Source organism: Watersipora subatra, chromosome 1, assembly GCF_963576615.1.
Source record: "Watersipora subatra chromosome 1, tzWatSuba1.1, whole genome shotgun sequence".
In the NCBI taxonomy this organism is placed as follows: domain Eukaryota; kingdom Metazoa; phylum Bryozoa; class Gymnolaemata; order Cheilostomatida; family Watersiporidae; genus Watersipora; species Watersipora subatra.
The window spans coordinates 64,772,698-64,894,593 of record NC_088708.1 but is presented as its reverse complement, the minus strand read 5'-3'; the positions used below and the strand labels follow the sequence as shown (position 1 = coordinate 64,894,593).

The window sequence follows — 121,896 nt, the reverse complement described above, 5'->3', positions numbered from 1 at the left end:
CTTTAAGCTGGTTATGGGGTTGCTAATCTGTGCGGGAGTCAAAAATGTTATAGCTTGACTGTATTTTACATAATTGTTTCCAAGGCTTACTTAAAGGTTGACTTGCAACAAAAATCACATTACAGTTATTTGGTATCAAAAGATTCACCATGTTTTACTCTGTTATGTTGTAAGTGCCAAATATGTGGAAATGTGATTACAAGCTCTTAAAAGCTCAAACACGAAAATCCGCCGTAGATTGGAATCTCTTTATTTCGATGACGTAACCACGAAATTTGGTTATCGTCTTGTCACGTATGTTCTCACATGAATTGAAAAGCCAATACAAAGCTCAATATAAAACTTATCGTAGTACTAGTTTATGACAAACGCTTCGGGTTTTACCGAAGACCCGTATCAAATATAGATGCTCGCTACTTTACAGTTTTGATTCGACCTGGTCTAATCGTCAAGTCGTAATCTGATCATGTGACCCAATACTTCGCAAACAATTTCTGCATCACTTTTCGATTATCACAAGTGACCAACAGGCTCGTCATGATTATCAGACAATGATATGTACTCCTTCAAGCTAAGGCTAAAAAATTAAACGAATTTTTACGGTAAATTATAAGAAATCACTGCTAAAAGTGACAGCATTACGATGACGATAAAATAGACGCGTAAGAACAATAGACATAGTTTTATTGAATGCGTGAAGTATATTTGTGAGAATATTTCGACGAATAAGGTTGCAAGAAAGAGTAAACAGAAACCATCTCTCACAAATACATCACATTTGAGCTGTTTTGGAAAGAGAATCCAAACTACGGCGGTCTCGTGTGGCTGCGATTTTCTGCTCGTTTTTGAGCTTTTAAGAGCTTGTAATCACCTTTCCACATATTTGGCACCTACAACACAACAGAGTAAGACATGGTGAATCTTTTCATATCAAATAACGGTAATGTGAATTTTGTTGCAAGTCAACTTTGAATAATAATATTCACCTAAAAGTTTTTTTATGCGTCCAAGGTTGGTTTTAAGCACATCTTAGTTAAAAAAAAGGATGGTCTCTCATAATACGGGAATGAGTGCTTGAAACATTTGTTGTTTTTGCTGCAATTTATGCGATTCTTTAGACTTTTCAGCTTTATCTAAAATGCTAATGCCATCATTTTGATATACACCTCATAGCTGCACAGATCTGGGCTTTGGTAAAGCAATAAGGTGGTAAAAGACTGGTTTTACCCGTTTCCTCGTCATAGGAGAATACTGCTAGAAGAGGATGTCAAAAGCCTCAAAGAGCAACTCAAGGGTGCTGAGCACATGGACACCACTTAGCAATGAAGAGTCCAACAAAAAAGTTTTTATGGAGCGGAGAGAACTTTTTTGTAAATGGGTGAGTGTAACAGTTATTCTTATGCCTTGTTAATTAGCAAAAAGTATATCCTTCATGTTTTGTTAACACTGTATACCTTGACTTGCTCATCTGGTTGATGGGTCTCAGCTGCCTCTCTTTGTTAAGAACAAATTTGAGGACCGCTGTTACGCTGTTTTGTAACCGTGTGGTTGTCAGGTTGTGTCGTTCATTTATTACAGTTTGAGAAATGGAGTGAGCCACAGAGAAAAAGAGTTGTAAATGATATCCTCAAACTGAGCAGCCAATCACAGCTCAAGTTCACAGATCAAATGCTAGCTGAGAGATTACCAACTAAGGAGCATGATTTTACGCGGGTTCTTCCACGGGTTCTTTCTTTATACCTCTTTTCCTTTCTTGATCCAAGAACTCTGTGTCGCTGCGCGCAGGTAGGCTGTGTTCCATTGTGTCTTTGTTGCCTATAGGCTAGTCAGCACAGAGTTACTGCATATTAAAACATTTTTTGAGAGAAATAGGTTTAGTTTGAGCAATCAAAAATCGAAATAATTGAAGTCTTCTATCATGTTTTGATGATTTGATGATGTTCCTAATACTGTACACACTCCTTGTTGGCTTGTTCTTTGGAATACTATATATAAAAATTTGCTAAACAACCTCCTCCTGGCACACCTTCCTTGAGCTCCCTCCTAGCATAGTCATGTGCTGTCAGATTACCATCCTACACTCCCAGCTGATTCTAAGCCCAGATAAGACATTATACTGAGATTTTAAATCGCTTGTTAGCCCTGCAATTTTGTGCCGAGACATGCACAATTGTATGTAGGTAAAAGAAACTTGCCTGGTAGTAGCCATAATTGTACCTCCTCTACAAGACTCTATCTTTTGATTCTTAAACTCTTGAGAAATAGATGAGACATGATCAGATCAGCTTGAGATGTAGTATGACATTGGCAGGTCTGTTGGTACTGGAAGTACTTAGCAGAGTTAGACCAGCTTTGGATGATGAAATGTTTGAGGCTTGGCTGGACCCTCCCATTTTCACCCGGACCATATGAACACGGGCTATGGAAAAGAAGCTATGTAGAGAATTTAAAAAGTTTACAATATCTGAAGACGCAGGTAAGGTTGCTTTATATTCTTCACCCCTTATACATGCCCACTACTTGAGGCATGTATATATGCATTACCTGAGTACAGCTGCTACCCTAGGACACTTATTTTTTCGCCTCATCTAACTTTCGCGTTTTCGCGAAGTCATCCTCTCACGAAATTTCATGAGCCAAACTAAACTATCATAATGAACGAGCGAAAACGCGAAATTAAATAGCTTTGTTCATTGATAGTCCAAGGAAAAAATGGCAGCAAGCAATCAAAATGCATTATCGATCTCGCCCACACAATTCTACCCACGGTTCACAATTACAAATTAGTCCCAAATTGAAAAAATTTTTCTCACTGGTGAACCGAACCTGAGGAATCTAATTATGTTTATCCCACTGCATTTATTTTTACATCACCCTATTTTCACACTCATCAGAGCTGCGAAATTAAGTGTCATCGAAATTTTGCTCTGTATGCTACTCACGAAACTAAATACTAGCGAAATATAAGTGTCCTAGGGTATATGGGTTTGGTTACACTGTACATTTTTGGGTAGTCATGTACTCAGAGGCTGTACTGCTACTCCTGAAAGTGTTTTCAAACTCTTACTCCTCCTCTGAGGGTTTATGTTTTAATTCTTAAAAAGATATTTAAGAGCTAAATTTTTTAAAACCTCAGATTGATTAATATTATTACTATTAATTAATTATTGTGTGAGAAAGCCTGCTATGGTGTTAGACAGCTGAGATGTCTCTCAGTAATTATTAGTGGTATGAATTATTTAATTGTTCGATGCATTAGTTGATAAAAACTACTCTAATTTAATATATACTTAATGTGACTTTCCATGTCTTGTGACTCACTCGGCAGACTCACAAATTCCTGTTGCTAAACATTAACGCTAGGCAGAGTTGTGTTATAGCCTACTACTACTGTGGATCTTTGTTTGCTGTCCTTTGCTAGTATTATAGTCTGTAGTCTATAAAACAAGCCTTCGCTCACATACTAGCAGCTCATCATCGCTCATCTATTGCTAGCTACTTTACAGCCAGTATTATCAGCATGCAGCGTGTAGCCTTGTTGTTCAAAGTTTTATTATATCCGTCCCGAATGAGATACAAATAATGATAGGTGAAAATTAATAGCGAAAGTTGTTGTGTCTCTAAGTATTCATGCGACTCAAAGGTGTGTCCTGCTGATATCATGCAATGCATGGATCAGTTTATTCTAATAAAGAAACACCAGAAGCTATAACTTTACCAACTCTATGCATTAGCTACTTCACATGTTACATGCTGCTAGTAATTATAGCCAATTGTCATATTGACCACTAGTGCTATTTACTCTGGTCAGTACTATTGCTTCAGGAAATATATTCATCTACACCACCCATTGTAGCCACAGAGTAATGAAAACTTACCCTGCAGTTGACTTTCCATAGTAGTATCAGTAGAAATACAATACACTCCATTTGAACCATCTGTACCGTTTAGTTTCATGGCTCGTAATAAGTACCTTATTCTTTTAGCAATGACAAACTTTATGTTTTACATTACGCTCTGCATAAGTTCACATTGTTATGAAGCTGATAGCTATAAATATTCCATTCATTACTGGGAAGGAAAACTAGATTAATGCTGATTGGCTGATTTTTGGGTAGTTTAAAAAGGCACAGTGATTAGGACACTGCCTCGTTATACCCTCTTGAATTATCACAGCGGGCTGTAGTAGGGAACAGTCCATCATATGTAGAGCCTATGACAACAGCAACTGCAGTGTTGGTAGTCGCTAGGTTGTGTTGATTGTGCACAAGCTATTTGGTTGTCAAACTTCAGTGCATATAATTCTCCTCAATTGCAGATGGATTTAAAACCTCCAACACCAGAGCTTATAGTCCCTGAAGTGAGGCTGCTTGTATTCATATTATTGTACATAAGCACTTTCTGCTGGTCCAAACACCTTCTGTTTTTATTCCTTCCTTTTGTTCTGATACGTATGGGTATCATCATCATATTTCTAGCTGCCATGTCTCTAGGCAGTAGCGAGTTCACATCTGCATCTATCAGTTTGTATCACTTCACAGCTTCATGAATAATATCAGCCATTTTTCTGCACAATTTTCTTTGCTATATCATAATTTATTTTTATGAGATAGCTTATCATATTTTTAAAGAAAAGCTTTCTTCTGTGTCAATAGATTTTGTCAATAGTCTATATGATTGCTAGCCATTGTTGGATTTGTTAGTTGTGGTTAATGAAATTCCTTTGACTAGGAAATGGGTTCGCTATGATACCTTATTGACCTGTATCATACAGCTTTTACATTTTGCACATTTCTCAGTTGCAATTTTCTCATTGCAATTTTCGGACTATGTTTCTTTGTTAGACGCAACATTTAGGGAAATGAAATAGTATTCCTGCATGCATTCAAGTTTAGCCCTACCTTTGCTCTTACAGATCAACATTGATGACCACATGCGTAGCCTCACCATGGGCTCCCCCAAGTCCTACCGCTCTATTCTTAGTCAGCATTCGAGACAGGGCTCTGCTTTTGGAGGCAGAAAGTCTGGACCAGTAAAACCGGCATGGCGGGGTAGTGACCCGACCCCTAAAGACACTTGGAGATACAACTATCTCAATAATGATGATGATGTGGAGATTGTCAAAGCTATGTGAGTGACCTTTATTTATGCCTTCCTCTGATTGGCTATTGGCTGAGAACTGTCTCACACCTGGAATTTCCAATACTTATCGGCCCTGGAATAGTGGTCTGGAGCCCTGATCTGGGAGCGGCTGGTTAGAATTTAATTTTGGTAAAAAGCTGCTTGCTGTGACAGAAATGGCATCCAAACTTAAATTGCACCCTGCAACTTGATGTGCCTCTTAGAAACACACGTTAACGCATGCACATGAAATAATCAAGTGTTCCAATCGATCAATAACTACACAATTACATCGATATGAAATGTAAAACTTTGAGTAGCAACTCTAATGAGTAAAAGTTATGTATACAACTAGCATTACGCTGATGATAACCAGGATGGATCACTTTCATTTGGGTGTTTGAGAGGCTGGTTCTTAGAACTAAGCAAAATATTAAGCCAAATATTTTAGTGGTTTGGCTGAAAGCACGGAGCAAGTGAAGTTTGAATGAAATTAGCCAAAAAACATGGAAATGCATGTTTTCCCGTTTGGAAAAGCCAAAGTTTCTGCAGACTAACAGACAGACACAGTGACAAAGGAGGATTTATTAATAGAGATAATCAAGTGTCCCAATCAATACTCATTGACATCTACATAGAATTATTGCACACGGTTTAATTCTAGGAAAACCATTTCTCTATCAAACATGTGCCCATTTGTTATTTCCAGATGAATTTGTTGCCATGAAATTGTTTTTATATCATGGTGATTTTCAACAACTTCATACAGAATCCAGTATTAGTAGCAGTCTTATTCTATTTGATCAGTTTTCAACTTGTGTGTAGTTTTCTATCTTTTACTATTTGATGTATTTCATTTACCTGCATGAATCATGTCTGTTGTTATTAGGAGACAACATGGTTTGTCTGGCCCGAAGTCAGCGAGTCTCGCTGCCAATGCTAAGAGTAAGACGAAGACAGGGAAGCATGTACTCAACACCAAGTCAAAATCACTGAATGTGAGTACACATGCTAAGCATACGCATCCAGTGATTTTAGTGGAAGCTGGACTGCTGATTGTTTGACAGAGTTAAAAATTTGACTTATTACGGATCTTTTAAATACATTGAACCTGCTACAGTTCCAGTGCAAGCTTTTCTAGTTACCCTAACTTCTCGATCAACACTAAAAGCTGATTGGTAGATTTTTGCTGGTTTAGCGAGTGTGAGAAAAGTTAACATCACATGATACTCAGCAAGCTTTGGTAGATGATGGGTGGTTCATCACAACTTGGTCTTCTACCGCCTTTGCTCTTGATATTATATCTAGACACACGTTAGGCATTCAGTTTCAGCATTCGTGCACTTTTCCTCTGCATTCACAGATTTCATATAGATGACACTGGACACGCTTTTGCTTATAATCTTGTTACAGTTTGATATGGAGAGTATACCAGCCACCAGTCGTTCTTCCATTGCTCCTCAGGTAGTATCACAGGCTAGATGTGTTATTTATTAAAAGCTAGCTTAGCCTTAGCATCTTTCGTTGCTTGTTTTTGTGGGTTGTTCTGACACATGAGCTGAACACAATACATCACTAATGTATGTAAGACAGCATGGCCAAGTATAGATTTAACAATTTTTGAAGTCTGTTTGCAGTAGCATGATTGTCAATTAATTGTTTTATTAATATTTAACCCTTCACTCTTGCCTGTGGTACTCACTTTAGAAGTTGTTGGGCCGGGGGCGGGGGTGATGGCGCACCCTTATTTCTTGCACTTAACTCTTTAAACTCGCACACTTCTCATTCTTGAGTCTAAAACAACTATATATGTATATATATACATATATATATATATATATATATATATATATATATATATATATATATATATATATATATATATATATGTATATATATATGTATATATATATATGTATATATATGTATATATATGTATATATATATATGTATATATATATGTATATATATGTATATATATATGTATATATATATACATGTATACACTCTTATTGTCTCAGTAGGCTATTTTTCATGCACGAGCAGCAGCCAACCGCTTGCTGTTTGTTCTGCAGAAGCTAAATGTCGAAGAAACAATGGAGGAAAAGATATATGGAGGCCGACCCGACTGGGCCAAGCCAAATACTCAGGGTGTGCCTGCTGCTGACTATACATTGAGCTCTAAAACTAACGAAATCGTTGCCAGTCCTGTAAGAACTACAAATGCCAGCTCACACAGAGGACAACAGCCCAAATACTCAGCGAGATCGGAACGAGACCTGCCTAGTGAGTACTACTTCAGGAGTTGTCCACTTCCTTATTTTGATTTTGATACTATTTAAAGTGTACGACAATTCCTGACACACATAGTGTAAAATCAACTGTTTTGGTTAGAATTCTGTCAGCAGCTGTGAATAGATTTTGCTGTTTGATGCATATAATTTTACATTTTCGATGAAGCCATAACTGGAATTAGATCTGCAATCAGCAGACACGAGTCCACTCAACTGCTATTGTGAAAGATAAGGCACTTTAAATCTTTCCAAATTAAAAATGTTGTTGCTATTTCACATTTTGTGGCAAAGTTTCGTGGCTGTAATGCCAAGTTGCGATCTTTTTTGACCACATATTGAGATCTCACAGCCGCTACCACCGTAATTTCTACCTATCACCAGTGCTATACGTGATCAGTTACTTGAACAATGGTGCCACATGAATTTCTAGAAGTAACATTTCTCCATCACCTCACAACTGATAGTAGTCAAGTACTAGTAGTTGTCCGCTCTGCTCACTGTAAGTTTCGCTCACTTTAAGGAAAGTTCAAATTCAAATTGAATTATATCGTGTTTGAATTATTCTGCTGTTTTTTCTTTTGTTTTTAGTTGTTTATGAGTTCTATGAATGATATTGCTTCAACAATCAAAGTTGTCTTTAATAACAATACTTTTTTACTATACTAAAAGCCAGCAACTGTGCTCTAACAAAGTATTCCATTCATAGCAAGTACACAATTTAGACAAAACTTGAACTCTGCATAACTCAAAGTTGAGCATCAAACGGCCATAATAGCCTTTTTTGCTAGAATAAGGCAAGCGATTTCTACTACACAGGTGAAAGATGTTTTAAAAATAATTTTAATAGCCTTTCTTCCCTAGCAGCAAAGTTTTACTTATATATAAATCAAAAGAAAATGGTATCTTGAAAAATAACACTTAAATATGTTATTAAAATGGGATCACAGGACATGTTTTTTATATCAGGTTATACAATACAATTATGTGTTTATTATATCAGGTTGTACAGTACAGTTGTGTTTATTATACCAGGTTATACAGTACAGTTATGTGTTTATTTTATCAGGTTATAGAATACAGTCATGTATTTCTTATATCAGGTTATACAATACAGTTATGTGTTTATTATATCAGGTGATACAATACAGTTGTGTTTATTATATCAAGTTATACAATACAGTTATGTTTATTATATCAGGTTATACAATACAGTTATGTGTGTATTATATCAGGTTATACAATACAGTTATGTGTTTATTGTATCAGTTGTACAGTGCAGTTATGTGTTTATTATATCAGGTTGTACAGTACAGTTGTGTTTATTATATCAGGTTATACAATACAGTTATGTGTTTATTGTATCAGATTTACAGTGTGTGCAGTTATGTGTTTTTTATATCAGGTTTTACAATACAGTTATGTGTTTATTTTATCAGGTTATACAATACAGTTATGTGTTTATTATATCAGGTTATATAATACAGTTGTGTTTATTATATCAGGTTATACAATACAGTTATGCGTTTATTATATTAGGCTATATGATACAGTTATGTGTTTATTGTATCAGTTGTACAGTGCAGTTATGTGTTTATTATATCAGGTTGTACAGTACAGTTGTGTTTATTATATCAGGTTATACAATACAGTTATGTGTTTATTGTATCAGTTGTACAGTACAGTTATGTGTTTAATATATCAGGTTATACAATACAGTTATGCGTTTATTATATCAGGTTGTACAGTACAGTTGTGTTTATTATATCAGGTTATACAATACAGTTATGTGTTTATTGTATCAGTTGTACAGTGCTGTTATGTGTTTAATATATCAGGTTATACAATACAGTTATGGGTTTATTATATCAGGTTATACAATATAGTCATGTGTTTCTTATATCAGGTTATACAATATAGTCATGTGTTTATTATATCAGATTATACAATACAGATATGTTTATTATATCAGGTGATACAATACAGTTATGTGTTTATTATATCAGGTTATACAATACAGTTCTTCGCATGGAACAACAAAATTTCAGGTCATTCGAAGAATTAGTCTTGTTAAAATTAACACAAAAACGGAGACAACTTTAAAAGCATACACAAGTTAAATGATGAACGCTAGTGTAGTCTCATCGCATTTAGTAGATGACCAATTAATTGGCAGCATAGAACTGCCTACCCAATTTGTTAGCTAAAGATCATTAGAGAGGTAGGTGCAATTGTGAAACAGCCGGGTCTGCTTGTTATGTTTGTGATAAGTTTGCTGTTCAAGGTCTTGTTCAAGGTCAACTCTCATTGCTGCTCATTGCAAGTCAACTCTGACTTGCTGCTTTCGTAATGGTTGCAATAAATATCATGAAAGTGAATTGTGAGTGGTTGAAGTATGTAAGAACTCAGGTTACCATTTTGTACGCTATAATAGATGGCCATAGATTCATGGCACACGGACCATAGATGACCATAGAATCATGGCACACGGACCATAGATGACCATAGATTCATGGCACATGGACCATTAATGGCCATCGATTCATGGCACATGGACCATAGATGGCCATAGAATCATGGCACATGGACCATAGATGGCCATCGATTCATGGCACATGGACCATTAATGGCCATCGATTCATGGCACATGGACCATTAATGGCCATCGATTCATGGCACATGGACCATTAATGGCCATCGATTCATGGCACATGGACCATAGATGGCCATAGAATCATGGCACATGGACCATAGATGGCCATCGATTCATGGCACATGGACCATTAATGGCCATCGATTCATGGCACATGGACCATTAATGGCCATCGATTCATGGCACATGGACCATAGATGGCCATAGAATCATGGCACACGGACCATAGATGACCATAGATTCATGGCACATGGACCATAGGCGGCCATAGATCTATGGCACATGGACCATAGATGGCCAAAGGTTCATGGCACATGAATCACAGATGGCCATAGATTCATGGCACACTGACCATAGATGGCCATATATTCATGGCACATGGACCATAGATGGCCATAGATTTATGGCACATGGACCATAGATGGCCATAGGTTCATAACATATGAACCACAGATGGCCATAGAGTCATGGCACATGTATCATAGATGGCCATAGATTCATGGCACACTGACCATAGATGCCCATAGATTCATGGCACATGGACCATAAATGGCCATAGGTTCATGACACATGAACCACAGATGACCATAGATTCATGGCACACTGACCATAGATGGCCATATATTCATGGCACATGGACCATAGACAGCCATAGATCTATGGCACATGTACCATAGATCCATGGCACATGTACCTACCATAGATGGCCATAGATTCATGGCACATCAACTATTATAGATGGCCATAGATTCATGGCACATGAAACATAGATGGCCATAGATTCATGGCTCATGGACCATAGATTTATGGCACATGAACCGTAGATGGCCATAGATCCATGGCACATGAACCATAGATGGCCATAGATTCATGGCACATGGACCATATATGGCCATAGATTCATGGCACATGGACCATAGACAGCCATAGATCTATGGCACATGTACCATATATGGCCATAGATTCATGGCACATGTACCATAGATGGCCATAGATTTATGGCACATCAACCATAGATGGCCGTAGATTCATGACACATCAACCATAGATGGCCATAGATTCATGGCACATGAACCGTAGATGGCCATAGATTCATGGCACATGAAATGAACCATAGATGGCCATAGATTTATGACACACGGACCATAGATGGCCGTAGATTCATGGCACATGGACCATAGATGGCCATAGATTTATGGCGCATGGACCATAGATGGCAATAGATTTATGGCACATGGATCAGTTTAGCTGTTACAGTAGATGTTTGTCAAATTATGACCATTCATTCATGTGTATTCAAGTTACAAGCTTTTCAAAGTACAAGAAGATGAACGCTTGAAATATTATCAAATTTGCTGCAACTGTGTAAAAGACTTCTATATTGCAAGATGTTTCAGTTTATAATATGACTAAATGATATAAGATAACTGCTAGTTTTTGTAGCAGGCCGCAATTTGTAGTGTGAAGTATCAATGAGCTCATAATATCATTGAGCAGGAATGTCACTCGAGCTAAATTGGACAATCGCAATACCACTCCTTAACAATATAGAGCACAAGTCTACTATCGATATAGGAATAGTAGAACAAGTATATAAAAAGAAAAAAAAACACGCCGAGTGTCAATAAACACGCATATGTAAATCAACATCTCCCTCACCGTACTTCAGGAAACAATAGAATGTCAATACTAAAAGATTTAAGGTGTATCGGGTTATTGTATGAGAGGCCTTCAAATGTAAAGAATATCTCCTCCTCGCCAACATAGATGTATATCTCACCGCTGATTGACTAGTGGGTAACTTATAGGAGCCGTTAAGTACAAGGACTTTGCTTAAAAAAGCAAGCTCTTCTCATCGATTTTCTGCCTCCTACATCTTTAAAAAGTTATAATCACATCTAGCGTTTGACCCCCTACTTTTTACTCTGCTCTTGGATTTGGTGCTTTAATACTGGCCATACGACCTTGAATCTAAGTACAGCCACTTTCTTATTCCTGGCACACCAGGTGTATTCACTCAATACAATATACCTTTTCAGTCTAATCTAGTGCTGCACGATAATACGATATAATTCGATATGACGATATATTTCAGTGGATGATTTTATAATTGGTCAGTTTTCAAGTCGATATGAATATCGAAGCCGATATTTTATCGAAATATCGACTTATTTTATTTTGCAAAAATGGAGTTGTCTATTCTCTTTATTGTAACGAGGTGACAACTCCTGTTTTTCAACCAATATTAACAATCTCATATCGCTTATGTTAAAGCCTAACACTATATATCGAAAGAAGACAACTCCAACGTTCGATATTTTTCGATATTCGATATATTTTGAGACCAAATAATCGAATGTACATGCAAAGATATCGTGCAGCACTAGTCTAATCTCATTGAACATTTAGATTTAATAGATTTAGCATGGCTGAATAACCTTAAACACAACAATGGCATGAGTGGACAACTTCTTGTGTACCAGTAGACCATACGATTTTACTAAATACTCATTTGTTTTTCATTAGTTTACTCCTTTGTGATATCATGTGTCAGATCCTTCCATGCTCCTCTTGTAATTAATAATATCGTAATAGACTGTGTTATGCTTTCCTCATTCCAGGCTCTTCCACAAGTGCCTTTGAAAAGTTTACTCAAAAGCCATGGAACATTCCAGATCAGGTTGACAGTGACTGATGATTGGTTACACTATTTGATTGTAAGTACAGGACAGACTCAGTACGGCAACAGAGCGCTACAACCATTACCATATTTGTTTGGTGGACTAAATGTAGCTCTAATGTTGAATTTGATAGAATATGTTAAGAAAATTTTGAAGATTTTAATGTAGAATTTTTTTTCTATTTATTATCTTTTAATAATTTTAAAATTTTAATTAATTTAAAATATTTTAGCATGTCCGTCCTGGTAATGGCTGAACACCGTTCAAGTCATAGAGATGATATTACTATAAACTGTGCCGTCTTTAGATTTTACTCATGTATTATATTTGCTATCATGATTATATCAGACCATGATTTTTATAAGCTGTTAAGCGTGACCTTAAAGTAGAATGAATAAAATTATCATTTTCTGGTACCTTGGCATTATTTGATGATCACAAGGAGTTTGTGCCAGGGAAGCATTTGTATTTATTGTTAGGTAAGAAAAGCGTTAACACACGCATATAATAGAGTTACATGAATAAGCTATGACAACCATAGAGTTAGAGTCACATGAACATGACAAGCATAAAGTTATCGAGTTGCATGAATAGCATGTGAAAACTAAAAAATATGTAGATATAAGATTTTTTTTGCTTTTTGAAGGGAATTTGCATGTACAGTTAAATTTGATTTTTTGTGCATAAGACATTCAAGTAATGATAATAAGCTTGTACCATAGAAACCACAATAGATAAAAAATACTAAAATATTAAAATTATGAGTCAGCAACCAAAGATATTGTAAGATCAGGCTATAGTCAGCATAGGTTGTTCTTTGATGCATATAGCTTTTGATTGTGGAGCAGCATTCTGCAGTTGAGGTCTCGTGTCTTACTTGAAGTTGGCATAATCAGAGAAAGAGTCTGTGTAGTGCTTTAGCAAGTCATAGAGAAACGTGTACTCCTCCTGCAATGGGTAACCAGTGGTTTGTTACTTCTAGTCAGAGATAAGCAATACCGAAGTGACTATACATTAGTTGACTGACCTAAATAAGTCCTGTAACAAGGTCAAGTCAGCCAAATATTTCTCTAACATTCCAGCAGACTCATTAATTACATGTATTTGAGGTCATTGTTGTCACTACATTATATAGATGGCCTCTAAAGGTTTTTGGTTGCCTGCATATACCTACATATAAGCTGATACTAGAACGCAAAACAATCACCAAACTAATGGGTCCGGTTTATACGCGCATGACTCTGATTGAAAGCAAATGAACCGACATTATGGTAAGTTAATTTTAACAACTACAACTCACTGCGTGTTAAACATTCGGCTGGCAGTATTTTACATATAGCTAGTTTTGTACAGTAGCAATGGCTTGCTCTTCAAGAAAAGCTGCGTCTGAAGATTAATTAAAAATCAAAATCAACGGAACCGGTGCCCTAGTGTAACTTACTCGTAGCCTTTTTCTGTTAAGCTTTTGTTCTCACGGTAAGAGATTGCACACTCATGCGAAAAACATCTTGTTTGATAATAGTACAGCTATAACGGCAATAAGTTTGTAGTTGGTCATATACATGATCGCTTGAATTTTACGCGAGTCACAGGCAAATGCATTAATAGTATCACTGGTACAGTTAAAATATTTTACTGAAGGAATGTCTGATTATGAAAGAAATTGAATGTCGTAAACTGCTTCTTTTAAACTAAAAGCAATAGAAACATGCCAACAATAATGGTTACCACTACCACTAGCTCTTTCGCTACTAAATAAATCTTTTACTGAAATCGTCAACTAATCGGTAAAACCTTTATTTGACAATAGTGCATATGAGTTGTCATAATATTCAACCTTATTAAATAGCATAAAATTTGATGACATCTGATGCCATAAAAAATGCCACAATTTTGTTGCAAAATGAGTTTGGACACTTTTTGTCCTCTTCATACTACTGCGGTTGACGAGCTGAGCATATTCTTAGTCAGATGAGTTATCACTATTACTATAGCTGATAGTATTATTATTACTGTTAAAAATAAATACTTGCTGTCACTACTACTACTGTCCAACCAACATATAATCAACTAAAGTTCATTGATCTACAATTTGCGTCTGCTCATCCCGAAGAAGAAATAGTTACAAAGGTGTTTTTGCAAGGCAAAGCCAAGGTCAGCTTGACATGCAAATATGTTTTCCATTGACTATACACCACAGATGATTGTTCCCTTTTGATTAGGCAGAAACAAGAAAGGCTAATTATCCAACTATTCACTAATCACAAACTTGTTGTACTAAGCCTACAAAAGTTAGTCTACTTCTGCAACCTTTTGCTTTAATAGGTACATACGGCGTGCTATGATTTATAGAATTGGCTTATGTACGAATTCTTATTAATTCCCTTTTTTCAAGGCTTTTTTTCTTGGGTCAGCTTATATCCACGGTAAGTTTATGTGTGGAGACATATGGTATGCTTATAGTTAGATCTAGCTTATTCGGGCTGTTTATGAAATCCTCTTCAATAAACAAAAAGTTGGCTCAACCAACCAAATCACTGTTTACAATTCTTGTGCATCGTTGTTTTTGAGATGATTCATTTTCTCAAAACCTCAAGTCTTTTTATAATAAACATACTCTACAATGTTTCATTTCCTGCGAAGGACCAGTAAGGTAGTGAAATAAAAAAATTGTGATATCTCAGCTGTTGAAAATAATAATACATCTTTTTTATAAAAAATTCCTGAAATTATTTGCTGTAAGTCTTTATAGGATAAACAGCAGATTCTCGCCCTATCTTAAGTTAGTTATGGCTCTGCCCTTACAACTTAATAGAGATGATAGCAAGAAAATATCTCACCTGTGATAAAAATGATTGCAACTGAAAGCTCTGGGGACTAATGACAACACTAGTTCTGTACAAATGTTGAAAGCTTGAACTGAAAGGTTTGTTCAATAATTTAATTTCAATATTTGAATATTGTTTTCTTTATCATTTGTTGGTTATTCTATATCAGTTACACATCGCAGAATATTTAAACTCATTAGATTTTCTACTTTTCATAACCTAAATTATACTTTAAGAGCAGCTTCTTCTGTGTACCTAAATCTTGTAACTTAAATGTTGTTTTATAATATACAGTAGACGCCACTATAACATGTATCTCTTGTAGCGTAAATTCCACATAACGTAGAAAATTTATGTAGAGTTTTTGCTTTGTACTACCTAAAAAAATTCACATAAGCTGTGAAATCGCCACAGGTTTTCAAATTCAGTTTGAATAACACACATCTCGTGGTTGATCTTATAATATCACTTTCTCTCTTGCCGCACTTGAGAGAGAAAATGGTGTACAGGGTTATCTTTGTGATATATATACTAGTACCCTGGCAGTGTATTTCACTGCGAGAAACCGCCAGGATTGCCAATAAAGCACAGATACTAAGTTGCTAAGCAATTATTCAGTGTTAGAGTGTCGGTCTACCAATTAGAATGTCTCGTGTTAGAGTATCGTCAAAAGCTATATTTTATCATAACCTTGATTCTTTTTGACGGATAGACAGGCGGACAGATCGACACCGCTCTTCTTATAGTAAAGTTATATTTTTGTTTTACTTTACACATAACATTTTTTAATTGTTTTCTTTTTGCAAAATAAACTTTGCTGTTTAAAATGAGAAAAGCTTGAGATGACTTGACATTCACGTTGTGCATAACTTCTTTTAAAATTACTGCAATCATGAACCATGAACTGAGTGAGAGGGATCTAAAAAAGGAGACAAGTTATTGATGCAAACGAATAATACTACAATTACCGTGCAGCCACTAAATTATTAAGTTATATCTATCATTTTTCTTTTTGAAGGGAAAAAAGGGTGAGTTTGAGAAAATCTTGGAGGGAATTAGGCAATTTACATGTATTTTATTATTCGTATAACGTAAAATCTTCATAGCGGAAAAAATCTCGAAACTGATTATATACTTTGTAGGAGCATCTACTGTACTGATGCACACGTAACAGATGTCCGTTAATATTTAAAATAAGAACAGTGATAGTGAAAATAGAGGCATAAATTTACAAATGTGAACTACAAAAGTGTTATGGCTATTTATTTTAAACAAAAATTGTTTTATATTGAACTAGACTAGCCTCTGTAATATGTTTCAAACAAAACACTACCTATTTTAAGAAGTGTTTCAAAAGGTCATTAATTTGAAACTTAATGCACAGCATAGAAACTCGGCATTTAATATAGCTTATAATATATGATTGACTAGACATGAGGAACCTTCAACTAATGTTTGGTCTTCACAAATTTTAGACTGAGATCTATGGATGCTCGCACTTTAGAGATCTTTTCAGTAAAATCAGCTACCCTGCGCTACAATCTGCCACATTCCGGCGCGTGGTACAATTAGGAAACCTTAACAAACTCCACTATTTTACCGTCTACACCAAGCAAAACCAATGTAAAAACAAAGAGTGCTTACAATGGTAGAGATAAATTGCCTTCTCCTGCACCTTGCCATGAGCACTGTATTGTAGAGGTCTACTTCCTGTTCAGTCTTGAGCTTAGCCAGGGCGTTGTATGCAGTTACAATAAGGCCACACCTTGTTGTTCCAAGCCTGCAATTATTTTTCAATATTAAACTAACAATAAAGAGGTTAACTAATAATCAAACTAACTAATAATACAACCTCACTCAAACGGGAACCACAGAGGTTCAAAAGCACAGTAAATTTGAGGCTCTAAAAAGCCACGTAACCCTATTGTAGACATTGCTAATCCTACGAAAGCTATTACAAATCCAGCTACTAACCAACCTGTGTCTAAAACCTTCTGTAAATAAAGGAAACGGCTAGTCACCAGTGGATGTCTTTTTACGATATAGCACTTCACGATTTATTATGTTGAATCTTTGTGTGGAGTTTAAAAAATGAATCAACCCTTATTTGTTTGCTCCGCCTAAATTCTGACGAATATGAATCTGTATCCATATCTCGGCATACAACTTAGCGCGTTCCAGTACTGAGCTTGTGTGTCAATGTTCTCTCATCTCAAAAAAAAATTCATATACATTAACTAGCTAGCCAAAGCTGGCGTAGCACGGGTATTAAAAACAGCTCACAAACAGTGGCAGGTAATATAGTTGCCTGCCACTTGCCACTAGCGTGGCACATTGCCAATGACTAATTTCAGTAAGCTAGTATTGCTTAACATAATAATGAGAGCCTTGAGCAAACTTTAGTGACGTTGCATAACACAGAGTGCTATGCGTATTTTAACCGAGATAACAACTCATATCACCTAATGAATTCATTGCATCTCACATAGCTAAATTGGTTAGATTATCGCCTGGTGATTTCTGAGATCGAATCCAGAAAGAAGCAAATATTTCATTCCTAGATTTTAATAGCTTTAGCTGAGCACACCGAACAATGGACTTTGAGATTTATATATACGTTTATATGAACTAAATACAAATTAGCTTGTTTACATCCTTTAAAACACATATAACAGGATACTATGATAGAACACATGTTTCAACTGTTGTAATTCATGACCTACACTCACAAAGTAACAAAGACTTGTCTAATGGTTATGATCCGCAATGAAATGTAACATTACTATGTACTGAACTTTATAAAGTTCTTACCATCGAGGCAGACACAACTGCTAACAGCAGTGAGAGATAGACTTGATGGCAGCACGTTTGGTAGGCTAGACTTTTGTGGCGCTTCGTAACATGAAAAACTTTACACTCAACTTAAATGAGTTTAGTCTATTAAACAGACACATGAATATAAGTTTTATTCTTACACTAAACCTAATTCTACTTGTGTCTTCATTTTCGTATTTTATTATCACTTTTTGGTTTGAGGCTTTTCGCCTCGCTTTCACTATGACTTTTGACAAGCCTTTTAAAAACTTTTTTAAGTGAAGCTGGCAAGAAAGACCTAGCAATGCTGTTTTTAAAAGTGGCTTATCGCTTACTTGGCCATCTAGAGATGCAACATGCAAAATTCTTAGAAAAGTTTCCAAAACCCAGTCTCAGTCAAACATACTTGTCAGCAACACAAAACTTCCCATCTCCATTCTGCCTTAGCAACTTCTCCAGTGCTTCCAGGTGGTGAAGCAGAGCCACACGATTTGGCAGCTCATTGATGTCTCCTCTCTTGTTCCACTCCTTAGTCAGCAGTAGTGATACTGTCCTTGTCTGAATATAACATGAAATAAATGGGACAATCTGTGCTCCGCAATCATTGACAAATATCAATACTGATGCAATGCATGCAAGGTTGCTGGCGAAGGAAATGTTTTGGAGTGTGTGATCATCAAGTACCTGATCAAATTCTAACAAGCCAAAACGTATGTTGGTGAATAATTCTGGTAAATGATACCAACCATGCTGAACCTTAAGTTACAAAGCTGGGTATCACCATGTCGATGAATATTAGGGCTTGTTAATTGGTAAACTAAGTGCAGTGTACTTTAATTGTTTCATGAACTGAAATATACTGTCACTTAGCTCAAAAAGATTAAAAAAGTGTAAAAGATTGAAATACCTGATTACTTAAGGTACAGGTAACAGCTAATGAGATGAAACTCAAATGCTCGTTTGTCTCCATGGCCAGCCGATGAATGGTATAGTTGGTACAGACGAGGACTTCCCCATCGTCAGTGGGGTAAAATTGTGTGTCCTGAAATAAAAATAGCTAATATGGTACATTATGGACAGAGTTGAGGGACCAGACAGTAAAGTAAGAAACTGAGTTACCCAGTAGGCCAACCATTTCAACTCACCCCTTGTTCAAGTTGAACCACAATCTTAATCTCTTGTTCTTCCACCATTTTCCAGAAATCAGCAACCGTGTTTGCGAGTGGCAACTGGGTGCATACTATTTGTTTAGTAAACCTGTAGCCCTACAAAGAGCATAAATTATACTTTTATTACTATACATAATAAAAAGAAATACTCTAATGCAATACATACAATGACTATACTTACATCAAGAAGTACAGCATTTATGTAGTCTCCACTGTTGATGTAAACACAGTGACTTTTATCTACAATACAAAGAAGCATTGTATAAGCATGCAGAAACAGATGCCTGTCTTTGGCTATACTACTCTGCCTGCATGTAGAACACTATTTACACTCACTAAATTAAGCTGTGTGGGTGGGTATAAAGTAGTTTTGGCATCAATACACATCTGATGATGCAAGGAACAATACTTGGGTTGCACAATGACTCCACAAACAATATATGTTTGTATGTGAGCATTGTGTTTAATACATGTACTGTGTTGTACTAAGTTTTAGATAGGCATATTGCTCCGTCACGAGCTTGTTTAATCGATAATCAAACCTCCACTGATGATCACCTCAATGTAATGATTGTTTAGTGTACAATTTAACATTTTATCAAATACTTTACAATCGATACTCTACTCTCTTCTACAATTAAAGTAATTTTAATATACAACATTAGAATTTCTGGAACACTAAAAATAAGATATACACAATAAAAGGTACCTAAAATAGATTTGTTGAATTTTTATTCGGTCTAGCACAGTATTTTATCAACGCCTTTACCTCTAAACCAAGGCATTGCTATATCTTTACATCTGTTCACATGTTTTTAGACTAAAGTTACTATAAACTATTTATTAATTATTAGGAATTATTGACCACTATCTTACTAATTTTGTGTTACATATAATGTAGTTCTTAACATTGAGTTCTTAACACAGCACAGATGTGTGTCCCATGCTTTATGTCCCAACATTAGTCTAAACCATTTTAGTTTAAGGCCTCTATTTTGGCTAATACAGAAGCCTATATGAATATATGAAGAAGGAGAAGTTAGGAAAAATTAAAACAACTGAAAATGTCTTTCAATGATGAAATATGATGCTCACAACAAATCCTTAATTATTATTTACACCCGGCCAATGTCAAGGATTGTTTTGAGCTAAAGTAAGATTTTGTTCTCACAGGTTTCTAGTACTTATGGTATGTTAGTTACGGCTATGCTAGAACTAGCATTAATATAACTAGGACTCTATATATGTGTTTATTATTAGTATTTGTCTACTACTTATTATAGATATGCAACTTCTACTCAAAACTCTACTGCAAGAAAATTATTTTTATATGAGGTAAATGATGTTTTTGTTACATGAGGTATACAGATAATAAATAAATATGTAATTAAACATTAGAGAACAAATACACTACTTTCAGTAGACCATGGAGGTATTAATGTCTTCTCATAATTTCAATACAGCAAGACTAGTTCACTCTAACTGCTCAGGCCTTAACTCTGAGTATTGAACAGACTTATACTAAAATATGGAGACACTGTTTGTACCACTGACCTGGCAGCACCTGCATAGAACGGTTCTTATCTCGATTGTCATCCTCTAGACCAGAAAAAGTTCGCTGACCCATCGCTGCAAGTCTCATCTCTATTCTCTACAATAAGCAATTTTAACAAACAGTAAGCAAAGGTAACAATGATTATAAATAATTCTACTTAATGGAAATGGCTAGATTTCAACTTTTTACTCAATCTGATGTTACCAAGATGGTAAACTAATGAATCCTTCTATAGCAGTCTAACATGGTGGCTATAGTATACTGCAGAACAAGCTACAATAACAATATTATTATGCAGTAAAACCTCTACATACAATCACCTCAATATACAAACATACGGCCCTACAGGCAAATATTTTGACAGAAGTGGACAGAAAATTTTAGTTTTGGAAGTGAGAGTGAAGCTAGTGGAAATTAAATACACATAACAATAAAAATAATGAAGCTAAAGTGAATAAATATTTTACATCGTCTATATGAGAGTAAGTTAAAATCCCAGCACTACTACTATCTCTACCTCCTACCTAAAGCATTGCAAAGCTTATGGGTCCTTTGTGTGTCTTTATAGTAACAAAACCATAGAAAAATGTTTGATTATCATTTGTTTAATGATAAATTTACCTAAAAACTAGCCATTTATATCCGTATTACGTGGTTTAATAGAAAGGATTTGTTCGAATTTTTGTTTAATTATCTGAATAATTTATTATGAGATGTTTAAGATGTGGAATAAGTTAAATAAAATACTGTGCCTTCTTATAGAAACAATTGCTCTAACATACAACTGTTACAGCCCACCAAACACTTCTTGGAATAAATTAACACTGTATGAGAATGCTTCACCATATATCGCTTCACACTATTCTAACTTATATATATATATATACAGCATAGTAACACTAGTAAGTAAATGCTTTCATAACTACACAACAAGAGAGCTTCAACCATATTTGCTATGACATAATAACATCTATAAAATATTCCATTCCAGTTAGTCAAGGTGTGTGTCTGCTAGTCTGTGTAAACACTGTTTTTAACAATTTTTAATGATTTCATCTAAACTTCACACACATGTGCTCGGTGCCTTGGTCCAGGTCACTAGAAATATTTGTTTTCAAAACTTTGCCGCGTTCTTGAAAACCAGTTTATTAAACAACCACCTGCAGGCTATCTATTTGACAATGAAACAAATTCGGGGAATCCCCAGGCTTGCTATTAGCAGGCTAGAAAGTTTACTTATTTGACCTTTTTCTGTATCACCCCTCTTGTTTGCCACTAAAGTTACATTGAATCATGTAGCCTTTGTTACATTAAATTACCATATAGCCTATTACCAATCAAGTTAGTTCAGAAAACTAGTCAGTTTATTCCAATAGACTGCGCACCATTGGTCCATATGTGTTTACCTTGTGATGCTGGCACACAAACCAGTTTAACCTTACGACTATGATGTTTATACATATGAAACAACCTTGAACTCAGCAGTGATAGCGTCATTAGCTCCTCCATTTTGTTCGTAATAGAAGTTGAGTTTAGCCTCTGTACCCAGTGGAGCGCATGAAAATGTCTCAGTCTTCAGAATCTCATCAACGACACAGTGAAGGAAGTAGTATTGCTCCTGTAAATACATTTGAATAAGCGTAAATATAAACCTGAATGGAAAACTAGTCTAACCAACAAATTTTCTAATGTCTCCACTCAAAAGAAGTGCAGTTTTTATTTGTCCATGATTCTGAGTCACTAAACATTTCCAGTCACGTGTTGCAACTCTGTCCTAGTGGTTTAGAACTCATGGCCTGTAAACAATGAGTTGGGTTGAATCACCCAACAAGCTACCAGTAGAGACTTTTCACATCCTCCAACCTTAGGTTGATATCAGCAACTAGGCTGGCCCAAGCCATTAAAGTTTCCTTGCCACTGGGCTCAGATGTGCTTAGCTCATATCACCTAGATAATCACTGTGGTTTCATGCTTTAAATGGGTTCAGAGTTGCTTCCACTCCAAATCATTGAAATGATAACATACAAATGCATTCGATGCCATTTTGCTTCACATAATTTGTGTGAAGACTTTGCTGTGAGAGCGTCATTTGACAACAAAAAATTCTAACTACTGATGGATTCGAATCGATAATACTCGGCTAAGCTCTCCTCAATGGAAGAAAAAATATTTCAAAACCGCTTTGTGTTTGCAACTAGAACCTACTGATTGCACAGATTCCGACTTCACTAGTGATTACTTTTTTCTAGACAACACTTCTAGCTTAACCAACTTTCCTTACTAGAAGCAACTGGCGCAAATGCTCTTATGTAATAAACACACTGTAATCCGCCTAATTTTTTTCTACTGCTCAAAAACTGAAAGATAAATACGTCCACCTTCAGGTAATGATTCATAACATGAAACGCAATACCTAAACCTATGTAAAACTAAATGCAGAAAGCTAAATTAATCAGACTAGCAATAACCAGCAAAAATAAACATTTATTTTCATCTTGTCTTTATGCTAAAGACAGGCAAACAGATGTATAGCCATATATTTAAAGGAAAGAACAGTATGCAGTGAAGTATGGAATAGTGTAACCAAGGCTACCTGAGCTTTATATTACATTCATTATTCTTATTGCTTTATTTACAGTTAACCTTTCCAGTCACTTCAATTTATTCATTTCAGACCATCTGTGGGCATTTTTTTTCGTTTTTCCTTACAATGACTACTAAGCATCTTTGATGGTTTTGTGATAAATGGAGGCTTATATATGCACATATGCTTTTTAAAATTCTTGGCTTGACATTAAAAGATCAAACTAAATTTTGCCATACCATCACTGATACCAGTATGACTTACTAATAACTATATTTCTATATATATATATATAACTATATATCTAAATCAGCATTTAATTTTTTTGGACCACCTGGGAACCAAATCAAACTAGGTGTATGAGAACAGCGTACATTGTGCCAATTTACAAAACCTGGAAACAAAGCTAAAAAACATTTGAGATACTATTCATCGCATTTTCACATTGGATGCGGGAACTTTATGATGTTATGGTGATTCTAAGTAGAAATTGACATACTTTGTAGTATTTGTTTATTTACGTTAGACGGAAAACTATTACTATAGATGATGGCCACTACATTACATACAGGGTGACTTCCCCTATGTCGGGATATATTATGAAGTTGATATTCATGAGCCTCATATTCACTGTTACCTACAAACTAGATATTTTTTCAGTCAATAAAACTAAACCCTTTCCCATGTTAATCTATGAAACTATTTTTACCACTATGAAGCAACAGCAGAAACAGTTGCTAATATCCAGGTCGCTAGAATGTTTAACCAAGTGAGAGCAGAAGAGAAAAAAAGACAGCTTCCTCAAATATTGTGGTAATACAAGTTACTGCCATCTACATGTACATCTTTTTATTAGAAAATATTATCAAAGTAACATATCAAAATTTGTTTACATTTAAATTAAATTAGGTTACATCACAGTGAAATAACCAATTGTACATGCTATACTAAATTATTATGTTAATTAGCAGAAGCAACCTTAAAATGTTTGGGAAGAGTTTCAGATCATATACAGTTTTACATACATCTGCTTTAAAACTGTATCTAATACCTACAATCTTCCACTTTTCACAAAACACCTTTCCTCTCGACTGAATAAGAAGATTATACAATTTTTGTATGAATGACAATTTTTGCAGTTAAATTATAAAAAGTTGAATGAGATTAACTCAAACACTAGATGACACTATCACTGATAGAAATTAAGGTATGTATGTGACTGATAAATATAATATATAAAATACATAGACATGTATATTTATATGTTATATAAAAGGAATTCAAGGTTAAAGTTTAATTACTGAATTGAAATCTTTTATACTGACCTTGACCTGCACCATGCATGGTCGTCTAAGTCTCATAGCTGTCACACATCCTAGTACATCAACTGCTTGCGTCTTCTTGGCCTCCTTTAGTAGATTCCAGCAGGATATAAATGTACCAGTTCTTCCTACTCCAGCACTAAAGCAAAATAAGATGAAAACTGCCATAGTCAAGTGCATATCTAGTAACGTCCGTTGCCTGTAACTTTTGCTTATGTATAGTAACTGAATAGCTTTGACTGCTCCAGAAAAAATTTAAAATGACTGAGTAACTCTAGCACTTGCATTTGGGCAACATCACAAGTAATAATTATGTTCATAGTCAGAACAATGGTGTAGTAGAATAAATGTGTGTTTGAGAGCATTCACAGCACAAAGTGCATAGCACGAGCAACAATGACATGCACACAAAGCAACTAGGCTGTGATTGACATCTCTTAAAAGCGATACTACCTGCAGTGAACAAGCATGGGTCTTGTGAGATGCTGAGTACCTTCTTTGACCTTCTTGTAGAAAGTCACATATGGACTCATTTCTGCTGGCACACCATGATCTGGCCAGGAGGTGAAATGAAATTGTTTGGTTTTAAATGTTTCTCCTCCCTACAGGAAATAAGAAATTGTTCAAATCCCTTATCAGTTGCCCTGAAACTTGGAACTCCATTGATCTATAAGGTCACTTATTGATACTTAGCTGATAAGTTTTTTAGTCTATCGAAATTATGCATCTTCACAAATATTGTCAGTATTATTGTATGTTTAAGAAAGTCTAGACAGAAAACTCCTAAGATTCAATAATTCCAGCTAAATACTAGTATATCATAAATACCTTTGTAACAGAGAGAGACCTGACTACATAATCGGCCCAAATATCACAGGTAGTGAGTGTCACCTTGATGTCTCTGAACTTCATCACTCCACCTACATCCTCTGGCCAGTACTGTTCACATTTGTGCTGAAAACAATACCAAAACACAAGAATATGCCGAGTATTTACCAACCACATCAAGCAAAGGGGTAGTGGATAAAAGTGAAGCTGCAAGGACAGTTTGAAATGTGCTGCTTGAAACATTATTTTATCAAATGTTTAAGCTCGAGGCTGAGATCAGCTTGTAAACACACTCAAACAATCAGTGTAACTTGAAGCAATAGAATGTTCAAACTGTCCTCCATCTATTGCTTGCAAGATTTATTAAAAATTAATAAAACTTGTTATGAAATCAAGTTCGAAAGTTTAAAAATTCTTAAGCTGTGCATATCTGATATGTTTTCACTGTGTCAACCTTTAGCTACTTCTATTGAAAGCTGCTATATTTATTCAGTTGAGTAACACAATTTCTTGACAAGATCAAAAAAAACCTAAATATGCAACTTACTTTGCCCATCTCAACCGTATTTGTCACCATAACTATAGCCTTAGGTCTCTGCTGAAAGATCATCAACCAGAAGTCATCGATTGTGGTTTCCAGAGGCCCTGGAAAAGGAGTGGTAAGTGAGTTATGAGATGGGCAATAAAAAGCAATCTGTTAGCTGACAAGCTAATATAATATTTGATAGATCTTATGGGTTGCACTTATGTATTACTAGCTCTTGACTTCAACCTGTCTACTATAGAGACATTCATACAACAATGCTTATATATTTGTTTAGTAATTAATTTGTTTATATTAGTTGCTAAACGCATGCACCGACTCCCGCACCCACACACGTACCAGTCCATTGGTTAAAACACCTACACTTCATGCTTGAACTAATTTACAAGAAAAAAAATGTAATCATACTTCATTAATGTGCTAAAAATATATGTAACAAATTAATATATATGGCATAAACTTAATTCAACTTATTGTACACACAGAAACAAACAAACACCTTCATTTAAAAGCTAGATCGTAAATGATGTTGACTTTTAAAAAAACTTTATTACTCATGCAACACTAGCCATTAAGCTAGTATATGTATCTGGTAAGACTAAAAGTCTGCCAGTAACTGCAGTTAAACGTTAATAACTAAAATTTATGATAAGCTTCTCATAATACTAACTTTATCCGGATATTGGAGCCTAGGTAGCATTATATCTAAAATTTTATGTACCCACCTTGTGAGGCTATGAACAACTCTCCTTTCTCATAGCCCTGCAACAGAAAATGCTATTTTATATACACAGCTGTAGAAAAGATGGCCGATTACAGTAGTAATTTCCCCAGTTCGATAAGGAAAGTAGTTAAACTATGTCTCATTTAAATAATAGAACTTCTTTATTCAAATGTCAAGGTCAGACACTGCAATGAAAGTCTATCTACAGTCAGTACTCACAACTTACTTCAAGGAAGGAAGCGTTAATAAAATCTGTCCCCTCATCATCTGTTCGATCTAGAATGACTCTGTGTTCATCCTCTGAAATTTATGGGAGAATATCTAAATTAGACCTAATCAAATTGACAACAGAAACTGAAAACAAGATTTATTATGCTCTTCCGAAGAAAGTGTTTTATTAACTTCTCTTACCTTAGCCAGACAGTTTCCTTGTAAGCAAAAAAAAGAATGGATACAATTATGAAAGAACACAACAAGCCTTAAAAACGATTGACTTCCCATCTCTAAGTAACCATAGTTACTAACCCACAACCAAAACCAGTAACTGTTCAGATGTTGGGTACCTGTGGAGTTTATTGACATGCAATTTAATATAACCATCACTAATCAACTACATGACACAACATGTTTTGTTGAAAGCAACAAAACAAACTTTAGATCACAATAAAGACAAGGACTTGAGCAGTTAACAAGAAACTCCTAAATCAATGGAATCTCATAATGATTTAAATAAGTCTGTCTGAAAGAGAGAATTATTCAACTTAACAACAAGAAACAAGTTTTGGTTTTGATTCTATGTAGATGATTTAAAATTTAAGGAAGCTCAAGAAGTATTGGGTTCATCCAATTCTAAAACGTAACAAACACATTCGCAAAAAGTATGTTTATCTAAAAATTTTGGTCAGGAAAGTGCGAATACATAATATGGCAACTTTTTGTTAAAAATTAACTGCATTAGCAGAGTTGCTGACACAAATATATTATATTCATGGGGTTAAAAGCAATATACTTAATAAAAAACTCACATTTTTTCAAACTTACTGAATTTACTGAACAAGCACCAACCTATTTGGAAGCTGGTGAGTATTACTATTTAAGTAAAATAACGATGCAGGCATTACTAGCACAACATGATTTATGAAATGCCTCGTGAGAATGTGTGTGACAAATAGTATGTTGGTTCTACAGTAAATCTTTACTACTGTAGAGCACTACTGTATGTATAGTTTACCATTAAACAAAGATGAAAAATTAAAGAAAAAACAAAAAGCTCTTACCTGGATAAAGACCGATGTATTTACACTTTCCGCGGTTTTCTGGCAGCAGAGCTACATTCATTGTTGGCTTTGGCATCTTTTTCAGAACGTCCTAATATCACGCCAAATAAATCAAATTAGTACCAACTGATGAGTTTTTAAGTTTGCACTTGATGAGACCAGAACATTTATATCAGCAAAATAAAATACACCAAACTTATAATAAGCTTACATTATATTCAGAGAAAATAGCTTCTTTGTCCGTGATGTAGTCTGTGAGATGAGACAGTGATATCGGTTGTGTTGTAGGAAAAGCAGGGGTCGGTGGAGCCGGCCTTGGCCTTGATGGTAAGCCCACAGGCTTTTCTAGATAAAATGATGAATTGATTGTGTTTATTAGTTAAACATGTGAAAGATGGGTTGAACGCTGTATGACAATAATTGTTTGCAAGAAACAGATTGTTTAAATTTCAGCTAAATGCTCCATAGAAAGTAGAAAGAGCAGCAGTTTCTTTCTTATAGCAAGTTATTAACCAAAATTATAATTGAATGAATATGACTGTTTGAAAACAATACTAATCCTGATTAAAAGTTGAACACTAAACTACATAGCTATCAGCTGGTCTTACTAGATATGATGGATTTATGTTCTCTTTATAAATAATACTACTAAATCCAATATTTTAATAAATCTACAAGATTTCGTTAAACTTTAGGATAAGGGAAGCTAGAAACTGAGAAAAAATTCAGGAGCTATTCTCTTCAGGTGATCATTTGAAAAAATTCAATTTGAAGTACCCACATTGATTAGTATTCCCTAACTATATTTGCAGTGATGAACTGCTTGTTCTTAGAGAATGTATAAAACTAAATTAATTGTTGATGAAGAAAACTGATGCTACCTTTGAAAACCTTAAATACCTATACATTTAATTGAGACAAGAATAGATGTAACAGTTGAAAAAGATAGTTCGAAACAGTTTAAAAACAGAAATGTTGATTTCTGTTGGAGCTATAGTTGCTACCTGATTCATTAACCAGCAAACCATAGTGACAATCATTTAATACCTATTACTAGTTGGAACAAAAATCAACCCGAGGAAAGTTACTACAAATGTGAGCAATAGTTCTAGCTATTCATAGCTCATATGGCGCGAATAAGCATTGAAAATAAATCTGATCTATATCTTATACATGTAATATATTTTTTCAAGTATATATATATATTTCTTAAAGTATGTGTGTCATTCCAGCTATAGCTATTAAAATCTTTGAATAAAGATTCCATTTAACAGAAGATTTGATTATGCTGCCAACTGCCGTATTAACTAAGCCACACGAGCTTGATAAATTCGCATCCAGCGCAATATATGTCACTATATGGGAGCAAATATGCTAGCTTTCAGTCAAGACGCAAAGTCATTGCGTAACGTCAGTAAAAACCATAGTATAGCTCTTATTAGTAGCCATAGACCTATTTACTATACTAGTTAATAAGAATACTAGTATAGTTAATAGGTCTATGTTAGTAGCTTACTCAAATTTTCCATTGGCATTGTGCCAGCCTAATAACAAGTAGCAGGCAACTCTTATTACCTCTCTTGGTTATATACTGACTTTTAATACCTGGGCAATGCTGGGTAGCACAGCTCGTCTATCATATATATTTCTCAAAGTTTGTGGGTCTGTGTGTATGTATGTGTGTCTAACTATAGCTCTTAAAATCTTTGATTTTAAAATTTGGCATTATGATGGATTTGAACTCACAGAAATTGTGACTGCAAGTCTCAAATCCACATGTTCCACCACTGAGCTATACAAGGCGACATGGTTAAAAGCATGATCATACATGATATAGCGTATGCACACGCTACATGCCGTATTATTTGAAACTATGAGTTCTGTTAACACTATAAAACACAATGCTTTTTCGTGTTTTCTTGAACTTTTATTTTCGGGTAATTGTAAGGTTCAATGGCTATATCTGCGGTCAGGCCAATTTCTTACAATAGGAAAATTGTATTATCTCCGTAGAAAAAGCCTCAAAATTCTTTTTTCATTAGCTCAGACAAAAACAGTACGATATCTCATTTTTACATTTGTACCAGTATTGAGTGGTACCGGTATGTCGTATTCAAAGTTTTGATGGATCAGTAACCTTTTTTATACACACACACTTTTATGCAAGAATTGTTATTATTAATTCAACGTATTCAGGATTTTATTTTGTTTTCTCCGTTTGTATCAATTGCATCATTGCCAAATCATATTTTATTGTAATCGTAGCAAAATAGACTTAATTTAGCTATTACTTGTAAAGTTAGAAAGTTACAGTTGTTTGAAAAAAGTTGAAAACCTTTACAGTCGTTTTTATTTTTCCTTTTAATTTATTTCAACTACACGAAACACTTTTTTCATGATATGTAGTTACAAAGTTTAGAATGAAAAATGTTGTTATTTGTTAAATACAAATCAATTTTCAGTTCCAAGACCTTTTTATTACTCACACAATGCGGGGTAGCACAGCTAGTAATCTTATACAGCTGAGATTCTTATTGAGACTGTCTCAAGACAGTAAATGTAACTGAACCAGACTTTAACAGGGAAAGGTACCAAATAATTGATGATAAAACACCGGTTAACATCAGGGGGTTATTAGACATCACCTATAAATTGCTCAGCATTCAGGTAGAAGAAATGAACTGCTGGGTAGAAATACTAGTACCTCACTCTTCAAGCATGTATTTAAAGTAAGCAAATATGCTAAAGTCAAATCTGACTTAGTAAAATTAATTATTATACAGAGGAAAGTTTATGTTGAAAATACATGAGCTGCAAAGGTGTAGTTTTAGAGTAACAAGAGACCTGTTGATGTTTCAAGTCTGTAACACCACCCATTCATAACACTCCTTAGCAAGTCATTAATATAGACTATACCTTTTTTATACACACAAGCTTGTATGCACGCATTATTATTAATTCAACATATTCAGGATTTTTTTTTCTCAGTTAGTATTAATTGTATCATTACCAAGTCATCTTTTATTGTAATCATAGCAAAACAGACTTAATTTAGCTATTACCTGCTAACTATTTCACATTTACATTTAAACATTTTTATAGTGGTCTTATTTTATTTCATAATTTATTTGACCTGCAAAAAAAATTTTCTGCATGGTATGAAGTTGGAAAGTTACAGCTGTTTTACAAAAATAGTGAACCTTTACAATTGTTTTATTTTTTCTCTTAATATTTTTCAAACTGCCCAAGAAACCTTTCTCATGAAATGAAATTTGGAAGTTAGAATAATAGCTGCTGTTATATGTTGCATATAAATAAATTTTCTGTGCAAATACTTTTATTACCCGGGCGACGTCGGGCATTCAATAGTAGAAATACAATTCAAATACTGTTCATATAAAAATCACATGATTGAAATAAACATGTAATGCTAAAAGACAAACTAAAGTCTTGTTCAATCTCAACTTAAAATCCCATCTACAAATGAACTTGTTGACAGTTGAGAAAATATTCATTTAGACTCACAAAGTAGTTTGCAATTACAGTCTCATGCAATTGTTTCAACTTATGAATATACAAAACTGGACATACACAGCTAACACTAGAACAAACTAACTTTGTTCTCCAAGGTTTTACTGTATTCCCAAATGAAGCCCTGTACACACTAGTCAAGGCATATCGAGTAGCCTAAAGCTATAAGCTACCTGCATGAGTACAGAGAAAGATTTTGCTGGTGCAGTTAAAGCAAAGGGTTACCGTCGTTTCTTAAAGCCCACCACATCTCAGTGATCATGAAGAGTAGTTCTGTTCAGACTGATCTACTGACCAGCAAACCTACAGCGCTAGTTAATGCTTTGTTTGTTGGAAGAAGCAACAAACACGCAGTAAAAGAACAAGTTTTACCTGGCACTGGTGGTCTACTCTCTCTAGCTCGTGGTGGATCCAGATGGCTCAAAGATACGTCATCTGTCTCAGGATCATCCGGCGGAGGCTTTCTAATAATATAAAGCTTCAGATATGCTACTGGTTTACTCACTGCTAGACATCTGTCCACACTAAATTTGTAAAAAACTGCTACATGATTTGCAGAAAAAGGATTCTCAAATGTAACAATTGTTCTTCATGGAAATTTTGATGAAACAGAAAAATATTCAGCAAGATTGAACACAACTGAAGCAGAAACTACATGAAGGCATATTTAGTACTTTTGCATGACGCAATTTGAATGGCAGCGGTACGTTTTTTGGCTTAATACCGTTGTTCAACTCAGGTAATGTAAAAAGAGGCTACTGGCAAGACTGCGTATACACACCGAAATATCAGATGTCAAGGTTTCCGATTGAGATATTCAACTCTACTTTATACTTTGTTTTTCTATCAACTAATATATATGATAAATGATGGTGCAGGAAACAATCTCAACACTGGCTAATGAGCCATATGATGTGAGTGTAGTTGAATTGCTGAGAATGTAACTAATGGACATGCATGTACTACTTACTACTGTAAATAGTTTTGAAACTACTGGCAGGCAGCAATATGGTAAGCAGGGTTTTTCCCAGGAATTGTGATTTAGCCGAGAAAAGTTCTAGGCTGCGACAAAAACTGGTAGTTATCCTCTTGTGCCCTCAAAATAAATTAAAAAAATTAGAAATTTAATAGGCTTTATTAAAATTTTTGAGATGGTTTGGAAGTTTCTGTTATAGCAACTAATTTCATTTTTGGTTAACACGATATAACCTGTGCTGCTGTAATAGAATTATCCTTTGGAATTAGCAGGGTGTGATTTGTCTTCTCCTCTTTGAAAAACCATTCGATATGACCAAATCAAATACTAGCTTGACTAAAAATATGATGCTAGTATTGATTTGTTGAACAGCGAAAAACATTTTAGGTTAGAAAATAGTGGAAAATAAACTTGGAAATTTAAGAAATGGTAGTGAATGACAGCAACAGGAGTCTGATACATGTAGCGGCAGTGCACAAGCTAACGATACATAATAAAGTAATTCAACGGGTTTTATTTCAGTTCTTACAATCATTATAAGTATTTATTGTAAATTGCACTCGCTTTTATATATTTCTTTTTTACTTATGATAGATTATTATCTACTTCACTTTTTTTAACATAATTATGATAAATTAGTATTTATTTTATAAAATTTTTAATTTGTAACATAACCTTAAATAACTTAATGCAGTTTTATAGATTCGGCTCGCAATCGGTAGAGGCTCATAACTCAACTTCCAGTGTATATAAACATGAATCAGTTTGATCAACTTTTATACAACATTAGTAAATATATAAAGACCAAAAGTATGTTCAAGTTTAGCAACTTAAAATAAATTTTTTCAATCTCGAATTAATTACAGCTCAGACTATATACAGTATTTGCACATATGTAGAATGCTAGCAAAACATATCATCATGTAGAGAAATTTTTTGGCCTCTCAATGCATATTTATTAAATGTCTATAATGCAACCTGTGCTCCTAAATAGACTACGAAAAAGGGTTAAATAAATGGGATGGGCTAAATACATCTGGGAGTTTTACCCTTCTACCCAGCTGTTGAGAAACCAGACTCTAAGGCGTCTATAAAATATATCATTGGGAAAAGCGACATATTTGGTTCATTGAGAAAACTTGGCTCCTGGAGAAATTAATAATTGATGGCAACCTGAAAGGGAATTTTCCTTAAATAACCTCAACAACACTTCACTAAAGCCAATTAGAAACCGGTCAAGGAGAACTTGGCCGATTTTATAAACTGGTCAAGGAGAACTGCTTAGTCACTAGATATATGTTCAGCAGATTTTAAATTTAGAAAAATGCCAAAAAGGAATTCAAGCAGTTGGTAAAACAATAAAAGTCATTAAGGGAACTAGTTAATAGAGCTCATGAGTCTCATTTAAAAATACATGTATTATGAATGGGCTGCCTCCAACCACCTAATTACAAATGTGGTGCAAATGTAACCAGATACAAAATAAAACATTATCCTCGTCAATTTCTCATTTTTGAAGTAAAAATGGGAAATTGACAACTTCCAACCTGACAAAATTCCCCATCATATACAAGCTGGTGGGCAGCCTGTGTTTAATCAAAATAGAAATTTTTTTTGTAAAGACAAAAACAGTGCTGTGAATTGTATTTTCCTTATCAGTTTGATAGTAAACCCAAAGTAAGCAGTAGACACAGTATTATGATTGACAGTCGCTCATACCACAGATATATGCGGTTGAGTTCAAAGTATTAACTATCAATTATAACTAAACTTGAGCATTATACTATAGTAGCACCTGAATGCATGGCTTTTCATCAGTTATTACCAAATAAAGACTTAATCTTGGTCTTCTTAGTAATTGCATCACCAGTCAAACACATGCTCTATTACAGAAACCGTAGAAAAACCTGCTTATGACATTATTGAAAATGTAAATCATGTTATTAAGAAATAAAACTATTTATCAATACCTTCTTTGATAGAGAAAGAAAATGACAACTCCAGTAGTAATGAGCACTGCCAGGGATACTCCAACACCAATTCCAATGTTAAGCTGTGTAGGTGGTTCTGCTGCGGTAATCTCAATCTCACGATAGCCTGTGAAATTAGCAGAAATTAAATTTATAAATGAAGATAAGTATTTACATAAATAAATATTTATAGAATTATGGATACAAATCAAAACTGAAATCTTTGGATGTCAAACAACTATTGAATAGCTGGTTAGATATCACATGCCTATCAAAAACACTTTTATGTAACTTTATGCCTTAAAATTTATGTTTGATATTTAGCATTTGCTTAACAGAAGACATGTAATGATTAGATTACATCTTATAATAGAGATGTGCTAACATGAATACTGTTAATGTTGAGAATCTGTAACTTGTAACTGGTTGCCAATACCATTTGAGTTATAATTTAAAGTGATTATTTACTAGATCTCTGCATTTCTCTGCTACTCTGTATTTAATTTTCAAACAAATGACAGAATCGATGATCCAAGGGCAAATAAAAACTTGTTTATCCTACCAAATTCTTTACAAAAATTTTGTTAAGAGGTCTCTTTAAAAAAGTCAAAAAGCTTTTTGAAAGTTTGTTTCACTGTTAATGATAAGCGCAACTGTGAGGATGAAGATATGCCTTGTAAGAGCCATTTATTGAGCAGTTTGGATGGTAAAAAGTTTACTCACATTCATTTACAAGACACACAAATGTTTTGTATGCAAACGCACATTTCGTTCCCACGAAACTATTGTTTTTGGATTGTTCCAAGGAAGTTACACAATTTGCACTCAACAATTGTAAATGATTATATTCAAATATAAGTTAAAACAAACAATGTGGTTGATTTGATATGAAAAGATCAGCCAAGCATTAATGCGCTAATGACTTGGCACTTCAGCACATCAAAGTCAAAATCAGTCAGTTACTAAAATGCCATTATGGAATGCTCACTTCATTAGACTAAATAATCAAAAGCTTTTTAGTCTTTAGTAGATTAGATGTTTGAAATATGTAATGTTTGAGTGAAGCTGACTGACCTAAAAATAATACGACTGAACGTGTCAATTACAATGCGATGAGAAAATAAAAGCATCATAGTACAAAGGTTAGTATTTACTAGCCTCATGCTGAGCACCGCTAGGACAGCTGAGCAAAAAGTAAAAAGATAGCTTTGTAGCTAGTTAATTTTGTTTGATAATAGTTAATATTCAGGTGGTACACTAAAAATACAAAATTTCAAATCATCAGACATCAGGTAAAAAGCTGCTCAGTGTTTTTGGCAAATATGAAACACTTTCACGAAGTTAAAAGCCAACTAAAATAACACAACTGAACCTGTCAATTACCATCTAAACTAGACCTTATTAGGAAACTAGACCTCTGTTGACCTACTTTAGTACTTGAATTTTGTAATTTTATTTTTATTTGCAATAAACTCTTACAACATTTTAGAGTGGTACACGTATAGCTATTTCAAATGCTATTTACAGCATGAACTATGTGATCAATGTAACTTATTTCATCTAAGAGATGCACTATGGTTAATGTACTATGAGGAGCTATTGACACAGGGCTTTTATTTATTTGAGTACTTACTGTGAAACTGAACTGGCTCCATGTAATACATGATAGACTGGCCTTCCTGTGTAATATATCAAACATACAACTATATAATATCGTAGAATTAGCTTTTTGTCACATCAACATAATCATCTCTTTATCATTTATCATGTATCATTAGTAAGTTAGTTTCAAATTGAACACAAAATCAAAGTCCATGTAAGTTGGGTAAATGATTATAACAAGAATTAATGGCTATGATTATAAAATTTCTTCTTCTGCATCTCAGGCCTTATAAAATTAGGTATTTTTTCAAATTTTCACATTGGTGAAAGGGATACACCCTAAAAGGCTACAGAGCTTCAATATATTTTGAAAGTACTTTCCTAAATTTCCCAACTGTTTTAATATTTGAATGTATAACAAGGACGGGTGACTAATTGAAAATACTCTTTTGCTAATTTGAACACTTGATGATGTCATAATGATTTACTTCTGCCAGTTTAATAAAACCAAGTCTGTGCATGTTCACTTTGAATATAACAGAGATATATGCAAGTGTCATAAACTAGAGCGCTAACATTCCACAAATTTTGTTTACAATCTCAAACTTTTAAAGATGCAAAATTGAATACAACAGATTCAATATGTAGATAGAAAAACAATAAATAGAAAACCTGTAGAAATAAGAAAATAACTAGTGAGTAAATGGTCATTAGTCAAGGTAGAACAGTAATCAGAAGTATTTTGTAATCTAATAGAACCATCTATGATTTCATAAAGTAAAACACAGCAATAACATGAAAATATGTGAAATAGCCTGAAAATACTTAGAAAACAAATTTTTTAAAAAAACCTCTTGATGCCTTAGCATTACATCAAGATAAAATGCTAAAAGACTTGAGCTAAAAGCTCGTAGTTCTGTCGATACCTTTAACATCTCACTTATCACTCACCTCAGGGTACACCACTAAACCAACAGCAAGTGTATAGTTAGTCTCAGGTTCAAGGGGAGCATTATAGTAATTATTCAATGTTTGCCCATCTCCAATATTCACTGTTAACCCATCATCAGTCACCGATGAACCTGGAATCTCTGCAGTAATGTAGCAGGTCATACCAAGCTCAGCTGCTGTCTCATAGCCATAGAGACTGTCAGAGTCACATGTGCTGTTCTCAAATAGAGCATATCTCTTTTTCCTCTTACTATTCAGTTTTCCAGGAGCTTGTACAATTATTTGGTAGTAACTAAAAAAATCAACATTAGAGAAACTTGACAGTATTCAGTCAATAAACATTTCCTGTATTAAAAAATCAAGAAATCTTTCATTTTTTCTAATCAATACACCACTTTTTAACACTTTTCCCGATAGAATGCTACAACAAAGAAGTAGTTAGCAATAACAGACATACCTTTCATTTCTAAGTACATTAATCAAGTCTACAGGTTTCAAAAGGATGGATGTGTGAGAAAATCCTTTTGAGACTGTTGAGAACGCTACCAGATGATCTGTTCGCGTGATTGAAGCGTCGGCAACTGCAAAAAATAAAAAGGGGATTAAGCTGAGAAATAGGACATATTGACTGATTTTGACAAAAATATAAATAATTATGTGCACAAACATAATATATGTACAATTTATGATGACCTTGAAATCAAAAATGAAACTGTGAATAAGTGCTACCTTCTCAAGAACCTCACTGAACAAAGGGTTGAGCATCAAAATTGTTTTGTTATTATCTGCTCTTAAAACTTTAATTTCTTACAATTTAAGTATATTTGCAGAGCAAAACCTACTAACAAAAAGCTGCCATTCTAAAGATGTGATACCAGGATGGTTTGTGAATAAAGCTTAAACCTGCAGAGTTTGTCATAAACACTTTTTAGGTACTATAGGAAGAACAAATCTTTCTGATTTTATTGTTTAAAATAGTCACTCATTTTGCTGAATTGATAAAGGTCTGTTTTATCTACTTGCTCATTCATAATCTTATGACTCAACAACAATTGTAATATATTTGTGTTCAACCCTCTAGGGTTTGACTATATAGCATTACACAGTACAATCCTACATCCAAGATCATCCAGCTGTTTTTAATACCTTGTAATACCGCTAATAATATACCTATGCAATCATCATGGATTAACACAACACTCAATACACATATGCATGCACACACATGCCTGCACACAAACACACACAAACACGCACATAAACCACTTGGCAGACATCTACTGTACCTAAACCATCTGTACCATTACGAACACAACAAGGTACAACAAATTGTGACCGTTACCATTGTAGCATGATAGTCTCTATATAAGCCAGACATGCAGATTTCACTCACTTTCCCAGCACCTTGACTACTGTAGATACTTTTGGTTGTTACAAATTGTTCTAATTACTAGCATCACATGTTGTTGAAGGAAAGTAAGGCAAGTAATAAAGAGCGATATAATAAATATCCACATTAGTTGATCTAACTTAACAATCCTTACCCTAAAGACTTCTGTTGTTGGTAGCACATTTGCGAATGACAATTATGAATTTAGTAATTATTACTAGAGGTTATTAATTAGAGGTTCTTAGCTTAACTTAACTTTTTATTAATTACTTACAGTTATAAGCTCAACTTATTAAAATTTAGTTAGCAACTATAAAAATTGACCCACTCACTGAAATCCAAATGTGGTACTTTTTTGATACAAAGTATTTTTAAAAAAACGGAAATTCACTAAGGTAAAAATTACACTTAGTACATGTATATAATTCAAAGAAAGTATATGGTTATCATAATAAAACCTACAAAATTGCAGAATAAAAACCTGGTGAAAATCACATTATTTATTTATAATGCTTCATATCATATTATATAGTCACTATTTTTCTTTAAACAAAGAGTCAAAGCTAACTTGAGCACAGCTCCCTTTTATTAAATATATGAAACTAACTAGCATGCTTCGAGCAAAAGTTTGTGAGATACTCATTGCTACATTATATGCCCTAACAGCATCGTGCATGAACAGTCGCATACACTGATTATGCATATTCTATAAACAACCAGCAATAGTCTCTGTACGATCCCAGCGGGTGAAAAAATATCACTCGTCGTAGAATCATTCTCAACTTCATGTTTTTAAGTGAGCACACGATTAACAATATAGACCTATTTTATAAAGCGGTTGTTTATGTAAAAGCTCGTCACTGCATCAAACAAACGGTCTTGTTATTTCTGCATCTGATAAAAAAATAAACTGGCACAACAAATAAATACAAACCAAAACTGAATTGATGATGTCAAAAAGCCAAAAAACTTAGTGCTGCTTTGACTAGATGCCTATTAATATCATGTTGTGAGTTGAATAGCGGTTCTTCGCAGGCTAATCTTTTAGGTGCAATGACAGCACTATATATAACTTATGGGTAAAAACTAATGCTGTTCACAAGGGCTGCATTTCGACTTGTTAAGTGTATTTCAATGTACATATCTAACGAGTACAGAAACTTTTTAATAGCTAGACTTGTACCATATAAGCCTTGCCTAAGAACCTAGTAGATATCTAAAGCAGCATATTGTTTAATATAATAATATGCATATTCTTGAAAAGAGACAAGTGTCGTAGTAAAAGAACAATTAACATACGTTGTAGCTGAGTGTATCCTATGACATTAGCTGTTGGACTATCTCCAGCTGTATTTGATGCATAGACACTGCAGTTGACTCTTAAAGCAGGCAGAAATCCACAGACCTTTGGAAATGAGTCTCTTGTGATGTTTGATGCATCGAGTGTAAAGTATGTAGGATTTTTCAGCTGTGATTTGCTGTCTTGACAGCCGTACTGCTCATAAGAATTATAATTATTTTACAATTGATTTCGAGAGCTCATATTGATTTTCACATAAAAAGCAAGTTAGTTTACATGAAAGATGAAGTGCTAAAACATATTTATGAACAAAAAAACAGATATCAATTGGTTCAGCTGTTACTAGATGTTAATAATGACAAACCTGTAATATGAACGATCTAATAACTAGAATGGGTTTAAGCGGCGATATAAGTAACAATGTATAATACACTATAATAGACACATAAGCAGCCAAATAATAAAAGCAATTTATATCTGATTATGTTCTAAGAAGACTTCTTCTCAAAACACTGTACTGATCGCTTAGTGTAAATAGTACAACTGCAGAAAAAATAATGCATCGGCATGAACTGTCTGAGATTTAGCCCCAATCGGTTGAAACGATGTATAATTCAGCCAATCATTACATGCCTCAATAGTAGTAAATTTGCTTATGGTCACTTATTAAATATAATGCTAGAATATGTTTTACTTTCATAATTATAATTTGGAGTGGCTACATCTAGTCGACTGATCAATAAAATACAGCTGACTTATAAATTATATAACTTCTAAAATTACCAAGTTCAACGCAGCCATTTTGTAGGAATATGAGAATAAGACATAGTGGAAGCCTTAGAGTTTTAGTACATTGCTGATAATCAGCATACTGTCATACAATATCATCAGGTTTAACTTCTGTTTGAATCTATTAGAAAGTGAGAATAACTGGATAGTTTAACAAACAAGTAATTTAGTGGTTAATATTCCATACATGACTATAAACATTACTTACAGTATATCTTAGAATGCGTCCATTTGGTAACCTTGGAGATGCAATAGTCAGTTCAACACAAGAAGAGGAAAATTCAAGGGTGAGATATGGAGAGTCTGTTGGAGCTATGGTAACAAAGTAATTATGTAGCAGAATATAATTAAATTCTCACAGTGTAGTCATATACTATTAAAATCCAAAGACAAGTGCTAGTTTTTGGTAGAAAACAATCGTAATATATTTTATTATTAAGTAATAACACTGTGGCTAGAATGTTATAAGTTAACTCACCATGTAACCCTACAGCATCGTCTCACAAATACTAAAATAATTTCAAATAGGCTTAAGAAAATAAAGAATGCGAGCAATGTGTGAGCTCAATTATTTCCTGTACCAGTCATGTTAAGTTGAACAAATAGTTTCCACATCATAAATACATGCCATGAAAATGATGAGAATTACCTTATTAGGTAGGGCATTGCCATACTAGCTGAGTAAAACTAATCTATAGAAAACATAGGCCTGTCTAATAATATATATTAATAAATTATAGCTGAGGTGTGATCGAGCATGACTAGCATAAATTGAGAATAACTGTCTCAGTTATTTTCCTGTTACAAGCCCTGGCAGCAGTGATCTATTTGCTAATTTATGAAAAATTATTTATCGATGTCACAAGTTCAATCTTGTACCCACTGTTTCATGATACATACATGCCATGAAAATTATGAAAACTGTCTCACCGATCAGGGCATTGCTATACCAGCTGGGTAACGATACCATAACACATCACACAATAAAATCTAAATAGCTAATAACTCAAGCAGTTACAAAGAGAAATAAGAGACAAATTTGCTTACTCCCGGCAACATAAAAATTTAAACGGCCTCAATAAAAACCTATAACTGCTATGAGATTAGTCCTTCCGATTTACATGCACAACTAGAACAGGATAGTTACTGTACTAGTTACATATGTCAACTCTTAAAAAAAGAGAATGTTATAATGCCTCAATAAATACCTAAAATTGCTATGAGAGCTGTATGTATATAAAAGGTGTGAGTTATGGGAATGAGAAACATAAAAACTACACCGACCCACTTTGAAGTGAAATGTATTAAAATGCAAGTACAATACCTAAGTTTGAACTAACAACAATAACTCAAAATTCAAAATCCAATGCTAACCTGTTTCCTGTGTGTATATTGGGTATGAGAAATCACTGCTGAATCCCTCGTCATTTGTGGTTGATATCAGCAGTGTGTAGTTAGTATAGGGGTAAAGACTCTCTACACTAAAATCTCTTTTGCCTGCTTCATTGATTTGAGTTTTGAGAAGTTGATTGTGATAGAAAAGGGAGATGCTGTAGTTGGCTATACCACGACAGTTTGGTACCACAGGCTGTAAAGTATTGAGTCATCACTGAGTAGCAGAAACTAATCACAATATTTAATGGTAATGCAAATAGAATAGCAAAGTAAGAGTTCTTCACAATAGCAGTACAGTGATCCACCGCCATACAACATTAAGCCATTGTAGTGTTCGATGTGCAAGGCAAAAATGTTGTGGGGAAGAGCATAGGAGCTTATACTAATTGCCTAATGCAGACCCTAGCAAAAAAATCATAATATTATATCCGAACTGTTTATATTAAATAAATATGTTTTAATATTAGGCGTTAGCCACTACATCTTCAAAATGAATGTAGCGGCTAACAGTGATTTGAGATACTTGACAGCAACGCATTTGTTACATTAAACTTTTATGACGCTATGTACCAAAAACCTGAAATTTAGTTTAAATGAACTTAGCTTACTAAACACACACTAAATTTTAATCATTTGCTAGACTTAAGTTTGGTCATCTCAACTTTTTCTCATCTGACTTCAGTTTGGCGCTTTTTGCCTCGCGCTCTTATAACTTTTAGCTGACCTTATTAAAAACTTTTTTTAACTAACTCAACGAGAAAGACCTAGTAATGCCGATCTAATTTGAATTTTGGAGATACAACGTTGTCGATGTCACATGATGCAAAAAACACTGTAATGAGGGACTAGAAAAACTTAAGGCAAAAAACTGTACGGCCGAGTTGCATTGACATGCATTATAACTGACAGTTTACACACCTTCCATGTGAAGTTCATATTAATCAGCTCTCTCATCTCTTTATTGTTGTAAACCACTATCTGTGTCTCTTGGACCACTGCTTTTCCAGGAACTAGCAAAAGAGAAATTTATACTGCAGAAATATATTGGTTGAAGTTTCTACAAAATAACAGCTGTGCTGAGTAGCACTAATAATCATTATCTGCAGTTACCTCCACAGTATACTGAAGTTTCACTGTTAGCTGATGGTCCATATCCAACGTCTGTCGAAGCTCTCACTTCGCAAATTACCAAATCACCAGGTTGATAATCACATAACGCAAGCTCCTCCGCGACTGTGATGGCTGTGTAGTTTGGGATAGTTGAATTGAAAACATTGCATCTGTACTAAAAATAAAAAAAAATTAATTGTAGTAGAAGTAAAATATGCTTATGGCCGACAGGATTTAAAATGATCATCAGACCTGAGAGTCATATAAAACAAGCTATAAGTGTCTAGGGAATAAACTTACGGTGAATTAACTATAGAGACCACGGTAAAGGTGAACAGTACCAAAAACCTTCAAAGTTCACTTTTAGCAGAGATTGCAAAACTGCTACTTATGTAAAACAGTGTGGTTAGAATAACACAGATAGCTGTATTTACTAAGGTGTTTAGATGCTGAAACTGTATAACTATACTGAAAGATTAGCAAGAACTATGTTCAGACAACCAAAAAACTTCACTACTGGCTTATGACTTGAATAAGCAAAGGTTTACATAGATGAGCAGCAAAGTGAGACATGTGTTTTTTCTGTAAGAACTTGGTAAAAACTTCATACAGCAACACAAATAATAATGTTACATGTTATTACATATCATAACCTCTAGCTAGATAACTGTTACTTTGTGAGCTGTTACTTGATAGATATCAGGTACATTTGTTTATTTCACCTCCGAGGCTTTGTTAATTACTGCTTTGTTAATTACTTGTGTCGGTGTTGTATCTACAATGTATGTGCGTTGCAAGTTCTTTGTATGCGTGTTGTACCGACCCAAGATGCACCATTACCGTTTCACCTCCTAGGCATGGTGAATTACAACAAATACAATGAGCTTTCTATTGTAATATCATGCTTTGAGGTGTTTTCTTTGAAAGTGGAAATAGATCAAGTTGTATTTAGTAATTCCATTTTGGGAAGTTTGATTTGTGATGCAAGATAATAAACATATGAGGTTGGTCCTGGAACACCTCAAACTCGTATGTCGAGGTATGACTGTACTAAAGATATGTTTGCAAAAAGTACTGTATCAGAATAAAACCGTTACTGCAATTATATCAACACCAAAAGTGCTTATTATCATCAGTACAAATATCTTAAAATTATGATAAGTCTACTCAGCTAAGTTATCTTTAATGACGTGAAAAATCTCAGATCAATTTCCGATAATATGTACAATTAATTCTATCAATAATAGTTCTTAAAGCCACAAGTTATCAATTCAGTAAAATAAGGTGAGACTTGCTTTGTACCAAAATACCATATTTGAAATAGATGTATAGAACTATAAACCAATAATCAAGTTTCAAGTTTTAGATTGCAATCACCTATTTTCAAACAACTGATGAGTAGGCTGGTGTCTCTATTCTACGGCTTTGAGACTAATATAATAAATCACACACAAGGTGCTAAAGCTAATTTGCATGAGATAAAAATAACCTTTAAAACAGTATTTCATAGTGTTATGTTGGCCACAGGTTATACAACTATCATACGCTAGATATATACATAGCTTAGTAAAAATAGCACTTGCTCTCACTTGAAATGGAAAATAACACAAAATATTGTAAAGGTTTTGTGCGCTGTCATTTACTACTCTACCAACATAAGACTCAGTGCAAAGAGTGTATACATATATTTTTGTTTTGTTCATAAGTAGTTACAGTGAAAAACATGCAACAAGCGATGAAACAGGCGCAGAACAGCTCTGTGTCTTCTATTGCAATTGTCTGTGCTTATATAGCAGAGAGCCCCGCCTCTTGTTCCACTTGGTTCGGCTCGGCTCGGCACGGCACGGCACGGCACGGCACGGCACGGCACGGCACGGCACGGCACGGCACGGCACGGCACGGGATGGCACGGCACGACACACATACACCCCCACAAAAACACACACTGTCCATCACAATATATTGTAAAGGGCAGCAACTATTAAAAACATTCACAGGTAAAATAGAAAAATGTGCTAAAAATGAATGGTGTTAACCAATGGTAACTGTAGCCTAGTGTTTAAAAGACATTCCTGTTAGTTTATATGTAGCTGCCAACACCCGCAATATTTAAACTGAGCATTTTGTAGTGTGATGATAATGATTTAGAATGTTTTGCTATGACAGTCTGAATGTACTGTACAATTTTCAGCTTCTAGAGTTGAATTATAATCAACACTAACCAATGTGACACAAATGACCCAAAACTATATTTTCCAATCGGTGTGCATTTTCAGCGCCCAACAGTATGAAATTGAACATCATACAAAGCTTAGTAGAATGAGGTGGAATATTTTGCATGATTAGGCGTACAGATTGAGAAATATATGTTTTGTTATCAGCAAATAGCAGTGCTGCTCAATTATACAAATAACTATTTTACCGTAATACTACTTTTCATATTCACAGGTCAAAAACTTCATTTACTGCCAAAAGGATTGCTAATCAAAATAATTAAATGAATAATTATAAACTTTACATTAAAAGTATATATATGCTTATAAACTACAATTAGTCTAATGCCAGGGAGAATAATGCTCCATTACATTTTTCACTTTCAAAGGTTGTTGATGGTACCAAATCACTGTAACATATGATGGATCACTGCATTGTGTTCCATCAATGGTCTTGTGTTACTTGTTTAGAAATCCACGATTTAAACATTTTGCTCGTTCAATGAATCATATCCGAAATAGTACAACAACGGCATCGATTCACAGATATCTTGTCTTGTGGTAAAACTTATGTCATACTGTTATATAGTTTAGTACACTGGTCAAGTACTCTTTGATATGCATGGTGAGGCTGCCGAAGTTCGATACTTCCTAGAACTCAAATAAGTATTCTATCCAACAGCATAAAAAGGTTAAACACATTAGTCTTAGCTTTGTGTACACTAACTGTGATAACAATGTTGTTGCCCATATAAATACTGTTAGTATTAAGTACCTGGTATCCAGTAATAACTCCATTAGGTGGCTGAGGATTAGTCCATGACAAACTGACACAGCTCAAGTTAAAAGGATTCATGACAACCTCAACAGGTCCTGGTTCTGAAATAGACAAGTCACCCACAAATATAAAATGGCTAATAAGACTAACGAAATATACCTTGGGATGGGCAGGCTTCTTAAACTATCTTTTAAGCCCTTTCATACCAGAAAAAATGAATATTTGGCAGAAGAACCTTTGGGCCAGATCCAGGTGCTGAGTGACACCAAAGAGGCAACTGTTACCACAATGACGACACGTCAAGAGGACACAACTGCCGGCGCTACATCCGCTCAGCTGCTGAGTCTATTATACTACCAAGGGGGTGGAGCCAATTTAGGAGTGATACATATAAAATGAGCCATAGAAGCAACGGAAACCAGAGCAACTGGAAGGCTCATCCTATGCAGTTATTTCTACGCGCACTACTCTTGACTGTATTATATATTTAAAAAATGTATACATTGATAGCTTTGCGCTCGACTTGATTCATTTCATTGTGGAGCAAGTAGAGGAACTTGGTCAGTTCCTTTACAAATAGTCAAATTGGTTAGAATTTAGAGGAATCGGTTAGAATATTGACAAAGCCTTGATTTGGCCCTTAAACTCAGTCTAAGCACTTACTACGATGATGTTTGTTAAGTTTGTAGAAGTGGACTCTAAATTTGAAATGAATAATTATTAATGATAGTTTTGATACAAAATACTCACTTACTATTTACTAATTTAATGTTGTGATCAGTGCAACAGAAGAATTATTCATAAAATTCAATCCATTAGTTTGCTAGTAGTTCCTCATCAAGTAAACCTACTTATAGTAGCAACACTACTAGCTACTATTAATACAACATCTGCTAACTATTCAGACATTTCGAAATCATCAGCCAATGAGAACTTTGCAAAACAATCAGCCTAATCTCGGAATGCTCAGGTTTGATTTTTAACTTCTATTCTGCCATGATAAGCAACCAGTAAAGAATAACACCATATAAAACATTTCATTGAATTACCTTTCATTATTCACAATTCATGGCTTCAAATATTGTACACAAGATCTGACAGTGATTGCCTGATCTCTGCTACTATGAACACCTGACCAGTTACAACTTACATTTTCTAAGAAGTAGAGGACAACTTAAGAAAAAGGTTTTGATATGAAGCATATTGTATCAAACAGAGATCATGGTGCAGGTAAAACTTAATTATGATTTACTGCCACCGCAAAAGTATAAAAACAGAGTAGGTATTAGCAGCTCTATTCTCTGAATATTACCAATTTATTAGGATATAAATTAGTTTAATATTTAAAAGCTATTAATTTTACATTGAATTCCTAAAGTAGTTGCAATAATTTAGTTTTTAAGGCTTGAGTTACTGCTAACTTCGGGCTGCAGTGATAGTTTTTAACAAAACTCTTGGTTGAACACATTTGGTTTTATGTAAAATGTAAGAACAATATCTCCTTTTGATGGAAAGTTAACAATCTACGTGGGATATTTGATACATAATTCCAAATTTTCAGAAGTAACTAGTCCAAGGATTGTTTTAAAGTGAAACAGATTCACTATCTGTAATGAAATAACTTCTTTTGTTTGGCATAACAACAAATAAATCTGTACAATGGCCTTGACCACTTTGAACTATTGATTGAGGAGCAAGTTTATTTTTAGCCAGAAATCCAATTTTTGGCAACCAAAATTTGAGTTAAATATAGGTAGAGGTTAACTAGCATATGCAAAACTCCACTCAACCTTTCATGTCTAAAATATGTGAAGTCAATGAATTATTAGGTATTTTATAGCAACCCCTGATCAATACACAATCTTATAAATAAGTAACTGGAAAAAAAATTATATTAAATAATTACCAAGTTCTCCAGTAGTCGCAACAAGAGATCCAGTTATATTGAATCCTTCATCATTCCTAGCACTATACACAATAGTGTAGTTAGTAACAGCATTCAGATCATCTATAGACTGGTTGTCTAATGTGTAGTTAACAGATCCTTGTAGTTTATACTGCCTGAGTGTGATATCTCTGCAGTTAGCTGTTATGTCCTACAATAAAAATTCACACGATGTGCTAGTTGCAGGTAGTTATTACAATGATCTCTAAATGACTATAATTATGCGGATAACATCTATGGACAGCATGCTAAAGCATGCTAAAGCATGCTCAGGAGATCAAATGAAGATGTGCACAGGATACATTACCTATACCTGGCAACATTTGGAAGGCTAACTAACATATCTTAATCACGTGCTAAAACTTCTCCATGAAAACTAATTAAGACATCACTTCGTCCTGCACATGAAACTTCCATGAAAATAAATAACTTACAAATAATTTCTTTTGCCTTGAAACTAAAACAACTATTACAAACTTTGAAAAAAAAGGTTTTTTTATTAGCATGTCTGTTATTGAGTTATGCATCTGCAATTACAAAACAGTGAGATTGTGTGCCAAGATACTTTCAGTTATTTTTACTCACATTTTTGGGAATGTGCATGAGAATTCTCCTTCTGTGGTAATGAGAATCTTTTGGTTTGTAAATGCTCTCTGTGACATACTTTAATAGTTCAATTGGTAGAACAGGGGCTGTATAATAAGCAAAATAACTGTTTCATGTCTCGGCAAGACAACTCCCACCTACTCAACTAACCAGTAAAAATAGTTGCTCTATGACAACCACAATATTCTCTCTATACAAGCTATTATATCAAAATGTTAAATGGTGGTGGATGTGATGGCAAATGTAGTAAATATATAACCGTAGAAATATGTATCTGATACTCATATTATTGACATGTGAAAAGATCCTTGAGCGTTTATTGCTTGTCAGTTCCGATGAAGCAGGGCAGCTGGAAAATTATAAATACTTATAGTTTAAAAATTAGATAATAGATTATAGTTTAAAGTCTGGTAGTCCAATAGCTATTTATGTACATAACGTGAGGCGGTTGCTGTTTAGCGGTTGATAAAGAGAATTGATAGGAATAGACTACAGTTGGACATAACACTGACAATATCAGGCCTGTATTCACTGGTTGCAAGTTGGGGCGGCTAATGTTAGGCGACTAGTTACAAACACCTGGGGGTGTGGAGGGGGTGATGTAAGCCCCCAACAGGTTTCTTTTATGTAGGGCCTCAGCCTGGCTTTTCATGTGAGGTTTTAGAAAATTTTATTGGAAAGTATCAACATTTTTCTATTTTTTGAGATTTGTTTTGTTTTAGGCGATGCGACTGACGAGATGTTTTAAAATTAAAGTAGGCAAAACTTGACAGCAGTTAAAACGCTCAGAAAAAAGTCGTCTTTGTCTTTTGAGCGTTTTAACAAAGATCAATTTTGCCGATTTGATTTTAAGTTCATACAGAGGTTTCCACGCTTTTGATGGGACATGGCCAAGCGGATGATTGGTAAAACATGATATTTTGCCAACCTTTATAAAAGTCATTAATGATAATATTTTGCCACTGATGATGATAGTAATGACGCCTAAGAACTACTAAAAGTTGATGTTTGTCTCTATGGCTTGGAATAAAGTGATATTCTACAGCGATAAAAACCGTCTCCATAGCCATTGGGCAATTAACTTTTCGAATAAATGATGTTGAGGTCGAATTATCTGAAGCAATTTATCATTGCGTAGGAACGGACAAAACAAATCCGTTCGAGTTAACCTTGCGTTTGAGATGAAATGTTACATTTTATCCGAGGGCGAGTTGTTCGAGTTTGACTGTACTTAGCCACAGAAAGTCCCTCAAAAGTTGGGGCGGCTCAGCCGGCCAGCCGCCCAGGGAATATGGGCCTGGACAATATGATTATTACATCATACAGTTAATAATACAAAAGTCAACTGCAATAAATCTGAAGTCTTTCATGTTATTCTATGAAGCTCATCACTGAATAACTAAGAGCTTGCAGAGAGCACAAATAATTAAGATAAACTATATAAAATATAAAGAAACTAAAGTAAACCACCAGCAGTTGACTGAAGGAGTACCGCATGAATCCTTTAATGCGGATGTATTTCCACCTCTATTACAAAGCTCACTACATAATATTACTTAATGAATCAAAGTGTTTAAAGCTGATCCGTTTTGTAAATATTGCAACATGAAAAGTGGAACCTACAGGACTGAAAACTATTGCCTTAAATTGAAAGCTAGCTCAGGATGTCGAACTTACTAATTTTGTAGATTCTACAAACAATTTTATTCATTCATACTACAATACTATAATAATAGATTAATAAATGACTGCCTGTGACCAAAAGAAATCCCAAAATGAATGAAGAGTGTTTAGTAGCTCTGAGACAAACTTCACAAGCACCAACATGTTACTTTATGATAATAAAACAATCAGCTTAATTTTACTTGTAAGTTTTTGGGTGCATCTGATTACAGTAATACTTCAACTTACGAGTGCCCCAACATACGAAAAACTTGAGATACGAACCAGCTTTTAAGCAAGTTTTAGCACTAACATACAAGCCATGTTTGAGATACGAGCACGTGAGTCAATTGCCAAGTACAGTACGTTGGATATGTTTTATGTAGAGCTGCACAACGGTTATAAAAATTAATCGCTATTAATAACTGGTCTAAGCCAGTTAATCTTCGATTAATCTTAGAATTAATCTAGTAAAAACCAGCATATTCAAAAAACAAATAATACAGTTACATATAAATGAATTATATTTGAGACAATTGTTAGCAGTAGTACATTTTATGTACAATGTACATAAGTTACAATGTAATAACTATTATGAGTATGAAAACTGTCAATGAAAGTCTAAGCCAAGAGTTGAGGCGGCACAGTTCAGTCACATTATTTGAATAAAGAGATGCCCTCTTCCTACATACACTATTGCCAGCTTTAGAGAATAGCCACTCCCAGGGACAGTAGTAGTAGTTATTGTCTGCAACAGCTGGTGATGATTTCTGTGCGGTAGGATGATAGTTAGTTAAAATATATCTTAATGATGATGTGTTGTGGTGGTAGGCAATTTCTTTCTGGCATATACTGGACTTCACTTTCTTGTTTACGCTTCCAACAATTTACAGAAATGCGCTACCTAGGGTGAAAGAGATTTTTCTGCTTTCATGTTCCAATAAAGTGTCAATCTTATAATACTAATATTCTGAAGCTGAAATATGATTGTGATTTTTTCAAAAATGAAAATACATGTATAATTTGCTTACAAAAGTTTTTTAAAAATAAACCAAAAAATATACTGCAAGATACGTATTAAATAATACTGAAATCACTTTTGTTGCTATTACCTAGAAACGTGTTCGTACAGCTAACAACATGGCCGCTCACGGCTAGATCGGTACGGCGCTTTTGCATTGTATTTTATAAACAAGTTTAATGTTAGCGACTCACTTTGTGTTTTCATAGTTGAGTGCAAAATAACTGTGGTTGTAATTTATTGGTAAGGAAGTGTTGCTTGTCATAATATTTATTTGTTAGTGAATTGAATGGTAGTAACCTGCTACGTTAGTATTACTAACATATGGTACTAAACAGTGCAAAAGAAAGGAACCACATCAAGATCATCACCTCAGTTGCATTTTAATTGAAGATTAATTGGCCCAACTCACTTAATCGTTTGTTTGAATTGATCGTTAATCGTTTTATTAACGCGATCATTGTGCAGCTCTCGTTTTATGAAACAGCATCACTCTGTATTTTTCAACTGATCAGGGTATACTTTTGTACCGTGTTTTTGTGCGCGATTTTCAGTGCAGAATTATGTGAATTAGAAGTACCGTGCGTAGACCAAAATTTTGCCAGTAAAATGAAAGGTAATGCAAAGAAAAAGCGAATGATAAAAATTGATATTAAACGGGCAATCATGGAAAAATATGCAAACTGTGTATGCGTGATTGAGCTAGCTCAGTAATATGACAGAAATACATCCACAATTATCAAACAGAAGAATTATATTTAGGAAATTTAGTTTGCAAAAAGACTAACCATAGTTTTTAAAAGGCGCAACAATTTTCACGACCGCTGATGGAAAGGCTGCTCAGGCTTTGGATAAAAGACAAACAATTGGCCGGTGACAGCGTAACTGAAACAATGCTATGTGACAAGGCCGGTGCTATCTACATATAAAGACTATGAAAATAGACATTTGGACAAGTTGGTTAGTGGTCGCGCATTAACCTTTTGTGACGACACCTGTGTTCGTCTTAATCGCAACATGTTGACCGGGCGACAAAGGCAAACGTCTTTAGATAGGTTTATCTTAAAACGACCGGCTGGTTGTGAGAGGGAAACCATGGAAAAATTAGCTAACCAGCGAGAAAATTAAAACTATGAACGCCGAAGAAATTTTATTACGCTTAGTTAAAAATGAAAGTTTTCTTTTAGGTTTGCTTTTAAGTCTGTATTTTAAGACATTGATAAAATCCAAATTTATCAAAGTCAACTGTTGTAATGAAGAATAGTTTATCTCTCCCTTCTTGGCAAATGCTAGCGTTAGCTGCGGGTGTATGTATTTAGTTTTACATTTTAATTAATTACATTTCCTTGCATTATTTTTTATTTGTTGATTTTTGAAAGCATGGGGTAAGTTAGGACAATAACCAACATGTTGTTTCTGTTACAATATATTGTTTTGAGTGTTTTATTTGCATTTTTTTAAAGTATGGAAACAAATTAATATATATTTAATTGTTCTATATATAAATAAATTGCACCAACATGCGAGTAAATTGACATACGAGCTCAGTCTCAAAATGCATTAACCTCATAAGTCGAAATATGGCCGTAATTTTAAACATTGATAGATTCTATTTATCATATTAAACATAGTTTACAAGGTAATTTAAACCGCAAAATGCATGAAGCTGTAAACCAAGTGGCACTATGACGCCAAAGAGAACAGCATTAAAAATAATGTTATATTAATGATTAGTCATGAAATAAAAAACAGCATTAATTTATAGTCAAACTCATCAGGGCAACAACATTCACATGGCATTTACAAACGGACATCATTAGAAAAGAAGATTCCATTGACAACTGTGATAACAACAAACATATATAGAGCAATCTTAAGGTAACTCACCATCACAGTCAGTAGTGACTGCAGGAGCGGTAGCTGGGTTACTACTTCCAGCACTGTTCACTGCTCTTAGTTCACATTCTACCTCCATATATGGAGAGAAATGACAGAGTTGATACTCTCTCTTATCTGCAGATTCTACTATGTTAGTCCATGAACCCTTATCATTACATTTGTACTACAATGACAGAAAGGAAATTTTTCTACAAGATTCACCGAATTATTATTAATTAAATTAAAATGTACCAATTTAAGAAAACGCCACTAAAACTAAGTACTTCAAATTACAAAAAGTATTTCCCATTTGGCATGTTTATTTTTGTATATTAACAAAGAAACGTTCTTTTGCCTTTTCCTAACTGATCAAACATTTAGAGTTACAATAAGGAGACCCATTTTCTTGCAAATTTTCTCTATCTACACTGTATAAGTCTGAAACTTAATATAAGTTGAAACGAGCTAAAATAACTTTAAAAATTAATTATGTTGATATTATGATCACTAAATGACAACAACGAGGTTTAACTTTTCTGTCAACGCGCATGAAAAGATCATGAAAAGAACAGCTTCAATTTTTTTATAAAAATCCCAGTAATTCAGAACTTGATTTTACAAAACTTAAATAAATTGTCTAATAATTTAAGCACATAATTAGGAAATATATTTATGTTATATGGATTCATGGCATCTGAAATATGACCTGCAGACCTTGAATTACCTATGCGATAACTAGAGCAGCCTTTGATGAACTTTATTGTGAAGTGTCAGACCAAATACATAAGAGTTATATTGTAACCGTATTTACATTTCAACTAACATAGACACATATACTAACCTTAAAATACTCCTAGCCCATGCATAACTAACCTGATATCTTGTGATTGGTCCGTTGGGCCATTGAGGAGGCTGCCATGAAATGGTTACACATCTTGAACTGGTGACAGCTGTATAAACAGACCTTGGATAAAGCTGGGGACCTGCAATAGAACATTCCAGACTCATTCTTATTCAAAGTTAAAGTTTTGATACGGTAACATGCAAGGGGAACTATTGTGATAGTTGAATAAAACATTTTGAAACAAACTTTTTCCAACACAATTTAGAAGTTGTTAATAACTCCTAAATGTTCACCTTTCAGTCTCTCACATTTCCCCCTTGCAAGTTGCGGTACATGCAAATGCAGACCACTTGGCTGACAAGCAATGATTTTAGTCCTTATGCTTGGTCTAACTGATTACTAAGGTCTGTTTTGAGATAATTTGGTTTCATACATAATTCATTGGCTCAATATCAAAGGCCTCTCTTTTTTGACTAAAGGATCTATAAGATGTCCTAATCATTTGTTCTGTTAATGAATAGCAAAACTTAAATTATGCAATAATTTACAAGTTCATGTAATAATAATTCACTAATGAATGTCAAGGACTCATCTATATTCTAATAATCAATAGGAAATGCCAATGAGACTAATGTGAACTGGTCTCCTGCAATGTTTGTCATCTAGTGCTACATGATCAGCAATAGGCAAAAGCCATGCGGTCAAACATATCAAGAACGCCTGACGTGTAACCATGTAAATGCGCTGTAAATATGGTTTTCTATGACAAATCCCCAACAAGGACAATCCAAATACATGATGGCAGATGACCAAAGCCCTTGAACATTCTTAAAGCTGGTTTACATTGTATCACCGTATCTTGGCGTTGATTTCACAATACTTTGATGATCGTTGATGATAACAATGTAAAGGTTATCACAAAACCATCTGAGCTTGCATGATCAAGTACTCAAAGAAGTAGTTTAATAATTTTTCATTTTGATTTTTCATGAAGAAGCCTCTTTGTTTTTGTGTGCTTGCATCAAATACTAGTTCGGCAGTGACTATCATGTAAGGAGAGAAATAAATCACACAATCAGCAACCGTGAGCTGTTGCCAAAATGGATGACATTGTACAAAATACAAATATCGTGCACAATATCAGAAAAGTTTGACAGCTGCAAATTTTCTCGACATATTTACATTCCATTGACAATGTCATCGATTTATTGTTCACATAACTACCAATGAATGCCAAAAGAAAATGCCAATATACGGCAATACAGTGTTACCCACCCTTTAGGTAATTCAATCTACTCAACAGTAAATTTACCACAACTTCTGTTTTGCGGTTGTGAATTCATATGAGATTACTATTATGCTTACCTCATATATCAGTTGATGATACAAACAATTATCTATAACTCATCACTAATCACAACTCACGTATTTCAGGAGTAGTAATTGAAATGAAAACAGCTGCTGATTCCAAGTTATCATTATTCACAGCTGTTACATGAAACTCTACTGGTCTGTTACCATCTGCATAGACATCTCTGCTTTTAACTGATATGGATGTTACATTAAAATCAAAGGCGGAATATTTGGTATTGTAGGATGTTATATTTTCACAATTTATATATTGAGGTTCCTGTAATGAGACAAAACAAGCATCATAAATACGGTTTGAAGGTTGTATACACTAACCTATACGTTGAACGCATAAATTTCTAATTTGAAAGTGGAACGTAATAAAAATTATAATAGCTGATAGCCACACCCCTATAATCTCAAATCTAAACTTTGACCTATACTTTAGAATACAACTGTATGTGGGTAGTATGATCCACAATGCTCGATGTATATGGTTAGCATACCAATTTATTATGATAGGAAGTCGCAAATAATTTGAGACCCAAGCTGCCAATGCTTCTTGCAGTTTACCAACAAAATGGCATTATACCACGACACTATGCGTGAAAACATTGTTTGAAATGATTTCGAATTTCTTAGTTATCAATGCTAAATTTATATCAAAACTTATGAATTTAAAAACTGGTCATTCTATGCGCAAGACTGATGAGTAACTTGGTGTTTGCAGATTGGTTCACATGAAGACAGTTCAATGGCAATCTGTAACATGCAAAACACTTACACACATAGCATATTGTTAGTAGATTGGTTTACATGAAGATAGTTCTATGACAGACTTTAAAAGGTGAAGGACTAAGCTACATAACGTGATGTTAACAGATTGTTTCATATAAAGATAGTTCAATGATAAACTGTGAAATGTGGATAACTAGGATACAGAACATAGTGTTAACATATTGGTTCATATGAAGATAGTTGAATCATGGTTGAAAAACTAATTAACAACTGTGATAAACTTCATACGCTGATCATCATTTAATAAAAGAACTTACTAAATAAATCAAATTAAAAAAATTATCTCAAAAGGTCTTCAAACTTTTGATATACCTAACTGATACAAATAAATTTTCACTTAATGGCCTTAATAAACTTGAAGACTAAAATTGGGTCTATTTAAGGTCTATGTTTGATTAATAAAAACCAAGTAACACTGCATTTTAGATCGGAATAGCTCACCTGCCATTTCACAGTGTACATCAACCTATCCCTACCGCTCCTTTGAACTATATTAGGCTGTCCAAAAGTAACATCTTGAGGTACTGATGAGGCTACAATCAATTCACTCTTACTTATCAGCATATCTTCAATATGCCTATCATTAACTATCTATTATTGTATTAAATTGAGTTTAAAACTAAACATAAGTGGACACTAGGTAGCCTTCAGTAGTGAAACAGCTCATTGACAAGATATACAGATGACTCTTGTTCTCTATTAACTATAACATGTTGAAACTCATTTCACATAAAATTGGAGCTATAAGATACAGTCAAGCATTAGTATATGATCATCTTAACACACAATCTTTTTAAAAGCAACATGAAACGATTACACCTAAATATATTCATCCGACGTTGAGTCAAGCAGCATTTTTAAAGTTATGAATATTCTATTATAAAAACTCACCTTCTACTAATTTAAAAAATTCCTAATAATTATAGTATTTTCTTATAATTGATATCAATTTCCTACAAATTTGATTTGTTTATTAAAAATGGAGCCAGTTTTAACATGATTTTAGCATGAAAAACACTGATAAATTTTTGGAAATTTTCATTAAATATGTGGTGTAATGTAATATTCTGACTGAAAAACAGAAAAGAAACTGCTTTTTGAAAGAAATTGTGATCTTCCCTTGATATTTTGACATTTTTGCAAAAAGGATTGGATATCTTTATTAGATATTTTTGGATATTTCAATACTTTAAGAATATTGAGGTAAAAATAAGAACATGACAAAAGTATTCTCAACTTGATGTATGTAAAAAATAAGAATAGTTTGTATTAAACTTAAAATTTGGTATTAATAAAAGGAAAAGAAGAGGGCGTGCTTGTGTTTTTTCTTTTACAAAAACTTTGGCTGTTACTCATGGAAGATTTGACACAAAACTAATAAATCCTAGAAAGCTACAAAATATTTACTTTTTCCAACTTTATTTTTCCTCAAAAATAGTAGAATGACGTTTTCATGCAATCTGTATGAAGTGATAAATTTAACACTATATTTTACAAAATGAACGATACATTTAATAGTTCTTTTGACTTTCACTGTAAACTTCTAACAATGTTCCAAAACTTTCATAATATTCTTTTCAGAAGCCTACAGAACTTTTCTAAATCTCTTAATAAACTTTAATATTCAACCAGTCAATCAGTGTCAAAAAGATAACAAATAAATATATCAATTCAATAATTGAGAATATCAAATTATTGATTATTCCTGACTGTTACTTTAAATTTTTCTACAAGTGTTTAGCTAAATTTTGTACATCAATGATTTACCTGAATTTTACTTTTATTTTTCTACAATTGTTCAATAAACAATTGGACATAGCTGCATGACTGTTTATGGATGCTCCTTCTAATGGCTCTCAATAAATGTTAAAAGTAAGAAATCCAATTAACTTATCCATGTACGTTTCAACTAGAAGGACACAAAACAAGGTTTACAACAAAGTTCTATCCTGATTATTTGGTGTATTAATAACAAAGTATTTATAAGTTTTGACTTTGTTTAATTCTATTAAAAAATATGATAGATTAAAAAACTTGTTTTGATTCGTTTTTCTTATTCATGTTTGTTTTATTTATTTGTTTGTTGTATTTATTAAAAAATTACTTGAAAAAATAAAAATTCAACTTGTATGTTTCACTCGAGCAAAGATGATTATGCTTGCTTGTCTGAAATATTTCCAAACATATGATGCTCAGCTTGTCAGAAATTGCAGTTTCGTAAAAATTAGTCTTTATGTTTGCAGATGTCTTTCTTATAGCTTGGTTTCATTGTGCTGGAATGATACTAAACAGTGGTTTAAAACTTTCTTTCATTATCATAAAATGATAGAATTCAAGAAAAGTGTGAAACTGCAAAAGACAATTATTTAATAAATAAAACAATTTATAAAAAAATTATATCAAGCGAACCAGTGGCTATTGTGAAACAGATAAAAGTGTGTTATATTTCTCAAAATAAAGCATAGCGAATAAATTTAGAGTTTATAAAGTTAAACTTACACTAGCTTGGACCCTACTACTCACAGTTTTATCACCACCACATACTAAGCACCATTTGCCTCATGTACATGTATCATCAAAGCTAGTTCCCTATTAACCATTTTAAAAGGTTTTATATAACAAACATGTCTTATTGCTGTATGTTACACACACCATTCATACAGTTTTTGAGATGTAAAATAAATTAAACCAACTACAGCGTGTTGTTGCAATAATATTTTTCAACATCCAGGTTATTTATACAAAGGACTACTGGCATAGATCAAGTTTATATGTTGAGGCTTCATTTTATTAATTTTCCTACTTAATTTTTGCCTATTGAAAACATAGTGTAAGTACAACTATAAGAAGATTAATTATGGGGCATGCGTAAAGTGGCATGCAATAAAATCATTTCAGTAATCAACAATCACTTAGAACAGATGTCTATACCTGTGCAATCAGTTCTTATCTCATCAGTAGTAGCTGTATCACTTTTTCCCGCACTATTCCTTGCTCTAATTTCACACTGAACACTCTCATGAGGTGAGTATTGACAGATCTGCAAACTCCTCACATCTCCAATGTTAGTCCATTGAGTACCAGTCTCTGTGTTGCGTTTATACTAAATAGAGGAAATAAACCATATTATAAGAATCAGCTATAGTAGTTGGTGCAACCTATCTAAGCTTTAAGACAAACTAATTATCTAACAGGTAATTACCTAATTTAAACTAGGTGTGACCAAAGGGAGGAATGAAGCTAAATCTGTGAATAGTTTGAAATTTTAAGAATAGTTTGTACTTAGCTTTCAGCTATTGTCAATTTCAAAGATGCAAACAACAAAACTATACAATTTGTAGTTAGCATGCTTGTATTTAAATGTTGATGACGTCAATCCAATGTACTTTGTGCTGGCCGCCTTGCATTTTTGGTTGCAACGATTGCCTGTTATATGGCGTTTCTGGCTAAAAATTTACCTCTGAGTAGACACTGTCGGGGTTCTTTCCAGTTACACTGTTGATATTTTGTGTTGATCTTGTCATTTAACGGTTGTTTCTTATGGTCATTGATAATTGCCTCAATGTTATAATATAACATGTTACAGTTGCACACATTATGTGAAACAACAAGTCTGTTTGATGGCATTCTTTGAATAGCTTAGAACAGTTTGTTGTTTGCAGTGGACTTTGACTTTAGAAGATCTGAACAGCTGCTTGTCAATGTAAGAATTATAGCCTTTACTATAATGTGGATTGAACCGCATAATCTTCCGTTTACATCTTTGTTGGCTTTGGTTTAATTTTTGTTACGTACAGTAGGTGCTCCTACTACATAGATAATCCATCCCAGGAACATTTTGGTATAGGTAATTTACACTATCCATCGTTGTTTTTGACGTCATCAAGTCGTTTGCGCATGCGCTCACTCATGGAAAAGCCGCCATATTGGTAGGAGACGATTGCTTTTATTTTATTTAATAGTAATTTTTGGTGTTGGTTTGATACTATAATAAAAGAAAACAAAAACATTTTTTTCCAAAGTTCATTGTAAAAGCTTTGTGTGTTTAATGATAAAATTGTCTATAAGAATGGCCGAAAACGATAAAATGACGTCACGAAAAAATGAAGTACATGTATAAGAATAGTAAAAGACATGTAAATTGCCTAATCCTTCCCAAAATCTTTTGAAACCCTTTCCGTTGACCATGCAAAAAAAGCTTGACTTAACTCTTCTAATTTGTGGCCTGTACCGTAACTGAAGAATTATTGGTTTGCCTCGACAACTTTTCTCTTTTTTTATCAATCTAACTGGTTTTATAGAGCATGATATTGATCAGAATTGTTGTAATTTTTACAATAAGTTGATGGGGAGCGCAGATCTTTGACGTTCATTTACAATGATTTGCTCATTTTTTCTAAAGAGCAAAGTCTATTCTGCAAAATAAAACTAACAACAAATATTTTACATTAAAGCAAAACAACCAATTATTTTGATAACAAAAAGCTGTATGACCTGTTCGCCGTCTATATGCAGAGCCGTATAGTTTCACAGAGTCTCGTGACCAACAGAAGCGTATACCGGAGCTCGCTCGATTACAAACAAACAGGCCACGCCTACTATTTTTATATAAGTTTTAATGGAGAGGCCGCAAAATTAATCAACAAAAACTACACCCATTAAAAGTCGCTTTAAAATTGATTGTTGTATCATAAACAATTTGAAAAAAAAACAAAATTTCCTACAAAAAACTGCTAATAAAGTTTTTGTGAAAAAGTAAAGTAAATGCAAAAAAGAGTGGTATTGAGAGCGAGGTATGAATATTCCATTAGGGATCAGTATGTCGATTGGGTTTGTTTGGAATTGTTTTGCTGTTAACAGATGCGCATATCGGAGCTCGCGCGGCTCCAAACAAACAAGCCACGCCCACTATTGTTTATATAAGTTATAATGGAGAGGCCGCAACACTAACCAACAAAAATTACTCCCATGGGCAGTTGCTTTGAAATTGATTGTTGTATTATACACCATTTGAAAAAGGACAAAATTCCCTACAAGAAGCTAAAAATGATTTTTTTGTAATAAAATAAAGTAAATGCAAAAGAGTGAGATGGTGAGAGCGAGGTAACGAGGTAGCGAGGTATACGACACTGGTCTACATGTACCCAAGAGTCAAAGTTAGGATAAAAGAGAACTTCTGATGATACTCTAACTCGTCACATTCATATTGGTAGACCGACGCTGTAACACTTGCACTATTCGATCACCTTTGTATTTATCAGCAATTGTGCAGCAACTGTTTTCTGTATTGCCGACACATCTGATGAACTATCGCGACGAATTAGAATGTCGAGAAAGTTGTATGTATATAATAGATATGATGCAATACCCACACCATTTTTTTATTGCAAATGTAGCGAGATAGAGTAACATTCAAATCAAATTTGAGAACTCAATCGACGTGACACTTTATGTTATAGGGAATTTTTTACGTCGTAGTCCGCCTAAATAAAAATTCACATACTTTTTTTCATAATCTGGAATTTACATTATCAGAGGTATAAATTATAAGAGTGTTTGCTGTACTGTAAAGTTGGGTCCATTTTCTTCTCGTGTTTTATGACATTTTGAGATCATTTGGTGAAATACTTTTGCGTGGCACGTCCTGTTGCAAAGCCATTTGTTCAATGCATCCGGTGTGTTGCAAAGAAGGCTTGGGGAGGGGGTTAGTTGGACTTGCTATTCTCATGTTTTAGCTCGTTGTTTGGCTGGCTGTAAAATGCATAGGCTCAGTTGCTCAGGTCTAGTGTTACAGCCAAAAAATTGGCTACTTATTTATTTGTTTTTATGGTGAGGCATAAGCTGCAGTTTTGAGAGATGGCACAGAGTTTTTTTTTCATTAGCTCTATGTTTTTGTAGTGTCTCTCAGGGTCCTTAGGCTGTTTTTCTGGTATAAGCCAAACAAGTTTCTAAATTTCTGGCTGATCTTGTTCAGCAAGAATATTCCAACCAACTCACAAGTTCACCCCCAATCAAACAATCTCATTGCAATATCAAAGGAGTTAAACCAATTTTTTTCTGCTCTGTTTGGTTGGAGTTAAAAAAAGTAGACTTTTTGCATGAGTATAATATCTGGTTTACTAGTTGGAATAAGATTGTATTTTGATGCAGAGACTCGGGCGTTATACTGTAATTGCTCTAAGATAGTCAAGCAACATCGATCACAACAATTATGATGAATGCTAGTACATGAATACTAGAATGATGAAGTACACTAACTAGCATCTATTACAATGTTTAGCAAAATATCATGGAGGTAAAGGACTGGTTTGACAATATACCAATAAGCACCAGCAATGTTAATGATTCTTACCCATAATGACTGTTAATGTTCATAACGTTCAGTTTCAAGCCATTAACACATCTGTCTAATATGTTAACCTAATCTAACTACCGAGGAATGCATCATAACGAGCCTTACCTGGTAGCCTGTGATTTTTCCATTTGGCCATAGAGGTGGTTCCCAACTGACAGTAACGCACGAAGAATTGTCTGCTTGTATCGATACATCAGTTGGAGCTATTTGTGGTCCTGCATAAAATAGAATTACGCGTGACCCTGTATCATAGTCATAGTAGTTATTAATCCTATATGGGAGACCAGTATACAATATAAGAGACTATCTGCAAAAAGAAGTTACCTATTTAGCTCAGCGTCGAAAAGTAAATGGGCTATTTTCTTTTGACCTTAAAAATACATAATTGATTATAAAACTACCAAAATATGTCTTTCTATATGATTACAAAACTTTGGTTAGCTAGTTTACAGAATATGGTTGTTAAGAAAGAGCCAATCCTGACGGCGCATTTGAGGCTATTTTATTAATCTTTCAAATGCATTTGACTGATTGCTTTCTGAGTCAGATGCTGAGTTATAACTATTACTACAGCTTGCAATATTAGAATTGTTGTTAGAAACAATATAATCACCATCATAGCTACTACTACTCAATAGATAATCATCAGAAGTTTATTGATCAACATTTTATGAAGCCTAGGTAGCTGTAATACAACTGGTATGGTTGGGAAATTGTAAAAATAAGTATTAATAAAATAATTTTGCAAAGTGAAACTCGGCACAGGGTGGCCTGTAAGAATATCTTCCTTAGGCTCAACACAAATATTTATGCCAACACAAGCAAATAAGTGTTTTTTGCATGTAAGTAGAGCCACGATGGCCTAATTAATTAACAACCGACTAATCAGAATCATTTCATACAAAGCCTCCTAAAGCCACAACTCATGGCTCATAGCCACACACAAATGCACTACCTGGCTTATGGTACATAATTATTAAAATAGGAAAACAAAAAATAACATTAAAAATATTTACCTATAATATATACCAACATGTACATTCCTATCTAGACAAACAACAAAAGTAGTTAGATGACATATTACGATTTCAAATCAAAGCATACAACTGAACTTCATTTGGAAAGCTATTTTAAAACTTTCTACCAGGTCTATAAATAATAAATCACCACAATTTACTTCTTTATAAGTTTCTTCTTGGTATGATTTTGACAAACAGAGTTTGGTGACACATGATGCTTTGGAGTGGGTAAATGTTTGGTGTTACGGCAAGCTAGAAAACTAAGCTATATTATTAGATACCAACAAAAATCTGATATTAGATGTTAGAGGATCAGATTACATTTATGAACAGCGTGCAGAGCTACACACTAACTTTTCACAAACAAGTCAAGTAAATATTTAACTTGTAAAATTAACTGAGCAATATGGAAAATCCAAATATTTATTGGGCTAATATAGTTGGTTTTAAAACATCTGCAAGTATTTCGATACTTACTTCATCAAAGCAGTATACAAGTTTAGTGGCAAGCTATAGTTAAATTCTGCTGGCTTAATTGACAAATAATTTTATTATAGAAGGAACAGATCTTGGCATCGTGGTATGATCAAAGTAATATAATGATGGCTTGTTATGGAAAAGTAAAATGATGGGTATTTTAGCAAAGTTAAAGTTGTTAAATCTTTTCCTAAAAGTTTGACTTCAAAAGAAAAAGTGTTGAATACAAATAACAGAAACATGATAATAAGATAATGAAACAAACAGCTGACTATAAACATAGAAATTTAAAAAAGAGATTTCAGTCCATTTAAGCAAACTTGCAGATAAATTCCGAGCGGTTGGATGATTTATTTGAGCTTAAACCCAACTGGTGTCCACATTTAATAATATTTGTTCAGAATATGCAGAAATGTAAGAGATGAACAATCAAACCTGTCAATATTTTATAAACTCTTAGCAACTACTGCAAGGTTTTTAGCCTGGAAGATAATTTGTGGCCCATAATGTGGTACCAAACAGCTCTGTGCAGTTACTGTGTACATATACAAACTATAAAACAATAAGGACAGCTAGAATAAAATTGTTTGTTGCACTTACTGAGGGGTTTGCTTGTTATGATGACAGACCTGACCACGGATTCAAAGTCAGCATTATTTACTGCATAGACAGAGAAAGTAATCTCCTCTTCTCCATCAGCGTAGACAACACGGTTGAAGACAGAATTCTGTACAGACTCTGGCTCTGACATTGACTTAGGATACGTAATTATGTAACTTTTTATTTCAGCACAATTGATAACATCGGGCTTCTGCAAAACAATCAAACATGTGTGAAAGTTAGCTAAAAGGACATAGCTAGTGAAGCAACAGGTTTTTGGAATATGCAAAAATAATTCAGATGAGTGGATATCAATGTACAGTTGTAAAAAAGGTTTACCTTCCAGGTTACTGTGTACTTGAGTCTCAGTCGGCCTTCATTGTTTTCCTCCTTTGGATCACTAAACTTTAAATTGCCTGGTGCTGTTGAAACTGTGAACAAAACACTTGAAAGTCACATGGCATTCTAACCAATATACCATACATATACATGGTTATGTGCTCGGGTATTATCAAAAATCATTGATTTATTCTGGATGAAATTGGTTGTAAAAAAATCTATAATGTTGTTTTAACATTCCTTATTTCATCTTAAGAGGGAGATGGATAGTGTTTTGCAAGCGAGTAGAGAAACGCAATAGCTTCTCATAGAAGTAAGGATTAAATATGTATGTTGTAGTTAAACAATTTTACACTTGAAACTAAGAGATATAGCAAAGTTTCTGAGGTTTTTTTACTGTGACGATATATTTTGATACATGAAATAAAAAATTTAGCAATTTCTTTTATACTGTCCAAGACAAAAAGCATCTGAACCTTAAAATAATTTACCATCACAGTCAGTAGTAACTGAGGGAGCAGTAGATGAGTTACTATTTCCAGCACTGTTCACTGCTCTTAGTTCACATTCTACTACTTGATATGGAGAGAAGTGACAGAGTTGATACTCTCTCTTATCTGCAGAGTCTACTATGTCTGTCCATGAACTCTCATCATTACACTTGTACTACAGTGAAAAAAGGGAAAGATGCTCAAGATATTGTCTTAGTGAGATTATACTGGATAGTAATCCTTTTGATGAATTAACTTGAGCTTTACCTTAAAAATTAATGCATTTTTTATGTTGAGTTTACAATCTAGCTGGCCTTTCTCATGAGTAAAGATCAGTGAGTCCATTACATGTGTTTTGAGTATGCAAGTTGCAAGTTAAAATTTAACTACCAGCTACTAAACCAAACAAAAAAAAGGTAGCCATTGATTCTACCTTTAAGCCGCAGTGACTTTGATATAAGAACAACTCAGTCATCTACCAAAAAAAAAACAAAATGGTATGACCAGTAAGTTGATGCTGAGAAAAACATTGAGAGGTCTAAGAAACTGATTGAGCGCAATAGAGATTTCCAGAATTTACCGACAGCAATGTCTTATAACTGAGTAGGCAGTATAACTGGGGAGAGATAATTGAAGATTACGAACCTGATGACATCTTTAATCTTACTATTAACAGAGTCTAGAACAACTATTGAAGGAAGGAGAGTAGGGTTGGGTTCTCTTTGGTATACTATTTACATTCTTAATGTCATTGATTGTAAGCCATTCTAACAGCTGGAGAGGAAATATTGCTTAATAGAATTAATAAAACGGAAACCGAGGATTGAAAGTAAATGAACAACACTGACTAGATTCAGGATGTGATACATGAGCAGTATAGTAATAATTAATTTTCAGAAATTATTGTAAACTTATTTGGAGATCAAATGCTTGCATATCTGACTGTGTCAGCGTCTAAACGGCGTCACATGATCTACCTGATAGCCTGTAATAGGTCCATTGGGCCAGTTTGGGGGCTCCCATGACAAGGTCACACATTTTGGACTGTCAACTCTCATGTTAAAAGATACTGGAGACAGTTGTGGACCTGCAATATGGCAACGTCAGTTTTAAGCCTACTCATCAAGCAGTGAAAGGTTCCATGAATGTTTGATTTGATATTTTGATTTTGATTTGATTTGATTTTTATTGCGTAATAATAACATGACAATATGAGTAAAAAAATACACAGAGTAGCAATAGGACATGCCAGATAGCCAGAGGCTAGAGTCAAGGCAGCCCCAGCAAGCAGTAGGAAAAGAAACAGAATCAGCGATAAGCGCACACTCCGGAGCACCAGAGTCAGGAAGGACAGTCCCAGGACGCCCACAGGCGCTCTACCAACTTCGCCTTCAGCTGACCCGGAGCAGAGCCCGCACAATCACTCAAAAATTTATTATATAATTTCATTGCACTAAAAAATATCGATCTCTGTCCCTTAGAAGACAAACACTTTTTCAACTTTAATTGATTTTTACTTTTTAAACGGGTATCTTGACAATGATCTATCATAAAATCTTGCAACTCTTCCATGGGGAAAGAATTTGTTAAAAACATTAGCAGGCGATACTGGAATAAAATTTCAATTGGCTTTATTTTTAAAATTTTAAAATTTTTGGAAACTGTTTGATTTGGTTTAAAATTGAGTATTATTCTGATTGCCTTTTTTTGCATGATTAAAAGTTTGTTTAAATCAGTTTTGTTGCCGTGGCCCCAAAACTCGATTCCATAAATTAAAAGAGAATAGAAAAAACTGTAGTACAAATTGATCATGGTTGATTTGTCTAGGTAGGGGCGAATGAAACGAAATATTAGTAATATGTAATTAAGTTTTTTGATGAGACTTTGGATGTGTTTTTTAAAAGTCAAGTTGTTGTCTAGCGTGATACCTAAAAATTGAGTCGAATCTTTGATTTGTAGTTGAGAATTGTTTAAAGAAAGGCTTAGATTATAATTTTGAGTGTTTTTAGACGGATTTTTGAAAACTACTTGAAATGTTTTACTGTTGTTTAAAATGAGTCTGTTTGATAGGCACCATTCATTAATAATATTTAATTCCTCTTGGAGTTTAGAATTATCTGTTGAAAATATATTGGTGTCATCTGCGAATAAAATACAATCCAAAGCAGGTGCAGCATTTACTAAGTCATTTATAAAAATTAAAAATAAGAGGGGTCCTAAAATTGATCCTTGTGGGACACCAATCGTAATTGCCCTCATTTGCGAACAATCAGTATCTGTTTTGGTAAATTGAAATCTATTTTGGAGATAACTTTGAATAAGAGAGGAAGACTTTACACTAAAATTGTAGTAAAAAAGTTTGTCAATTAAAATTTTGTGATTAATCGTATCGAATGCCTTTGAAAAATCCAAAAATACGCCCTGAGTTATATTACTTTGATCTAAATTAGTATATAAAAATTCCATTAGACTGTTTATTGCTGTAGTGGTGCTTTTACCTTTTCTAAAACCAAATTGTTTAGGCGACAAGATGTTATTGGTTTCTAAAAAATCCCGTATTTGCAAAGACAAACATTTCTCTAAAATTTTTGATAAAGCAGGAAGAATGGAAATGGGCCGGTAATTAGATGGATCTGTTCTATTTCCTTTTTTAAATAATGGAGTCACGCGAGCTATTTTTAAACAATTTGGGAAATTAGATTGTTGTATAACAAGATTTATAAGATGTGTTAAAACTGGAATTAGGACTAGTTTATTTTCTTTTATTGCACGGAGAGAAATTCTATCATAGCCGGTTGCTTTAGGAAGACTGAAAGAATCAATTATTTGCAGTGTTTGGTGGGGGTCAATTATCTGGAAGCTAAAATCAATATCATTTACACAGTTGTCCATAAATTTAGAAAAGTGAATATCGGAAAGTGGCAACTCATTGGCCAGTTTATTACCAACATTTACGAAATGATCATTTAAGGTCTCAGCTATATCTTGCGAGTCTGTTAGGAGTTTTCCATCTTTGTTTATGCTCGTTGGGCTATCTGAATTTTTAGAGTCTCTATTTAACAATCTGTTTATGAATTTCCACTTTTCGTTTTGATTATTTTTACATTTATCAAATTCTTTTTTATAGAATTTAGTCTTCGCAGTTTTAATTTCATTTGTGACTAAATTTCTGAAACTGTGGTAAGAGGTGTGGAGCGAAGTATTGAAAGGTTCTTTTTTGCATTTAATGTGCAATTTTCTTCGCTTATTTATCTGTTTAAGTAGATGGTGATTCATCCAAGGTTTTAAAAAGTTGAGCTTTTTCTGATTTGTGGAAATTAATTTTTTCTTCCCAGCTATTTTTATTAAATTTTGGAACGACAAAGAAAAGGATTCAAAGCTTTTGTTAACATCAGAGCAATCCATTATCGCCCGCCAATCTTGTTCAGCAAGCTTGATTGCTAGCTGATCATAGTCAATAATGAAAATGGATAAATTTGAACGCTTGGGAATTTTGATTTTAAACTCAATTGATGCAAAAACTGGTTGATGGTCAGAAATATTAAAATCTATTGTTGCAGAGTTTATGTTAGAGTCAACCCGGTTAGTTGCTATGTGGTCTATAAGGCTATTTTTGGTACTACCTAGTCTTGTCGCAGTTAAAATTGTGTTGCAAAAGCCATATGATGTTAACAAGTTTTCATAATTGAATGAGTTTATGTCAAGAATATTTTCGGGACCGAGATCGATATTAATGTCACCTACAATTATTGTGTCCGGTGGTAATGTGGGGATCAAAGCTCCGAGATCCTCCAGAAAAGACGGCAGAGCGCCCGAGGGCGCCCTGTAGACTGCCAACACCGAGAAAATCCGGCGCCCCGAAGAATGCACCGACGCGAACACCGCTTCCGCCCCAGCCAGTGTAGCCGCCAAAACTCTAGCCTCAAAACCATCTGCCACATACACGCAAACTCCTCCACCTCCTTCATTTGGCCGTGAACTGCAAAGCAATCGATAATTTTTTAAAATAAATTTGTTAATATATGAATGTTCACCAAGCCAAGATTCTGATATAACGATAAGAGAAAAGTTAACATTCAGATGAGCCAAAAAAAGCTCAAATTCAGAAAACTTGTTATGAATGCTGCGAATGTTTATATGCAGAATGTTTATAGAGTTTTTTAGTACTATGCTCTTCAATGCATTAGGTTTGATCAAAGCGCTATGATGAATATTTAGTAAATCAGGTGTATCGTCGAAGCCTGGTATAGTTGCGCTAGTAATAGAAAAACCACATTAAATTATGGAAATGATTAGTTCAAGTCTATCAGGTCTTTGTCGGAAGAAATCTTGATTGCTTCTGAAGTTTTTTCTTTACGCATGAAAATGTTTCCATGATAGGTCCAAGCATATTTATAATTTAAGTCTCTTTTTTTACATCTGACTTTATAAAACAGCTCCTGTGTTGTTTTAGGCAGCTGTTCATTGATGAAGATTTTGTCTGAGTTTTCATATCCCAGAGACTTCGTAGTAATTGATTTTTTTACCATACTCTTTCTTCCATCATAGAACGCATCTCTTGCAGACATCTTGTTGAATTTTATAATAATTGCTCTCTTAGGATTTTCACCAGACTGTTTGGTTCGGAAAATTCCGTCAATGTCTTGTTCATTATAGCTAAGGTCAAGGCTGTCAGAAAGTTTCTCAATAATAGCGTGAAGATTTTCCTTATTTGTTACTGGAATTCCGTCTAGAATAAGTGATTTGTTGAATTTTTCTTGTTCTATGAGTTGAATGGATTTAGAAAGCTTTGTCAACGAGCTAGTAGATGGTTGCAGGTCAGAGTAATCTTTCTGCAAGTCGCACAATGATTTTTTAATGCTTTCAATCTCTTCGCCATAGTACGTCAAGGCTTTAGCTTGCTGCCTTTGTTCATCTTCCAGGACGGTGACACGATTACCAATACGATCCAGATGTTGACATATGCCGTTAAATTTATCCTCCATCCATTCTTTTGTTAGATCAAGTTTACTGTTGATGTCGCTAAGGGTAATGCTATCTTCAGTGATACTTGATGTTTGTCGCGTAATGTGCTTTTTGTTCGGCATTTTGAAGCGAAAACTTACCCAATTTGGGGGCGGTTCATATAGATGTTACCACCCCCAAAGCTTTTCCAGGCTTTCTTCCAGATAGTCTAGCAGCTTTGTTAGTTAAAGAATTTTAAAGAGCCACTATCCAGCTTGAAATTGGTTGTAATCCTCTGAAATTGCGAGTAATCCTCAATTAAAGAATTTAAGCGTTGATAAGTGCAATAGTAAGAGAGAGAGTGTAAAACACGACTGCTCTCTACGAAAGCCAACTGCCAACTGATTTGACTACGGATTTGACTACCGTATACTAGCTAGTGTACCACAACAATAATACATAAAGAAAAAACTCACGCATTTCAGGAGTAGTAATTGAAATGACAGCAGCTGCTGACTCCAAGTTATCATTATTCACAGCTGTTACATGAAACTCTATCGGTATGTTACCATCTGCATAGACAACTCTGTTTGTGACTGATCTTGATGCAACATTGGAGTCTGATGCTAGGTATCTGGTACTGTATGATGATATACTTTCACAGTTTGTCTCACTTGGTTCCTGAGTTGATTAACAGAAAACTAACTATTAGAAGGTTAGTTTCCACAAGTTTAGTTAAATATTAAAATACAAAAAGCCAGTTGATCGTTTGCAAAACGCAATGCGAAGTAGTGTCATGTTTTGTTAAGTGAACTCATCAACAGACAATTTGACCCTTTGCAATCTGGTGGTAAAACTCTATATTAGGCAATAGGTTAAAGCAGCTCTAGAAGAATTTTAGGATGATCAGCTAAAAGGATATCTACCATCCATGTCACTGTGTACTTGAGTCTTAATCTGCTGCCAGTGATTGTCTCCTCAGGACTACCAAACTGGAGACTGCCCGGTGATGTTGGTGCTGTAAACAAAGTTAAAGCTACTAAAAATTTACAAAAAACATTTGCCAAATCTATTCCGTATCTACTCAACTTTTGTGTTGGCAAAAGATAGCATGAATAGACTGGCTTCACAAAGATAAAGCCTTAAACTCAAAATCAACAAACAAAATCAATTTGGTATTAGGCAGTCACTATGTAACCTCAGCAAATATACTTGAATATCTAAAAATGTTCAAGCAGATTAAAAACATATATTATTTCAATTTATTAAGTGTAACAGCTAAACCAGACTGAAGGCAAAATTCTAACGCTCACACAAGCACTACAAATTGCAAACTAAAATGGAATGGAAAATAAGTGTCAACGTCTTTTGACTTTGACACTAATGTTTATGGCTCTCTACTACTTTACTTTTAACATTTATCCAGATACTTATGCAACTGAAAACACTTAATTGTTCAAACAATTTCAAGCCATAAATTGTGCAAAATTATTTTAGGGCAGTTTGGTTTTTTATACACATTTACCTTTTTTTAAGTTTTCATTTGAAATTAATGGCAGCCAATGAGCAAAATAAGTGCAAAAACTAAGCACATACAGTAGACGCTCCTATAACGTATACTTCCTACAATGTAAATTTCAAATAACATGAACAAATTATGTGAAGTTTTTGCTTCTTACTACGTAAAAATCTCCCCATAACGTAAAATGTCCAGTCAGCGAGTTTTCAAAATCGACTTGAATGTTAGTTATTTTTGCCGCACTTGCGGAAGAAAAAACGCCGTGCGCTTAGCATAGTATTCGTTATATAACTTTCGCGACATTCTAGTTTGTCATAATAGATTGTTAAATATGTTGATAAAATGGCGAAAGATGCGGAATAGCTGCGCAATTGTTCATAAATAGAAAGGTGATCGGTGAGTGTAGATGTTACAGCTTCAGTCTACCAGTCTTATTGTCACAAGTTGGAGTGTCGCCAAAAATTATATTTATCCTAGCCTTGACCCTTGGATAGTGATAGAAGACAAACGGGTTGAACTGCTTTTTATAGTAAAAATATTTTGTTTTGCTGCCTGATTGTAGACATACAAATGTGTTGTTATTAGCTTCACTTTGCGAAATAGACTTTGCTGTTTAAAAAAAAAGCAAATTGTTGGAAATGAATGCCGAAAATAAGCAGTTCCTATCAACTTGTTGTAATTTTACCGCAATCTTGGTCTGTAAAACCAGTGAGATTGATCATAAAAAAGGAGAAAAGTTGATAATGCAAACCAATAATTCTGCAACTATGGAAGAGCCAACAAATTTAAAGAGTTAAGTGAATTTTGTCGTTTTTTGCATGGCTAAAGTGGTGAGTTTAAAAAGATCTCGGAATGGATTAGGCAATTCACATGTATTTTAATGTTCTTATAATCTAAAATCCCTATGATATAAACGTTCTTGGAATTGATTATCTACGTTTCAGGAGCGTCTACTGTGATACACATGAACAAACTAAAATTTGCTTGTTAGCATCAACCAGAATGCCAGTTGAATATACCTTAGACTTGGCTGAAATTTTTCGAGTGTGCCTAAGATTTTACATTTGATTTTAAATTTCAGTTAAAACTAGTTATATTAGCTTATGTAAACATGACACGGCTGCCAAAAAACTAGACAATAATTTTATATGGGTCTTCCTAGTGAAATTGTAAAAGTGTAATTATCGAACAGCCTCTAATGGCACTTAGGATGATAAATCTATTGCTGCCAGAAGAGCTGTACAGTTTACAAAGTAAAAAGATTTGTCCCGCCCACATACCATGTTAGCTTCAGTCACCAAAATCCACATGAAAATGTGATAAAAAACGAGATCTTGTGAAACTATGCTGGTAGTAAACTTATTCAAAATGTGCTACCATGATAAATAGATGCTGTTTGAAATTCATAATCTGTTAACTGCTCAAAAAAGTATTTGACCAGAACAAATATGAAAAGTTATAAAAAAATGATTAAAAGTGGTAGTTATATCAATTTTAACCATTGCCAATTTTAATCTGCTACGAATGGTCCACATTGTAATTATTTAAAGTTATGGCTAAAATACAAAAGTAAGTTTTAATTTTTTACAAGAAAACTGATTACTGCTACATTCAGAATAAACAACAAACTTTGTGTAAAAATGTTATTAGGACCTTAGCACCTTTAAGCAACAAGATTATACATAATTAACTAAAGTGTGCATATACACCTCTTTGTATTTATATTAGAAGAAAAATTACTCGTGGAAGCAAAATCTGATCATGAAGTAGCGTGTTGCCAAACATAGAATTATATTTCGGTAATCAATCTTTGCTAGTGTCATACCTGTACAGTCAGTTCTTATCTCATCTGTAGTTGCTGTATCACTATTCCCTGCACTATTCATTGCTCTAATCTGACACTGGACTTTCTCATACGGTGTGTACTGACAGATTTGTTTACTTTTCACATTTCCGATATCAGTCCATTGTGTACCACTCTCTGTGTTGGGTTTATACTGAATATAAACAAATTTAGAGTATGAATGCTACTTTTATTCCTGATACCAAATCATGGAGTGCTAGTTTAACCGCTAGTTTTGCACTAAAATAGGAAAGAAAAGATTAAAATATATACTCAATAAAAAGTTTCAAGGAGAAAACAATTGCTAAAGCATTGAATATCACCGGGGATACCTGACTACAGCTGCAGGAGTAAAAATATAATAATTGCTCAAATTTGTAGCAACCATTGTATTTACAGAAATAACTTCTAATCTATAACTATTATAAAGCAAAGTTTGCCCAATAAATTTGTTCTGTAAAAAGCGTGAAGACTATAAGAACATTGAAAGTAGGTTTAGTAGTGATTGACAGAAATTCCTACTATCATAAATCTTGTAGCAAACAATCTTCTGCAAGAATTTACCTTCCTTACTTTAATAAAAAAACTTAAATCAATGTAGGATACATAAATAAAAGTTTGCTCCAACTAGTAGAACTAAAGCAAACATTAATTCAAAGTGTCAGAGGAAGGTGTGTGATCAAGATCATTACCAACCTCAGATAAAATATTGTTTAAGCTACCTATAACACTGCCAGATGTAAAATGCATTCTATGGTAATATTCTAAGGTTAGCAGAATGGCATGTTAGGGTGCATTGACTTGCAATACAATTAATATGTTAATATCAGATAACATGCCAAGTGACACAGAAAATGAATAGTTATACTTCAAAATGCTTTCTTGTACTTTTACCTGATACCCTGTGATTACTCCATTTGGCCACTGCGGAGGCTTCCAATTGATTGTAACACAAGAGGAGTTGTCTGCTTGAATAGACAGTTCAGTAGGAGCTACCTGGGGTTCTGCAATTCATAAACACATGCATAAACTGCTATTACTTGCTATAGCCTAACAGGCATTAAACCTCAAAGTGTACAATAGAATCTAACAGTTTCTAGCAAGTCTCCAATTCATAGAATTTAATAGTGCGAATGCAATTTGTGTTTTTGTTTTTTAACCTATTTCACTTTTCCTTTTTTCTTAAATGCTTATAAATTAATAAATTGATTGCAAAAATAAGAACCTAATTTATGGCTAGGTAGGCTAGTTCCTAACATAAATAGACATAATAAAGTAAGCAACACACAGACTAAACCTACACCAAAGCGTGAGACTAGCCACAAATAAACGCAAGTTTCTTATTAGTTTCTATTGTATATAAACAATGTAGTGTATATAAGACATTGCTGTACTCTTATTAGCATACATCTAACATAAACAATCATTTAGCATCAAGTTGCATGACAAACTTTTAGAGGTATTAGCCAAAGTTGAATATACCAGGCTTGCATGTCTTACAGTGTTAAGAGCTTCACTCACTGAGAGGCCCGCTTCTGATAGTAGCAGAACTATTCGAAGAAACAAGATCTTTATTATTCACTGCATAGACATAGAAAGATACATCTTCTTCACCATCTGCATACACAACTCTACTCAAAGCTGAAGTCTGTATTGGTTCTGAGCTAGCCAATGGATATCTAGTTGTGTATATTGTGATCTCTTCACAATTTATAGTGGTAGGTTTCTAAAACAGAGCCATAAACATAGAATATGACTTAATACAAACAATATAAGTTCTAAAATTCATCAACAACACAGAGAAATATGTTAGCATTTCTCTAATCTATGTTTGCATGAAGTTCTTTGTAAGTAAAATGTAAAGTAACACTAAAATATTTTTTCACAAAAAAGGCTCAACTGATTTAAAGGTGCATTTCCCATATTTAGAATACGATTGCAAAAATATTTGATGAAATATGAAGTAGCCTGTTACTAGTTGTAATAACTACTAGACCTACAGTCTAATAATAATATTATTTTGAAAGACAAACTTTCAATTGAAACTGTTTAGCAACTCATCAAATATTTTCTGATAAATTATAAAATTCATTGTTTCGTCGTATATCCTTTATCATATTTTGGGGAGAAAGAATGCCATTTACTTGCCTTTTAAGTTAACTTTGATTAGAGAATTTTGAGTGCGTAAAAGTTTTATGTGACCTTCACTTTCCTCCACTCGCACACGACTGGTGCATAAGTTTACACATATATTTTCTGCTTAATTCAAAAGTTGTACAAATATGCTCAAGTAACAGGCAATGAACAGGCTCAGAACAGCTCTGATTTCTAGCACAAAGAATCAGGCTTATATAGCCGGTAGGCCCCGCTTCTCGTTCTACTTGGCTGGGCTTGACCCGGCTCGACTTTGGCATGGCTTGGCTTGGCTTGACTCTCCTCAGCTCACCTAGGCTTGGCTCTACTCAGCTAGACTCGGCGTGGCTCTGACTGGCTTGACTCTCACCTTGTTATTCCGCCTGAGTGAGCACAGCCCAGCTCAGCTTTGCTCAGCCTTAGGCTCAGCTCTCAGAGGATCAAAAACCACAACACTCTCCCCTCCAACGGTGACCACAGTCTCCCATCTAGACCTTGGGAGAGAGCTTATGTTAGCCACCTAGCAGACCTCCTCCTCGCCTGTCAGGGTTCTGTCCAGGTCATCATCATCCGCTTTGGAATCAGCTTCTCCAGAGCAGCTCGTGCTGGCCTCGGTAGTCACCTCCTCCACTCCTGATCTCCCTTGAGCACTGCCACACCTACTGGCTCCGGGGCACCCACTGCTTCTTCAGCTTCTTTCAAGCTACTTGTGACCAAAGTCAATAAATCCTGTAGAGAGGTGTTACCTTTGTTAACCATCTTCTCGAGTGCCCTAACTTTGTCCAGAGGAAACGAGTGTTTTAAAATGAAAGCTTTGGTCCCGTCCATGTGGACCGTTTTACTGCCTTTCAGTTCGACCTCCAGACTGTCTTCCGACAATTCCACAGAGAAGCTTATCCCATCTCCGTACTGTTCTGACTTCCTAGTGGTCCGGGCCGGTCTCGGATTGTGCCAGACTGGAGCTGAGGGGATTTCTGGGGTTGATGGGTTTTCTGAAGTCGCGGTTTCTCTGGCCTCCTCCGGGTTTGATTCCGCTTCTCCTGAAACTTCTTCTATTTGTGGGACCAGATTTATTTTTGCTGAACTCGGTCTTTGGCACTCCCCTTCCTCCGGTTCGGCCAAGTTTTTTTTGGTAGTTGTCTCCTGCCTTTGCTTTTCTGCGGCCTCCATCAACAATTTTTCCCAGTTGGGGGCGGCATCATTGGCATTGGGTCGCTCCTGAATTTCTCCGGCCTTTCCTCCGACCTGCTGGGTCAAACCCCTTTCATGTTAGGGCCCCTCCTTGGCTCCACGGTGGCCGGGGCTTGTCGCAGTCTCTGGACAAGCCTAGAAGGGCTTCAGCCTTGCCTTGCTCTAAGTGGAAGACTGGCCTTGTTGCTCCAGCAGACATGTGTGGTTGCCTTCTAGACCTTGTATGGTCCCACGAACTTTGCCTGCCGCTTGGGATTTTCTCCCTGTCTCCGGCGTTTGCTTGTGAGCCATAACCAGTTGCCTGGGGTGTACAACGGTGTTTCTTTTCAGTCCTCCTGTCTCACTTCTATCTGGCCCTGTCGTTGTGATTCATGTACCTTTTGTAGCTTTCGCTGCATCTTGAAGGCATGCTCGTTGGCAGGAAAGAACTCGGTTGGTAGGGGTGACTCTCCAGCTGGTCCGACAACCTAAGCTTCTGTTTCAGCATCAGCATGTTGGCTGTTTCTCCAGTTGCAGAGTGTGGGAAGCCTCAGTATGCCTTCATCAGCTAGGGAAGTAACAGCTTTTATTCGTCCAATCCTCAGGCCAGGAGTAATGCCCTCAAGGAATTTCTGAGTCCTTGGTTATTCTGTACGGCGATTCCATTGGCCTGTAGGTGGTAAGGAGTGGTATGTGTCTTCTCCACATTCCAGAGTTGGCACGGTTCAGCCATCAGCTGGCTCTTGAACTGAGCTCCCTGGTCTATGTATATCTGCTCTGGAAGCCTCAGGTAGCAGAACACCCACTCATCCCGTGCATGTGCGACCACCGATGCCGTGGCCTCAGGCAGAGCCAGCATGTTCTGCCATCAGTTGAAGTGGTCGGTGAAGACCAGCACCCACTTATTTCCTTTAGAGCGGCCGGAAATGGCCCAACCAAATCTATGGCTGCCGTCTGCCAAGGTCTTCCGACATAGAGCTTCCATTTCCCTCCGGCTTTTTTTAGTTTCCTTAATGCTTTGCGGCCTGGCGCACCTCACAAATTTTGATGAGCCGTCTGACTGTGGACGTAAATCCGGGCCAGTGCCAGGTCAGCTGGAGGCGGCTCGTTGTTCTTCCCACTCAAGAGTGTGCCAGGGCATGCGTTTGCCATACCATGGTTTCTCGCATGGCCGGCGGACAAATGGCGCACCATCTGTCCGCAGGCACCCCTGCAGGGCCACGCGTGCTTCCAGCACGGTCCTGCCTTATTCGCAAAGAGCCTTGCATGTGATACAGTATAGCCAGTCGTCTGCTTCTGACTTCCAAGTGTTCTGCTGATACCTCCTCTCTTGTGGCAATAGTCCGGTTCATAATGGCCAACGATCCCTGTCTGATGGCTTGTAGCCTTGCCAGCTCGCCCTTCTGTCCTGACTTTCCTGTTGGGGCTGGTAGCTCCTCGAGGGTACCACCGGCACCCAGGTTCAATCCCGCCACTGTTGGAGTAGGAGTCCCATGCGAGCTGCCGGTTGACACCATGGGATACATTACATTGCCCAGGGTCAATCCCGCTTTGTCAAGGGCAGGAGTCCCATTCAGGCAACTGGTCAGTACAGTAACTCACGTGGATAATGGCCTCTGCTTCCGTGCCAACTCCTTCCGTGATGGGCCTCCGTCCCTCTGTTCAATGCTCACGCATTGCCCGCAGTCCTCGCAAGTTTGCCTACTCAGCCTATCTGCGTTTCCGTGGCGAGTTTCTGATCGTTGCTCCAGAATGTAGCAAAATTCTGCCAGGATTTCGTGCCACCTGGTAACCTGGTTCGAAAGTTCCCTCCTCCTACAAAAATATCGGAATGGAGCATGATCTGTCTGTAGAAGGAACTCTTGTCCATACAGATAGGACTGAAAGTGCTTTACCGCGAGCAATTCTCATCAAGTGAGACCTTAATTGCGCTCCGAGGAGGTGAGGGTTTTGCTGTTATAGGCAATAACTTTCTTGCAGCCCTCTTGTACTTGGGACAGCATGGCCCCTACTCCACATCCACTGACATCCGTGTCCAATATGTACTGCCTCCGAGAGTCTGGGTGGCCTAAGATCGGGGTGGTCCTGATACTGTTCTTCAGTTTGTTGAATGCAACCTGCTCTTCATCCATATATTTTAGAACTCTTCATTTGCAGTCAGCTGGTGCAAGGGATGCACTATAGTGGCGAACTCCAGATATATTGTCGGTAGTAGCCGACTGTCCCGAAGAACCCTTAGAGTTCCCTCACTCCGCACGGGTTCGGCCACTCTGTGACTGCCTTTACTTTGTCTGGGTTCATAGAGACTCCATCTTGGCTTACTATGTGACCCAGGTAGCGGACCAGAGATTTCAACAGTTCACATTTAGACAGTTTTAAGTTCAATCCGGCTTTGTGGAGTCTCTGGAAGACCTCCTCTAGCTGGTTCAGGTGTGTGTTAAAATTCGGTGCGATTACTGTGATGTCATCGAGGTAAAGCAACAGCGTTATCCAGTAGAGGCCATTTAATACGCGTTCCATGAACCTTTGGAAGGTGGCGGGGCGGACGTCAATCCGAAGGGAAACAACTTCCACTTCCACAACCCAGATCGTGTTGAGAAGGCTGACTTCTCCTGTGCTTTCACATCCAAGGGCACCTGCCAATACTTGCTCATCAGGTCCAATGTGCTGAAGTAATGACTCCTAGACAGCACGTCCAGGCTGTCGTCGATCCTGGGTAAGGGGTAGGCATCTTGCTCTGTGACAGCGTGTAGCCGCCAATAATTAATGCAGAACCGCCATTTCCTGTACTTCTTTTAGACCAACACCACGGGCGTGCTCCAGGCTTCTCTAGCTGGTTCAATGAGCCCCCTCTTGAGTAGGTCCTAGACCTGCCTTTCGGCTCCTGCCTCCTTTTTCGGCCCGAGGCTGTGGGGGGCTGCTGAATCGGACAAGTGCCCTCCTAGAGTGGGATGGAGGGTTCTACCTCAGAGGTCCTTCTATGGTCACGTGGTCATCACCCGTACTGAACTCGGTGGCATACCAACTCAGCAGGGTACTGAGTTGGTATGCAACTCAACCTTGCCTTCTGACTTGCCCCTTCACAGTGCGGTTGGGCCAACTGGAACAACTCCTTAAGGTGAACTGGCACTTCTTTGGCTGAGGTCAAACCGGTTTTGTATAGAAAGGGATTGTACTTCTCAACCTGTGGGGTATCCAGCCCCGTGTATGTCCCAATGGTGGCTCCAGATCGGAAGGGCAATGGCTGCTCTGTTGTGTTCATACAGTGGGTGGTGACCTGTCCCTTGGGTCCTGGCTGATTTAGGCTACTTGCCACTGAGGGTCCATATGCGTATGGTCCATAGGGCAATAATTCTGCGTGGTGATGCGACAATGTATTGCCATATTTGTACGGGCTTGAACCACCATCCCCTGATTACCTGCACTTTGCTCAGTAACAGTCGTCAATGCTGGTCCATGCAGACTAGTTGCCTGCCATCCACTCCGACCACTGGTTGTTCAAACTCGAGAGAACAATGATGGGCCATGAATAATGGCATTCCCACTATGGCATCCTTGCTTAGACGACTGACTACAAAAACTTCTTTCGTCCTGACGTCCATCAGACGAAATTTTAACCGAATTATTCCATAGAAGGGAGCCGGGTCCTGTCAGCCAATAGGCCGTGGCTGGTGCTCTCCTTGAGCTGGTCTCCTACGGCTCCAGGTAGTCGGCCAAAAACCTGTTTATTTAGCAGGTTCGTAGTACAACCAATGTCCAAGAAAAACTGGATAGGCCGCCCCTCCCCTTTTCCTGAAGGAAATAGCTGGTAGAATGAGGTCGGCCGAGGACTTGCGCCATAGCAGTGTTCTCCAGGGAATTTTCTGAGGAGTTTGAAGTACCCTCACTTTGCAATGAGGCAAAGTTAGTTCTTGGGACCGCCCCGCATCCGGGGTTGACTCCCGGCTCCTTAGGTTGCCACTCCTGAGACGGGGAAGATGCCAGCGCTGTCACTTTTAAGACAGGCTTCCGACTATCCTGTCATGTGGGATTGATCCTGAGTGCTTCGGGTGAAGGAGATTTGGTAGTCACCCTCCTACGTTTTGGGTTACGTCTTTGCCGCTAGTTCAGAGGGGCGTAGGCAGCATCTAGAATCAAAAAATTGTCGAGGTGGCCTTACTCAAAGACTGATAATAATTTCGTGTCTCCACAGGCTCTTTCTGTGCATGAAATTCCCTCAATCTAGTTCTTGCTGGTTGAGACCATCCGCCAGCGCTCACAGAATCCCGTGTGGATATGGTACGTCTCTGAGGTAGTTTGGCTTTGGTACAGTCAATAGCCGGAGCTACTGCTGTAGCCTCCCCTCGTTACCCGAAGCCGTTTTGAGTAGCGGGGGCTGTTCTTTCGAAGCTGCCCTGGCTGGACACAACCCCAGCAATGTGTAGCTGGCTGGCTCCCTCTCTCGATCTGTGTGTGAACTCTCTCCTAGAGTCATTCCACTTTTTCTGTGAAAGATTGGACTTGCCGGGCTAGTCGACCAATGACGTCGGTTTCAGTCGAGTTTACTTGGTCAGAGCATCCTCCTTCCAGGGCTTGCGCCAAGGATTCGGTGGGTTTGCGCTCGCCTCCCTGAAGCTGGAGGTAGTCATTTCCAGCCCGCACAGCGTCAGTTAGAGTGGGCGTGTGTACGGCCAACATATGTCGCTGCAGGGCAAGGTCCCTTAGCGAGCTACAGAACGTTTTCATGGCCATGTTATTCCAGTGACGCTTTGGCAGGTCTCCGTACGCAATGCATACAAGCCTTTTGATCTCCATAGCGTGCTCCTGAAGTGACGTTTCTTTCTTTTGTCTAAGGGCATCAAGCTGGCGTAGTGCCTGTCTGGCGGATAGCCCGAATCTTGCTCAGAGGGCATTGAAGATGGCCTCCTGGTCCTCGGCCCATCTACAGTTCTCAGCCTGTTTACCGAGTGCTTCTTGGAGGTGTAACGGTGTTCCTCCTTCCGTGTATTGGTTGGCGTTGGCTACCTCTAGAAAGTGAGCAATAAAAGATTCTACATCCCCCTTTCCTGTATACTGGGGAGTCCTAAAGCGTGGTGCCGCTTCCTGAGCCCTTGGCATCAATAGCACCCATTCTAGTGCTTTGAATAGTTGGTCGGGTCACGGACCAGCGCTTCGTGCCCATCTATTGGCCATGTTTGGTGCTTTCAGTAGGTTTCTGCTCCTTCCCTAAAGCAGTACGTCTAATGAGTCTGTGGCCGTCAGCTCTTTTTTTGGGTTTTTTTCCAGTTGCCAGGAAGTTCTTATAGTAGGAGCAGTACTGCCATCTCAGTCAAGTCCTGTCGGGGCCTTCAGTAGGTTTCTGTTCCTAGAGCAGTGCATCTACTGGGTTCGTTGCTGCAGGGTATTAAACAGCTCTCTGGGTTTATTCGTGTTGCCAGGAAGTTCCTCCAATAGGAACAGCGCTGCCGTTTTTTAGCTAGGCCCTAGCAGCTTTTAGTATGTTTCTGCTTTTTTCCTAGAGCATTGCATCTACTGAGTTCGCTCTTGTTTGTAGGGTTTTAAGCAGCTCTCTGGGTTTCTTCCTGTTGCCAGAAAGTTCTTCAAGTAGGAGAAGTGCTGCCGTTTTTCAAGCAGGCCCTTGCCTCGTGTTGCCTGGGTCTCTGTCTGCTGCCGCTTTCAAGGCAGTAGAAAGTTCATCCAGACCATTGATCTAGTACGAGGTTCGTGGTAGAGTGTTTCTTGTGATCATAATTATCCTACCGCTGCCACCAGTGTAAAGGTTTTGTGTGACCTTCACTTTCCTCCACTAGTACAAGACTTGGTGCATGAGTTTATACATTTATTTTCTGCTTAGTTCATAAGTTGTACAAGCATGCTCAAGTAACAGGAACATGCCCAGAACAGCTCTGCTCTCTAGCACATATGTTCAGGCTTATATAGTGGGTAGGCCCCACCTCTCGTTCTACTTGACTGGGCTTGACCCGAATCGACTTTAACTTGGCTAGGCTCTACTCAGCTTAGCTCTACTTGGCTCTACTCAGCTCGCCTCGGCTTGGCTCTGACTGGCTTAACTCTCACCTCGTTATTCCGCCTCAGATTCCGGCTCGGATTAGCTCAGCCCCAGGCTCAGCTCTCAGTGGATCACATTCCACAACAAGTGTTAATTTCTGAGTTACGCATATACATAGTTTTTATAAAGCAAAGACACTGCTTGAATGTAACATATTTATAGAGCAAATTTAAATATAGGGCCCATTTTAGGTCTTTTGCTATTATACACCATTTAATGTTCGGAGAATACAGAAAGATCTTCACTTTGTTTTTTGTAACCTTATATTTAATGACAATTTATGACATAACAAAGCAAATTTACTTCAAATGCCTCTGAATGATTTTAAATTCTAATAACTTTATTTATGCCTCTTTATTATTTTGTATGAAGATTTTCTTTGTGAGTGTTTAATAGCAAAATACAGTTTAATCATATTAAGGGAGCGATTTTTGACTTCCATGATGTTCTAATACAAAAGGAATGGTTATAAGCACATGGATTTTGAAACATTAACTTTAAACTATTAGAAGCTGCTAAAGAAGCACTAAAGAGCTGAAAGAATTGTCAAATTGTTTTAAATAAGTCAAAATACTGACATTACAAACAATAACAGCCATGTTGTGAGTTGATACTATAAAATAGGTTAAACCCGGACTAAACACATTATCATTATACTGTAAGTAAAAATAGAAGTCTACCTGCCATGTCACTGTGTACTTAAGTCTCCATCTGTTTCCATTGTATTTCTCTTCAGGATTACTAAACTGTACATTGCGTGGTGAGGTTGAAGCTGTAAACAAAATACTAAAATTCACATGACCATTCAACCATTATATAATTATATAATCATTGTTTATAGTGAATGGAGGTTTTTTAAAAACGCTCATTAATTCAGTTAACAAAAGAATGATAAGGGTTTGAGATGCAACTTTTCAAAATGGTTGAGAAGCTTGTTACCTATGCAATAAATTAAAAGTTATGAGATATGCAAGAGATATGCAAGCTGTAGCAAAAAATCAAAAATACTAAAAAATAAACAAAAAGACAAATACACAAATACACAAATACACAAACACACCAATACACAAATACACAAATACGCAAATGCACCAATACACAAATACACCAATACACAAACACACAAATACACAAATACACAAACACACAAATACACAAATACACAAACACACAAATATACAAATACACAAATACAAATACCAAAATACAAAAATACAAACTTGCAAAAGATATGCAAGTTGTAGCAAAAATCAAAAATGACATCAAGGTAAAATCAATAAAAACACTGAGCATAAGCTTAGAACATAGCATAGCATTAACATAGAAATATTCCTTTCTCTGTTCTTGACATCACTCAATATTTAAAATCAACGTTATAAGCAAAGAGAAGTACAACAGTTCCTTGAAAATTAAAATAGCCCTCTCAGTATTAAACTAATAAGGTAAAGGAAAACCTGTCAGGGAAGTTCATTCTAGTCAATAACCAAAACACAATTTCAATAGTATGATACTGGGTAAAATGACTCTATTTATGAATGAAATGCTGATATGCTGGTAATTACTCATAACACCAATACTATTATATCAATTGATTAATATCTCTAATTAATTCTCACCCAACTTAATTTTTCCTTAGAGTAATTTTTGTAAGAAGTTATGCTATGAAGTGCTAAGCAGTGGTTCATTTTTATTTATGTGTTTAATGAATCGCATTGACTTGTGCTCAGTTATGCTCATGGCTATTTTAATTTTCATGAAAATTGATCTGTATATTGTTAACTGAAGTGATATATTTTTTATACTTCAGTACATTTTTTGGGGTAGAATATTTTGCAATTTTGTCTACACTGCGCAAGATAAAAAATCTGCTGAAACCTTATAAAAGTTAGGTGACTCACCATCACAGGTAGTAGTAACTGAAGGAGCAGTAGCTGAGTTACTATTTCCGGCACTGTTCACTGCTCTTAGTTCACATTCTACTACTTGATATGGAGAGAATTGACAGAGTTGATACTCTCTCTTCTCTACAGAGTCTTCTATGTCTGTCCATGAACCCTCATCATTACACTTGTACTACAATGACAAAAAGGAAATGTGCTCAATATATTGTCACAATAAGATTATATTGGACAGTACTTTTTTTGATGAATAAACTTGAGCTGCATATATCTTCTTCATTACATTTGTACTGTCACTGTAAAGATAACAGACGTCACAGTCAGAAATTAATGACTTGTACTGTCAATTGATGTACTACTATTATAAAAGGGAAAAGTGCCTAATGTAGGAATATTATGGGTAGTAACGATTTTGAGACATAATCCGGAGATTCATATTAATAGCTGTTTACTTTTTTCAAGTTTCATTATTTATCTGCCCTTTTTGGCAAGACAACAGGGTTGTGTTCACTACAAATGTGTTGGGCTTATGTTTATGACTTAGTTATGAGTTATCATTTAGTCGCTAGCAGTTTATAAGTAAAATGAACAAAATGACAAGGCCGTTTATCAAAAATTATCAGAACAAATATTATAATATGAAATATGATACAAATAGCAACACATATTGAGAAGTGCAAGTAAATTATTGATCAAAATCAAAAGATTTTCAGAACATATCAATAAGCAATATTTGATGATTGATTAGGCAGTATAAAACTTATGAAAAACAAAAGGGGCTAATCATAGGATGTTTTCAATAATATTATTACTGAGACTGAAGTAAAAACAATGGAAAGGAGGATGGTGGAGTTTTTTGTTTAAAAACATTATATAATTTACATTTTTGATTTCATCGACTGTAAGCCGATAAAGGTTTCTAAACCAACTGATAGCTTTCCTTGTTTCTGCCAATGACGTTTCTTCTATCTCACCTGTCTTTGATTTATTCTGTTATTTCCGGACCCATTTCTATAGTAAACAATTTTTTATTGCCCTTACCATCACTAGCCAATTTAGGATGTAGCACTAACAAATAACAGTTTGATATAAGCACTACAAAGCACAACTTAAATGTGCTATCAAAAACACTAACATGACATAAAATGATGTAACCAACTGTCAACTCTTTACTTAGCCCGGGTAAACATTAGGTAGCATATCATATTGCTATCATGCATTGTGGAAATATTTTGCTCAACAACATATCGACATCTTAGTAGCCTTTGGCCACAAAAACTTTAGTGGAAAGGGTACAGTAATTTATTTTACCAAAAACTGAGAAATAAAACAGCAGAGCATATTAATTTTTTTTTCATTTTTACCAATTATATCGTAATTATAATATCATTGTATTAAAGTACATCAGGATCTTCTAGCTATAAACTAGAATTTTGGTCAAGTCGGAAATGTAAAAGTCAAGTCGAGATGTAAAAATTTTGAACGGTTTGGATGTTATCAAAAGCATTTGACAGCCAGGGTGTGACTGTAAAATATGCCCCTGCATGCCAATCTACAAATGTATCTCGAATAAAAAGCTGACTATAGAAAACAGCCCTGAAATAAGGGAAATTATAAATGCTTGCATATAAGCCACCCTACAAATCGTAACACGCCGTACGCACCTATCAAAACGAATGGTTACGAAAGTCAAACAACTTTTTAAGCTCAGAACAAAACTTTTCTGGTTGATGAGTAGGCGTATAATTAGCCTATCGCATTGCGTGTCCACCTAATCAACATGAAACAATCATTCTTCTACACTGAGCCAATGGGAAGCATGTTGAAACCTAAGGCTGGCATTTAATATTGCGAAGACACTTTTTATAGCTATTTCCTCACAACGATCAGACTCATCACAGCTATGTGAGTTTAAAAATTGTAGATCACTGCATTGCTGTTGATTATCTATTGGGAAATAGTAGTTGTGACAATCGGTATTTATGTTAAACAGTGTCATAAGCTCAACTTGTCAACCACAATAGCATGGAAAAGACAAAAAAGTGTCTGAGTTCATTCTGCAACACATTTGTGACATCAGATGATGTAAAATCTTCTGGTAATTAATTTAGTCAAATGTTATGACAGCTTATGCATGTGAATGTCCAATATTTTTTTACCAAATATTCAATTGTCGGTAAACAATTTATTTAGTTGCAAATGAGTTAATGGTAGTGGTAACCATTATTGTCATTTCATGCCTCTATTGCTTTGCTTTAAATTGCAAGTAAACAATGTGAGATTACGGGTGATACCAGACAAATTTTACACACTTAATCCACGAGCGATCATGTGTATATCCAACCACATACTGTTATTGCCATCATAATGAACTATCCTCAAACAAGAGCAGCTACAATGTACATTTGGAATCACATGTTCTTACTCTGAGGAAAAGAGCTGGGCAAAAAAGACTAAATGGACCAGATTTGTTTTATGTTTCTTCAATGAACATTTGAATTCTTCAATTGCAAGCAGCCACTACTGTACAAAACTAACTTTAAGTAAAACTACCTGCTTAGCATGGTTCGAGTTGTAGTTGTTTAAATTAAATTAGCGTAAAACATATTTACTTTTTTAATCAGGGTTATGAGTGTATAAGCCGTTCCCCTTAGTTTAATAACGTTATTGCATTCTAGAATCAGCTTATATGCAAGGATATACAGTGTGTGTGTTATTGATGGCAATTTAAAGCAATCCACCAGCTGCAGTAAAAAGAATCAATCTGCAATAGCGCAAATCTGATAGAGCTGAGGTGAGGAGGTTACAACATAATAAACATGGAATACAGTAATATGTAATATATAAGTAGTGTATCGATAATTAGTTATCAGCAAATATGTCGACTTATGTAGAGATTAAAATGCTTGACTGCCTGATTCAGTCACAATAATCTACCTGGTAGCCTGTGATTGGTCCATTAGGCCATTTTGGAGGATTCCATAAAAAGGTCACACAATGTGGACTATCAACTCTGATGCTAAAAGACGCTGGAGACAACTGTGGTCCTGAAATTAGACAATGCCAAATTTAAGCCAAGCTAACAGGTGATGACAACTTCCATGATAGTTTATTTTGGTATGCATTCTGCTGTGAACTGGCTCATGGGACACAACTGCACTATATAAATAAGTTCCAAAAGGTTTGTGATTAAAATGTAACTCACGTATTACTGGAGTAGTAATGGAAATGAGAGAAGCTGCTGACTCAAATTTTTCATTATTTACAGCTGTTACATGGAACTCTATTAGTCTGTTGCCATCTGCATATACATTTCTGCTGGCAACTGATCTGGGTGTTACAGGAGAGCCTGATGCTGGGTATTTGGTATTGTATGATGATATACTTTCACAGTTTGTCTCACTTGGCTCCTGTGTTGATTAACAGAAAATCAAGTACTAGAAAAATATTAACTTCTACATAATATAAAACATGCAACATGGCCGACCATGAAGGAAACTAGCAGCAACAGTTAGTAATGTCTTGCAAACTCTCAGCATTCTATATCAATATAATCATAAATTCAGATTGGAGTTTCAATTTACCAATGGAGATTTGCAAACCAACCTCTCTTTTATTTTCCGATATGGTCCTGATTAGTAGATATAAAAGAAAAAAAAATATGTTGGAAATATAAAACACAGCAGATGATCTTATAATGTAAACACACTTTTGTGTAAATTCTAAATAACATAGATAATTTAGGTAAATGCTTTGCTTTATTATGCAAAAAATCAATTGCCAAGGCGGTGCAAGCTCCCAAACTTGATTTAAATACCAGGGTCCTTTAGTTAGTCTTAAAATGACGTCTCCTCCTTTGCTGCACTTCGGAGAGAAAACAAAGTATAAGGGTATCTATATTGTATATATTAATTCCCTGAGCATTATAGAAGCTACATATATAGTAAAACGGCTATATATTATAGAAGCTATATATTGCTAGCGCTATGCACTATAGAGGATATAAATTATAGAGACCATGCATTATAGACTTGACACATTATAGAGGCTATATATTATTGTGGTTATATATAATAATGATAATTGTTAATAATAATAATTGTAGAGACTATATATTATAGAGGCCATAAATTTTAGGCGTGACATATTATACGACCAATATTTTATGGTGGTTTTATATTGTAGAGAGTATATATTGTAGAGGTTGCACATTATAGAGTCTATATATTATAGTGGTTATATATTGTAGAGAGTATATATTGTAGAGGCTACACATTATAGAGACTATATATTATAGAAACTACCTATTATTGAGGCTATATCTTATAGAGGCTATATGTTATTGAGACTACATGGTATTGAGGCTATAAAATGTAGGTAGTCAAAAAATATATAATGTTCCAGTTACTGGTGCTAGTTCTAATCACCAAGCAATCTAATCTTGTTACTTCCTGTTACTAATTTTGTTAAACTTGAAGAACTTGTTATTAGAAGTTGTTTGTAGAGAAAAGCTATGTGTATCAATACTATACAAATTTAGTTCTTTGCATATTCAGTATATTGTTATATCATAGAACTATGCTGAGATATAGCACAATTTGTTATAGAGGTAGTTCTTACTTAATTAGGAGGTTATACTCTGAAGACCTTCTCACTCGTATATTCCAGTATTAAACGAACGTGCCTCTGAACCTCCATTTCATACATATAGGTTATTTACTCTGTATTGTAATTTTTCCCCTTTTCTCTTTTATAATCTCCACTGGGTTTTATTATTAATACATGTAAACTTTTAACAAATACAAGTTTTAAGTTTTTCTATTCGATTTGGCTGTTGAGTGGGCATAAGTAGTAAACACATTTTTGGCTACAGTAGAATACATAGCGGTAATTGTTATGTATTTTAACCTGTTCTCTATGTTTACTCATTTGGCTTTGTTACTTCCATCGAGTATTTTTATGGACCTACATTTTATATATAATTACAATAATATAATCTAGTATTATAATGTCTCCACTACAACATCGGGACCGTATGCGCTTAGATGGCAGATATTACCTAACACCTGATATTGTTAATGCATAAAACAGTGACATAGTTAGCACACATTTGTAATATCTATACATTCATAGCTAATTTAATCATCTATGAAACATATTTCTTTTAATCAACTTATTTATGAATACGTTGGAAAATCTCCACAACTTTGAACACGCTGTAATAATTTCGACACATCATTAAGAGAGATTACGGTTTAGTGATGACTATCTATACTTGAAGTAAAACGAAACTGTGGCATGATCTCAAGTAGGTTATAATACATCAATAATAATTGGTTGATAAGCAGACGATGAAGCAACTCACCACCCATGTTACAGTATACCTAAGTCTTCTCCTACCAGCTTGTGTAACATTTGAAGGCTCTCCAAATGATAGTTCTTTTGGCTTTGATGATGCTGGAAATACAAATAAAATTGCTCTCACCATAGTTTTTGCTGACTATGTGTATTATAACCTTTTGCAAAATGCATGTTAACCAAAAAAGAATGACATAAGCATTTTGAGTTTATAACAGTGAATAATACTTGCATACCATTAGTCAATTACCATAATGGCTGGTCAGCTAATAGACACCTACTTTTTTGTTCCTCTATTACTGTCACAAATAAATGCATTTAGCAGCTGGTACAACAACAAATAAATACTATTCTCAACTGCAACTGATATCTACATTGTATAAATTCTATATTCAGTTATACTTTTTGTTTTATGATGTTGACCATTTAAAGCTTATTAAACCTGCTTGCAATACAACCTTATGTTGCTAGTAAGAGTTGTCTACCTGCACACAGGGTTCTTATCTCTTCCGTAGTTGCTATATCACTCGTCCCCTCACGATTCTTAGCTCTAATCTGACACAGGACTTTCTCATAAGGTGTGTATTGACATATTTGCATACTCTTCACATCCCCAATGTCAGTCCATGTAGTACTACTCTCTGTGTTGGGTTTATACTGAAATGGCAGTGTGTTTATTAGCATAAAGGTACGGCCACATGTGTCGACTTTTTTGTTGGTTCTAACTGAAATCACAAAATGAACGACAAACCCAAAATTATTCGACAAAATTCACAGAATTATCTAAGCTGTGCACGCCCACCGAATTCTTGGACGAAACACTTTTAATGGGGTAAACAAATTATTACCAAGCGGGATTTTAGCAGCTTTTAATAATGGTATAGACCAAGACACGTATTACGACACACAATAAAAGTACCAGTGCAATTCAACATAGTACACGCCATGCAACTGCTTAGATTGCGCTATTGTGGATTTTATTATTTGGGCGCTATGCCTACAAATGTTTTTTTTTAATAATAGCAATTTCTTTTTTAGCAGCAAAAGTTATGTGGTAAAAAGAGTTGCTATCTTTAGCACAATCAAGTCAGATGCATCATATTTACTATGGCGAATTGCTGTAATATTTTCTTGTGTGTCGCATTATGTGCCTCGGATTAGATAAATTGCAAAAAGCTGCTAGAATTTTGCTCGCTAATAATTTGTTTAGCCAATTAAAAACATTTCACTGACGATTTTGGTGGCCATGCACAGCTCAGATAATTTTGTGAATTTAGGCCGAATAATGCTGTTCTTCATTCATTTTGTGATTCCAGTCAGAACAAACAAAAATCGTTACGTGGGGCTGCACCTTAAAATTTGCCATAGTAGTTGGTGTTGTTTATATTTTCTCCAAGTCAAAATAATAAACTAAGTGGCACAAATAATAACTTGTGGAATGCAATGATGGAGGGCTTCGTAAATAACCCTTTGAGCTGTACTTGTAATGTGGACTTGTATTGTACTTGTATAGTATACTGCACTATAGTATTAATCTCATTTTATAATCACACTGTATCAAAGAAAATATATCACAGAGAAGATGAAGTAAACTAATAACTATGAAGTATTAAAAGTGAAACTTTTTTAAACAAAACTTTAAATTACAACTATTAACAGTGCTACCAAACATGCATCCTGGGCTTCTCAGTCTGAAAAGAAAACTGACACCAAATAAAGTTGTAGGTAGAAAGAATATGAAAGAATTTTCTTGATATCTTAGAAAACTGACACCGAATCAAGTTGTTCATAGAAAGAATATGAAAGAATTTTCTTGATATCTTAGAAAACTGACACCGAATCAAGTTGTTCATAGAAAGAATATGAAATAATTTTCTGGATATCTTAGAAAACTGACACCGAATCAAGTTGTTCATAGAAAGAATATGAAAGAATTTTCTTGATATCTTATGAAACTGATCACAGATCCAGTGTTGCATGTGAATGCTAACAACAACAATGCTATATATTTGTAAAAAATGAGTACGGTTATGGCTGATAGTATACGTATAATAATAAACAAAATTTCTTTATAAATGCAATGAATAAACACTATTAAACTACTAAAAACTCATTTTCTGTAACGTGAATGCATATGCAATACATTGTGCATATCAGCGGTACCTTTGAGAAATTTAAATAGATGAATACCAAATGTTTTTAGACGTTTCATGAAAAGGTTTTTGTAAAGGACCTGATAACAATGTAAAATATATTTATCAAGCTTGAAAAACAACATCAATGCTCTTACTCACTCCTTATTTTCTGATAAAAATAATAAAAATTGTCACGTAGAATTATCAATAACCGTCAATTGATGTCTCATATTAACCTGATCATTACAACTAAAATTACTTAGAAAACACAAGTACGTATATGTACACCAACCTGATAGCCTGTGATTACTCCATTTGGCCATAGCGGCGGCTCCCAACTTATTTTAATGCAAGACGAGTTATCTGTTGTAATAGCTACTTTCGTTGGAGTTATTTGTGGCTCTGTTATACAAAATAGGTAAAGATAGTTTGGGTCTAATAAAATAAGACAATATTAATTGACAGTTATTGTGGTAAAAAAATTCCATAAAATGGAGCTGACTATAATATATTTTTATTGCTAAAACTCCACAGCTGACAAAAGCTTTAAAAACATATTGTACCAATTTAGCATGTTGGTAAACCACAAAAGTATTTTAATTTTATAAAAATTTGCTACTAGAATAAAGGTTTGACTAAAAACCTACTTGTTCATGAAATGATTTAAAAGATTAACTAGCGTAATTTATGTACAACCAAAGTCAAACGGTTGAAAATTCATATTGAAGCATTGCAATATATTTGACCCCAATCCTTGGTCCTTTAAATAACCAAAGTGATTAAAATTACAAAAATATTTGCTTTGAAAACCTTTTTCTAGAATAGTGTGGTCCGCGCAGAATTGAAAACAACTATGTAAATAGACATACTATGATGATGAGCAAAACCAAACTATTTGCTGGCCTGGCCGAGAGTATGGTAGCACTGAGAAGACCGGCTGACAATACCTGCTTGCCGACTGATAGGTGATAAAAAAAGAACAAGGTAGGGATTTCTTGCTATATAAGGAGACCACCTGGCACCGACACAGCAGAAAGCCCTACAGCAAACAGTTGATTGAACTGCGCACACATTCGATTGTGTTTGAAATAATATATTTATATACAAATATATGATTTATTCTTGACCAAAGTAGCTGGTTCTAAAAGACGCAGTAAAACTTTATGGCAAATCTTTACACTGGTGACAACACTGGAATCACTCAAATCCCAATTCAACACAAGAAAATTCCTGGATGTACTTTTCACAACTCCCTTAAAAGTGGCAGCAGGAGAAAAACCAAAAAAAGAATAACCCAAGGCAACACATCTTCCGGACCAGTTGTAAGGCAGCTCAGCCTTAAACCTAGTAAGGGTAAGCTCGTAAAGGAAGGACACCAGGCACCACTTTGCCAATAAATTGAAAAAGCTGATGATGATGCCTCAAACTCTGGTTCAGGCCCATTAGTTTAAAGGGCCTCAATACATAGCTATCAAAATTGTAGAATACATCATAAGTTATTGACAAAAAGTAACCGAAGTCAACTGGTGGCCTGAGGTCACCATACTGTTGCCCCTCAAGGAAGAATAAATGTGGAAGTAGAAAACTGCAACCAGGCCGATAAAAACAAAACTGTCTTTGAAGTGCCTAGGGTTTGGCTCGGTGAATATTTTAGGCAGGCTCATACAGAACCCAAATTATATAGAGAAGTGTACCATCCATACTCTAGAAGCATGCTGTCTTGGTAAAACGAATTGCCTGAGTGACTGACGATAATCAGCTAGAACCCTACCAAACCAACATGGTGAAATAGATGTCCAGCATCACATTGAACAATTCATGCATGCAATGTCATCTGCTTAACGCAATGCGGGCTGACAAAAGGTTTTTCAGATCAAAACCAGACAATGCTAGCAATTGCCAATCAGGTATGTGGTGGCGGAACCAGCTAGGCAAATCTTGGTAAAACAGAGCCAATCTGTTAGCCAACTTGCACTTTTACATCTAACCAAACAAGTCTGACAACTGCAGAACAAGCAGCACAACACTGATAAGGCAGTCTCAGCAGAGCCCATTCTACACTGGGACTGTGGAAGACAGGACATGTATGATTGGATTGCCCAAACGAAAAATGCAAGAAACTAGAGAAGCAGCTAGGAGCCGCCACTGTCATGCTGACTATTCGTTTCACAAAAGCTCCAGCCACTGATGACCGAACTAGCCAAATCCATGAAACTAGGATGAAACCTGGTCCGAAAGACCTTTAGGAGCAAGGGTGAAGTAGTGTCGAAACCAACCGATGTAGCCATTCTCAACTACAACTCCACGAGCCTCTGGAAACATTGAAGTGTATGCCCCTAGACACTACCCCTGCTAAAGAAAAAGAGCTGCCAGAGCCAAAGCATACCACCCCAGAAGGGACTGCCCGGAATGTACTGGACCAACATTAAATGGAAAAATCCGAACCAGTGGTTTGTTGGAAGCCTACCTACAACATTGCAAAAACAGGCACAGCCACCTCAAGACCAGATGGCTCTACCAAAAGCCTGGTTTTGACGTAGCGAGCTCAAAAAAGCTCCACGACTCTTTGAGGTGAGAGCGGGGCAGAACTGACCAGGACACATGCTTTTGATCAGCTTCATTTAATTAGTTTCTTCTTACAAAAAAAGCTAAATCGGCGATCTATCCATTGATGCGGTGCACTATAAATTTGCTGAGTGAGAGAATTATTGACCAACTACTCAAGGCAGACAAGATCAGATGTAAAAGAGCGATAGCCACACCTGTTAGTGGATATAACATGGTGACTGTTTCACAAGATAATTTAGGCACCAATATGGCTCTAGGATGTCAAGACCAACGAGGTCTTTGTGGTGGGCTCATCAGTGAAAACATAATTTCGATGATGGAATTCTTGTTGGCTCACCAGTATCCTATAGAGTTTTAATATACCTTAACTTATGTGGACAGAAGACCACTAACTTGGATAGACACCGGCAGCTGCTGCTGAGCAAGTTGCGGGTGATAATGAACTTGGTTGGCACTAATCTGAACTGAAAGGGCCATGCCATGCCGGGTCATCATCCAGAACTAATTCATGTTAGAACTAATAGATAGCTGCTCAGAGAGTTCTTTGCTAGGTAGTAGCTTGGACTGGTTTGGGCCAAAAGGAAGCGTAGCTATGCGGTGCTTTATCTCACTATTCAGCCACTAACACTCCAAGCTGGGGCAACGACCGGTAACGATATGAGAATAAAAGACCACTACGTGAATAAGGATCAGCCCCTTTTTGAACTGGGCTAAATGACTTGGGATGCAAAGGCACAGAAAACAAGGAGAGCTTACCCACTTGGAGGACCTGTTAAGAGTCGCGAAAATTTGCAAGCAGCCGAGACAAGCCTAATGATTGGCCAAACTCCTTTCACGGTATTAGACCATGTCTAGCACAGGAAATGAAGATGAGGGCCAGAATTTTGAGGTGGACCACTCTATTCTATTAAAAAAGAGCTTGGCCAATAAAGCAATCCCTCACAGGCTCAGACCAAAATATTAGGTTGAGCTTTAGGTATAATACTTTGCAAAATGGCTCATTGAAGGGCGCGGAGAAGCTTGAAACTCCTTTGTGGTGTTGGTGCAAAATGAATGAGAAATGAGGATTCCGTGTCAACTATTGGCAACTAAACGCAGCTGCCAACAAGAATGCCTATTTCCTGTCTCGAATGAAGACAGTCTCGGTGCCTTTTCGGCAGCAAAGTTTTCGGTAGATTGGATCTGGTCAGTGCCTACTGACAAGGGTTGTTGGATGTCGATGCACAAAAGAAGTCAGCAGTCGTGATCTGTTTCAGGTTTCTAAAAATGGAGTGTCTTACCGTTTCGGCCAACCTCTGCCCCAGCCACCTTTCAAAGGGTTATTGAACGAGTGCTGCCCAGCGTTCATTGGTGAATGCTGTAGCTCTACCTAAACGACATCACATCCATTGCACTAGTTATACCAGCCACTGGAATACCTAAGAACTGTAGAACATGTTTTTTTCATTTTTTTGACGTTTGCTGCGTGTTGCCGAATTTTTCTCGAGTGTTTTACCAAATATCATGAATGATGAGTGTATTAAGACATTTTTAATATACAATGTAAGTTCCCATTTCTTATAGTTGAACAATTTGCCCAGGGATAGAAGAGTACCCTTAGGAGTAGAAGCCTCAAGTTGTGCCAGTTCCCCCTCACGGACCAATTTCATGGCACCAAAGATCCAAAAAGATTGTGACTAGCTGGAGGTGGTGAAACCAGCTACTCTTGCCACAGCCAGTAATAGAGAATCCACAGACTTGTCGGCTAACCATCCTGGTTCAAGCAAAGCCACTGCCAAAGAAAATAGGCACCTGCCAAACCAGCCGAGTGTGTAGTAGGGCTGTGCCGACCAAAGGTGAGCCTAAGTGATATTTTAATATGGTTATTTAGTGTTAATAGTAATATTGCTAGCATTATTCATTTTTTTAAATATTATATTTAATATAATAATTAGTATTTAGATGGTAAGTGTAAATCATAATTAGTTTAAAATCAAATAAACAATTAGTATAATGTAGTAAACTATATACTAAACAAAAAATACTTTGCTAGATATTATATTTTAACATATTATTTCAATTTCATTTAAAAATGAAAACATTATTTAGAAATGATAAAACTTTAATAAAATTAGCGTTAAAAACAAAAAATATTGTTTTTATAATGTTTGCTTTATTGTTATTTACAATCTTACCATTTAATATCTATCGAGGATCATTATTAAAAAAACAATTGACAAGAGTATTTTAAAAGCACATTAACCTAATCATTAGTGTGAGACTAGCACATAGTCTGTAATGTATAATATAAAATCTTTTTTTCCCAGAAAAATCAGCTACCAGTCAAGGTATTTGTTTACAATAAAAATCCTTTACGAAAATGTAGTTATACTTACACTAAAAAGTAATAACTGTGACAATCATTCCTGCTCATATATACGCTCTTCATTATTGCTATATTCAAAAAGGCATAAACTAGTCTATGTTATTGAAACTGATGGAAAGCATTGTACACATATCTTTTCTACAGTTATCTCAGTATATTACTTCTCTTTCCTACAGTAATATCAGTATATTCCAATTTGCAAATAGAGTACATGTATATACAGTAGGTCGTTTGTTCATTGTTAAAGTTGAAGACCGGGATCATTTTAAAACAACGCTGATGGTGTGATAATCATAGTCGAATTGAAATGTCATATCTTTGTTGTAATTTTTTTGCAACGCCGGTGTTCCAAGACCAAACATTATTGTAAGAAATCGGTAGGATTTCATATCGGAGAAAACTTGATTTGAGTTGAAAAAAAACGGTTTCCTGCTAAAACTTAGGCTAGAACATTGTATTAAGCCAACATTTTGAATGTAACAAAATACGTAAGTAACTGGTTTTGGAAATTAACTCTTCAGATAAAGGCAGGTAGTGCACTATCACTCAATAAGAACATTAAAAATAATTAACATTAACCAATTAATTTTATCACCAAAAATTGGAAAGAGTGCTGTCTCGGACCTTAAAACTTTCTTGTTTAATCTATCAGTCAACCTACTGTATAGAGTTGACTACTTAATAACATTTTATACATGCATAAAATAGCTATTCATATAATAGAGCATGATCCAATTACTGTAGTTTTATTATGATATAATACCAAACTAAATCATTGAATTATATTCTAAACTTTCACCCAGGTCCTAATAAAATATGTTCCATAAAGTTATAATTGTCATAAATATCAGCCAGGTAGCATTCGAGTGCTTGATGTTAAATGTATGGCCAATGATAAAGTGAAACATTCCTACACTTGCTTTGCATGTAATCTGAATTTAACTCACTTAGGTCACCTGTATGGTCTGTTAGTGATACTAGACGAGAAATCTTATCTGCATCATTCACAGCTGCTACAGAAATTGTAAAGTTTTTATCTCCATCTTCATAGATCGTGTAGCTAGTAGTAGTAATATTAATATGATCAGATGTATTAGTAGGATATCTGAACTGATAGTGAGTTATGCTGTTACATCTTGCGTCCGCAGGCTCCTAGAGATAAATAAGTAACAATCATAAAGCTATGACATAATTACCTTCACTAGTTACAAAGGGCACATTTATCAAAGTCAGTTAAAGTCTTAGCAGGTATTATTAGACCAATATGGTTTAGACAAACAGGGTAATAACAGGGCATGTTCATGAATAGTGATGGGACATTTAGAGTTATTTGATGCCAACTACACTTGCACATTAGCTCCCATTATAGAACTTTTGTGAATTAATCAATTCAATATTTTTCTTGGCTTTCAAATAATATAAATTTTACTGGTTTCAAATTAGTAGTACAGGAGCTATGAAGTGCAACATGCGTAAACATTGGAAAATTTTGTGATGTCGCATCATTTACGCATTTTGCACTTCATAGCTCCTGAACTGCTATTTTTAAAGAAGTAAATTTTATATTAGCTTAAAGCCAAGACAATAACTGTAAATGTCCCTTCTTTATTTATGAACACGTTCATCAGCTAAAACAGTCAAGTACTTAAAGGAGTATTAAGAAGTGAAGTAAAAGAAATCAAACAGTAACACACATACCTCCCAGTTCACCGTATACTTGAACCTTTGTCTGCCATCGTGAGATACAATGGCAGCCTTGTCATTCTTAAGGTTTCTTGGCACTGATGGTGCTACATAAACACATCAATTGTACTCAGTGTATATTACAAAAAATGTTTTCAGTATTCAAAGTAAATATATGCATTTATAGAAGCTTACCAATATCTTATGGTTGTATCAAATATGATAGATTCCACAGTTAAAATTAATGTCTAAAAGTAATACTAATTGTTTATTATAAAATTAACCTTTGCAGTCATTGATGTCCACTACAGCAGCTGCAGCTCTCTTTACTTTAGGTAGCTCCGCTTCTTGGAATAATTTTCTTTTCTGTGCATTTCCAGCATAAAATTCTTGATTATGTTGACTTGGTGCCTTCAGCTAAAGTTGTTTATGTTATCATATTAGGTTAATTAAGCTTACTACAGTGTGAATGTTGTATATCTTTTAAGCATGTTTTTGTAGAAACTCTGAAAAGTAAACCGATGCAAGCAAACATTTTATCATAAGAGGATATGATCCATAACACGTCAAATCAAGCCTAAAAAATATACATACTGTTAAACCTTTATTTAAACGCCATGACATTCTATTTTTAATCCTTATTTTATGATATCGTTTAATTAGAGATGAGGTTCCACAAAAGGGCGGCGTTCAGTTTTTCAACTAACTGCTCAAGACTTTGGAAATTTAAGTTTCATTCATCGAACAACAGACTATAACATAACACCCAACATGAAATTGTAGTATAATTTAATTTACCAAGCAACAAACAATATCATGAAATCCAACATAAAATTTTTATAGAAAATAATTTAACCCTTTCACTGCCAGTGCATGTATACATTTAGCTTTTTTCTTATACTGCCAGCAATTTCACTAAAAATTGACAATTTGGTTGCATGACATGTATGCAATGTATTTTCCATTATAAACTATTTCTAGAACATTTTTAATAAAAAATTTTATGTGGCCAATATGTTAACAAACAGATCCTTGCACAAAAGTTAACGTAGCTACTACAGGTGCATTGCAAAAGCTAGGTGAAGCTATGATTTCTACAAAGCTATAACAACCACTAAAAAATTCCTTACTCTTTCAAAACTATTACTTTCACCACCATCATAATCAGTGCAATCATTTTATTGTCCGAGTATTTAATCCATTCTGAATGAGAATTGGCTATAATGTCAGTAACATAAGTAGTTCTTTGTTTTCTAACTGGGGAAGTACCTGCAAAAGCCGTAATAACACTAAATAATTTGAACATCAGAAAGAAAAAATCTCGCTTTTTAAATTGGAAATTCCCAAACGAATGTTTAAAATTGTCTCACAAATTTAGGCTAATTTTATAAAGAAATTTTCAAACAAAGAATCAAAGGTACCTTTGATTACTAATTAGTGTAATGAATGTCGAAGGGTCGCACAAATATAAATGGCCTTCAAATAAAGGTGGCCTTTTAATAAAGAGTGGCGCTCTATTTTTTTAACCTTACTTCTATAGTGGCATTTAAATAGAGGTGGCCTTCAAATAAAGGTGGCATTCAAATACAAGTTTTACACTAAGTAAAGTAGTATTTGGTATCAGCTCATAAAAACATGATTATGATATCTAACACATGAGAGCAACCCTTAAGACTATACATATGCCATGAAGTATTAGGTATCAGCTTATAATGACATGATTATGATATCTAAAACACGACATCAACCCTTTAGAATATACATATGTAATGTAATATTTAGAAGCAGCTTAAAATAAAATAATTATGATATCTAACACAAGACAGCTACCCTTAAGAATATACATATGTAAAGTAGTATTAGGTAGCAGTTTATACTAACATGATTATGATATCTATCACAATACAGCTACCCTTAAGAATATACATATGTAAAGTAGTATTAGGTAGCAGTTTATACTAACATGATTATGATAACTAACACATGACGAGCACCCTTAAAAATATACATATGTAAAGTTGTATTTGGTAGTAGCTTATAATAACATGATTATGATATTTAACACATGACAAGCACCCTTAAGAATATACATACATACATATGTAAAGTAGCAATTGATAGCAGATTATAATAACAAAACTATAGCAATTAACTCAGTAGAAAAGAAAAGTTGAAAGTCAGCATAGAAGCTAATACTTGCTCAACAAAACTCCGTGACATTAAAATAGGCAAAATTGAGATTTTACAATTTTAAAGCCACGCAGAGAACTGTGGAGAGAATGGTAAACGGGTGTTAAACCATAGTGCTAACTGCTTTTAGACAGGTAAGCATTGTAAGTTATTATAGACATGAGTACTCAGTGACTTATGATCGTGGGTGCACATGCTAACCTTATATGTGGTTCCACCAGCTTCTCTATGTTCTGTAGACTGCCCACTCTGTACTTGGGTGTTCACATCTATCTGCTGTGTGCTGACATGGTATCTTCCTGTGTAATGATACTAATTATGTTTTCTATAGAGATAATTATTGTTGAAAAGATTCAATACTAAAGAGAGTTAGAGAGAAATTATTATTGAGCTGACCATGGGAAGGTGGAAAATGGAGTGTTTACAAAACATATTTATTCATACCGATGCTTATAAAATCACAAGAACTGCAGAAATCTTAAATATTGACTATCAAAACATAATTACAGATATACGCAGTATTAATACTATAAATTAGATGACAAGTTTCACGGCTAACTCGGATTACAGATTACTTTACAAATAAACTAGTTTGCATTGACATATATTACATGTAGTTCAAAACTTTAAAACCTTTTGAAACAGCTGTTATTTTTGAAAAAGTGAGTCATAAATGAAGACCGAAGCTACTTAAAGCATGCCTAAGTTCTGTGGTAAAAATCTTTAGCTATAGGTATGGTTTAGAAAACGTATCAACACAACGGTTTAACAAAAATAACTAATTTATAAAGATAAATTTTTAACGATATTTTTGTGAACTCAATGCATTGACAATTTTTACAAATTTGTTAAATTGTCATTTTTCTTCTACAATTTGCAACAGTGTTAATTAGTTTTTTATTGTATTTTTAACAATTGGACCTTAACCTTAGAAATTAAAGCACATTCAACACAGCATCTATTGCTAACCCTCACTAATATAGCCAAAAGATAGAAGCGGTACAACCGTTATTAGTTGTAGTAAGGATGTGATTGTTGATAATGATGATGAAGTTTTTTATTATTACTCTGTTAGGAGACGACGACTAATAACAATCTGTTATTATGTTAGTTTGTAAGAGACAACTGATACAAGTGGGTCTGATAAAAGGTGCCTGAGTGTCTTAGTTTGTTACCATACTTATAGGTGTAAGCCAAGTATCACTGGTGCATAATAAGAGACATCCTTACAATTAATATTACTAGTACCCTGGTAGTCTATTGTGCAGTAGGAGACCATCAGGTGTGCTGATAAAGCGCCGATAATAACCATAAGCGCAATTATTTTGAAGTACCGGAATGAGATGAGTTGACACAGGACCTTTTGTCTAGCAAGTTTAATGTCGAAATTTGGTATGTAGATGTTTTTAATTTTTCAAGGTAATTAAAGTTCCTCTAAAAGAAATGCACAATTCCATGTACAAATGTATCACCTTCTGTCGATATAAAAAGTAATAATTTACGTAACCAGTTAATCTATCCCGGTCAGAAGTTGAAGAAGAACTCTCTTTTTCAGTTATTATTAAGGTGTAGAGTAATGTTGTAGCAAGCTGTTGTTAATATTAGCATTAAAAATGTCATAAATATTCTTCTCTGCCCAATCATTTTTAAGGGCCATGGAACCAGCTTTAGTACATACGAATATGGTTATGGTAAAATAAACAACACATGCTCACAAAACCAAACCAACTAAACAACATCTGTTTATACAAACAGCAGAAAAATTCAAAAGCTAATTCTCCTTTTTTTTGTCTATTAACTGTCGCATGAGCTGTCATGCTGCAAAGTTTATATTGCAAACATACAAACCTGGAATGATCATATATACAAAACCGTGACCTCTGTATTTGCAGAGAATAAAAGCCTAATAGCATGTGAGAATTATATATACAGAAAAAATATTGGCTGCTATACAAAAAATTTAAAAAAACATTAAAAACAATGTGTACCACTTTTTACTTACTATAGCTAATGACCTCTACTTCTCCAATCATCAGGCTATTGTGTGCTATACTGTGAATAGCAATATGCCTTGCTACAGGAGTAAACAGACTTAACAGAAAGTTCATCTGTGGACTATATTCTTGGCAGCAGTAGAAACTTCTTCTGTAGGAAGCAGATCTTAGAAGTTGTGTCCACTGGGAAGAAGTATGGAGAAATGGTTCAACAGGTAACTGCTGGTCTGACAGTAGAACTACTGCTGACTGTTCATGTGTTCCTTAAATATATATAGTTATAATGTTGAAAATCAACAGTTAAATACTATAGCATTCAATCCTTGAAGCTTCATTTAGATCAACTCCATATGTTTGTATTTAAAGATATAGTGAGGATATCTGACTTGCTTTAATATTCCATGTTTATTTAAAGGAATATCATTGCAGTCTTCACCACTACTTTCTACCACTGCCGTCTTTAAAGCAATACCCCTGCAGGCACTGCAGTTTCATGTTTTTGAATATCTGTTACAACTTCAACTAGTGCGATTGTGATAAGATATTTTAATGAAACATGATTCATTAAGAGGTCCATCAAAAATATCTGTGTCTGCTAAAATTAGCTAAATAGAACATTCACATGATGTTTTGGATTGTTATTGAGATGATTGGAGTACATAACATAATAAATAAGAAATTGGCCTATACTCAAAGATTTGATAATATTATAATTTTCTTATGATAATTTTTATGTAAGTTGGAAAGTGTCTAAAGTTTGAAATCTATCAAAGGTGTTTAAAAATTGTGCTATTTGACAGTATTTGAACATGCAATCTAACGTAATTGAATTTCATAGAAATTAACTGTTCTGTATAAAATCACAAAATTCCACTATTATTTGAAGTTCATAAAATTTTAATGTTCAACCCTGCAAAAAGAGCTTTTTTCTGCGAATGAAAATTTCTTTTGTCACAATTCATCAAAACAGAATGGCAGTATTTTAAATTATAAAAACAAGACTCCATAGGAAAATTACTACATGAAGTTGAGCTTATTCAAGCTAATTACTTGCTAAATATTCAGGTCAAAGTGATCTACATAGTTTTGGGCTGAAATAGAACAGCACAGTCCGATATAATTGGTTCACTCATTAAAAAATGGGTAGGGACCTATGGCTCGAGAGCAATCTGTGACTTTTTTAATAATTGTATCTGGCTCTTTGATAAATCAAAAGAAAAACAATCCATAATTTTGCTGGTAATTTAATTACCAAAATAATACAATTAATGTTGAAGTTACAGTAACAATGAACAAAGTTAAAAAATAACATCAATTCAATAGAAGTATATAATCACATGCAACTTATTGATGTGGTGCACAGCAAAAGAGTTTTTGGTGCTGTCTGTACTTTGCTCTACTCAGGCTGCACAGGGACAACACAAGTTGTTCTTAGATCAAAAGGTAAACCCGTCGCACCAAAATAGGGCTATAAGAAAAAAGTGTTATTAGAACATTGTTGTTCAACGAAATCCTGTTTTTTATACTCTAGAAGTGCTCAAACAGGCGCAAGTTTTTGGGTTTTATTTTTAATTGCATGGTTTAGAGATTCAAAATATACATATGTATCGTCTAGAATTAAATTTGAAACAAGGGGTTTTTTAGCTCTCTCAGTCAAAAAGGTTCCTGACCTCTCTATTACACTAATGCTAGTTTACTAATTAACTACATTGGTTCTCATATAGTAATAACCTAATAGTCTAAATGTATTTAGCAGAATGGAATGGAATAAAGAAATAATTTCATTCAAAGGTTTTTGATTTACATCACTTAAAGTCACAAAGCTCTGTAGCCACAGATAATAGACATTGTAGCTGCTACAACGTGTGAGCTCATAGTCAACCAGTTATTTCATGCTTGACTGTGACAAAAGTTTTTCATATGGCTAAAAATGTAGGTATGAACCACTTCTTGAATGTACGGTATGCAAAGGTGAGCATTCTTTCAGGCTGTGCTAAAACTTTCAAGTTCACTTATATTATATAATATATAAACTCCATAAAAAACCTTTTCAAACTGATCCTATTAAAGATCTACGTTGGTAACTTTCATAAACGAAGGTATGAAAAACTAAAAAACAAAGAAAACATTATCATAAAAAGTACTGGAAACCAGTATGTTTAGTAGAATGAGTTGTTTTCTAAAGTTTAAACTTTGATTGGACACCATTTTGACCCGATCAAATTATAATAACATCTACGCTTTGGAAATTTATATACAGTAAGTGTTTTAGTGATTGATATATAAAAAAAAAAATTGAACACATGATTTGGACAAGTGAAGTTCATCACAATGGCTTACATTTCTGAATTGATAAGTTTCACATTTGCTAATAATTTACACCAAGGTTGTATAAACGGTATGACTTCTAGGAGTGAAAATGGAACTGCAGGAACATTATCTGCTTGTACCTTATATGTATCACATGTATATTAATTTATCAAATGTCTTTCTTTACCGATTGTATTCTACTATTGAACCCTTTGTGCAGTTTGCTGGTTGTTGGTAGACTGTGAAAAAGGAAACAAACTATGAAATATCGACACTAATTTACAAATATACTTAAATTTAAAAGTACAATTTGATCTTTAAAAGTGTTTGGAATGTTTACAAATTCTGAAAGACTAGCAACCAAAGCACAACTTTGCTCACTGAGAGACCATCTAATGTCATTAAATCTTACCTTGCTCATATGGGGCGAATATGTAAAACCAGACAAATTCTTTTATAGGCTACAGCAGATGTATGCCGATATTTACATTCATGTTCTGTACGTACCACTTTAAAGCGAGGTTCAGAAGGAAAAACACTTAAACACCCTGGGATGTATTTGAATAGCAAGGCAAAAACTGTGTTGTACCTTAATATACGAGTGCCCCAAAACACGAGGAACCCAAGATAAAAGCAGAATTTTGAGCAATTTCTTTCCTTGAGATACGAGTAATTGTTGACATATGAACATACAAGCCGGTTTTTGATAGCCACCATATGGCCAAGTATGCAAGAGACCGCTTTTGAGAACAGCACTGCTTGATCTTTTCCTCGAATCAGTGTGAAAAAAGTTTTAAATGTTTAGCTAAAAACAATATATCAATAGTGAAAGGGAGGCTGAACGCTTTAAACCAAAAACGTAGAATAAAGTTAAAATGACAAACTCAAAGTGAGCTTATAAAAAATTAAAATTTAGTAAGCTAATTGCATTCCATTTAAATTTGAATGCTCAGTTACGTAGCAGCCAAAAGTTTAGTGAGCTGAATGCGTATCTGCCAAGTCTCCTCCAGATCGCTGTTGGCCATTATGTCTGTCTGGAAAGCGAAAAATTACAGTAGTGTATATAGTAATGTTGCATTTTGTCACAGATTTTAACAACTAAATAGGTATTTGTTACTTTCTTATTGTAAGTACTGAATTAAAATAGTTGAAAACATATTTCTTGACCATAATATCTTGTTTTATTGGTTTTTTTCGTAGTATGGCAACAGATCAATTGTCATTGAGTTACTTTATTTAGGAAATAGTGCCTTGATATACGAGTGAATTGAATTTCGAGATTAACCCCAGAATGCATTTAAGTCTTATGTTGGGGCATGACTGGTGTATATATTGCATGTAAACTTAGTAATGCTATAAAGGTGCAGCAGTGAACAGTATTATCTGCTTAAAACTTAACTCGGCATTGCCCGAGTGTTAACAGTTGGCTTATAAACAATGAGAGGTAATGAGAGTTGCCTGCCACTTGCTAGTTTGTATTTTTAACTAAGCAAAGCGATTAAACGAATGGAACTGTTTTTAAATTGATTTAGTAGGCCAGGAATAATGATTGAGTTTTTCTATTTTTGAAAAAAGAGCATAACAGCAAACAAATGCTAAAATCAACCAATATAAAAAGGTCACACAAAGGTCATACAAATGCCATACGAAGGTCATACAAAGGTGCCATACCAAAGCCTTCTCAAAAAGACAGACATAAAAGGCATCGAGTTCAGATAAGACGTATCTGAGCTCGATGCTCCAATATTGAAAAAAACTATTCTGAGAGGGGAATAAACGACTTGCAGCAGCCATCAAGAGCATTTGTACTGTATAGATAGATGAGCTATAGATTTACTTTACTAAACGATCATCCATTTGAAAGTCTATGATGAGTGTACTCAGATAATACAACACTGTCCACGTATCAAATCTTTTGGGGTACCATCATTTAGCAGTAGTTATGAATGAAACGTTTATCAGTCCTGTGCGCCAATACTGCCTCTCTGATGTGAGCTCTCATCTTTGATGTGAGCGCTAACTGCTACATGTAGTTGTCATTTAGAAATGCTTTTATTAGCTGATGGATTGCTTTAAATGCATTTACTCTGTTTTCTATTTCATAGCTAATATTGTAGAGCAACTTCTGTTAAGAAAGTTTTGCTTATTTATAAAACTCAATAAATAAACCAAGGTAGTCAATGAATGTGAGTAAAATATTAATACAGCTACATTTAGGCCCTGAGTGAGTCACTTCAAATTCCAACTGTATTGTATATTCAGCATACCTTAGCTGAATTGCACTAATTTGATGAATTGGTAAATTTTTTACTTGCAACAAAATTCAAATTACAGTTGTTTGTATCACAAAAATCACCATGTCTTACTCTGCTGTGTTGTAGTTGCAAAATATGTGAAAGTTTGATTACAAGCTCTTAAAAGCTCAAAAACAAACAGTTAATGGCCGCCATCACAAAACCGTCGAAGATCAGAATCAGTTTATTTTTCTGCTGTAGTTAATCCATTTGGTTAATAATATCATCTACGCTTTAGAAATTTATAAACAGTAAGTGTTTTAGTGATTGATATAGATTTAGCACTAACCTATGATCAGCTTAGAGAAAAATTGAACACATGATTTGGACAAGTGAAGTTCATCAGAATGACTTACATTTCTGAATTGATAAGTTTCACATTTGCTGATAAATTACACCAAGGTTGTATAAATGGTATGATTTCTTGGAGTGAAAAAGGAATTGCAGGAACATTATCTGCTGGTACCTTATATGTATCACATGTATATTAATTTATCAAATGTCTTTATTTACTGATTGTATTCTACTATTAAACTATTTGTACAGTTTGCTAGTTGTTGGTAGACTGTGAAAAAGGAAACAAACTATAAAATATCGACACTAATTTACAAATATACTTAAATTTAAAAGTACAATATGATCTTTAAAAGTGCTTGGAATGTTTAAAAATCCTTCAAGGCTAGCAACCAAGGCACAGCTTTGCTCACAGAGAAACCATCTAATTACAATAAATTTTACCTTGCTTATATGGGGCAAAATTGTTGAACCAGACTAATTCTTTTATAGGCTACAGCATATGTATGCCAATATTTACATGTACATTAAAATATTGTACATGTATATTAACATGTACATTCATGTTTTGTAAGTACCACTTTAAAGCGGAGTTCAGAAGGAAAAAAACTTAAACACGCTGGGATGTATTTGAATAGCAAGTCAAACACTGCAGTTGTACCTCAATATACGAGTGCCCTAAAACACGAGAAAGTCAAAAGAAAAGCAGAATTTTGAGCAACTTATTTCTTTGAGATACGAGTAATTGTTGACATATGAACATACAAGCCGGTTTTCGGTGGCCACCGTATGGCCAAGTATGCAAGAGACCGCTTTTGAGAACAGCACTGCTTGATCTTTTCCTCGAATCAGTGTGAAAAAAGTTTTAAATGGTTGGCTAAAAATAATATATCAATAGTGAAAGGGAAGCTGAACGCTTTAAACCAAAAACGTACAATAAAGTTAAAATGACAAACTTAAAGCGAGCTTATAAAAAATTAAAATTTTGTAAGCTAATTGCATTCCATTTAAATTTGAATTTTCTGTTACGTAGCGGCCCAAAAGTTTAGTGAGCTGAATGCGTATCTGCCAAGTCTCTCCCAGATCGCTGTTGGCCATTATGTCTGTCTGGAAAGTGAAAAATTACAGTAGTGTATATAGTAATGTTGCATTTCGTCACAGATTTTAACAACTAAATAGGTATTTGTTACTTTCTTATTGTAAGTACTGAATTAAAATAGTTGAAAACGTATTTCTTGACCATAATATCTTGTTTTATTGGTTTTTTTCGTAGTGTGGCAACAGATCAATTGTCATTGAGTTATTTTATTTAGGAAATAGTGCCTTGATATACGAGTGAATTGAATTTCGAGATTAACCCAAGAACGCATTTAAGTCTTATGTTGAGGCATGACTGGTGTATATATTGCATGTAAACTTAGTAATGCTATAAAAGTGCAGCAGTGAACAGTATTATCTGCTTAAAACTTAACTCGGCATTGCCCGAGTGTTAAAAGTTGGCTTATAAACAGTGAGAGGTAATGAGAGTTGCCTGCCACTTGCTAGTTTGTATTTTTAACCATGTAAAGTGATTAAACGAATGGGACTTTTTTTAAATTGATTTAGTTGGACAGGAATAATGATTGAATTTCTCTATTTTTGAAAAAAGCATAACAGCAAACCAATATTAGAATCAACCAATATATAAAGGTCTTACAAAGGTCATACAAATGTCATACAAAGGTCATACAAAGGTCATACAAAGGTCATACAAAGGTGCCATATCAAAGCCTTCTCAAAAAGACAGATATAAAAGACATCGAGTTCAGATAAGACGTATTTGAGCTCAATGCTCCAACATTGAAAAACCTATTCTGAGAGGGGAATAAACGAATTGCAGCAGCCATCATGAGAAATTGTACTGTATAGATAGATGAGCTATAGATCTACTTTACTAAACGATCATCTACACGAAAGTCTGTGATGAGTGTATTCAGATAATACAACATTGTCCACGCATCAAACATTTTGGAATACAATCATTTGGCAGTAAGTAGTTATGAATGAAACGTTTATCATTCCTGAATGTCAATACTGCCTATCATTAGATGCATCATGTAAGCGCTAATTGTTAGTCGTCATTTAGAAATGCTTTCATTAGCAGATAGATTGCTTTTAATGCATTAACTCTGTTTTTCTATTTCATAGCTAATATTGCAGAGCAACTTCTGTTAAGAAAGTTTTGCCTATTCGTAAAACTCAATAAATAAACCAAGTTAGTCAATGAATGTGGTAAAATATTAATACAGCTATATTTAGGCTCTGAGTGAGTCACTTCAAATTCCAACTGTCTTGTACATTTAGCATACCTTAGCTGAATTGCATTAATTTGATGAATTGGTTAAATGGTTACTTGCAACAAAATTCACATTACAGTTGTTTGGTATCAATAAATTCACCATGGCTTACTCTGCTGTGTTGTAGGTACAAAATGTGTAAAAGTTTTATTGCAAGTTAATAAAAGCTCAAAAACGAACAGTTAATCGCCGCCATCACAAAACCGTCAAAGATCGGAATCAGTTTATTTCTCTGATGTAGTTAATCCATTTGGTTATTGTTTTGACACTTGATGTTCTTACGGGAATTGAAAGGCCAATAAAAGACTCAATATAAAACTTCTCGTAGCACTACTTTGTGACAAACACTTTTAGTTTTACCGATGACCCCGTATCAAATATAAATGCTCGCTACTTTACAGTTTTGTTTTGGCTTGGTCTAATCGTCTAGTCGTAATTTGATCATGTGACCAATGCTTTCTGCCAAATAGCGCAAATAGTTTTTGCAGCACTTTTCAGTTATCACAGGTGACCAACAGGCTCATCATGTTTATTAGACAATGATATGTACTCATTTGAGCTAAAGCTAAAAAATTAAATGAGTTTTTACGGTAGGTTATAAGATATCAGTGCTGAAAGTGACAGCATTACAATGACGATTAAATAGACAATAAAAACAATAAACATGGCTTTATTGGATGCGTGAAGTATATTTGCCAAATTATTTTGACAAATGAGGTTGCATGAGAGTGTAAACAAAAGCCATCTCGTTCATCTACATCCATCCCTCTTGAGCCGTTTTAGAAAGAGATTCTAATCTATGGCAGTTTTGTGATGGTGGAGATTAACTGTTTGATTTTTAGCCTTTAAGAGCGTTTAATCACATTTCCACATATTTTGTATCTACAACGCAGCATAGTAAAACATGGTGAATCTTTTGATACCAAATAACTGTAACGTGAATTTTGTTGCAAGTAAACCTTTAACCAAATTAGAGTATTGTCGAGTGTGCCTGGGTATATGGTAGATACTGATCTTTATTATTTTAATACCAGAGAAATATTTGCTAACTCTGAGTTACATACAAACAGATGATCAGACAAAAAGCTCTCATTGTTCATAGGGGCGCTGAAATATATGGCAAGCATTAGCAACACAAATTAGTACACAAATCCGTATCAGTAGACGATGCTAATCAAATTTTACATAAGTTTTACCTTTACATAATCATTAACAATTGGGAAATATGATACTATCTAATAGAAGCAGGTAAAAAATGTACCCCTAGATACAGTTTAATTCTCTACATGAACTTTTCAATAGCTTTTTCACTAGTTTACTTGATGTTATCTGAAGTTAGTCAGTTCAACCTACTTAGTATGCCTGGCTGACAGACTTTGACTCTGTGCACAGAGTACTCTCCAGCTAAATCAACTTTCCACCACTGCTCAGCTTGTTGTTGAGAACTGAAGCTAGTAGTAATGAGCCCATCTACAGCCTTTTCACATCCAGTATGACTATCCACTTGACTGCTTGAAGAACAACTTTTGTGAAGTGCAGCATTCTCTTGGCTCAGACCGTGGTCTGTTGATATACAATAAAAATGATAGCTAATAATCAACGAGTAACTATCAACAATGCAGATAATCTGATATCACACAGTACATATCGTTAGAATATGTTTACACGAATCAAGAAAATATCTCTCACCAGGATTTTATATCTATTCAAGGTTAAAGCCAAACTCTTACTCATTCACAAAACAAAGTGAAATAAATGGTTCAGAAAATTTATGCTATCTAGTGTGATATGTTTAAAGTTTTCTTGAATCAAGTTCCCAATGCAACATAATTTCAGGCAATCTTAAGCAGTAAACCTTTTGTAACTTGCAAATGCTTGCATATCTACTTGGCCACAAAAACTGGAAAACATCTACTGTCTCCTAAAGCAAGCTAAAAAACTAAATATAGGTTAGTTTTTCAATAAAATCATATCTCACAGTATTATAAAATAAGATTAGAAAAATAGTTTTGGCTGCAAACTGTAGCAAACATATCAATGAGTGCCATGAGCATTTATGGAACATTTTTAAATATAAATCTAAAATAAAAATGTTTTCAAGTTTAGAACGAATTAAAAACTGAGATCAAAATATCATCGCAGGTCAATTGCAAGCAATAGATATCAACTGGTAGAGATATTTTTTGGTTTCTCAATGCATAGCTATTAAAAGATCTTTGATAAGTTGGAGGTAAGTTAGCCTACCGCTCCACCGGAAAAAGAGAACAAAATATAGGCAAAATTCGGTTTTCCAAATATATGGCTAAATTTATTTTCTAAAACCTCTGGTGAGCCACTGGAAAAATACCCCGCCAATCTCTATTTGAATATTCAAATGGGCGGTCAAGGTCAAAGTGGTGATCAAAAAGAGATGGCGGTCAATTGGAGGTGGCAATCAAATAGAGTGTGATACTCACTTTTCCAGCCTTTCTTTTATAGTGGCGGTCAAATAGAGGTGGTGTTCAAGTAAGGATAGTGTTCCATTAGAGGTTTTACGGTTACTTATAAATTTGGAGGTATATTATAGTTATTACTCGACAGCATCATTGCGGTAATCTAAACTCATAATTCTATTGCGCATAAAGAGCTAATTTTAGCTGCAACTGTAGCTAACATATCAATGAGTGCAAAGAGTTTTTATGTTAGAAATAGTTATAGAATAAAAATGTGCCTTCGAATCTAGAAAACAATTACAAAACTTAAAAGCTCTAAAAATTGCAACACAAACTAAGATCTTTGTGAGTTAATTTCAAACAGAGTATATCAACTGGTAGAGACATGTGTCAGCTTCCTCATAGAGTTCTAAAAAAAGGAGGATTACCAGACAGCAAGCAAACCTCTTGAATCCTGAAAGGTTAATGTTCATCTGCCCGGATGGGCATGCCAATTCAATGTGGCATTATTTCGCATGAGAAAGGGTTAAGTTTTATCATCAAAAGATTCTGACAAAGTGCTTGAAAAATAAAGCGCAACCCTTTATTTGAACGTCATCCCTGATAAACATTCACTGCGAAAAGGTTGAAAAATAGAGACCCATAGCGTTCAAGAAAGGGTTTTATGTATGTAAGTTATTTGCTTTGTACAGCGTAAAAATTTCTATATAACGTTAAATGTCAAGTCGGTGAAAATTCTCAAATTTGATTTGATTAACGAAAATACAGTGGTCTGCTTTGAAAATGTTGTTTTTTTCTTGTCACATTTGAGAGAAGAAACCATGTATATGACTTTGTATATTATATGTATATACAAGGACCCTGACAATCTAGGCCATCAGAGACCATCAGGTATGTTGAAAATAAGTAGCCGCGCATAAGTTAAGAAATAAAGTAGATGCTCTTATGACGTATACCTTCTATAAAGTAAATTCCACTTGGCATAACAAACTATGTAAAATTACATAGAAAAACTGTGCAAAGCTTTTGCTTTATACTACATAAAAAGTCTATATAATGTGCAATGTTTAATCTGTACAAGTTATCAATTTCGATTTGAGTAATGATAATCTTGTTGGTTTTAACACGCTGCTTTTTTTTTTCTTGCCGCACCTATGAGACAAATTGACATATATCTAGCGTAGTCTTTATATTTGTATCTGCAGGTAACCACTTGTATACAAATTCTATGACATTTCAGTTTGCCGTGATAGACAGTCATTTGTGTTGTCAAAACATAAAGAACAAGTATGTAGAAGAAATTCTCAAAAGCAATCCATTGGTGAAGAGGTTACAGCATCCATCTACCAACCTGAATGTCAGGCGTTGGAGTATTGGCAAAAAATATATCTTATCCTAACCTTGACTGTCTAAATAGACATCAAATAGGTACACCCTATTTTTATTATAGTAAAAATATATTTTTACTTTACTTTGTTTTAGACCCATAAAGTGTTTGTGTGTCCAAATCATTGTAAATTGACATTAAAAAGCAAAAAATATATATGACAAGTTGTTGATGCAAACCAATAAAACTGAATTTACAGTAAAGCTAACAATTTAAAAAATTATATCTAGCTTTTTATTTTGTTTGGCCAAAAGAGTTAGCTTGAAAAACTCTTGGAATGGCTTGTGCAATTTACATGTTTTTTACAGTTTGTATAAAGTAATATCCTTATAACTTAAGCATTTATGGAACGATCAGTTTCACACAAATGTTCCAAACACGATATTATCAACGCTGCTGATTGATTGGCCAACCACCATCCATAAGCAGCAACAATAGTCTTGTGAGAGTACGCATTCACTATTGACTAGCTGATCGGGTTTTTGTTTTAGCTTGTTTTTTTTCAAGTCGTTGCCAGATTTGTATCTAAATCTTAGCAAGTTACAAAGCTAATGCTTTACATGTCTTGAAATTAGCAAAGTGTAAGTATAAATAAACATCTTATTCTGATTACTTCCGCATTCAAACTATTTAGCATGCAACGCAAAATCTTACGAAACAACAGTTTCAATATTTATAGCATTAGTTGAATGCATGGCATTGCATGGATAATAAAAACAGCTTATAAAATAATGTGGTTGCCATTGGTTAGATTGACTAAATTGCCCATGACAAAATTTGCAAAGTGGCCAATTTTAGTAGCTTAACCCTTCTACTGCCGCTTGCGCATTTATGATAAATCTATAGTCGACTGTCGTATACACATTTTGGCAAATTTCCTAGCAGCTGCGTAGTAGGTTAATTATATTATATGTTGACAACATAATCAACGATCTTTAGTATTTATATGGTGGTGACAGTGTTTTTTGAAGACTTATCTATAATATTATCCTAAATTCACGGAGCGACTTTGAATTTTTGTTCGGGAATATCCAACTCAAAAACATACATTTGTTCTTTCTGACGATCGCACTATTTAGTGTTATTATGGCTTTTGTAATTACATCCCGACTTAGAAAACAAAGAGCTAATTTTGGTGGTTTGACATAATAGCAGATTCAGTTTCAGATTTTAATAACTCCACAGATAATTAAAGTAGCAGCACTAACTCTGATGGTAGTGAGAACAATGGTTTTGTAAGAGTAAGGAACATTTTAGAGGATCGTTTTAGTTTCATAGCAATTACAGCTTCGCATCGCTTTAGCAATGCACAAAGTATAGATATCTTGAACTTTTTGCGTAGTGCTGTTTGTTAACATGTTTGCAAGATAAAAATTAAAACAAAAATATTTTAGATAGATTTTGAAGTTGAAAATCTTTTTTATACATAGCATGAATTAAACTTTGTTAATTTTCAGTAAAATGGCTCGCAGTAGGCAGATACCTAAATTTGTACTTAGAAGGCAGCAAAAGGCTTAAGCCGGTGCAAATTAGTGCAAATTGTTAAATAAAGTAAAAGCCCCTATAATGTAAACCTTTTACGTCAATTCTACATAACGTAACGAATGTATGTCAAGTTCTTGCAATGTTTTACATAGGAAATTTCACATAACATAAAGGATCGAGTTATTGCAAGTTCTGAAATTTGATTTTAAAAGACGAAAGTCCCATGGTTATGTTAGCCTAGAAAATATTTTTCTTTTTTCCGTTGCATTTAGGAAAGTAAATTATTATATATATACTTTATACTTTATTATATAGTATACCAGCACTCTCCCAGTCTAGCTTGACAAGAGAAACCATCAAGTGTAACAAGAAAGCAAATAGAATAAGTAGCTGTACAAATATTCAGAAAATCATAATAATGGTCAATTAGTGAGTGTTAGAGTGTCTACTAGTAGGTCTACAAATCTGAATGTCATGTTTTGGAGTCTCGTTGAAAGCAAAATTTTATCCTTATCGCTAACCCTGCATGTCATCCGACAAACGTATGAACTAAGAGTACTTCAAAAGAATTTTTTGGACCTAATTTTAGACAAATAAAAATGATTTTTTCTCTCTCACGGCATAGACCGTATTACGTAGTTAAAAAAATTGAAAAAAGAATGCAAATCAACATTTAAAGTTTGAGGTCCTCTAAACTTATCTTAAATTCTGGTAACCATGAAACCTAAACCAAGTGAAATTGATGAAAAAATTAAACTGCTTATTTAAACCAATGATGCCACAGTTAAAGTACAGTGAACTGTAATTAAATGGGGAAATTACTTTTAGCTTTTTTATTGAACGGTCAAGGGGGTGTGTTTGGGAAAATCTATGAAGCAACTAGACTATTTACAAGTATTTTACGCTTTTTATAACATACGATTTTAATAACATAAATGTTCTCAAAATAGTCTAGTTGCCACACACCATTATTGTCTCAACAGGTTACAAAGAATGAGATCTATGGTAGCTCACCAATCTTCCCATCAATTTCGGGAACTAATTCAATCAAATAGCAGGGTGTCATGATGATTTATTGATATGAATAAATGGCATCAGTGGTAAAACGAAATAAGAATAATAAAGGGTTACCAAATGTGTTCAATCTTTACATCATGCAGACAGCTGCAATCATTGGTCATATGTAAGATGCAAATAAAGAGGATAGCCATGATCACATCTAGACAAAATGTTTAAAATATAAATAAACTATCCTAACTGACTGACTAATAACTTCAAATTTCCTCATAAACTCCCATTATCTTTCTAACATCTGCTGACTTACAATTGAGTCTTTCAATTACAGAGAATTGTTGAGTCAAAGATTGTTTTTTAATTCGTGGTTTTTTTTGTTACACTTTTATCATTTATTTTGTAAAAGTTGTAATGGTACAGTTTTGCCATATGATAAATAAATTGAGGTTTGTTATTATGTTATTTGCTCAACGCTGCTCAGACAACTCATTGGCTGATGTAATTCAGAGAGAATTCTAAAACTTGTGCTTGGGAGAGGTTATGAATGTTAGAATTATAATCTATCTCATTGATCCTTTGGATTGCAGTTTACGCCAACTAACAATAAGCCATCTCATCTTTGCAGATTTTTCTTTGCAGATTTATCTTTGCAAATTAGTGATTGAGTGGAAAGTATGCAGAATTTTCAATGAAGCAATGCAATTACTTCTGGATTGATTATTCATTTGATGTTTTTTACTGAAGGATTGAGTAGATGAGTTTGCTGACGTTTAGCCTTAGTTTTTTTATTATTTAAGATTCCCCGCGACTAGGGAAGTGCTTTATATATTGACTCGCGAGTAAGTTACACCTAGCATTATTTTTAGATTTTACAAGAGACGAGCTGTTGGAGTTGTTAAGGTGGCTTTAACTATTTTCCAATTGACCTCTCAAGCTCTTTGTAGGTACAGTACCGCTCAAAAGTAAAAAAAAACATTCGATTACTGGCTTGATTCCGTTAGCAAAGTTTATTTGCTTCCTTAGGTGTGGTTCTATGTTTTGATGAATTATGCAATCCAGGATATCTAGCAGTTGGAATTACGGTGGATAGCAAAACTTCTACTGCTACGACTAACATAATGAAACTATTTCACCGATCGATACCGGAAAAACAATAAGTACCTTAATGGTATTGCTCGGGCTAAGTTTACGCCATATTAGAAAAGTCTAGATCTTTGTCTGTAGAGCTGATTGGTTGATTTGGCTAATTACACATTGCATAACAAAATATTTGTTTATGCATTTCTAATTTTTCTTTAAATTGCTAATTATCACTACTTTATAATATTCTCACCAGTATAGCAATAATTAAAAAGGTGAAGAATGCTTAGGTCAACCTGGTAGACATAAAACTTGCTATATCTCACAGACCGGCCTATGTAAAAAAAGTGACACAAACATGCCCTATTGCAACCAGACTAGAAGAAATTATTTACATTGTAGTGGTCTCTACTTCGTTATGACTATCCTGAATGATTGGAATTATAGATTACTTGAGGAAACTTACGAATGAACATTGTGTAGAGTTTCACACTAGGAGAGGTTGCATGCTTAAAAAGAGGTTTTTAATAAATAAGGTTGATGATAAAAGTGTTTAGAATAATCCATTGCAGCTAACTGATACTGCCAAGAAATTAGGAAAATATATCCCTTTTGACCAAACTGTTTGAAATACAATAAAGAAAGAAATTTATAATGACTTATTCCTTTTACTGCCGTTGGTGCATTTATGCGTAATCTATGAACAAATGCCGAAGGTCCATTTTTGTGATTTCCCAGCAATTGCTTAGCAACTTAATTTTATTATTCGTGGACAACATAACCAACAATCTTTAGGAATTTTATGATATTGACCGTGCTTTCAAAGTATTTCTCTATAAATTAGACTAATTTTCTATAGCAAGTTTAAGTTTTTGTTAGGAACTTCAAACTTGAAAAAGGAACAGTTTTATTTTTGACGTTCGATCTATTTAGTGTTATTATTGCTTTTTTAAGTACCTTCCAAGTTAAAAAACAGATAATTACTTATGTTGATGACATTATAGCCAATTCAAATTCATATTTTCGGGATGTCACAGATAATTAAAGTAGCTACACCGACTCTGATGGCGCTGAAAGCTAGATTTTTGTAACAGTAAGAAACATTGTAGAGGATCGTTTTAGCTTTGTAGCGGCCATTACTTCACATAACTTTTGCAATGCACAACGTATAGATACATTGAGCTTCTTGCATATTACTATTTGTTAACATGTTAGAAAAAATAAATTACACAACTAAAGTGGTCTAAATAGCGGTTGAACTTGAAAAAGGTTGCATACATATCATGAAGCAAAATCGGAAACTTTCGGGGAAATGGGTGGCAGTAAGCCTTCTACTAAATTTGTACATGGATGAAAGGATAAAGGTCAGGGTTAAAATCAAGGACACCTTTGGCACCAAACAAGAAGGCTAAACAACAATAAAAACAACCTACATGAAACATCGGATACAAAAATTAGAGATAAAGGGTGTAAAACAGATCAATCTTTCATTCAGTAAAAACACAAACATTGAATTGATGAAAGTAATTCTAAGCTTAAAATATTGTTTAAAAAAGAATAGAACATATTTACTGGCACACGGGAAAGTTGCCATCTAATGGTGTTATATTTGTTAAAGCAAAAGGTCCTAAGTACACCAAAGGGAAAAGTTGCAAAGGTGGCAAGAGAAAGAAAAAAGTGCATTGACAATCAACCCCTTTATGATTGTGACAATGTAGTTCAACCAGGCCAGTCATAAACTATATGAACAAAGAAATAGACTGCCTCACTGTTCATGCCTGCCTGGGATCATGGTATTCACAGCTTCGCTTTTTAAACCAAGACATTAATAACATTGATAAAATTATCCTGGATAATCTGCTACAGATTCCTATAGCCTAAGCAGGTCATACAAGTTCAAAACATGTCTTAATACATTTGATATTAAAAAGGAAGAGATCATTTGCTTTGGTTTTCAACCTCTTGTAACATGAGCATATGCAATAAGACTTTCAACGTATTATTATTGTGCATATCTTCAAAAGAGCACATGAGAAAAGTGTATAAATTTTAGGGGAGTGGTATTTCTCTCAATTGCTGGATCATACTAAATCTCAACTATTTGGGACCTAGTATGATGCTAGATACAGTGAAACTACAAAATATTGATGTTTAGCATCACACAGATATAAGATAAAAACATGAGACAAAAATGAATTGCGTACTGTTAAGAAAAAGCACAAAAGCTCTACAGTAGTTTTAAAAAATGACAATCGAGCTATGGCAAAACAGAAGTCATGTACTCAAATGGAGTTTTTCTTGAGAATATGTAAGCAAAAATATTCTACCGTAAACTCTTCACACCGGTCTTATTTTCTTCCTAAAAAGCATGACTATTTTTATCATTTTAGATAGCCATAAAAGCTAGTAAAACTTTACTGGTGGTTCTTTAGAAGTTAGGCTACCAAGGATGTTGCGATAGTCCTGTACCAAGTAAAATTATATACTAAATGTGATTAATATACCAAGTTAGAATGCATATACTCTATTAAACCATATTTTATTCAGGTACCTATTTGAAAAGGAAACCAGAGACTATTATGCAATGTCAACTTGGCAAAAGCATCAGTTAAGCCCAAATGGTTGTCCGCCACCCTTAGTGACCTTTCCAAAAAAGTGTCCTGCAATCTGTTGCAATATTATTGTAGACAACCGGGAATGAACAAACCGAATTGTTTGTGATGAAAAAAATTTTGTTTTAAAAAAAAACACGGTTTCAGCTGCATACAGCAGATACTTAAATCTGAAAAAAAGTCTTACATTAATAATTTAAATTATAGAGCAGACATAAAATATTTTTAAGGGCTTGTGTAGAAATCAATATTGCAACTAATCCCTGACAACAGCAGATAAGCATACATCAAATTATAGTAATATACTCTGGCAGTCATCTTATGAACATTGGTACTGCGAGACTATATTAATTTAATTTTATTCATGCTTATCTCATATACAGCCTATATGTGTGCCACCCTATTACAACTGTAAAGTATATCAACACACCATTTGGTTGCAAAAAATTTGGCGGCTTATAAACCAGAAATATATTTAAATTTCCTTGCACCACAAACCACAACCGACTCAGCCATAATCTACTAAATTCATTTAATAGCCTCTGCAGTTGTTTAAAAACCTTTATCAACAATTTTTTAAACAAAACTCATACTACACCTATTATTCTTTGACGAATAATAGCATTCGTCATATAGCCTTACCTACTTTAACATTCCCGTATTATATTTTTTGTTTTTAAAACGAGAAATATGTTGTAAAAGATATGCATAGCTACTTTTCCAAAAATTATACTTTGCCACATTTTGTATTTAAACAATACTTATTGCAATCCTCAAACTTGCTTTTTACATAATTTATACTTTCAATTCCAGTATTGTTATGTTAGTCAGACCACTCATTTATGATTTTAATTTTGTATGCTGTTAATTATTTTACTTGTTGTGGTACATTATGGAAGAAATATCACAAAATATGGCTATTGTTCCCACAATAAAGATTGATCATTTGAACAGCAAAGTTTTACCGGATGTCATAACTGTTTTAAATGTAATAAAAATAGAGCTAGCAACTTTAGTCAGAG

At 34.8% G+C, this 121,896-nt stretch overlaps 3 protein-coding genes across 4 annotated transcripts; 1 reads left to right on the top strand and 2 right to left on the bottom strand.

Moving 5' to 3' along the window:
- Positions 1–1,256: 1,256 nt before the first annotated feature.
- On the top strand, positions 1,257–13,119 carry LOC137407332 (F-box only protein 16-like). 2 transcript variants are annotated; one of them, XM_068093956.1, is made up of 8 exons: positions 1,257–1,378; positions 1,579–1,785; positions 2,312–2,476; positions 4,916–5,130; positions 6,011–6,119; positions 6,535–6,585; positions 7,197–7,407; positions 12,687–13,119. In XM_068093956.1, exons 1-8 carry the CDS (start codon positions 1,265–1,267, stop codon positions 12,758–12,760), a joined length of 1,146 nt encoding a protein of 381 aa, XP_067950057.1. In that variant the 5' UTR covers positions 1,257–1,264; the 3' UTR covers positions 12,761–13,119. The 2 variants fall into 2 exon arrangements, with proteins under 2 accessions (XP_067950057.1, XP_067950065.1); XM_068093964.1 differs by lacking the exon at positions 6,535–6,585.
- A 500-nt stretch (positions 13,120–13,619) lies between these two features.
- Positions 13,620–70,057, bottom strand: LOC137390307 (receptor-type tyrosine-protein phosphatase delta-like). The gene is made up of 41 exons (XM_068076642.1): positions 70,053–70,057; positions 69,522–69,760; positions 66,759–66,868; positions 65,782–65,956; positions 65,291–65,382; positions 64,952–65,162; positions 62,961–63,070; positions 59,432–59,603; positions 56,942–57,033; positions 55,778–55,982; positions 54,382–54,491; positions 53,518–53,692; positions 48,927–49,033; positions 48,303–48,492; positions 46,394–46,497; positions 43,406–43,580; positions 43,214–43,305; positions 42,275–42,488; positions 41,109–41,212; positions 40,111–40,306; positions 37,879–38,002; positions 37,422–37,713; positions 36,502–36,547; positions 34,869–34,995; positions 32,295–32,386; positions 28,603–28,736; positions 28,392–28,482; positions 27,341–27,414; positions 27,116–27,152; positions 26,394–26,491; positions 25,847–25,972; positions 25,472–25,620; positions 25,022–25,157; positions 22,584–22,730; positions 21,112–21,208; positions 19,739–19,797; positions 19,534–19,653; positions 19,296–19,430; positions 18,795–18,946; positions 17,219–17,354; positions 13,620–13,694 (listed from the first exon to the last, which is right to left on the bottom strand). Exons 1-41 carry the CDS (start codon positions 70,055–70,057, stop codon positions 13,620–13,622), a joined length of 5,325 nt encoding a protein of 1,774 aa, XP_067932743.1.
- A 7,934-nt stretch (positions 70,058–77,991) lies between these two features.
- Positions 77,992–79,522, bottom strand: LOC137390298 (uncharacterized). Its single transcript, XM_068076634.1, has 4 exons — positions 79,382–79,522; positions 78,993–79,237; positions 78,545–78,890; positions 77,992–78,252 (listed from the first exon to the last, which is right to left on the bottom strand). Exons 1-4 carry the CDS (start codon positions 79,520–79,522, stop codon positions 77,992–77,994), a joined length of 993 nt encoding a protein of 330 aa, XP_067932735.1.
- Positions 79,523–121,896: the final 42,374 nt, after the last annotated feature.

Excerpts from the sequence above, each read along its gene's own strand:
- LOC137407332 (XM_068093956.1), top strand. The coding sequence starts at position 1,265 with ATGTCAAAAGCCTCAAAGAGCAACTCAAGGGTGCTGAGCACATGGACA. Across the intron at positions 1,786-2,311 it reads CTCTGTGTCGCTGCGCGCAG|GTCTGTTGGTACTGGAAGTA; the intron begins GTAGGCTGTGTT and ends TGACATTGGCAG. Across the intron at positions 6,120-6,534 it reads CCAAGTCAAAATCACTGAAT|TTTGATATGGAGAGTATACC; the intron begins GTGAGTACACAT and ends ATCTTGTTACAG.
- LOC137390307 (XM_068076642.1), bottom strand. Across the intron at positions 21,209-22,583 it reads CTATCACTGCTGAGTTCAAG|AGAATAGAGATGAGACTTGC; the intron begins GTTGTTTCATAT and ends TGCTTATTGTAG. Across the intron at positions 19,654-19,738 it reads TAAATGCTGTACTTCTTGAT|GGCTACAGGTTTACTAAACA; the intron begins GTAAGTATAGTC and ends TGCTCTTTGTAG.
- LOC137390298 (XM_068076634.1), bottom strand. The coding sequence starts at position 79,522 with ATGGATGAAGAGCAGGTTGCATTCAACAAACTGAAGAACAGTATCAGG. Across the intron at positions 78,891-78,992 it reads AAGCAGAGGCCATTATCCAC|CTCGCATGGGACTCCTACTC; the intron begins GTGAGTTACTGT and ends GTCAACCGGCAG. Across the intron at positions 78,253-78,544 it reads CGGCCATGCGAGAAACCATG|AACATGCTGGCTCTGCCTGA; the intron begins GTATGGCAAACG and ends AACTGATGGCAG.